General features: G+C 45.9%; 2 protein-coding genes across 9 annotated transcripts in view; both read left to right on the top strand.

The window, feature by feature from the left end:
- The first annotated feature begins 27,348 nt into the window (after positions 1-27,348).
- GNB1 (G protein subunit beta 1) lies at positions 27,349-132,533 on the top strand. 3 transcript variants are annotated; one of them, XM_007529497.3, is made up of 12 exons: positions 27,349-27,498; positions 79,739-79,785; positions 94,810-94,913; positions 105,041-105,079; positions 105,900-106,006; positions 112,077-112,140; positions 112,898-113,060; positions 124,714-124,780; positions 126,684-126,885; positions 128,181-128,397; positions 130,509-130,620; positions 130,809-132,533. In XM_007529497.3, the coding sequence occupies exons 3-11, from the start codon at positions 94,857-94,859 to the stop codon at positions 130,613-130,615; spliced, it is 1,023 nt and encodes a 340-aa protein (XP_007529559.1). In that variant the 5' UTR covers positions 27,349-27,498; positions 79,739-79,785; positions 94,810-94,856; the 3' UTR covers positions 130,616-130,620; positions 130,809-132,533. The 3 variants fall into 3 exon arrangements, with proteins under 3 accessions (XP_007529559.1, XP_016046511.1, XP_060055862.1); XM_060199879.1 differs by lacking the exon at positions 27,349-27,498 and adding an exon at positions 27,735-27,890; XM_016191025.2 differs by lacking the exon at positions 79,739-79,785 and having other exon boundaries at positions 27,361-27,498.
- A 2,618-nt stretch (positions 132,534-135,151) lies between these two features.
- The window catches only part of NADK (NAD kinase), a 19,210-nt gene continuing 10,936 nt past the window's right edge, over positions 135,152-143,425 (top strand). For 4 of the 6 annotated variants that reach the window (XR_009552064.1, XM_060199876.1, XM_016191026.2 and 1 more), the window contains exon 1: positions 135,885-136,013. The gene's annotated coding sequence lies outside the window, so the exon portion shown is untranslated. Of the gene's footprint in view, positions 135,169-135,829; positions 136,014-143,425 lie in introns of those variants that run through there. The other 2 variants (XM_060199875.1, XM_007529515.3) reach the window with 2 other exon arrangements.

Here is a 143,425-nt window from a genome sequence, read left to right as displayed (position 1 = left end):
CTCCCTCTCAATTTCTGGCTGTCTCTACCCAATAAATAAATAAAGATAATTTTTAAAATTTTGTATATATACCACAACTTTCTCAGCCACACATCTGTTGGACACCTGGGCTGCTTCCAGGTTTTGGCTGTTACAAATTGTGCTGCAGGGACTGAGTGGTGGCATACTTGGTTGAGTGCACATATAATAATGTGCAAGGACCTGGGTTCAAGCCCCTGGTCCCCACCTGCAGGGGCAAAATCTTTGCAAGTGGTGAAGCAGTGTTGCAGGTGTCTCTCTTCTATTTATTTATTTTTATTTATTTATTTATTTATTCTTTTGTTGTCCTTGTTGTTTTATAGTTGTTATTATTGTTGTTATTGATGTTGTTTTTGGATAGGACAGAGAGAAATGGAGAGAGGAGGGGAAGACAGAAAGGGGGAGAGAAAGATAGACACCTGTAGACCTGCTTCACTGCCTGTGAAGCGACTCCCCTGCAGGTGGGGAGCCGAGGGCTCTAACTGGGATCCTTACGCTGGTCCTTGTGCTTGGCGCCATGTGCGCTTAATCCACTGCGCTACCGCCTAACTCCCTCTGTCTTTCTTCTTATTGTCCCCTTCCTTCTCAAGTTCTGTCTGTCTCTATACAATAAATAAATAATTTTTAAAAATTTAATTGTGCTGCTATGAACATAGGCATACACAAATCTTTTTGGATGGGTGTTTTTGGTTCCTTAGGATATATCCCCTCCCCAGGAGAGGAATTGCAGGGTCATAGGGTAGGTCCATTTCTACCCTTCTGAGAGTTCTCCAGACTATTCTCCACAGAGGTTACACCAATTTACATTCCCACCAGCAGTGCAGGAGGGTTCCTTTGACCTCACAACCTCTCCAGCATTTGTTGCTGATATCCAGGTAGCACAGAGGATAAAAAAATTAAGTGCCAGGAGCCAGGTGGTATCGCAGCGGGTTAAGTGCACAGACCAGAGTAAGGATCCCGGTTCCAGCCTCCGGCTTCCCACCTGTGGGGGGGGGGGGGAGGTCGCTTCACAAGTGGTGAAGCAGGTCTGCAGGTGTCTGTCTTTCTCTCCCCCTCTCTGTCTTCCCCTCCTCTCTCCATTTCTCTCTGTCCTATCCAACAACGAACGACATCAACAACAACAATAATAACCACAACAAGGCTACAACAACAAGGGCAACAAAAGGAGGAAAAAAAATGGCCTCCAGGAGCAGTGGATTCATAGTACAGGCACTGAGCCCCAGAAATAACCCTGGAGGCAAAAGATTAATTAATTAATTAATTAAAGTGCTGAACCCTCAAGTCCTGAATTCAATCCCTGGCATCACATGTGCTGGAATGATGCTCTAGTTTTCTGTATCTCTTCTCCACTTTCTCATAAATGAATAAATAAATCTAAAATACAAAGAAAGAAAGCCAGGTGGTGACAAACCTGGATGAGCACATACATTACTAAATGCAAGGACCTAGGTTCAAATCCCCAGGGCCCCCCCCACCCTGGAGAAGCTTCACAAGCAGAGAAACAGAGCTGCAGATGTCTCTATCCCTTTTTTCTTCCTCTCTCTCTCCATCTCTACTGCCCTTTCCCTCTCAATTTATTTGTCTCTTTCCAAAAAAGAAAGGAAAAAAATTTGTTGCTGGGAACAGTGGATTCATCATGCAGACACATCACCGCAACAATAACCCTGGTAGAAAGAAAGGGTCCAGGCAGTGGTGCACCTGGTTAAGTGCAAACATTACAAAGTGCAAGGACACTGGTCCCCGCCTGCAGAGGGAAAGCTTCATGAATGGTGAAGCAGTGCTGCAGGTGCGAGTCTCTGTTCTCTCCCTCTCTATCTTTCCCTCCACTCCCAATTTCTCTCTGTCTCTATCCAATAATTTTTTTTCTTTTTTTAATATTTATTTATTCCCTTTTTTGTTGCCCTTGGTTTTTATTGTTGTAGTTATTATTGTTCTTATTGATGTCGGCGTTGTTGGATAGGACAGAGAGAAATGGAGAGAGGAGGGGAAGACAGAGAGGAGGAGAGAAAGATAGACACCTGCAGACCTGCTTCACTGCCTGTGAAGTGACTCCCCTGCAGGGGAGCTGGGGGCTCCAACCAGGATCCTTACACCAGTCCTTGCGCTTAGTGCCACCTGCACTTAGCCCGCTCTGCTACCGCCTGACTCCCAATAAAAATATTTTTAAGGGGCCGGGTGGTGGTGCACCTGATTGAGCGTACATGTTACAGTGCACAAGGACCCAGGTTCGAGTCCCCGGTCCCCACCTGCAGGGGTAAAACTTCACAAGTGGTGAAGCAGGGCTGCAGGTGTCTCTCTGTCTCTCTCCCTGTCTATCACCCCCTTCCCTCTCAATTTCTGGCTGTGTCTATCCAATAAATAAATATTTTTAAAAATATTTTTAAAGAGAAAGAAACAAGGGGGACTAGGTGGTAGCGCAGTGGATTAAGTGCGCAAGGCACAAAGTGCAAGGACCCACAAGGATCCCGGTTTGAGTCCCCGGCTCCTCACCTGCAGGGGGATTGCTTCATTGGTGGTGAAGCAGATCTGTCTCTCGCCCTTTCTGTCTTCCCCTCCTCTGTCGATTTCTCTCTGTCCTATCCAACAACAACAGCTATAACAATAATTACAACCACAACAAGGGCAACAAAATGGGAAAATGGCCTCTAGGAGCAGTGGATTCCTAGTGCAGGCACTGAGCCCCAGTGATAACCCTGAAGGCAAAAAAAAAAAAAAAAAGGTGAAAGAAACAAAAAAGGAAAAATCTTGGACAGGAGAGAGAGCATAATGGTCATGCAAAAACTTTCATACCTGAGGCTCCAAAGTTCCAGGTTCAATCCCAGAAGCACCAGAGCTGTGGAGTGCTCTGGTACAAAAGGGAGAAATAAAAGAAAACAAAATTTTGAGAGTCAGTGGGTAGCGCAGCAAGTTAAGTACACGTGGCGCAAAGCGCAAGGACCGGCCTAAGGATCCTGGTTCGAGCCCCTGGCTCCCCACCTGCAGGGGAATCGCTTCACAGGCGGTGAAGCAGGTCTGCAGGTGTCTATATCTTTCTTTTTTCCCCTCTCTGCCTTCCCCTCCTCTCTCCATTTTTCTCTGTCCTATCCAACAACAATGCCATCAACAACAATAACTACAACAACAATGAAAACAAGGGCAACAAAAAGGAAATAAATAAATATTTTAAAAAGGAATCTTTAAAACAAAATTGTGGCCTGGAAGGTGGTAAAGCAGGTGGAGTGCTAGACTTGCAAGCCTGAAGTCTGGAGTTGTTGTTTTTTGCCCCCAGGTTTATTGCCAGGCTCAGTGCCTGCACCACAAATCCACTGCTCCTGGAGACCATTTTTTCCCCTTTTGTTGCCCTTGTTATTCCATCATTGTTATGGTTATTATTATTATTGTCGTTGGATAGGACAGAGAGAAATCGAGAGAGATGGGGAAGACAGAGGGGGGAAGAAAGGCACCTACACACCTGCTTCACCGCCTGTGAAGGGACTCCCCTGAAGGTGGGGACCCGGGGACTCGAACTGGGATCCTTACACCAGTCCTTGTGCTTCGCGTCACGTGCGCTTTACCCGCTGCGCTACCGCCGCACGCCCTTAAGTCTAGAGTTTCATACTTGATATGACATGTGTCAGAGTGTTGCTCTGCTTCTCTCAATTGCTCACCAAGGACTCTTCTTCCCTCTCTCTTTCTCTTCCAGGTTTATCGCTGGGGCTCGGTGCTTGCACTACGAATCCACTGCTCCTGGCGCCCATTTTTCCATTTTTATTGTTGTTGCATAGGACAGAGAGAAATCGAGAGAGGGAGAGAAAGATAGGCACTGGGAGTAGGGCGGTAACACAGTGGGTTAAGCACACGTGGCGCGAAGTGCAAGGACCTGCATAAGGATCCCTGTTGGAGTCCCTGGTTCCCATCTGCAGGAGAGCCGCTTCACAGGCGGTGAAACAGGTCTGCAGGTCCCCTCCTTTCTCCCTTTCTCTCTGTCCTATCCATCAATAGCAACAACTATAATAACTACAACAATAAACAAGGACAACAAAAGGGAATAAATAAATAATTTTTTTAAAAAGAAAGATAGGCACCTGTAGACCTGCTTCACAGATTGTGAAATGACTCCCCCCGTCTCAGGTGTGGAGCCGGGGGCCCGAACCCGGATCCCTGCTCGGGTCCTTGCGCTTCGTACTATCTGCGCTTAACCTGGTACGCTACCGCTCGGCCCCTTTCTTTCTATTATAGAGAGAGGGAGAGACACTTCAGCACTGCTACTGAAGCTTCCCGTTCATGTGCTCCCATGTAGAGACATAGGGTCTCCAACCCAAGTCCATGCAAGTAGGAACATGAATTACTGCCACCCCCACCCCCGTGCTAATTAGCTTTGGGCCCCACTCCCGAGGCTGTTCAACACATATCCAGCAGGTGGCGCTCGCGGGCCGCGCAGATCGGAACTGGCCGTGGCCGGGCGGAGGGCGCTTCCGGGTCTGGGGATGGGTCAGGTGGCTTAATCTAAGGACTCTGGGGTCGCTGTCTCCGCGGGTTAAGGGTGGTGTCTGGACGCTGGCCTATGCCCCTGTTTTCGCAGGTGGCCTTGGAGTCCTGCTAGTGTGAGGCAGTCACTCGTGGACCGAGCTGGCCCCTCTCACGCCCACGGGCGCTTCCAGTCCTCTCAGTCTAGCCTGAAGGTGACAGCAGCGCCCTGCCCCTCTACAACCCCCATTCCGGAGGATTGCGGCCAACCAGGGAGAATGAAGCCCGCCGTGGTGCAGGATGGGCCCCGGTGCTGAGCCACCCGCCAGGGGGAACCTGATGGGCAGGCTGCCCCACCCCACTGCAGAGCAAGCCTGGGCAGGAGCCCGGGCAGGTACCCACGGGAATGACAGGCCTAGGTCCCTGATGGACGTCACAGCGAGAGCTCCAGGGCCCCCCCGCCAGCGCCTGGATGCCTGGCCACACCCACTGGTTCCAAAACACCCTGTCTCCAGGCCCTGCCCCCAGGAGGCACAGCTCAGTGCCTGCAGGTGTCCTGCTGCCTGGGGTCCAAGGCAACCTCTCCTCACCCCCAACCTCCACTTTGACTCCCCTTCTCCCAGACCTTGGGCCTGGGGCTCTATCTGTTTCAGCCCCCCCCCCCCAACCCCTCCACACACACATACAAACAGGCCTGTTTCTGTTGCCCCTTCTGGGAGAACCTTGCATCACCTCCCAGGTGGCAGGTGTGCTGGGCCTTGGGGACAGGATTTTTGACAAACAGCCTCAGACCCTGGGGAGGGAGGTTGTGCCTCCAAGTACTGGGACTGCAGAAGGAGACCCTGGGGGCCTGGTTGGAGCTGCTGGAGCTTGAATGGCCTGGACTGTACTGCATATTTGCCTGCCCAGGGCCACACACTCAGGTGCCGATAGCAGAGCCCAGGGGCCAGGACAAGAGGGCAGGGACCCATGGGGCCAGGCCGTGGCACACCTGGTTAAGTGCACACACAACAGAGCACAAGGACTCGGTTCAAGCCTCTGGCTTCAGCCTGCACGGGGAAGCTTCACAAGTGGTGAAGCTGGGCTACAGGTATCTCTCTCTCTCTTCCCTCTCAATTTCTCTGTCTTTATCCAATAATAAATAAAGAAATAAAAATTTTAGGTTAAATGTACACACAAGAGGGTGGTGGCCCTGTGAGCACCCCTTGCTGTCCCCAGCAGCTCAGCCCACAGCACTGTGAGACACCCCCACAGCTAACTGGGCACCAACGTGCTGGGGTGCTGTGTTGAACGACATCAGGTGGCATCCAGAGCCTGGGCAGTTTGTGAGGGCTGGGGGGGGCTTTCTATTCTGAGACAGAAGAGCCCCCAAACCAGCAAAAGGGAGCAAGAATGAGTCTGAGGAGGGGGTGCAGGTGGAGCTGGCCACCCTCAGGTCCCCTCGGTGCCATCTCCTGCTACTTCACAATCACCCCCAGGCCAGCTCCAAGCCTTGCAACTCCCTGCCTGGGACAGCAGCTGGTGTCCCCAAGGTGGTCACACCAGTATCCATAGTCCTCACCTCTCTCTACGGGTCTCTTCCCACTCACTCCAGAAAAGGCTACCTCAGAAAGCCCTCATTTACATGTGGCCCCAGAAAAGACCCTGTGGCTCCCCACATTCACCCATGCCCACTGCTCTCTGCAGGGCCACCCCCTCCTTGGCAGCCAGGAGGTCAGCACTGTTCAGCCCCCACAGCAACCCCTGTCCCCCTCACCTCACACCCTAATCACCAGGCTGGCACTACCTTGATCTCCTCCTCTTCCAGCATATCTCCTTCTTCTCCTCCTCCTCCCCCTCCTTCTTCTTAATCATTATTTATTTATTTTGGATAGAGACAGAGATAAATTGAGAGGGGAGGGGGAGATTAAGAGGGAGAGAGACAGAGACACCTACAGCACTGTTTCGCTACTTGTGAAGCTTCTCCACACACGCCCCACCCACCCTGCACATGGGGACTGGGGGCTTAAACCCCAGACCTTAGGCATTGTAATGTGTGCACTCAACCAAGTGCTCTACTGCCCAGCCCCTCTAGCTCATCTTAAGTAGCCAATAAAGTACCAGTGGTAGGGGCCTGACAGGTGGCTTGCCTGGTAGACTGCACACCTAACCAAGCATGAGGACCCAGGTTCAAGCCCAGACCTGCTTCACAAGTGATGGAGGGTGAGAGTCAGAGAGATAAGAAAGGTGGAAAGAGACTACATTGTCTCTCCTCTCTCCTTTCTGTCTTTCTGTCTCTTACTCTCCATCCAGAGGAAAAAAGAAAATGGCTGCTGGGAGTGATGGAGTTGTGCATGCACTGAACTCCAGCAATAATAAAATAAGGGGTCTTGGTGGTGGCACACCTGGTTGACTGTACATGTTACAGTGCACAAGGACCCAGGTTCGAGCCCCCAGTCCCCACCTGCAGGGGGAGTGCTTTGCAAGTGGTGAAGCTGTGTTGCAGGTGTCTCTCTGTCTCTCCCTCTCTATCACCCTTCCCCCCTCTACCCAATAAATAAAATAAAGGTAATGCAAATAATAATAAGATAAGTGGCACTAGCAGAGCCTGAGAGAGAGTTTACTGAGTAGAGCACCTACATTGTCATGCCTGCAGCCTGAGTTCAAACCCCAGCCCTATATGGGAGGTGCCATGGCACCAGGGGAATTTCCAGTGCCAAGGTATCTCTCTGTGTGGATGAGCAAAAGGCTCAGGAGTGATGAAAATGTTCATTCTGAAAGCAGGGCATCAGGGGGGAGGCGCACCAGCTTAAACGCACGTAGTGCAAAGCACAAGGACCAGCACAAGGGTCTGGGTTCGAGCCCCAGGCTCCCCACCTACAGGGGGGTTGCTTCATAAGTGGTAAAGTAGGTCTGCAGGTGTCTCTCTTTCTCTCCTCCTCCTCTCTACCTCCCCCTTCCCTTTCAGTTTCTCTCTGTTCTATCCAATAAAATGGAAAAATATAGCCACAAGAGCAGTGGATTCATAATGTCAGCACCAAGCCCCTGGAGGCAATAAATAAATACAGTCCCTTGGCTACACATATAATGCTAATGACCATTTTCTTTCAGTCACAGAAAAGTTAGTCCTCTGAGTCAGAGGCAATTGCAAGAAGCCCAGAAGATCAAAAAGAAAAGCACAGCCAAGGTGGAGCATTCATTCTTCCCAGGTCAAAACAATCATAAAGTTGCAGTGATCAAAAAAGCATGGAGGGCTGGGAAAACAGCACAGTAGTGGTTCTGACAATACCTTTGATGCCTTGAGCCTCTGAGGCCCTAGGTTCAATCCCCAGCACCACTGTAAGTGAAAACTGAGCAGGGGCAGGGATAGATAGCATAGTGGTTATGCAAAGAAACTCTCATGCCTGAGGCTGCAAAGTCCCAGGTTCAATCCCCTACATCACCATAAGCCAGAGCTAAGCAGTGCTCTGGTAAATACAAAAAAAAATGGCGGGGGAGTCGGGCAGTAGTGCAGTGGGTTAAGCGCAGGTGGTGTAAAGCACAAAGACCGGCATAAGGATCCCAGTTCAAGCCCCCGGGTCCCCACCTGCAGGAGAACCGCTTCACAGGTGGTAAAGCAGGTCTACAGGTGTCTATCTTTCTCTCCCCCTCTCTGTCTTCCCCTCCTCTTTCCATTTCTCTCTGTCCTATCCAATAACAATGACATCAAATGACATCAGTAACAACAACAATAAAACAAGGGCAACAAAAGGGAATAAATAAATAAATAACCTAAAAAAAAAGAAGAAAAAGAAAAAAAAGAAAACTGAGCAGTGCTCTAGTCTCCCATCTCTCTCTCTGTGTATCTCTCTTTATTAAAATCATTAAAATATGGGAGTTGGACTGTAGCACAGTGGGTTAAGCGCACGTGGCGCAAAGCGCAAGGACCTGCATAAGGATCCCAGTTTGAGCCCCTGGCTCCCCACCTGCAGGGGAGTCGCTTCACAAGTGGTGAAGCAGATTTGCAGGTGTCTATCTTTCTCTCCCCCTCTCTGTTTTCCCCTCCTCTCTCCATTTCTCTCTGTCCTATCTAATAATGACAACATCAACATCAAAACAATAACTACAACAACAATAAAAAACAACAAGGGCAACAAAAGGGAAAATAAATTTTTAAAAATCATTAAAATATGGTGCTGATACAGAGACATACACAGTGACCATGGGGAGGGGCAAACATTCAACAAAGGGTGCTGGGGAAATAGGCTATCCACGTACAGAATCCTGAGGTTGGGCTGCCTGAGAGGTGGTGTAGTGGTTAAAGTGTTGAACTCTCAAGCATGAGAGCCTGAATTAAATTCCCAGTATCATATGTGCCAAAGTAATGCTCTAGATCTATTTTTTCTTTCCTGTCACAAATAAAAATATTGATGATGATGATGATGATGATGGATCCCTACCACACAACACACATAAAACTTACTCAAAAGTAAATTTAGTGTTCAAACACTACAACTCTTAGAATAAAAACACATAAACAGGGGTCAGGCAGTGGCGCACTTGGTTGCCTGCACATGTTATAGTGTGCAAAGACCCAGGTTCGAGCCCCTGCTCCCCACCTGCAGGAGGGAAGCTTCATAAGTGGTGAAGCAGGCTGCAAGTGTCTCTCTGTCTCTCTTCCTCTCTATCTCCCCCTTCCTCTCAGTTTCTGTCTGTCCTATCCAATAATAAATAAATAAATAAATAAATGTTTAAAAAAAACACATAAACTTACACATGTCAGTGGCTTCTGAGATAAAAGAATAAAGGCATGGGGACTGGCAGATGATTTACCTGTTATTATGGCTGTAGCAAGTGGTAGAGTTGTGCAGATGCTGACACCCAATGATAACCTTGTAGCAAAAAAGAAAAAAACTTAAAAAATTGGTCCAGGAGGTGGTACAGTGTTGGACTCTCAAGCATACGGGCCCCGAGTTTGATCCCTGGCAGCGCATGTACCAGAGTCATGTCTGATTCTCTTTCTCTCTCTACTCCTAGCTCTCTCATTAATTAATAAATAAAAGCTTTAAAAAAAAAAAAAAAAGCACACCTATGGACATCTAATCTTTGACGAAAGTGCCCAAACTATTGAAAGGGGAAATATGAGTCTCTTCAACAAATGGTGTTGGAAAAAATGGGTTGAAACATGCAGAAGAGTGAAACTGAGGGAGCTGGGCGGTAGCGCAGCAGGTTAAGCACACTTCGTGCAAAGCGCAAGGACAGGAGTAAGGATCCCAGTTCAAGCCCCGTGCTCTCCACCTGCAAGGGAGTCCCTTCACAAGCAGGGAAGCAGGTCTTCAGGTGTCTGTCTTTCTCTCTCCCTCTTTGTCTTCCCCATCTCTCTCCATTTCTCTCTGTTTTATCCAACAACAGTGTCATCAATAACAAGAACAGTAATAACTAAAACAACAATAAAACAAGGGCAACAAAAGGGAATAAATAAATAAATATTTTTTTAAAAAAAGCTTCTTCACAGCAAAAGAAATCACTGCCCAAGAAAAATAACCCCTCACAGAATGGGAGAAGATCTTTACATGCCATACACCAGGCAAAAAGCTAATAACCAAAATACATAGTTTGCCAAACTCAGCAACAAGAAAACAAATGACCCCATCCAGAAATAGGGAGAGAACACGGACAGAATATTCATCATAGAAGGATACAAAAGGCCAAAAAACATATGAAAAAAATGCTCCAAATCGGGATTCGGATGGTAGCGCAATGGGTTAAGCACAGGTGGCACAAAGCCCAAGGACCAACTTAAAGATCCCAGTTGGAAACCCTGGCTCCCCAGCTTCAGGGGGTCACTTCACAAGCGGTGAAGCAGGTCTGTAGGTGTCTATCTTTCTCTCTTCCTCTCTCTCTTCCCCTCCTCTCTCCATTTCTCTCTGTCCTATCCCAAAACAATGATATAAATAACAACAATAATAAAACAAGGGCAACAAAAGGAAATAAATAAATAGATAGATAGATAGATAGATAGATAAATATTTTTTTAAATGCTCCAGGGAGCCAGGCAGTATGGCAGCAGGTTAAGCGCACGTGGAAACGCAAGGACCGGTGTGAGAATCCTGGTTCGAGCCCCCTTCCTGCAGGGAAGTCGCTTCACAAGTGGTAAAGCAGGTCTGCAGGTGTCTATCTTTCTCTCCCCCTCTCTGTTTTCCCCTCCTCTCTCCATTTCTCTCTGTCCTATCTAACAATGACAACATCAATAACAATAACAGCTACAACAACAATTAAAAAAATGTGGTCTGTGAGGTGGTGCAGTGGATAAAGCATTGGACTCTCAAGCATGAGGTTCTGAGTTCAATCCCCGGCAGCACATGTACCAAAGTGATATCTGGTTCTTTCTCTCTTTCTCTCTCTCCTCCTATCTTTCTCATTAATAATAAATATAAAAAAATAAAAAACATAAAAACAATAAGGGTAACAAAAGGGAAAATAAATTAAATTTAAAAAAATTTTTAAATGCTCCAAGTCATTGATTGTCAGAGAAATGCAAATAAAGACAACAATGAGAAACCACTTCACTCCTGTGAGAATATCGCACATCAGAAAAGGTAACAGCAGCAGTACTACAGGGGTTATAGCTCAGTGGTAGAGCATTTGACTGCAGAAAAGGTAGCAGCAGCAAATGCTAGAGAGGTTGTGGGGTCAAAGGAACCCTTCTGCACTGCTGGTGGGAATGTAAATAGGTCCAACCTCTTTGGAAAACATTCTGGAGAACTCTCAGAAGGCTAGAAATGGACCTACCCTATGACCCTGCAATTCCTCTCCTGGGGATATATCCTAAGGAACTCAACATACCCATCCAAAAAGATTTGTGTATGCCTATGATCATAGCAACATGTTTTGTAATAGCCAAAACCTGGAAGTAACCCAGGTGTCCAACAACAGATGAGTGGCTGAGCAAGTTGTGGTCTATATACACAATGGAATACTACTTAGCTATTTAAAAAAGGTGAATTCGTGGTCTGGGAGGTGGTGTAGTGGATAAAGCACTGCACTGTCAAGCATGAGGTCCCAAGTTCAATCCCTGGCAACAGATGTATCAATGTAATATCTGGTTCTCTCTTGCTCTCTTTCCCTCTCCTTCTCCCTCTCATCTTTCTCACTAATAAATAAATAAAAAATTTTAAACATTTTTTTAAATTTATTATTGGATAGAGACAGAGAAAAATTGAGAGGGGAGTGGTCCAGGAGGTGGCACAGTGGATAAAGCATCAGACTCTCATGCATGAGGTCCTGAGTTCAATTCCTGGCAGCACATGTGCCAGAGTGATGTCTGGTTCTTTCTCTCTCTCCTCCTATCTTTCTCATGAATAAATAAATAAAATCTAAAAAAAAAATTGAGAGGAGAGATGGAGATAGAGTGGGAGAGACACCTGCAGCCCTGCTTCACCACTTGTGAAGCTTTCCCCTTGCAGGTGGGGACCAGGAGCTTGAACCTGGGCCTTTGTGCACTGTAATGTGTGTGCTTAACCAGGTGCGCCACTACTGGTTCCCAATAAATAAAATTCTTTAAAAAAAAAGATTTTGGGAGTCGGGCAGTGGCGCAGCGGGTTAAGCGCACGTGGCACAAAGCGCAAGGATAGGTGTAAGGATCCCAGTTCGAGCCCTGGCTCCCCACCTGGAGGGGAGTCGCTTCACAAGCGGTGAAGCAGGTCAACAGGTGTCTGTCTTTCTCTCCCTCTTTCTGTCTTCCCCTCCTCTCTCCATTTCTCTCTGTTCTATCCAACAACAACAACATCAATAACCCCAACAATGTTAAACAAGGGCAAAAAAAAGGGAAAATAAACAAATAAATATTTTACAATTTTTTTAAGATTTAAAACAAAAAAGAAAAACAAAGAATATTAAAAATGGTAAATTCACCATTTTCAGCCCATCTTAGACAGAGCTTGAAGAAATCATGTTAAGTGAATTAAGTCAGAAACAGAAGGATGAATATGGGATGATCTCACTCTCAGGCAGAAGTTGAAAAGCAACAAGTTCAGAGGAGAAAACACTAAGCACAACTTGGACTGGAGTTGGTGTATCCCACCAAAATAAAAGACCCTGGGGTGGGGATGGGGGGGAGGGTTTAGGTCCTGGAACATGATGGCAGGACCTAGTGGGGGTTGTATTGTTATGTGGAAAATGGAAATGTTATGCATGTACAAACTATTGTATTTACTGTTGACTGTAAAACATTAACCTCCCCCCCAAAAAAAAAAAAAAAAAGAACAGCTTTGGTCTCAAGGATATCTCCACTTGCCCCTGGCCTAACAGGAAGTCAGGCAGTGGCACATCTGGTTAAGTGCACATAGTATCACACACAAGGACATGCCTAAGGACCCCACTTCAAGCCCTCATTCCCCACCTGCAGTGGGAATGCTTCATCAGTGGTGAAGCAGGTAGGTCTGCAAGTGTCTATCTTTCTATCTTCCCCTCCGTTCTCAATTTCTTTCTCTGTCCTATCAGATAAAATAGAAAGAAAAAACATGAAAAAATGCTCCAAGTTTCTGATTGTCAGGGAAATGCAAATAAAGGCAACAATGAGATACCACTTCACTCCTGTGGGAATGTCATACATCAGAAAAGGTAACAGCAGCAAATGCTGGAGAGGGTGTGGGGTCAAAGGAACCCTCCTGCACTGCTGGTGGGAATGTCAATTGGTCCAACCTCTGTGGAGAACAGTCTGGAGAACTCTCAGAAGGCTAGAAATGGACCTACTCTATGACTCTGCAATTCCTCTCCTGGGGACATATCCTAAGGAACCCAACACACCCATCCAAAGAGATCTGTGTACACATACGTTCTTGGCAGCACGATTTGTAATAGCCAAAACCTGGAAGCAACCCAGGTGTCCAACAACAGATGAGTGGCTGAGCAAGTTGTGGTATATATACACAATGGAATACTACTCAGCTATAAAAAAAAAAATGGTGACTTCACCATTTTCAGCCGATCTTGGATGGACCTTGAAAAATTTATGTTAAGTGAAACAAGTCAGAAACAGAAGGATGAATATGGGATGATCTCACTCTCAGGCAGAAGTTGAAAAACAAGATCAGAAAAGAAAACACAAGTAGAACCTGAACTGGAGTTGGCGTATTGCGCCAAAGTAAAAGACTCTGGGGTGGGTAGGTGGGGAGAATACAGACCCAAGAAGGATGACAGAGGACCTAGTGGGGGTTGTATTGTTATATGGAAAACTGAGGAATGTTATGCATGTACAAACTATTGTATTTACTGTTGAATGTAAAACATTAATTCCCTAATAAAGAAATTTAAAAAAAAGAAAAAAGAAAAATGGCCATCTGGTACAGTGGATTTGTTGTGCCAGTACTGACCCCCAGCAATAACCCTAGAGGGGGGAAAAAGGAGGAGGAGGTGGGAGAGGAGGTGGTAGTGGAGACGAGCAGAGAAAGAGGAAGGAGGATAAAAGAAAAGGGGGGGAGATAGCTTAGTGGTTATACAAAGAGACTCTTTTTTGAAATATTTATTTATTCCCTTTTGTTGCCCTTGTTTTTCATTGTTGTTATAGTTATTGTTGTTGTTATTGATGTCATCATTGTTGGATAGGACAGAGAGAAATGGAGAGAGGAGGGGGAGAGAAAGATAGACACCTGCAGATCCCCCTGTAGGTGAGGAGCCGGGGGCTCGAACCAGGATCTTTGGGATGGTCCTTGCGCTCCACGCCATGTGCGCTTAATCCGCTGTGCTACCATCCGACTCCTGAGACTCTTTTTTTCCTAATATTTATTTATTCCCTTTTGTTGCCCTTGTTGTTTTATTTTGTGGTTATTATTGTTGTTATTGATGTTGTTGTTGTTGGATGGGACAGAGAGAAATGGAGAGAGGAGAGGAAGACAGAGGGAGAGAAGATAGACACCTGCTTCACCCCTTGTGAAGCAACCTCCCTGCAAGTGGGGAGCCGGGGGCTCGAACCAGGATCCTTAAGTTGGTCCTCGCACTTTGCGCCAGAGACTCTTATTGGCAGAGGAGATAGCATAATGATTATGCAAAGAGAGTCTAGTGCCTGAGATTCCAAAGTCCCAGGTTCAATTCCCTGAACCACTATAAGCCAGAGCTGAGCAATGCTCTGGTTTAAAAAAAAAAAAAAAGAGAGAGAGAGACTCTTATGCCTGAGGCTCCAAAGTCCCAGATTCAGCCCCCTGTGCCACCATAAGCCAGAGCTGAGCAGTACTCTGGTTTAAAAAAAAAAAAATAGGGGCCAGGCATTAGCACACATCGTGTGAAGGATAAGAACCAGCATAAGGATCCTGGATTGAGCCCCCGGCTACCCATCTGCAGGGGAGTTGCTTCACAGGTGGTGAAGTAGATCTGCCGGTGTCCATCTTTCTCTTCCCCTCTCTGTATTCTCCTCCTCTCTCTTGATTTCTCTCTGTCCTATCCAACAACAATAATCACAGTAACAACAGCAATGGAGAAAATAGCCTCCAGGAGCAATGGATTCATAATGCAGGCACTGAGCCCCAGCGATAACCCTGGAGGCAAAATAAATAAATAATTTTTTTTTTTTTGCTTCCAGTGTTATTGCTGGGGCTCGGTGCCTGCACTATGAATCCACTGCTCCTGAAGGCTGTTTTTTTCCCTTTTGTTGCCCTTGTTGTTTTATCATTGTGTTTATTATTATTGTTGTTATTGATGTTGTTGTTGGATAGGATAGAGAGAAATGGAGAGAGGAGGGGAAGACAGAGAGGGGGAGAGAAAGATAGACACCTGCAGACCTGCTTCACTGCTCATGAAGCGACCCCCCTGCAGGTGGGGAGCCAGGGGCTGTCACCGGGATCCTTACGCCAGTTCTTGCACTTCACACCATGTGCACTTAACCCTCTGCGCTACCGCCCTGCCCCATAAATTAAATAATTTTTTTAAATAGAGTAAAAAAAATAAAAGAAAGATAAAGAAAAGGACTTGAATACTTCTTTCTCCAAAGAGAAGCTCATGAGAAGATGCTCACCACCTCTAATCAGAAAGGAAGCAGCTCAAAGCACAGTGAGACCCAGTGTGACCCCCATGGCTTTGCTGGAATCAAAGGGTGCAGACACCACCAGTGCTGGGCAGGGGCTAGGAGGGGTGCAGTGATGGCCTGGAGAACTGTGGAAAGTATAGGAAATAGTTTAGTTGCTCCACAAAAGTCTGGCAGTTCCTCAAGTTAAACAGCAAATTTCCACTCCTGGGGAAATACCTCAAAGAGTAAAAAGCAGGTGTTCAAACAAACATGTCTTCACTCACTCCAGCCAAGGCTAGACTTTGAGTAGCAAAGACCCTAGACAGACCCTCCACTATCTCAGACCCACTTCAAAGGTGCAAATGGCATATTCCAGATTCACTGAGTTTTTAGAAATTTTTATTTTATTATTTTTTAGATAAAGAATGAGAGGCAGAGAGGCCTTTATGAAAGAGGCACCATGAAAGAGACTATGTCACTGAAGCTTCCTTCAGTTCAGTGAGGGCTGGGCTTGAACCTGGGTCATGCACATGTCAAAGCAGCACACTATGCAAGTGAGCTGTTCACTGGACCTTAAATTTTAATTATGAGAGCTGGGTGGTGAAGTACCTGTTGAACCCACACATTATCATGTGCAAGGACCTGAGTTGAGGCCCTGCTCCCCTCCAGAGAGTAGATGTTTCATGAGCAGTGAAACAAGGTCTGCAAGTGTCTCTCTTTCTCCCTCTCTGTCTCCCCCTCCTCTCAATTTCTCAGTCTTATCCAATAAAATAGAAAGACAAAAAAAAGGAAAAATTTTAATTCATCTTTAATTCATCTACTAATTATAAAGAGAAGGGGGCGGTGAGGTAGATAGCATAGTGGTTATGCAAAGAGACTCTCATACCTGAGGCTCCAAAGTCCCAGATTCAATCCCCCACACCACCTAAGCCAGAGCTGACCTGGTATATATAAAACAGAGCCTCAGGACCTCATGCTTGAGAGCCCAAGGCATTGTACCATTTTCAGAGAACCCCTGTGTGTGTTTTGGTTTTGTTTGTTTTTGCCTCCAGGGTTATTGCTGGGGCTTGATACCTGCACTATGAATCTACTGCTCCTGTAGGCCATTTTTCTTATTTTTAAAAAAATAGGCTAGGACAGAGAGAAATTGAGTAGTGAGGGGAAGATAGAGAGGGGGAGAGAAAGATAAACACCTGCAAACCTGTTTCACTGCTTGTGAAGTGACCCCCCCCCCTGCAGGTGGGGAGCCAGGGGCTGGAAGCAGGATCCTTGCACAAGTCCTTGCACTTGCCTAGCCCAGCCCCCGGCAGCCTTTTTTTTTTTTTTTTTTGACTCCAGAGTTATTGCTGGGGCTCAGTGCCTGCATCATGAATCCACTGCTCCTGGAGGCCATTTTTCCCCCCTTTTGTTGCCTTTGTTGTTGTAGCTTTGCTGTGGTCATTATTGTTGTTGTTGATATCGTTCGTTGTTGGATAGGACAGAGAGAAATCGAGATAGGAGGGGAAGACAGACAGGGTGGAGAGAGAGATAGACACCTGCAGACCCGCTTCACTACTTGTGAAGCGACTCCCCTGCAGGTGGGGAGCTGGGGGCTCCAACAGGGATCCTTATGCCGGTCCAGTCCTTGGGCTTTGCCACGTGTGCTTATCCCGCTGCGCTACCGCCCAACCCCCCCTCCCTTTTTTTTTTTTTTTTTTTGCCTCCAGGGTTATTGCTGGGGCTTGGTGCCTGCACCACGAATCCTCTGCTCCTAGAGGCCATTTTTTTTCCCATTTTGTTGCCCTTGTTGTTGTTGTCTTTATTGTTGTTGTTGTGTTGGATAGGACAAAGAGAAATTGAGAGAGGAGAAGACAGAGGAGGGGAGAGACAGACACCTGCAGGCCTGCTGGAAGCCACCCCCTGCAGGTGGGGGGGGGGGCTGGAACAAGGATCCTTATGCCAGTCCTTGTGCTTTATGCCATGTGTGCTCAATCCACTGCGTTACCACCCGGCCCCCAGCCCTTGTGAGTGAGATGAGACCCTCACCTTCCAGTGCCCTGTCTGTTCAGCTTCCAGGAATGACCCACCCACTGGCACCTTACAATCAGCTTCCTGGGATGAAAGCTGGCAGCAGGGCAGATGGCATGATGTTTTGAGGCTCCTGAGTGGGTATGAGCTAGGAAGACAACCTCTCCAGCCCTGGTGGCCCAGGACCTGCCTCCAAACTGTTTACCTATCAGCTACTGAGTCCCTGAGAGCTGTCTTTGGGGACATGGAATCCCAGAAGAGGGCCTGTTGCCTCCCCGGGCTGCAAAGCTGGTGGCAGGCAGGCTGAGCTGCCCAAAGAGTCGTCTCACCCATCTGAAGCTACACCCCATCTGGTGCTCCTGTCCACAGCAGGTACAGGGCAGATAGGGGGGAGGCAACCTGGGCCAGAAGGGCGGGGGCTCAGCATGGCTCCCCAGGTTGTAAAAATGCTGGACTCCGTGGTCCGGGAAGTGGCTCAGTTGATAAAGCTTTGGACTCTCAAGCATGAGGTCCTGAGTTCGATCCCCAGCAGCACATGTCCCAGAGTGATGTTTGGTTCTTTCTCTCTCCTCCTATCTTTCTCATTAATAAATAAATAAAATCTTTTTAAAAAAATGAGGGGTCGGGCGGTAGCTCAGTGGGTTCAGCACACGTGACGCCAAGCGCAGGACTGACATAAGGATCCCAGTTCAAGCCCCCGGCTCCCCACCTGCAGGAGGGTCACTTCACAACTAGTGAAGCAGGACTGCAGGTGTCTGGCTTTCTCTCCCCCTCTCTGTCTTCCCCTCCTCTCACCATTTCTCTTTGTCCTATCCAACAATGACAACATAAACAACAACAATAATAACTACAACAACAATAAAACATGGGCAACAAAAGGGAAAATAAATAAATGAAAATAAATAATAAAATAAATAAATGCTGGACTCCGAGAGTCAGGTGGTAGTGCAGTGGGTTAAGCACAGGTGATGCAAAGCCCAAGGACTGGCATAAAGATCCCGGTTCGAGCCCCTGGCTCCCCACCTGCAGGAGGGTCACTTCACAACTAGTGAAGCAGGTCTGCAGGTGTCTGGCTTTCTCTCCCCCTCTCTGTCTTCCTCTCCTCTCTCCCATTTCTCTCTGTCCTATCCAACAACAACAATAACAACAACAATAATAACTACAACAATAAAACAAGGGCAACAAAAGGGAATAAATAAATATATATATTTTTTAAATGCTGGGCTCCCTCCTGATCATGGGACCCCAGGGACCTTCCCCAATGTGTCCAGTCTCATGGGTGTCCCCTGAGGATGAGGTGTGACCTAAGAAAAGGGGGAGGGATGACCCAGAGCCCCCAGGCCCAGCCCCCCAGGCCAGTCCATATGGGTCCCTCTCCCAGACCATGTGGTTGGGGGTCTCCTGTCCATGTATTGGGTTAGGATGTGGGACACCTCCCTAATCTCTGGCTTTCTCTGGGTGATCTAATCTTAGCACCCTGCTGGGCCTTGCACCCAGGGTGTGGCCAGCAGCTCTGAGATTCTTGCAGCTGGTGAGGGGGGTGCCCAGGCCAGACAGGAAATGAAGCTGGGGCCAGGGCAGGAGGCTGGAAGCGGAGCAGTAAGAAGGGCAGGCTCAGTGACCAGCATCTGCTCTAGGCTGGGCTGTGGAGAAGCTGATTAGAGTGTCCAGGCACCATGGAAGCAGCCTAGGTCCTACTTTTAACCTGAAGGCCAACGGGGTCTCCTGACCCCTGCCCAGCCACCCCATTCACCCCTTCACTCTGGAGGGTGGCCTAGGCCTCACTCTGGAAGCTGTGGGCTCCCACTAGGGCCACAAGAGGCACCACCCCCATCCCCATCCCAACCCCAACTCCCATTCTCCTCAAGTCTCTCTCTCTCTCTCTCTCTCTTTCTCTTTTGCCTCTAGGGTTTTAGCTGGAACTCAGTGTGGGCATTAGTTCTGCAGCCACTTTTCCAATGTTTTGGATAAGACAGAGAGAAATTGAGAGGGGAGGGGAAGACAGAGAGAGAGAGAAAGATAGACACCTGCAGACTTGCTTCACTGCTTGTGAAGCCTGAAGCGACCCCCTGCAGGTGGGGAGCTGGGGGCTTGAACCGGGATCCTTGCGCTTTGTACTATGTGCACTTAAGCCAGTGTGCCACCACCTGGCCCCCTCAAGTCTCTCCTTAGTTATTGTTTTTTTTAAGAGTTTTTTTTTTAATATTTATTTATTTTCTTTTGTTGCCCTTCTTGTTTTATTGTAGTGATTGATGTCGTTGTTGGATAGGACAGAGAGAAATGGAGAGAGGGGGAAGACAGAGAGGGGAGAAAGACACCTGCAAACCTACTTCACCGCTTGTGAAGTGACTCCCCTGCAGGTGGGGAGGCGGGGGCTTGAACCGGGATCCTTACGCCGATCCTTGCGCTTTGTGCCATGTGTGCTGTCATCCTACTTCCGGTTATCTTGCCCATCTCCAAAACTCTCTCCCTTTACACTGTCTGAACTGGAAGACGCTTTGAAGAGGGTTAAACTGGGAACAGCTGCTGGCTATGATAACATCACCCCAGAACTCATTCTTAACCTGGGTCCCGCGGCAAAGAAGTGGCTCGCTTCATTCCTGTCCCACATCTTGGAATCTGAGTCTATGCCCAAAGTTTGGCGTCGTGCGAAGATTATAGCGGTTTTGAAACCAAAGAAAGACCCAACACTGGCCACCAGCTATAGACCAATTTCTCTCCTCTCCGTGTGTTACAAACTCCTTGAGAGGCTGCTTCTGTCACGTATTTCTCATCTTCCAGAGAAATTCCTATCACCCGCCCAAGCTGGTTTCCGCCCAGGAAGATCTACCTGCGAACAAGCCCTGGCCCTCTCAACTTACATTGAAAATGGATTCCAGAAGAATTTAAAGACGGGTGCTGTCTTTGTTGATCTCACAGCAGCCACGGTCTGGCACCGTGGTCTCCTAGTCAAGATCTCAAGATGCCTGCCTCCATGGGTGGCCAACACTATATCGTTTCTTCTCCAAAACAGAAGATTCCGGGTGCATCTGGGTGACAAGTCTAGCAGATGGAGACTTGTCTCAAGTGGCCTCCCCCAGGGCTCTGTTCTGGCTCCTACGCTATTTAATATTTACATCAATGACCTCCCAGAAACTTCTTCAAGGAAGTTCATCTACGCCGATGACACCTGCTGTGCAACTCAGGCATCCAAGTTCGACATCCTCGAGGAAACACTCACGAAAGACATGTCTCTGATATCTGATTACTGTAAAAAATGGCAACTAATCCCTAGCACTGCAAAAACGGTATCATCTGTTTTCCATCTACACCATGCCTCAGCCTCGCGAGAACTTAATGTGCACCTTGGCGATACGAGAATCCGGCATGAAGCCCAGTCAGTCTATCTTGGCGTTACTCTCGATCGCACTCTGTCATTTCACGAACATCTCATAAAAACTGCAGCAAAGGTGGGCGCGAGGTATAACATCATTGCAAGACTGGCCAGCTCCTCATGGGGCGCGAGCGCTTCCACACTACGATCATCATCTCTGGCATTATGCTATTCCACTGCAGAATACTGTGCCCCAGTATGGTTCCGTAGCCCCCATGTCCACTTGGTTGATTCCAAATTATATTCCTCCATGAGGATAATTTCTGGAACCATCCGTTCCACCCCGGTTCCATGGCTGCCAGTTCTTAGCAACATCGCCCCGCCAGATATTCGTCGGGATGCGGCATCATCTAAGTTCATTTCCCACGTCTACGCTCGACCAGACCTGCCAATATACGCGAATATCTTCGCCCACCCTGCCCAACGCTTGACGTCTCGTCACCCAATCTGGTCCCCTACGCCTACACTGAACTTCTCTGTTCCAGACTCTTGGAAACAGAGTTGGCAGTCAGCTGAGGTAAAGAACAAACACCTCATCACAGACCCCTGCAAGCGTCAACCTGGCTTTGACCTAGCACGTTATGATTGGGCCCTCCTCAATCGCTATCGAACAGGCCATGGCCAGTGCGCCGCTATGTTCCATCGCTGGGGAGCCAGAGACGACCCGAACTGCCCCTGCGGCTACAGACAGACTATGACCCACATAGTCAACGACTGCCACCTCTCCAGATTCAAAGGAGGTCTCGAAACTTTACATCAGGCTCAACCTGACGCTGTTGACTGGCTACGGAAGAAGGGCAAACGCTAGAAGAAGAAGTGGCTGTGCTACCGCCCAACTCCCAGTTATTGTTTTTTTAAACTTACTTATTAACCAGAAAGATGGGGGAGGAGAACCAGAGCATCTCTCTGGTACATGTGTTGCTGGGGATTGAACTCAGGAGCTCATGGTGGAGAGTCCAGTGCTTTATCCACTATGCCACCTATCAGGCCACTCTCTTTAGTCCTCAACATCACCTCCTAGAGAGGCTACAGAAGAGAAAGCCATTGTTACCTCGTTGCAAGAACTTCTAGGAGTCGCCTACTAGACTACATACATTCATATATGCATATATGTATATATATGTATACATATATATCTAATAGGCTAAGAAGCAGAGAGAGTGAGAGAGAAAGAGAGAGAGAGAGAAAGAGAGAGAGAAGGAGAGAGAGAGACACAGAGAGAGAGAGAGATGGAGAGAAAGGGACCACAGCACTCAAGCTTCCTTCAATGCAGTGGGGGCCAGGCTTGAATCTGGGTCATGCCCTTGGCAAAGTAATGCATTATACAAGTGAGCTATTTCACCAGTCCTTTGGAGCCAGTGTCTCAAGAAGCTCCCTCAGTAGCCCAGTCCTCACAGCATGTCTGAATACTGACTCATCTACATCCACAGTTCAGGTCCCTGGAACCCTCCTCCACCTCCCTCTTTTTCAGAGTTTAGTTTTTCGTGTTTGTCTCAGATTTTTTTTTGTCTTGCCTCCAGGGTTATTGCTGGGACTTCTTGCCTGTACCACTAATCCACTGCTCCTGGAGGCCTTCCCCGCCTTTTGTTGCCCTTGTTTTTTTTGTTTGTTTGTTTTTAGTAAAGATATATTAAAAAAAAATATTTTTATTTATTTATTTATTAGATAGAGACAGTGAGAAATTGAGAAGGGAGGGGGAGATAGAGAGGGAAAGAGACAGATTGATACCTGCAGCCCTACTTCACCACTCATGAAGCTTTCCCCCTGCAGGTGGGGACCAGGGACAGGTGGGGATCAGGGGCTTGAGCCTGGGTCCTTGTGCACTGTAATGTGTATACTTAACCAGGTGCACCACCACCTGGCCCCTTCCCTTGTTGTTTTTTATAGTTGTTATGGTTATTGTTATTGTTGTTATTTATGTCATTGTTGTTGGGTAAGGCAGAGAGAAATGGAGAGAGGAGGGGAAGACAGAGAGGGGGAGAGAAAGACAGACACCTGAAGACCTGCTTCACTGGTTGTGATGCGACCCTCCTGCACGTGGGGAGATGGGGGCTCAAGCCAGGATCCTTGCCAGTCCTTGGGCTTTGTGCCATGTGCACCTAACTTGCTGTGCTACCACCCGACCCCCCGATGATTTTTTTTTTAAACAGAGCACTGCTCATCTCTGGCTTATGGTGGTGTAGAGGATTGAACCTGGGGCTTTGGAACTTCAGGCACAAGAGTCAGTTTGCCTAACCATTATGCTATCTACCCCAACCCTTTGTCTGAGTTTTTTTAAATTAATTAATTAATTAATAATGAGAGCTAGAGAACCAAAGCATCATTCCAGCACATACAATGCTGGGGACTGAACGCAGGACCACATGCTTGAGAATCCAACTGTGCTACTTGTTGAGCCACAATAAAATAAGAGAGAAAGAGAGGAGACAAGGACAGTGGCTGTGTAAAAAGGTTTTCATGCCTGAGGCTCAGAGGCTCCAGGTTCAATCCCCAGTGGCACTATAAACCGGAGCTGAGCAGGGCTCTTGAAGAAAAATAAAAAGAAAGAGACAGAGAGATAAGAAAGACAAAGGCATCACAGCACTGGTTTCCCTCAGTGCGGTGGAGATCAAGTTTGAAAGCAAATGCACTATTCAGGTGAGCTACCTTGATGTACCAGGTTTGTTTGTTTGTTGCAGAACCAGGGTGTCACAAATGTGCAATGTCATTGTCCAGGCCACATTCCTTCCTTCCCTTCTTTTTAATTTTTTTATCTTTATTCATTTATTGGATAAAGACAGCCAGAAATCGAGAGGGAAGGGAGAGATAGGAAGAGATAAAAAGAGACACCTGCAGTTCTGCTTTACCACTCACAAAGCTTTCCCCTACAGATGGGGACCCCAGGGGCTTGAACCTGGATCCTTGGTGCACTGTAACATGTGCCCTCAAGCAGGTGCACCACCATTCGGCCCCTCCAGGCCACATTTCCATTCAGATAGAGTGACAAGCAGAGGGAGTGAGAGACACCACAGTGCCAGAGCAACTTCCATTAAGGTATTGGGGCTCAAACCTGGGCTCCATGTGCAGCATGTGCCCTACCCTGCATTGAACTCTCTCTGGACCTGAGTTTGGGTTTCCTGGATCTCACATCTCCTGGGGCTCCTGTGACATCTGTCTTTCTCTGGTTGACTCTCACCTAGCACAGCAACCCCAGGCTTTATCCAAATTATCGGTCACAAGGGACAGGATTCAGGGCTGAATAACAGGGAGGTCAGTGTAGGAAACCATGGTGTTGGGAGGCCAAAGCAGATGACCAGGAAGCTCAGGGGCATGGACGTCAAGCCACCAGGGGCTAGGGACAGAGGACAAGGGAGGAAGCTGGTTCTGGGGGAGGGAGTGAGAGGCTGATTCCTCTGCTCTGGGAGAAGTCCAGAGGCTGGTGGACAGTGGGGGACAAAACCACACCCTCCTTAAGGTCCAGGTGACATGCACTCCTCCCCTACATCAATCTCCTGGCCTTAACCTTGCCCTGAACTGAGGCCACCTGTCCCCTGCCCGGTTCTGGGTCCTTCTGACACCCAGGGGTCACTCACTGTCAAACAGAGGAAGAAGGACAGAGGGACCATTTCACCAGCCTTGACCTGGTTGGTTCTTTCCAGAGCCTGCTTCTGGAACATGCAGGACTAGTTAGCACTTCTGGATTACCTACATTCCATCCTTCCTCCTTTGTGCAGGCCTCTTCTGGGGTCAGTGGACATCTCCATGTCAGGGCTTGGAAGGGAAGGTAGGACAGCTGTGAGGCGGAAAGACAGCATCCCCTCCACAGGACACAGATAAGCCACAGGAGCAGGAGCCCAGTGGGTGGCTCACAGTGAAAAGAAATCCTGGAGGTCTCTCTGCAGTGGAGGCTGTGGGGTGCCAAGTGACAAGTGGCTGCCCCCAACCCCCACCTCGCAAGCTGCGGGTGCTATCACATGGGTCTACTGTTTGAATAATTCAGGCTCCAAAAGACCCACTTGCCCTCAGACCATTTCCTGCCAGGGAGCAGATGTGGGGGAACCTGAATTATGCATTCACAGTCCCAGGTTATCAGGGTGGCTTGGCATGGTGCCTGGCCACACAGTTCATCTTGGAGCTGCTTCTCCAGCAGAAGCAGGAGAGTGTCCCTGGAGCCTGGGACCTCCATGGCCCTGATGTAGAAGCCACAAAAGAAACTGAGCAGCAGGTGGGACCCTCCCTCTCAGACTCCAGTTGCAGGAGGCCTGGCTGGGGGAGTATGTGTGTTGTGGGGAGCAGGGAGGCTGAATCCTCAGGGCAGCCTCACACCCTGGGAGCCCTCAGGGGTAGGCTGGCTCCTGGGCTCCAGGGGAGGTCCTGCTGGAGCGGAAGGTTCTTGGGGTTCCCAGGGAGTGAGCACCCCAAGCCAAGATATACTCCCCCCCACTGTGGGGTCTGCTGCTTGGGGATCAGCTCAGGGAGGGGGGTGCCATGCCTGTGAGCAGAGCACTTGGGTGATGTTGAGGATCATCCTTCCTGCACCTCCACTTTGCCTTCACACCCATCCATAAACACATAAAAGAGGATTTTGCCCTGGCCACGGGGTTTACCCCAGCGAAGGTCTTGCTGTACCTTGCACCCCGAAAGCTAGGGTTACTGGGGCAGGTACTTGCCCTGTGTTCTTGCCTGTGTCCTTGCCCTGTGGCCCTGGGTCAGAGTATCCCCAGGAGATGGGATCCTTAGACCAGACATGACAGAACCCTTGCAGCTTGGGGTCCATACAACCAGGGTCCTAGGGGTCACCCCATGCCTCCTGGCATCCTTTAAGCATTGTGGAGATCTCTGGAGAGAGCTTCCTTCTCAATTTTTTAGATATAGACAGAAAGGTGAAGAGGCAGAGACAAAGATAAAGAGACCACATCACCTAAGCTTCCTCTATAGCAGTGGGTGCTGGGCTCGAGCCTAGATCATGCACATGGCAGAGCAGTGCACTGAAACCTTTCACTCCCTGACCACCAGTGCCCCTCAGCTACTCCATCACTCTACTCTTTGTCCCCCAAGGGGGGGGGGGACAGGGAATATATATATATATATATATATATATATATATATGTATATACACACAGAGAGAGAGAGCCTTGCATCCCTGCTTCACCACTCATGAAGCTTCCCCTACATGTGGGGACTAGGGGCTCGAACCTGGGTGCACTACCACCTAGACCCCCTCTTTCCTTGTTTTTAAAGACTTATTTATTAGTCAGTTAGTGAGAGAACTAGAATATCACTCTAGGCCTGGGACTTGGGCACTGACCTTGAGGATGACATTCAGTCTTTGCTCAGTAAGGTGGACATCCCTGCTGGGCTCCGCACTAAGTTAGTCCAGAGGAGTCAGAGGCTGTGTGGGGTGGGGAGCAGGTGTGTGTGTGGGGGACAACATCTAGCCAGGACAGTTGGGGCTGGGGGGGGAATAGCTGGTGTGCCTGGATACCCATGCTCCCTGGCTCTGCCCAGCAATTGGGGTGAAGAGTGGTACACCCCAGTAACCTTGAGCACATCCAGTTCCTGGCAGCCACATTATGTCCTCCACCAAAGAAAATGAGGCTTCTCAGAGTGACACTGAGTTGGGGGTAGGGGGGTTGGGTTAGGGGAGGATGCCCAGAAGAGGATCTCATGTAATACATGTAGTACAATAGTGCTGTGATGTCTCCCCACCCACACTTTTTCATCCTTTATATAAAGGGGGGGAGTGGCCTAGGAGGTGGCACAGAGGATATGTGCTGGACTCTCAAGCATGTCCGGAGTTCCACCTTGGCAACACATATGCCAGAGTGAGGCTCTGGTTTCCTCTCCTCTACTTCTTTCTCTCTTTTTCTCATAAAGACATACATAGAAAAAAAAAAAAAAAGGAAAAAAGGTTTACTGGGAAACGGGGTTGGGGAGAGGGCTACCTGGGTTGAGGAGCCAGCAGTCAGGTGGAAAGAGGAGGTGAGAGGGAATGTCCATGTGCTCCTTGCTCTGGCCCGTGGGGGCTCTAAGCCACCGCACTGGAGTCAGCCAGCTGTCTTTCCGAGTTGTGGGGCCCGCAGGAAAGGGCAGGGCCTGGCCACAGCTGCCCGCACGAACACACGTGCCATTGGGTGGCCCTGCGGTGCCACCCCAGCCCACCTGTCATCCTGACCCCAAAACCCGGGCCTGCCCGCCCGCGGCTCTGTATCGAGAATACAGGACTCTGTGCTAGTCCGGAGAGCGGTGCGCGCCGCGGGACTGGCTCAGGTTTCCCCTCCCCGCCGCGCGTCCCGCACTGGGGGCTGGGGTCCAAGAGGGGTCCAAGGGGCGTGCAACGCGGCCTGAAGAGTCTCGCCGCGGCCTCTTTAAGGCGCGCGCTCACGCGCGGGCGGTGCCTAAAGGAAGCGCGCGGCGGTGCGCGCGCGCGCACGGCGAGCGCGGTGACGCGACCGTGGGGTTTCCCGAGGCTGCGGACAGGGGCCGCCGCGCCCATCCCGATGGCTGGAGGCGTCTGAGGGGCGGACGGAGGCGGCGGCGCGGGAGTGGACGGCGCGGGAGCGGAGCAGCCGCCGCGGGATTGGGAGCAGAACGTGCCTCGCCGGCCACCTGCTCCGACCTGCCTGCAGCGTCCGCCGAGCGGTCGATCGCGGCCCTCCTGGATCGGCGGCTGAGGCGGCGGCGGTGCAGGCGCGCCAGGCCGGGACGCGGCGCCCAGGTGAGTTTGCGGGATCAGGTCTGCGTTGCCCGCCGGGTCTCGGACCCCGGCCCCAGGTTCCGGACCCCCACCCCCAGCTCCGGCCCCGAGCGCGGCCGCCCCCTCCCCGCCCCCACCCGCCGCCGCCCCGTCTTCCTGCCGCGCCCGGGTGCGGTCAGCGGCCGGCCCTGCGGGAGGCGGAGGGGCCTCACTCCTCCCGGGGGGCGCCGGGTGCCCGGGGCCGCGCAGGGGACCGAGGGGCCGAGGTCGGGACAGGGGTCTACTATCTGGGGTCCTGGGTCCGGAGTTTGGGGTCCGGGTTCCCGGCCAGCTGTCCAGGCCTAGGGTCCAGTCCGAGGTTTGGGATCCGAGCCCGCCGTCCTTCCTGGGCTCCGCTGGCCCGTTTTGACGCGGTGAGAACAAAGACGCGACGGGGGTCGTGCGGGCGAGGTCGGTGGGCCTCAGCCCAGGCGAGGAAGGGCTTCGTGCCCCGCGGGGCCCCGGGGGCGCTGGGGGGTGCTCGGCGGCGACCCGGTGGGCGAGGCCCGGCCCGCGAGTGGAGAGGGGTGCGGGCCGGAAGAAAGGCGGCGCGGAGCGGCGGCGAGGCCCCGCGGCCCGGCGACCGCGGGGAGCAGGAGGCGGACGGTACGCGGACCCCCGACAGCCCCCTCTGCGGGGTCCGGAGGCCGGGGCGGCGGCGTCCCGAATGAATGGGCCCCGCGTCCAGGCCGCTCCAAGATGGCGCGGTGCCGCCGCCTTTGTCCGCGCCGGCCGGGGGCTGCTCCCTCCGCCGCCCCGGCCGCCGCCCCTGCCCCCGCCGCCGTCGGACTCTGCCCCTGCCTCTGCGCGGGAGCCGGGGCCCGGGGCCCGGAAGGGAATTGCCGCCGCCCGCATCCACGCCCGCACGGCGGCCCCGACCCAGTGGGGGCGGGGAGCAGTTGTGCTCGGATCCCACTGTGTGGCCGCCGGCCGGGAGTCCAGTTTCTCTAGCGAATCGAGACCTGATTCCAGCCCTGACCTGCTCTTAGGGCCCTCCGATTAGGTGGGTGCATGCGGTGGCGGCCGCATGCGGTGGCGGCCGCGGGTCACGGGCGCCTGGGCTTCTGATTGGGATGTGGCGGGGGGGGGGGGGGGGGTCGGTGGATATTGCAGCTCTGCAGGTAGACTTCCTACCTCACAGTCTTGCTTTGGAGGTTATCTAGTGCTTCTTCCGTGTTTTCATTTTTGCTATCTGGTAGCTGATCTCGAATACCAATTGATGATTAAGCATTTGCCTATGAGTGTTAACTTGAAAATAACAGAGTCTTCGGTGATTAGCAAGTAATGGAAAGTGGGCCCTTTGTGGTCTTCAGAGCCCTTTGTGGTCTTCAGAGCACTGCTAAGAATTTTATGGGAGTTACTTTCTAATCTGATACTGCAGACTTTTTGTTGTTGAGTTAGAGGGGTGCGCCTTATTTGAAAATGAGGTTTCAGTGTGCATCCTATTAAGATACACCCTATTTTGGTTTCTTCCGGAAGGTGTATATTGCAAAAAGAAAGTTGAGTGAGCTGTTCCTTTTTTGCTTTCTTGCTAACCCGGAGTGTGTGGTTGTGTGTGGCTGGGACAGAGCTGGTTCCACCATCATGGAAAAGGACCTGTAGACCTTAAGACGCCTATGATAGTGAGATTATCTAGCTTGATAAAACTTTCTTTTTTCTTTTTCTTTCTTTTTTTTTTTTGCATTTTAAAAAATTTCTTAATTGGGGAACTAATGTTTTATATTCAACAGTAAGTACAATAGTTTCTACATGCTTAATATTCCCCAGTTTCCCATATAACAATAAATTCCCCACTAGGTCCTCTGTCATCCTTCTTGATAAAACTTTCTAACAGAGTTGTGTAGAAATGGGCAGCTATGGAAGGTCAGGGGGTGGGGGCAGGAGCTTTCCAGGTGGATGATGTGAGCTGGGCCTTGGCCTCTCACACTCCCAGGCTTCCAAACTTCCGGTGGTTTCACAGACACTGGGAATGCTACAAGTTTTTCATAGAAGGTGAGAACTTAGAAGAAAGCTTTGTGTGTGTGCCTGAGCTCATTTTTTTCACCCCTGATTTCCCTAATCGGTTGGGGTGAGGGGACGAGGGGCAGTGTTAGGACTACACCTCATCTGCACAATTTAACAGTGTGCTCATAGAGGAAATGGTTAAGGAAGGCATCCATGGCCAAAAATAAATAAATAAAACAAAAAAATAAAAATTGTTCTGTGTGACATATCCAAGCACAATGTTCTTTAATTACGCTTCTATAAGTCTTTTCTTTGCTGTGGTGAATTATTTCTGTTGGGGGGAGAGTGGCAGTAAATTTCCCCAGATTTAACATACTTCCCCCCACCCTCCTTTTTATAGTAGAAGATTTTCTTCATACCTAGTGACATCTAAGCTTTGCTCACCTGGGCAGACTTACAGTAGACACATGGGAAATGGATTGCTTTTGTGAGGAGATACTTCATTTATTTATTTTATTGTTGTAGTTATTATTTTTTGTTGTTGTAGTTATAGTTGTTATTGATGTCATCGTTGTTGGCTAGGACAGAGAGAAATGGAGAGAGGAGGGGAAGACAAAGGGGGAGAGAAAGATAGACACCTGCAGACCTGCTTCACCGCCTGTGAAGTGACTCCCTTGCAGGTGGGGGTGAGGGGCTTGAACCAGGATCCTTAACGCAGGTCCTTGCGCTTTGTGCCACATGCACTTAACCTGCTGCGCTACCTCCCGACTCCCATGAGATACTTCATTTCTTAGAGCTTTATTCTGTCAGCTTTTACTTTGCTAAACATTTCTATCTTTTGCCTATTGGCTTGATTGAAAGAGTTGTGTTTCCATAAAGAGCTTGGAGAAAGGTTTTCAGGCTATCTGTAGGTTTATCTAGAGTTGGCTTTTCAATTAATACCTACTTTAATGAAGAGTGTTGATTGTATTTTAGACATGCAGTATTGGCATTTATTGGAGACTCTTCATTGGATTAATATTCTTAGCCTCAAGGCTTTGGCTACTGTTGGTCTCTGAATTGGATTAAACTCTTAATGTGTGTACGCTGGCTTTTAGTATTAGTGGATTGGTAATAAATACAGTCAATGATATTATCTGGCTTGACCAGCTGGCATGCCATATTATTTTGAAACTCCTAGTTAGTATGAGCCTAGTAAAGGATTTTTAAGGGATTTAGAGGGTTTTCTTAAGGCTGGAATAAATACTGATTTCAGGTTTCCATTCATTGGTTAGAGTGGTTAGAAAAATCATGAAGAGACCTTTAAGTAAAGGTGAGACCAGAGAAAAATAATTTACAAAATGGAGTGTGAAACAGTGTAGTGCATAGTGTTGGACTCGAGCATCACATGGGTCAGAGTAATGCTCTACTTCTATGTCATTAATAATTAAAGTATTTATTTATTTATTTATTTATTTTTTGCCATCATGGTTATTGCTGGGGCTCAGTGCCTGTAGGATGAATCCACCGCTTCAGGTGGCAATTTTTTCCTTTTTCTTCTTCTAATTCTTCTTCTTCTTCTTTTTTATTTGATAGGACAGATAGAAATTGAGAAGGGAGAGGAACCAAGTATACACATTACAGTGTACAAGGTCCTAGTTGAGTTCAAGCCCCTCCTCCCCGCCTGTAAGGGGGAAGCTTCACAAGTGGTAAGGAAGGACTGTAGGTATCTCTCTAATCTCTTCTCTCCATCTTCCTCTTCTCAATTTCTTTTTGTCTCTATCTAAGAAAATTAATATTAGAAAACATAAAGAAACTGAGGGGAGTCAGATGGTAGTGCAGGTCCTTGTGTTTTGTGCTACATGCGCTTACCCCGCTTAACCGCTGCACTACCATCTCCTCCTCTCTCCATTTTTTAAATATATTTATTTATTCCCTTTTGTTGTCCTTGTTGTTTTTGATTGTTGTAGTTAATGTTGTTGTTGTTATTGATGTCATCATTGTTGGATAGGACAGAGAGAAATGGAGAGAGGGGGGAGCCGGAGGCTCGAAGCAGGATCCTTACGCCAGTCCTTGCGCTTTGCACCATGTGCACTTAACCCTCTGTGCTACTGTCGGACTCCCTCCTCTCTCCGTTTCTCTCTGTCCTATCTAAAAGGACAGCATCAATGACAACAACAATAAAAAACAACAGGTCTCAGATGTATATCTTTCTCCCTCTGTCTTCCTCTCTTCTCTCAGTTTCTCTCTGTCCTATCCAATAAAATGGAACAAATGACCTCTAGGAGCAGTGGATTCATAGTGCAGGTACTGAGCCCCAGCGATAACCCTGGAGGAAAAAAAAAATCTATTTACAGAGGGCAGGCACACTTGGTTAAGCACACATCTCTGCCATATTGAATAAAATAGAAAAGAAAGAAAATTACTTATTGGGCAGGGGAAGAAAGCATAATGGTTATGCATGAGGTTTTCATGTTTGAGCCTCTGAAGTCCTAGGTTCAATCCCCTGCACTACCATAAACCAGAGCTGAGCAGTGCTCTGGTAAAAAGAAAAGTGAGGAAAATTAAAAAAAAAATTATTTACTAGATAGACAGAAATTGAGAGGAGGTGGGAAGATAGAGTAGGAGAGAGAAAGACATCTGCATCATTGCTTCACCACTTGTGAAGAAGTTTTCCCCTTCTGTAGGTGGGGACTAGGGTCTTAAAACCTGGTCCTTGTGCCTGGTAACATGCATTTAACCAGGTGCACCACTGTTGCCCCTTACTATTTTTTTAAAATCTTTTAAAAAAAATATTTATTCCTTTTTGTTGCCCTTGTTGTTTTATTGTTGTAGTTATTATTGTTGTAGTTATCGATGTCATTGTTGGGTAGGACAGAGAGAAATGGAGAGAGGGAGAGAGGAAGATAGACACCTGCAGACCTGCTTCACCTCCTGTGAATCAACTCCCCTGCAGGTGGGGAGCCGAGGGCTCGAACCAGGATCCTTCCACCTGTCCTTGCGCTTTACGCCACCTGCGCTTAACCCACTGCACTACTGCCCGGCTCCCTTTTTAGATCTTTTTAATTTAACTGATTTTATTATTATTATTATTGGATTGAGAGAGAGAAATTACAAGGGGCGGGAAAGATAGGGAGAGAGACACTTGTTGCACTGCTTCACCACTCGTGAAGCTTTCCCTCTGAAGGTGGGGACCAGGATCTTGATCCTGGGTCCTTATGCACTATAATGTGTGAACTTAACCAGGTATGCCACTGCCTGCCCAACCCCCCCCCACTACTTTTTTTTTTAAAGGAATTTTTAAAAATAACTTTTATTTTTAGATTTTATTTATTTATTAATGAAAAAGATAGGAAGAGAGAAGGAACCAGACATCACTCTGGTACATGTGCTGCCAGGGATTGAACTCAAGACCTCATGCTTGAAGAGTCCAAAGCTTTATCACTGCGCCACCTCCTGGACCACCTCCTGTCTCTTTCTATATGAAAAATTTGGCCTGGAGCTCTGGCAATGAAGAAAAAAAAACAAAAACTAATAAAAGCAGCTATGAGTTTAGCTTTAGAACTCTCATTTGAGCAATGTAGGTAATTAGACAGTTAAATTGGCCAGTGGTTAGTATAATGCTAAGAGCTTTTTTTTTTTTTATTAAAAATTTATTTCCACCAAAAGACTGTGTCCCATCCCACCCACCAACCCCACCCCCAATGCTAAGAGCTTTTAAAGCTTTTTAGTCTCCTGGCCATCCATGCCTGCTGTTAGGTGCCACGGCAACTGATGAGAACTGCTCTGATTTTCAGTGATAGAGAAACTGCGCTAGATAAGGCAATGTTGCTTCCTCCCTCCCTTCTCCTTCCTTCCCATTCTTCCTATTTTGAATTTTTATTATTGAGCTGGGCAGACATCACAGTGGTTTATATAGCAGACTTTCATACCTGAGACTTGGAGATTCCAGGCACCATTATAAGCCAGAGTTGAGCAGTGTGCCTTGATTGAAAATAAATAAATAAACAAATGTATTTCCTTATTTGACTTACTACATTAAAAGTGTTGCAGGGTTGGGTTGGTGGCACACCTAGTAGAGCAGCATGTTACAGTGCACTAGGACCAGGGTTCAAGCCCCTGGCCCCTACCTGCAAGGGGGGAGCTTCACAAGAGGTGAAACAGTGCTGCAAGTGTCTCCCTCCCTCCCTTCTCTCTCAATTTCTCTGTCTCTATACAGCCCAAGTAAGTAAATAAAATTAAAAGTATTGGGAAAAGACATTTCTAAAAATTTACTGATTTAAAAGACTAAGCTGAGGGCTTTTTTATTTTCAATATTAAAAAAAATTCTTTATTGGAAGATTAATCATCTACAGTGAACAGTAAAATAAAATAGTTTGTATATATGTAACATTTCTCAGTTTTCCATATGTTCAACCCCCACTAGGTCCTCCTCCACCATCATGTTCCAGGACCTGCACCCTCCCCCCTAAGCTGAGGTAATTCTTAGAAACCTATTTTGCCAATGATAAAGAGGATATTATGATTTTAACTCCAAGACCAGTAATGACTTTTATCAAGAGGGAGAAAGACTTGATTTATTTAAACTGTCAGAACTGGATGTTACAGGCATCGGTTGAGCATATTCTTGTTTACTTGTGGGTGGTTTGTCTTTATGTGACACGTGTTGGAGTTAAGCCTAAAAAAGATTCTGGACACTTTCTAATTAGATGAGAGTGTTAAAGCCTCTACAGTAGGTTTTGTTTTTTCTGCTTCTCTGTTTTAAGATTGTTAATTTATTCTGAGGGGAAAAGAGACAAGCATGGCATCACTCTGGCATATGTGGTCCTGGGGGTCAAGCTTGGGAGTACACACACGCTAGTCCTGCACTTCGCTGCAGGACTCCCAACCTGGCTGCCGCTGTGTGGGAATGTTGAACTCTTTGTTTCTGGAAGGACTACTGTCCATGTTAGAGCTCAGCACACTTGGAGAAGTTGGTTAGAGTGACCTGTTTTCATCTCTGGGTGCACGGGAACCTCCTCCCCAGGTGGCAGTTCAGGTGTGGGGGTGGGGGAGAGGGGCTTACATGCCATAGTCTTCATCTGTGATGCTTGTTTTTTCCTTCTTCCTAATAGTTGCACAGGAATATTAATTTGGAATATAGAACTTAAAATCCCTGTCTCATTCCAAATGCTGTCTTGGCCTTCAGAGGATAATTTTAGTCCTATAACCATTTAAAAACTGATAAAATTGTCATGCATCTTTTAGAACTGTCACACACCTCTTAATTATGATATTTTCTTGGTTTTTACAGAGGTTTATTGTATTTAATTTTTTTATTTGTTTATTGGATAGAGAGAGAAATCAAGAGGAAGGGGGGTGATAGGGAGAGAGACAGAGAGACACCTGCAGCCCTGCTTCACCACTTGTGAAGCTTTCCCCCTGTAGGTGGGGACCGGGGGCCTGAACCTGGGTCCCTACTCAGCCAGATGTGCCACCATCCAGTCCCTATTTTATTTTATTTTTTATTTTTACCCTTTTGTTGCCCTTTTTTATTATTGTTGTAGTTGTTAATTGTTATTGTAATTGATGTCGTTGTTGTTAAATAGGACAGAGAGAAATGGAGAGAGGAGGGGAAGACAGAGATGGGGAGAGACCTGCTTTATCACCTGTGAAGGGACCCACTGCTGGTGTGGAGCCGGGGGCTGGAACTGGGGTCCTTAGCAGGTCCTTGCGCTTTGCTCCATGTGCGCTTAACCTGCTGTGCTACTGCCGACTCCCTTATTTTATTTTTTTGCCTCCAGGGTTACTGCTGGGGCTCGGTGCTTGCACTATAAATCCACTGCCCTTGGAGCCTATTTTTTCCCTTTTGTTGCCCTTGTTTATTGTTGTTATTGTTGTCATTGTTGGATAGGACAGAAATCAAGAGAGGACGGGAAGACAGAAAGGGGGAGAGAAAGACACCTGCAGACCTGCTTCACCACTTGTGAAGTGGACCCCCGCCCCATCTCGGGAGCCGGGGGCTGGAACCAGTGAGCTTAACCCGCTGCGCTACCACCCGGCCCCCATGTTTATTTTTTTTACCAGCGCACTGCCCAGCTCTGGCATATGGTGGTGCAGGAGATTGAACCTGGGACTTTGGAGCCTCAGGCATGAGAGTCTTTTTGCATAACCATTATGCTATCTACCCCCACCCAAGGTTTTGTTTTTAAATGTTCCTTGATTTGATAGCTGTTGACAAAATAATGAAATATTTTTCATATGTGCCTTAATATATTTAACTGGAAATTTGGTTAGCAAATTCGTATTCAGCTTCTTGTCTGCTGGGCATTAAGGCAACTGTGTCCGGTGCGGGTGTGGTCCAGCCCTTCCTGAGTGCAGAGTTTTAACAGGCAGCTGGGCAGCAGCTGCAAAGGAAATGCTGGGTGGGAGACCAGTACACCAAGACCATTGCTGAAGCTAGAAGCAAAACTTTTTTTTTTTTTTTAACTTTTTTCTTTCATTGTTTGTTAGAGAGGTAAAATGGGAGAGGGGGCCGGTACAGAGGGAGAGGGGTGAGAGACCTGCAGCACTGCTTCTTGTGAAGCGCCCCCCCCCCCCCCCCCCCACACACACAGGTAGAGACCAGGGGCTTGAACCTGGTCGTGTGTGTACCTAACTAGGTGGGCCAGGAGAAGAGCTTGTTTGGGGACTAGAAGGTTCTTCCCTTGCCCCGAAGCAGGAGGTTTGTTGAGGGGAAGGAATAGTAGCTCAGGGCAAGGAGAGGTGTGTTTCTCATGTAGCAACCAACTATCTCTGTCACCCACTGTGTCTCCAGTGCCCATAATGGTGTCTAGTGTGCGGTATATGCTCAGTGACCATGAGGTGAGGAGTGACAGCGTGGCTCAGCAGGGACAGAAATCCTTATGGCTGGAGAATGGTGGGAAATAGATCCTGAGTGGCTCACTGTAGTGAAGAATTTGCAGTTTGGGTGGGGAGGAGATAGCATAATGGTTGTGCAGAGACTCTCATGCTTGAGGCTCCAAAGTTCCAGGTTCAGTGCCCAGTACCACTATAAGCAGAGCTGAACAGTGCTTTTGGGGAAAAAAAAAAAAAAGAACAATATATTAAGGAGGCCAGGTGGTGGCACACCTGGTTGAGTGCATATGTTACAATGCTTAAGGATCCAGGTTCAAACGCCCAGGCCCCACCTGCAGAATGATAGTTTCAGGAGTGGGGAAGCAGTGCTGCAGGTCTCTCTCTCTCTCTCTCTCTGTTTCTGGCTGTCTCTACCCAGTAAATAAAGATAATAAATTTGGGGGGGCCTGGGAAGACAGCATAATGGTTCTGCAAAAGCCTTTTAAGCCTGAGGCCCTGGGGTCTCAGGTTCAATCCCTAGCCACCACCATAAGCCAGAATTGAGCAGTGTTTTGGTCTCTTTATCTCTCTTAGTATCTTTCTGTCTGTATCTACTCTTTCTCATTAAAATAAAAATCAATAAAATTATAAAAGATATATATATATATATTTAAATTGTACTTTGACCTGCAGTGATCTATGAAGAAAGCCCTCTTATCAGAGGCTTGCAGATGGGAACTGGGGCTCAGCGCATGCTCAGCAGGAAGGAAGCTCTTCAAGGATGGTGGAAAGGAAGGAGGTCTGGACTAGTGGTAGAGGCGGTGTGGAGCGTGAGGAAACAGGGAGCAGGGCAGAGCTGCAGTGTTTGTATCAGGGGTCTCGCCAGAGCTGGGCCCCAGGAGAAGAAATGGGAGATGTGAGAGGGTGTGCTTTCCTTGCTGTGAACACTCACCTTTGTGGGCCACTGCAGCTCACTGTTTTGTCTTAGAGTGGACAGTACTGAACATTGCCTGTCAGCATGCAAATGCAGAATCTGAAGAACCTGGTTACATTTTTTTAATTTATTTTTTTGCCTCCAGGATTATTGCTGGGGCTCAGTGCACCACAAATCCACTGCTCCTAGAGGCTTTTTTTCCCTTTTGTTGCCCTAATAAATTTTTAATCGTTTTGTTATTGATATTGTTGTTGTTGGATAGGACAGGGAGAAATGGAGAGAGATGCGGGTGAGAAAGATAGACACCTGCAGACCTGTTCACTGCTTGTGAAGTGACCCCCCCCTACAGGTGGGAGCCGGGGCCTTGAACCAGGATCCTTAATGCCAGTCTTTGTGCTTTGCACCATGTGCACTTAGCCCACTGTGCAACCTTCCAGTCTCCCCTCCCCCGTTACGTTTCTACTCTTGTCTGAACATGAGTAGGTCCAGAATAAGACTCTTGAGTGAATATTTGTCAAACAATTTGAATGACTGGGAGATGGCTCACTAAGTAGAACACACACTTTACTATGTGTGAAGATCTATCTGGGTTCAAACCCATGGCCACTACAGTGGGAACACCTGCATGAGGGAAGCTTCATAAGCAGTGGAGTGGCATTGTGGTCTCTTTCCTCTCTTGCCCTTTATCTTAAAAAAAAAAAATGCTCGGTGGTCTGAGGGTTGGCGCAGTGGATAAAGCACTGGACTCTCAAGCATAAGGTCCTGAGTTTAATCCCAGGCAGCACATGTGCTAGAGTGATATCTGGTTCTTTCTCTCTCTCCCTCTCCTATCTTTATCATTAATAAATAAATAAAACATTTTTAAAAATATACTTGGAGTTATGGAATCTTGCAGGTGATTTTGCCCCAGTGATGACCTTGATGGCAAAATAAACAAACAAATAAATAAAATGAAAGGAAAAGAATAAAGATCAAGCTTGACTCTAACTGGCCTTCATAGCTAAAACAGAAGTACTTAGTTAATATCAAAAAGTATTTTGTGGTTGTAGGATACCATTATGCTTGTGATATTCAGCCTCCATGAATGTTGGAGTAAATAGTTACAAGCTCCATTTTCTGGCTAGTGTGAACTGTCTCAGCAGTCATTCCTTTTTGCCTCCAGGGTTATTGCTGGGGCTCAGTGCCTGCACCACGAATCCACTGCTCCTGGAGACCATTTTTTCCCCTTTTGTTGTTTTATCGTTGTGGTTATTATTATTGTTGTTTTTGCTGTCGTTGGATAGGACAGAGAGAAATGGAGAGAGGAGGGAAGACAGAGAGGGATAGAGAAAGATAGACACCTGTAGACCTGCCTGTTAAGTGACTCCCTTGCAAGTGTGGGGAGCCGGGGGCTCGAACCTGGATCCTTACACCAGTCCTTGCACTTTGCACCACATGTGCTTAACCGGCTACGCTACCGCCCGACTCCAGTCATTTTTTTTTTTTTAAGATTTTATTTATTTATTAATGAGAAAGATAGGAGGAGAGAGAAAGAACCAGACATCACTCTGGCACATGTGCTGCTGGGGATCGAACTCAGGACCTCATGCTTGAGAGTCCAAAGCTTTATCACTGTACCACCTCCCGGACCACCCAGCCGTCATTTGTTTAAAAAATTCTTTTTATCCTGGTTCGAGCCCCCAGCTCTCCACCTGCAGGGGAGTCCCTTCACAGGCGGTGAAGCAGGCCTTCAGGTGTCTGTCCTATCCAACAACGATGACATCAGTAACAATAATAAATACAATAACAATAAAAAAGAAAAAGGCAGCAACAGGGAAAATAAATAAATATAAAAAATAAAATAAAATTTTTTCTAGGGGTGGGTGGTAGTGCAGTAGGTTAAATGCAGGTGGTGCAAAGCGCTAGGACCAGTGTAAGGATCCTGGTTTGAGCCCCTGGCTCCCCACCTTCAGGAGAGTCACTTCACAGGCGGTGAAGCAGGTCTGCAGGTGTCTTTCTCTCCCCCTCTCTTTCTTCCCCTCCTCTCTCCATTTCTCTCTGTCCTATCCAACACAACATCAATAATAATAACTATTAACAATAAAACAAGGGCAACAGAAGGGAATAAATAAATAAATAAATACTAAAAAAAGAAATTGAAAAACAAGATCAGAAGAGAAAACACAAGTGGAACCTGAACTGGAGTTGGTGTATTGCACCAAAGTAAAAGACTCTGGGGTGGGTGGGGGGAGGGAAAGCACAGCTTCTGGAAAAGGATGACAGAGAGCCTAGTGGGGTTGTACTGTTACGTGGAAAACTGAGAAATGTTATGCACGTACAAACTATTGTATTTAATGTCGACTGTAAAACAATCCCCCAATAAAGAAATTAAAAAAAACTTCTTAATTATCTTTATTTGTTGGGCGAAGAAATTGAGGGGGAGGTAGAGAGGGAGACAGATACCTGCAGCCCTGCACATCAGTGTGCAGGCAGGCCTTTCAGAGTTAGGTGCATTTAGGTGGGTTTTGAAGTCTTGAGTATAGTGATTCCTTAGAGCGAGACTTCTCAGTTTGAACTTGAAGACCACCTTTAGGTCACAGCTTCTTTGGAAGATGTGCACTTGACTTTTATTTTGCTGACGTTTGTATTGATGGCACAAAAGCAGGTTAACACAGTCAAGATGGTGCCACCACACCAGTTGAAGTGGGTGTATTCTTCTTCCCTGGGAACTTGAGGTGAGATAAAAATTGAATTGGGGCCAGGTTGGTGCACCTGGATGGATGAGGACTGGGATTGAACCCCCTGGCCCCCCACCTGTAGGGGGGGAAAGCTTCACAAGTGGTGAAGCACTGCTGCAGGTGTCTCTGTCTCTCTCCCTCTCTGTCACCCCCTTCCTCTTTATTTCTGGTTGTCTCTATCCATTAAATAAATAAAGATAATAAAAAATAATGGGGTGGCTGGGTGGTGGCACACCTTGTAGAGCTCATATGTTACAAAGTGTAAGCACCCAGGTTCAAGCCCCTGGTCCTCACCTGCAGGGGGAAAGCTTTACTAGTGGTGAAGCAGTGCTGCAGGTGTCTCTCTATCTCTCTCCCTTTCTTTTTTTAAATTTATTTTTATTTTTATTTATTCATTCCCTTTTGTTACCCTTGTTGTTTTATTGTTGTAGTTATTGTTGTTGTCGTTGTTGGATAGGACAGAGAGAAATGGAGAGAGGAGGGGAAGACAGAGAGGAGGAGAGAAAGATAGACACCTGCAGACCTGCTTCACCGCCTGTGAAGCAACTCCCCTGCAGGTGGGGAGCCGGGGTTCGAACCGGGATCCTTATGCCGGTCCTTGTGCTTTGCGCCACCTGCGCTTAACCCGCTGCGCTACAGCCTGACTCCCCTCCTGTCACCCCCCTTCCCTTTCAATTTCTGGCTGTCTCTATAAATAAATACAGATAATAAAAAAAAATTTTAAAAGTAATAATAGGGAGTCGGGCAGTAGTGCAGCGGGTTAAGTGCAGGTGGCGTGAAGCACAAGGACTGACTAAGGATCCCAGTTCGAGCCCCTGGCTGCCCACCTACAGGGGAGTCGCTTCACAGGCAGTGAAGCAGGTCTGCAGGTATCTTTCTCTCCCCCTTTCTGTCTTCCCCTCCTCTCTCTATTTCTCTCTGTCCTATCCAACAGCAACAACATCAATATTAACAATAACAATAATAAATACAACAATAATAAAAAACAAGGGTAACAAAAGGGAAAATAAATAAATATTAAAAAAAAAACAATAATAAAGGTAAAAATTGAGTTTAGACCTGGGAGGTGGCTCAGTGGATAAAGCATTAGACTCAAACATGAGGGCCCGAGTTTAATCTCTGGCATTCAGAGTGCCAGAATGATCCTCTGGTTTTCTTATTAAGTCTTAAAAAACAAACAAACAAAAAAATTAGAGGCAGGGAGAGTGATGGAGCACCCATTTTGCACTGTGAGGCTCTGGTTGCAATTGTTGGGCACTACATGAGAGCAACAGGAAGAGCTTCATGGGTGGTTAGGTGGCATTTTATTCCTCTCCCTCCTTTACTTTAACTCTAAACATAAAAAGTGGACTGAGGAGGTGGCTCAGTAGTTGAGTGTATGTGAGAGACCCTGGATTCCATCTTTAGCATCACAGGAAATAACTCAGTTTATTGTTTTTGATGAAGCAAAAGGCATGAAGTCTACTAAACTTCAGTGCTGGAGTACCTGCCATTTTACTAGTCTTGGGTGATCAAACAGGAACTCAGCCTGACTCATCCACATGTCTCAAAGTATAATAGCCATCTCTTGGACAAGAGAATAAGTCATTGTTTAGCCAAAGGAGTGACAGAAAGCATTGGCTATTTAATATGGCTATTTGGCAGATATTTTCTCAAAAAAAAACGAACCAGATAACTTAAGGGAAATAACTGGCAGTGTTGTTGGCAGTGATGGAAATTAGGATTTTGGAAGCCATAGTTCTGCCCTGTCAGCTCCGCAGCTTCCCAGGATGGACACATTTGTGTGTGATGTTAAGAAAGTACTTCTTGCGGGGGTGGGGCTGTAGCATAATGGTTATGCAAAGAGCCCTTCATGCCTGAGGCTCCAAAGTCCCAGGTTCCATCCTTTGCACCATCATAAACTAGAGCTGAGCAGTGCTCTGGTTTAGAAAAGAAAAAGAGGAAGAAAGTGCTTCTTGAGGGGGTGGTGTACCAGGTTAAGCGCACATAGTACAAAGCACAAGGATCCCAGTTCGAGCCCCTGGCTCCCCACCTGCGGGGGGGGGGGGTGTCGCTTTACAAGATGTGAAGCAGGTTTGCAAGTGTCTCTCTGTCTCTCTTCCTTTCTATTTTTCCCCTCCCTCCTCAATTTCTCTCTGTCCTATCCAATATAAATGAAAAATGGCCACCAGGAGCCGTGGATTCGTAGTGCCAGCACCAAGCCCCAGCAGTAACCCTGGAGGCAACAAACAAAAGTGCTTGTTCTTTTTTTAAAATTTTTTTCCTGTAATTATTTACTTATTTATTTATTTATTTGATAGAATAATGAGAATCTAGATGGGGGAGGGGAGATAAGAGGAGAGAGACACTTGCAGACCTTCTTCACTGTTCATGGAGTTTCTCCCCAGCAGGTGGGGAGTGGGGGATCGAACCCCAGTCTTTGTGAGTTGGAGAGTGTTCACTCAACAGGGAAAGTGCTTCTTCTTATTTTTTTAAAAGATTTTATTTATTTATTTATTTATTAATGAGAAAGCTAGGAGGAGATAAAGAACCAGATACCATTCTGGTACGTTTGCTGCCAGGGATTTGTGTGCTGCCAGGGATTGAATTCGAGATCTCATGCTTGAGAGGCCACCTCTTTGCCTACTGCGCCACCTCCTGGACCACAGGAAAGTGCTTCTTTTCTGATGTTATGCAATAAAGTATGTCAGCACTTGCAGGCCTCTTCCAAGTGGCCTGTGTTAAGTCCAAGGGGTCCCAGGACCCGTTACAGCCCACGAAGGGAGCAAAGCCGGTGGAGAGAAACAGCTACCATTGTTTCTGGCCCCACTTCTGAGCCACGCTTTTGGAAACTTAACACCATTGTGGAGTTTTGATGTAATATCAAAGAAGGTATACACATTCTTTTGAAGATTTTAACACCCTTCCGTTTACATCCATATCTGTGTTGTCCTGTATTTTCCTCATACACTTTTTAAAAAAAAAATTTTTTTTTATTTATGAGAAAGATAGGAGGAGAGAGAAAGAACCAGACATCTCTCTGGTACATGTGCTGCCGGGGATTGAACTCAGGAACTCATGCTTGAGAGTCCAAATCTCTTATCACTGCGCCACCTCCCGGACCACTTCCTCATACACTTTAACTAAAATAAGGCACTATGATAGATGGAGTGCAAAAGAAGGTGTCGGAGTTAAATGTGCTAAAAATAATAGACGTTTGCTACTTTCTTGTCCAATTAGTTTTCTAGTTATTATTTGTGGCACTAGTCTCCTGCATCCACAGGGCTAATGTCTGTCTTTCTTTCTTTCTTTCTTTCTTTCTTTCTTTCTTTCTTTCTTTCTTTCTTTCTTTCTTTCTTTCTTTTTATTTTCAGATGTATAATAGACAGGGAGAGACCCTGCAGCATTGCTCCATCGTTTGTGGAGCTTTCCCCCTGTGCTATGGTGCTCCCATGTGGTGCTGGGAATTGGGTGATGGGGCAAAAGGGCAGCTTGCTGAGTGGGAGGGTTCCAGGGAAAGGGGGAAGCATGGAAGCCCTACTGTGCCAGGAGTGGAATTAGAGGGTCTGGGAGGCTCGTGAGTTTCCCTTGGCATAGAAGGTATGGGAGCGTCATTTTCACATACCCCTCTTGGAGTAAATCCCTTCAGACTTTGGCCTGCCAGTGCCTGCCTGGTGTTCCTGGGCTGTACTCAGTGGTATTTTCTTTGTGGATGATCACTGAGCTAAGAAACTGATCCTCACATCAGCTCTGAGGTGGGGACTGCAGAGATACCGTGTTTCTTTGACAGATACAGTGACAGGGAGATTGGGTAATTGACTCAGGTGGAACCGAGGTTTGACTTGAGTCATTTGCTTCTGTGAGCCTGTGCTCTTAATTATTACACGGAGACCTCTCCCACAGCCTTTCATTTCAGAGGACCTCCTTCTGTTATTACCGGGAAGAGTCTTCCACTTAAAGATATTTCCAGTGGCTTCATTTTAGTTTTTTTAGGTATCTTTAATTCACTTCCAAGCACAGCTAAACTATTTTAATTAAATTTAAATTTAATGATGTGATGGGGAATGAGCCCAGGATCTTTTCTACCCAATATTTTATTTATTTGTTGGGAGAGAGAGAAGTCAATAGAGAGGAGACACTTGCAGTCCTATCATGGCTTGTGATGCCCCCTCCCTGCAAATGGGGCCTGGGGGCTTGAACCTGGGTCCTTGCACTTGGTAACATGTGCACTCTACCAGGTGTGTCACTGCCTGGCCCCCATGAACCCAGGATCTTACACTGATTGCTCCCTAACCTAATTTCTGCTCTTCCTCCTCTTCCTTTTTTGTTATCTTTAGGGCTTCACTGCTCTGGACTTACTTTCTCATATACAGATAGAGATAGGAGTAGATAGCATAATGCTTATGCAAAGAGATTCATGTCTGAGGCTCCACAGTCCCAGGTTCAATCCCCTGCACCGCTATAAACCAGAGCCAATTAGTGCTCTGGAAAAACAAACCAAGAAACCACAGTGTGGGAGCTTCCATTGATGCATTGGGGGCTGGGTTCGAACTTGTGCTGTGCAACACGACAGACAGTGCCCTATCCAAGGGAGCTATTTTGCTGGCCCCTCTTTTATCTTTTTATTTGTTTAAGAGATGCCACAATCCCACTTTACCACACACAGATGCTCCCAAGTGATGCTAGGTCTTGAAGCCAGGGTTTCATGTGCAACAAGGTATTGCTACCTCCCAGCTCACAGCTCAGTTTTTAATTTTTATTATTTATTTTTAATTTTTTATTATATTTGTTTATTGGATAGAGACAGTCAGAAATCAATAGGGAAGGAGTGATAAGAGGGAAAGAGACAGAGACACCTGCAGCACTGCTTCACTACATGCAAAGCTTTCCCTCTGCAGGTGGGAACTAGGGACTCAAACCCAGGTCCTTGTGCATTGTAACATGTGCACTTTAACCAGGTGCACCACCACCCGGCTGACCCCTAAATTAATTTTATTATTAATTTATTTAGCCTCCAGGGTTATTGCTGGGGCTTGGGACTGGCACTGCAAATCCACTGCTCCTGGAGGCCATTTGTTCCATTTTTTTGATAGGATAGGACAGAGAAATTAAGAGAGATGGGGAAGATAGAGAGGGGAGACATCTGCAGACCTGCTTCACTTTGAATTGACCCTCCCCCCTCCCTGCAGGAAGGTAGCTGTGGGCTTGAATGGGTATGTTTGTGTGGGTCCTTGTACGTCGTACTATGTGCGCTTCACCCGGTGTGTCACCACTCAACCCCCCAGCTCAGTCTTTTATAACTTAACCCCCTCAGTCTTGGCATCTTGACTATTCTTGTTTTTCTTTCTCTGAAATGAACTCCTGGGAGAGACATTCTGTTTCTACTTCCTTAACACCACTCCCCTTCCTGTCCTCATTCTTTTTTTTTTTAATAATTTTTTTTATATATATTTATTGATTTTCCCTTTTGTTGCCCTTGTTTTTTATTGTTGTTGTAATTGTTATTGTTATTGATGTAGTCATTGTTAGAGCAGAGAGAAATGGAGAGAGGAGGGGAAGACAGAGGGGGAGAGAAAGATAGACACCTACAGATCTGCTTCACCACCTGTGAAGTGACTCCCCTGCAGGTGGGGAGCCGGGGGCTCGAACCGGGATCCTTGAGACAGTCCTTGTGCTTTGCATCATGTGCACTTAACCCACTGCGCTACCGCCCGACTCCCCCTGTCCTCATTCTTTGAGGACCTTGTTCTTGTTTCCCGGGGCGCCAGTGGTTTCTTTGTAAAGGCAAACCCAGTCCATTGTCTTACTTTTTACCTTTGCTTTTTGCCTTTTAATAATAAACATGGTCAGTGTGCTTGTAGGCAACTCCAGACATGAAAATGAGGTAGAGTGCAAGTCTCCCTAGCCACCTCACATTTCCTGTAGTCATTTGAGTTTCCCCACACGCTGCGCTTTCTCACCCATCTCTGTGAGCCTGATCAGTTAAAGATGGCAGGCCAGCCATCTCGGAGGAGAGTTGGGAGGGCTAGGTGAGGTGGTGCAAATAAAACGCTTCCCCTTGTGCAGGGTGTGGCCTGGGAACTGGATTGTCTGTGCTCATCCTCTACTGCTGATGAAGCTGGGCTCCTTCTTCCTCTCCTCATGGGTCTCCCCTACCCCTCCTCCCCACCTGATTCCTCTTTGTGGTTGCTTAGTTAAAGTCTGGGGAGGGGGGGCAGCTCTTCTGCTTGGCTGTGAAGGTTTACTCTGCATTTCCTGTGGCATTTACAACAAATGACCACTAATGGGTGAGTTAAAGGAGCAGCCTGGTTGTAGAGGCTGGAGGCCAGAGATCCAGCTTCTAGCTTCTGGTAATGCCTGCCATCCAAGCTATGCCTGTCCTCACATGACCTTCTCCTCTTTGTCTCAGCTCTTTTTTAAAAAAGTTAATTTATTTTATTATTTTTAAAAACTATTTCCTTTTGTTGCCCTTGTTTTATTGCTGTAGTTATTATTGTTGTTGTTGATGTTGTCGTTGTTGGATAAGACAGAAATGGAGAGAGGAGGGGAAGACAGGGGGAGAGAAAGATAGACACCTACAGACCTGCTTCACCACTTGTGAGGTGACCCCCCTGCAGGTGGGGAGCCAGGGACTCAAACCAGGATCCTTACGCTAGTCCTTGCGCTTTGCGCCACCTGCGCTTAACCCACTGTGCTACCGCCCGACTCCCTGTATCAGCTGTTATACTGACACCAGTATGACCTCATTTTCAAGCTAAGACCTGCAGAGACCCTTTTCCCAGATAAAGTTATATTTACAGGCTCCAGGTGAAAATGAATTTTTTAAAAAACACTTTTTGTTATCTTTATTGGATAGAGGCAGCCAGAAACTGAGAGGGAAGGGGGAGAGACAGAGCACTGCTTCACCACTTGTAAAGCTTTTCCCCTGCAGGTGGGGACTGGGGCTTGAACCCAGGTCCTTGTGCATTATAACATGTGCACTCAGCCACCACCCAACCCCCGGTGAAAATGAATTTTCAGGGAATTCTGTTCAACCTACTACAGTTAGCTAGAGCTTCACCTTTGGCCCCATTCTTAGGTCCCTAACTTCCCATCTTTCATATCTTCCTCTTTCTTTCATTGCCAAACTTGTGAAAAGAAGTGTGAGTTGCAGAACTTCTTTCAATAAGAAAACTTAAAATAGAAGAAGGAAATCTCTGTCCAGAGTCAACGGTGTCTCCCAGAACCAAGTTCCGTGTGTGGTTAGGATGCAAAGCCATTTGCAGGGTCACCTCATTTTCATCCTCTTGGTCTGTTACTGCCCCCTTTTTTCTGCTTGAGAGGTGGAAATTTTTTTTTCTGTCTTTTGTGTAGTCTGCCTGTCTGCATTGCATTCAGCTGCCCACCACCACCTCCTTGAGACACTTAGTTCCTGGTTCTCCTGCAGTCACCAGTTATTTATTTATTTTGCTACCACCGTTGTACAATATTGTTTGCACGACAAAGCCACTACTCCTGGCAGCCATTTCTCTACCCCATCCTCTTTTTTTTTTTCCTTGTTGATAAAGACACAGAAATCCGGAGGGGGGGGGAGATAGGGAGAGAGAAGGAGAGACCTGCAACACTGCTTCCCTGTTGGCTTATGAAGCATGAAGCTCCTCCCTTTAGATAGGACATGGACTAGAATCTGCGTCTTTGCACATGGCAACACATGCACTCTTAACCACTGCCTAGTCTGTCTATCTATCTGTCTGTCTGTCCCTCTCTGTTACCAGGCTTATTGCTGGGGCTCAGTGTCTGCACAACAAATCCACCACTCCTGCAGCCATTTTACTTTTTTTTTTTTAAACCCCTTTCTATTTGTTTTTTCTTTGCCTCTGAGGTTCTCACTGGGGCTCTGTGCCTGCATTACAAATCCATTGCTCCTGTGGCCATTTTTTTTTCTGGATAGGATAGAGAGAAATTGAGAGATGAGGGAAAGATAGGGTGAGAGAAAGATAGATACCTGCAGCCCTGCTTTACTGCTTCTGAAGCAAACCTGCAGGTAGGGAGCCTGAGGCTTAAACCAGGATCCTTGTACAGGTCCTTACACTTTGTAGTATATTTCCTTTCTGTTTTATTTGACCGGACAGAGAGGAGGGGTGATACGTAGAGAGACATACAGACACCTGCAGACCTGCTTCACTGCTCGTCATGAAGTATACCACCTGCATGTGGGGGACGAGGTTCAAACTCAGGTGCTTGCACGTCGTAATAGGTGCATTTAACTGGGTGCCCTACCATCTCCTTTTGAGATCCCATTTCTGCTTGCTGTGGGTTCTGACATTTCTCTCTCTCTGCCTCCAGAGTTATTTCTGGGGCTTGCTGTTGGCACTACAAATCCACTGCTCCTGGTGGCCATTTTCCCACTTAATTGGATAGGACAGAGAGAAAATGAGAGAACAGGGGGGAGATAGAAAGGGAGAGAGAAAGATAGACATCTGCAGACCTGTTTTGACTTGTAAAGTGTCCCCCCCTGCAGGTGGAGAGCCAGAGGCCTTGAACCCAGATCCATGTGCCTGTCCTTGAGCTTAACCGGGTGTGCTACCAGCTGCCCCCCTGCATCTCTCTATTTAGACTACAGGGTCGTCCTCTCGCCTTTCAGACTTTCTACCAGTGTTTATGCTTGTTTTCATTTAATCTCTCTCTTTTAAAGAATTGTTAATGGGGGGGGGAGAAGCAGGGCATGTGTGATGCCGAGGATCAAACTAAATACCTTATGCTTGAGAGTCCAGCACCCGATTACCCACCCCCAGGGCGACTCTTAGGTGTTTATTAAATGCTGTCTGGAGTCTGAGTGACTAAAATGTCTGTCTCTGCCCCGTCTCTCTGACTCTGGCTTACCCATCTGCCTCTCCTGCTCTTTTCATTATTTGTCCATAGTCCATCTGATCTTAGAGACCTTTCTGTTCTACCCCTCCCCCCACCCATTCTCAATTGAGGTAAGCAGTCACTACTTGCATGTGTTCACTTCAGATTTTTTAAAAAAAATTATTTATTCCCTTTTGTTGCCCTTGTTTTATTGTTGTAGTTTTTATTGTTGTTATTGATGTCGTTGTTGGATAGGACAGAGGAAATGGAGAGAGGAGGAGAGAAAGATAGACACCTGCACACCTACTTCACCTGCAGGTGGGGAGCCGGGGCCTCGAACCCGGATCCTTACGCCGGTCCTTGCGCTTTGCGCCACCTGCGCTTATCCCACTGTGCTACCACTTCAGGTTTTAATAATAGAGGTGTGGCCTGTCTGTTACTCTCAGTGAACCAGATGCCCAGCTAGGTTTGGGAACAATGACTAAAACTTTGCAATGAGGACTGAAGCTTATGGGTGGTTTTCCTGAGAATGGATAGGGAGGCTTGAAGTTGAGTGACCTGTGATGGGATGTGCTTGTGACTTGAAGGTGTCTGCTGTAGACCCAGACATGACAGGGAAGCCAGAGAGCTTTCCCAGGGATTTCATGGAATCATAACAGGCAGTCTCCCTGCCTACTACAGAGGGGACAAGTTAGTGGCCATCATGTCCTCTTTATCTTTTTCAGTTATGGGCATTGGTCAGTACACATTTCTTCCTTTCTTTTCTTTTTTAAAAGATTTTATTTATTCATTCATGAGAAAGATAGGAGAGAAAGAACCAGACATCACTCTGGCACATGTGCTGCCGGGGATTGAACTCAAGATCTCATGCTTGAGAGTCCAGTGCTTTATCCACTGTGCTACCTCCCGGATCACCACATTTCTTCATAATTTAAATGTGTGTTGGGGAGGTGGCATAGTAGCAGAATTCAGTACTTTCACACACACGACTGAGTTCTATTCTCGCACCACATATGCTAGTGTGAGGCTCTGATTGATTCTCAAGTAAATAAATCAGTTTTTAAAATGTGTTGTCTTCAGGAAGATATTAAGATGCTGAATAGTTTGGTTCTTCTAGATAGTGAAGTATATGGGGGGGGCACAGACACACGGAGGGAAGGGGGAGCGACAGATATTGCAGCACTGCATTTCCATTTGTTAAGCTTCCCCCCACAGGTGTTCCTGTCTGGTGATTGGGGGCTTGAATCTAGGTCCTTGTACGTGGTAACATGCACCCTATCAGGTGAGCCACTCCCCCGCCCCCTTTTAAAGATTTATATGTGTCTAATGTGAGAGAGAGAAGCAAAATACCATTCTGGAGTGTGTTAGAATTTAAACTCACGACCTCACACCTGGGTGAGACTCCATTGCTTTATTGTCTCTCCTCTCCAGTGCTCTCTCTGACTCACTTACTGAATGAAAAAAATGGCGTTGAGCACATGCTCTCAAAAAAAAAAGATCCAACCACACTTAAAAGATTTAAAGAATGGCATAAACGATTAGTTTAGATTAAAACTTATTACTTGGGACTGAGTACTGGTGCACCTGATTGAGTGCACATATTACAGTGTGCAGAGACCTGGGTTCAAATCCCATCCCTACCTGCAAGGGGGAGATTCATAAGTGATGAAGTAATGCTGCAAGTCTCTCCCTTCCCCTCCCCCTTCTATCCCCTCCCACTCTAGATTTCTCTTTGTCCAAAATAAAAGTTAAAAAATACTTAAAACAAAACTTTAAACAAATTTTTAAAAAATTATCTTTATTTATTTATTGGATAGAGACAGTCAGAAATCGAGAGGGAAGGGAGGGATAGAGAGGGTGAGAGACAGACACCTGCAGCTCTGCTTCACAACTTGTGAAGCTTTCCCCCTGCAGGTGGGGACCGGGGGCTCAAACCTGGGTCCTTGCGCATTGTAACGTGTGCGCTCAACCAGGTGCGCCACCACCCGGCCCCAACACAAAACAAACAAAACGTATACCATTAAGGCCTTCAAGATAGCTCATCTGCTTTGCCAGGCACACAACCCAGGTTTAAACCCACACCCACTGTACCGGGGGATGCTTTGGTGTGGTGGTATCTTTCTCTCCCTCTCTCCTCTCTCTACCTGGTGGGGAAAAAAGTTAGTTAGCAGTGTTGAAGACCCCAGCAGTAACAAAGAACAAACAACCCTGCAAAACCTAGTACTTATAAAAAAATAATAATAAAGGTAGCCAGGGAGGGGTTCAGCAGTAGACCATGTGCCTTGTGAGCTGCATTCATCTCTGGTGCTGCATAAAAAAAAAAAAAAAACAACAAAAAACAGACATCCTAAAGTGTGGGGTGGTGCTCTGGTTTCTCAGGCATTCGCAGGTCATAAGTTTTTCTCCCCCCTCCTTTTTTTTTTTTCTTTTTTCTTTTCTTGCCTCTAGGGTTATTGCTAGGTCTGGGGCCAGTGCTAGAGTACTAGAATCCATTGTTCCTGGTGGCCATTTTAATTTAATTTAATTTTTTATTCGATATGTCAGAGAGGGAGAGAGAGATAGACGTCTGCAGACCTGCTTTACCAATTGAGAAGCGTTCCCCCTGCAGGTGTGTGTGTGGGAGGCTCAAACTCAGCCTCCAAGTTGAACTTATCAATGCCAATTATCCATGCTGTGGAACACACCAGCCCTAACACAATGGCTTTAGACAGTAGATGTATGTTTGTCATTGTCACTTAGGGCAGGCGCAGCTAGATGAGCTCACTTCTATTGTGTAGTGTGTTTGAAACTCACTAATGGCATGTGTGTAGACAGGTGAGCCTGCCACCAACTGCACAAAACCTCTCTTCCCCAACTAATCTCTCTAGCAGGCTAGCTCAGGCCTTTTGTGGTGGCTTGAGTTCCAAGAGGATAAGAGCAGAATTGCTAAACATCATGGGCTGGGAGATAATTTAGCAAGTAGACTGTGTGCCTTACCATGAATGAGACCCTGGGTTCAAGTCCTAGCATCACGTGAGAACAACAAGGAAAGCTCCTTGGATAGTGGATATTACACTTTGTCTCTTCAAAATAAAGAATTTAAAAAAATATTTTAGGAGTCACACAGTGTCATTTTTGCTATTTTCTGCTATTACAAGGCCTAGTCCAGACTGGGAAATCTGGTTCTTTATAAAATTTATTTATTTTGGGTGGGTGTAGGTAGCATAGTGATTATGCAAAGAGACTCATGCCTGAAGCTCCAAGTCTCCAGTTCAATACCCCCCCACACACACACTACCACAAGCCAGAGATGAGCAATGCTCTGGTAAAAATAAATAAATAAAAACTTTATTTTGGGGCCAGGTGGTGGTACACATGATAGAGCACCCTCAGTCCTCATCTCTACAGCTTCATGAGCTGTGAACCAATGCTTCAGGTGTCTATGTCTCTCACTTTCTATCCCCTTATCCCCTCCCCCAAGACAATTTTTTAAAATTTATTTCCTTTTGTTGCCCTAGTTTTATTGTTATAGTTATTATTGTTGTCGTCCTTGTTGGATAGGACAGAGATAAATGGAGAGAGGAAGGGAACACAGAGAGGGAGAGATAGACACCTGCAGACCTGTTTCACCGCTTGTGAAGTGACTCCCCTGAAGGTGGGGAGCCGGGGGCTCAAACTGGATCCATCCGCCAGTCCTTGCGCTTTGCGCCATGTGCGTTTAACCTGCTGCGCTACTGCTTGACTCCCCCAAGACAGTTTTTTATGGGAGAGTAATAGACCAGAGGACTGCTCCAGCATATGCCAAGGATTTTACCCAGGGCCTCTTGCTGAAGAATCATTCTATGGGCTGCCTGCTAGACTGACCCTCAGTGTGAGTGAGTGATTGAATCTGGAACCTTTGGTGCCTCAGGCATGAAAGTCTTTTTGCATAGCAATGGTGCTATCTCCCCAACCTGACTTAGGACTCTGCCCCTTAATGGAGAGGAGGGAAGGGGGGGGGATGGTGTGTGTGTGTGTGTGTGTGTGTGTGTGTGTGTGCGTGTGCGTGTGTGTGTGTGAAACTTATGGTCATATTTTTTTCTTTTCTTTTTTTATAATGTGAGAGACAGAAAGTTAGAGAGGGAGAGAAAAAGATAGACCTGCAGCACTGCTCCACTGCTGATGAGGCATCCCCTCTTCAGGTGCGGACCTCAGGCTTGAACCTGGACCCTTGCACATGGTAATATGCGTCCACAGTCTTCTCTTTTGCATGGCATTTAGGATTGTTTGTTCAGGGTGTCCAGTCAACACTAAAATTTCTGTGGGATAAATTCCAGAAAGGAAGTCATTGCACTTGGTGAAAAGTAAATGTTGGGAAATAGCTTCTAATTTTTTGTGCTCTCAGGGGAGACCGTGAATAATTGAGTAAGCAGATTTCAGACCCTGTGGTGTGCACCTTGAGACACTGAGAAGAGAGTGGGCCCTTAGTTCAGGGTTTGGGGAAGGCCTTTCAGAGCAGATGAGGCCTAGTCATGAGAAGGAGTCAGGTAGTCGAGGAGCCCGAGTGCTTAAATACCAGTGGTTACAGGGGGTCTGGCAATAGCGCAGTGGATTAAACACACATGGCGCAAAGCACAAGGACAGGCGTAAGGATCCTGGTTCAAGTCGTGTCCCATTCCCCCCCCCCCTTCCCACGGGGGGGAGCAAGTGGTGAAGCAGGTCTGCAGGTGTCTTTCTCTCCCCTTCTCTGTCTTCCCCTCCTCTCTCCATTTCTCTCTGTCTTATCCAACAACAATGAAACAACAAGGACAACAAAAGGGAATAAATATAAAAAAATTTTTAAATGTTATAAAACTTTGTTTTCATTATCTTTATTTATTCAGAGGAGAGAGACAGCCAGAAATTGAGAGAGGGGTGGGAGGAGAGACCTGCAGTCCTGCTTCACCACTTGTGAAGCTTTCCCCCTGCAGGTGGGGACTGGGACTCAAACCTAGGCCTTACGCACTGTAATGTGTATACTCAACCAGGTGTGCCACCACTCAGCCCCGTGAGTAATTTTCTTAAATAGAGAGAGAGAGTACAAACCATATATTGGGGTACACCTTAAGTTGCATGCCTCAAAGTCCTCTGGGATCTCATTACCGGCAATTTCTGCTTTCACTAGGGTGAGGGGTGGTGTGTGCAAAGAGACAGCTTTGTTAACAACGTCCCAGGGGCCCAGAGTAGGCACCTCTGGTGTTGCTGTTCCCCAGGCCCCACTCTGGGAAGCAGGCTCAGTTGAAATTTGTAGAAATCAGCTGATAGAAAAAATAGTGCCATGGTGTATTGCACCAGAGTAAAAGACTCTGGGGTGGGAGTGGGGGAGTTCAGGTCCTGGAATATGATGGCAGAGAACCTAGTGGGGGTTGTATTGTTATGTGGAAAACTGAGAAATGTCATGCATGTACAAACTATTGTATTTACTGTCGACTGTAAAACATTAATTCCCCAATAAAGAAATAAAAAAGAAAGAAAAATAGTGCTGGATAGAGGGGAAGCGGAAGGCTAAAGATAGTCTTCTCTTATACAGTAGGCCTGCCTTTTATTTCTGATGGTTGTGTGGCTTCAGAATTTGTCATAGTCAGTATGCTACTCTGTACAGCTGAGTTGAGTTAGCTGTGACCTGGGACATACATGGCATGGGACCTGTCCATTAATTATTGTGATAGGAAACAGCAGTTTGAAATATTACCAATTTGAACTTTATCTCTTTTATATCTGAGAAATGAACCAACCTGTTAGCTTTCAGCAAACACTGACACCTTATTGTAATTTTAACAATTGTTTTACATAGTGCTTTGAGTGTCTGCAAATAAGATCAGAACAATTAGGTATAGACAGCATAATGGTTTTGCGAAAGACATGTCTGAGCCTCCATGGTCCCAGCTCACTCATCTGCACCACCAGAAAAATAAGCCAGAGCCGAGCAGTGTTCTGGTGAAAAAAAAAAGAAAAAGGAAAAGGAAAGGAGGATTTGATTGGAAGGGGATGGGATTTAGTTGTCACACAAAAATATTTTCCCCCTCAGAGGCATAAAGCAAAGCAGGTGCAAGTTAGCATGTATATCCCCTCCCCCCACCCAGCATGGAGAGTCTCTGATAAGTCAAAGGGAAGTAGCTCTGAAGTTTTATACACATTGACCTATTATAGAATCGAGGACATTCTTGGCAGAGAGAGAGTTTGAAGGTAATTGGGTCATCTGGAAAAAGGCAGAAAGGAAGAACCAGCTACACGCTGAATAACTGTGATTAGACAAATAGGTTCCTTTTGCTCCCACCCCCTCCTCTTTCCTACATATTATTCTTGTGACTGAGATGGCTGTGCCTCTGGGGGAGGAAGCAGGGACAATGAGAAGATGCCAGCTCCAGGCGCACCTGTGCTGCATCCTGTGACCGTATCCCACCTTGGAGACTCCACAGAAGGGCAGCTGGGCCCTCCTGCAGTCCACACCTGGGATAAAGCTCTTTGCCATGAATGTTTAAGTGAAATAAACTTTATGGTGGCTTCTTAGTGAAAGCCTGGCTTTTTAATGTTGTACAGAAGCCAGCAATTTAAGTTATATGTTTCAGAAAAGACAGAGGAGCTCATAACAGGGGTCTGTATACATTTTAATATAGTATTTGCTTCATTCTACAGAATGTATTCCTCTATAGAAACTAGAAATAAAACTTTGAGTTTGTAGGCAGTGCCATTTTTTTAAAAAAAAATTTTTTAGAAACTTAATTTTCCCCCCTTTGTTGCCCTTGTTTATCATCATCATTGTTGCTATTATTGTTGTTATTGCTGTCGTTGCTATTGGATAGGACAGAGAGAAATGGAGAGAGGAGGGGAAGACAGAGAGGGCCAGAGAAAGATAGACACCTGCAGATTTGCTTCACTATGTATGAAGCGACTCCCCTGCAGGTGGGGAGCCAGGGGCTTAAACCAGGATCCTGATGCAGGTCCATGCGCTTTCTGCCATGTGTGCATAACCCGCTGCGCCTTGCCAGCGCCATTAAAATTTTTTTTAAATTATCTTTATTTATTAACTGGATAGAGATAGCCAGAAATTGAGAGAGGAGGGGGAGATAGGGAGAGAGACAGAGAGACATCTGCAGCCCTGCTTCACCACTTGCAAAGCTTTCCCCCTGCAGGTGGGGACCGGGGACTTGAACCTGGATCCTTGCACACTGTAACGTGAGCTCAACTAGGTGCACCACCACCCAGCCCCATGCACTGCCATATTTATCTTGGTTGTTATTTCTTTTTCTTTCTTTAAAGTTTTTTTTTTAAATTTATTTATTCATGAGAACTGATAGGAGAGAGAGAAAGAACCAGACATCGCTCTTGTACATGTGCTGCCGGGGATTGAACTTGGGGCCTCATGCTTGAGGGTCCAAAGCCTTGCCTTATCCACCGTGTTACCTCCTGGACCACATTGGTTGTTATTTCATGAGTGGTGAAGCAGGGCTGGAAGTGTCTTTTTCTCCCTCTGTCTCCATTCCCCTCTCAATTTCTGTCTCTCACCTTTATCCAAAATAAATCAGTACATTGATGTGTATATTTATTAACAGAGAGGAAAGAGAAGAACTTGAGCATTCTTCGGTAGATGCAATGCTAAAGGTGAATCCAAGGATCTTATGCTTGAGAGCCCGTCCATTGTTTTGTTCACTGGACTATTTCCTGGCATAGGGAAACATTTTCTTTATCTCCTCTTTCTTCATTTCTTCCTCCCCACCCACACCCTGTAATTGCTGGGGCTTGGTGCCTGCACAGTGACTCCAGTGCTCCTGGTGGCTATCCCCCCCTTTTATTTGATAGAGATTGAGAGAGACAGAGACACACCTGCAGCACTGCTTTCTCCATGCCAGGTAGACCCTCAGTCTCAAACCAGGTCCTCTCGAATGTTAATGTTTACACTTCACTAGTTGTACCACCACCACCACATCCCAGAAGATGTTTCCTAGTCTTTAAAGTACCATGTGTGGGGAAGGGTTGCTTAATGTAATACTAAGGCTATAAGTCATAATGATTATTTGCATAATTACTCAAAACATAGCTATAGCAGAAGTATCCTGTTAGAGCACCTTTGAACTTCTTCTTCTAGCGTTTGCCCTTCTTCCATAGCCAGTCAACAGCGTCAGGTTGAGCCTGATGTAAAGTTTCCTTTGAATCTGGAGAGGTGGCAGTCGTTGACTATGTGGGTCATTGTCTGTCTGTAGCCGCAGGGGCAGTTCGGGTCGTCTCTGGCTCCCCAGCGATGGAACATAGCGGCGCACCGGCCATGGCCTGTTCGATAGCGATTGAACTAAAGCTCACAGACAAGCAAATTAGAGAAGACATTAAAATGTATATGATAAAAGGTTAATGTCCTTCATAAAAACATTAAAAAAATAAATCATTCTAGAACCTTTATGAAAATGCATCAAGAGGGAAAAGTAAAAGCATTCATTTTATTTATTTATGTTTTAAGATTTTCTTTTCTTTTTTCCTCCAGGGTTATTACTGGGCTCGGTGCCTGCACCATGAATCCACCGCTCCTGGAGACCATTTTTCCCCCTTTTTGTTGCCCTAGTTGTTGGAGGAGCCTCGTTGCAGTTATTATTGCCACTGTTGACGTTGCTTTGTTGTTGGATAGGACAGAGAGAAATGGAGAGAGGAGGGGAAGACGGGGGGGGGGGGGGGGAGAGAAAGATAGACACCTGCACTGCAGACCTGCTTCACCGCCCATGAAGCGACTCCCCTGCAGGTGGGGAGCCGGGGGCTCGAACCGGGATCCTTACGCCGGTCCCTGCGCTTTGCGCCACATGTGCTTAACCCACTGCGCCACCGCCCGACTCCCAAGATTTTTTTTAAAAAAAATCTTTTATTATTGGATAGAGACAGAAATTGAGAGGGATGAAGATAGAGAGGAAAAGAGACAGACACCAGCAGCTCTGCTTTACCACTGGTGAAGCTTTTCCTCCTGTTGAACCTGAGTCCTTGCTCACTATAACGTGTATGCCTCACCAGGGCGCCACCACTCGCCCACTCGCGCCACCCCCCCCCCCCAGCATTCTTTACTGTAGATTTATTGCAGATAATCTCAGTTGGAAACCCCCACTTAAGACTCTTGGTGGCTTTTTTTTTTTTTTTTTCCCTCCAGGATTATTGCTGGGGCACGAATCCACTGCTCCTGGAGGCTATTTTTTCCCTTTTGTTGCCCTTGTTGATTTATTGTTGTTGTGGTTATTATTATTATTGCTGCTGTTGTTGTAAGTGTAAAGCACCCCTACTGTGGGTGGGGAGCTGGGACTCTGAACCTGGTTGCTTTTGCAGGCCCTTGCATATAGTACTGTGTGCACTTAACTGGTGCACCGTGTCCGGCCTTCCCTATTTTTACTTTTTTTTTAAACCACCGGAGCACTGCTCAACTCTGGTTTATGGTGGTGCAGGGATTGAACCTGGGATTCTGGAGCCTCGGGCATGAGAGTCTCTTTGCATAACCATTATGCTATCTACTCCTGCTCTATTTTTACTTTTAAAAAAGATTTTATTTATGGGACTTGGTGCTGATGCGTTGGTTGAGTGTACATGCTACTGTGTGCAAGGACCCAGGTTCAAGTCCCTGACTCCCATCTGCAGTGAGAAAGCTTCCTGTGTAGTGGAGCAGGACTGCAGGTGCTACTCTTCCTCACCCTTCTCTGTCTCTATTCAAACAAATAAATAAATAACAAAATAAACTATTTATGGGAAGCATCACTCTTGCAGTGCTGGGGATTGAATTCTGGATTTTGTGAGTCTAAGTCCTGAACCCTCTCTACCTCTGAGCCACCTTTTTTTTTTTTTTTAATATTTTAAAATTAACAGGTTGCAATAGCCTGCTCTTTTGTAGAATCTCATATTAATATTCTTCTCCCCCCTCCTTTTCTTCTTCTCCTCCCCATCTCTTTCTTTCTTCCTTCCTTTCTCCCTTTTTTTTTTTTTTTTTTTTTTTTTTTATCAGAGCACTGTTCAGCTCTGGCTTATGGTGGTGCCAGGATTGAACCTGGACTTTGGAGCCTCAGGCATGAGAATGTGTTTGCATAACCATTACACTATCTACTCCACTCCCTTCCTTTCTTCTTAATCTTATTATATAGAGACAGCCAGAAATATAGAGGGTAAGGGGAGATAGCAAGAGAAACAGAGACACCTGCAGCTCTGTTTTACCACCCACAAAGCTTCCTCCCTGTAGATGGGGACCAGGGGTTTGAACCTGGGTCCCCGAACATTGTAACATGCATGCTCAACCAGATGCACCACCACCAGGGCCCTTTAATTCTCTTTTTTCCCCCCTTCATCTTTTCACTAACTTTTCTCTGCCAGAACACTCCCCCCCCCCCCCGGCATCATGCCTACATGATTCATTTATTCCCAGTGGACAAACCCCCCATTTTTAGGTAGAAGGTGGGGGGTTTTCAGTGAAATAGCTCACTAAATGTGCTGCTTAGCCACGTGCACGACCTGTTTTTGAACTTAGGTGCTGTGGTCTCTTTTACCCTCTCTTTACCTGTCTTTTTGTTAAAAAAGTGTGGTCCGGGAGATGGTACAATGGATAAAGCATGGACTCTTAAAAAGAGCATCAAGTCCTGAGTTCCAGCATATGTACCAGAGTGATGCCTGGTCAGTTGACTCTAATGAGGTTGTGGAGATTCACTGGATGGAGTTACTGTGGCATTGGGAACTTACGGGAGAATCACTGTAGCTCTGCTGCCTGCCCACTCTATGCCAGGCCTCAGATTGTAAGCCAGGGGTTGGCAAAGCACTGTGCCTCTTTCTGTACAGTCTTAAGAGCCAGGAATGGTTTAAAAAGTTTTTTTAAATGATTGAAAAACAAGTCAGAAAAATATTTTTGGGGGGTTGGGCGGTAGTACAGTGGGTTAAGCACATATAGCACAAAGCTCAAGGACTGGCTTAAGGATCCCTGTTCGAGCCCCCAGCTCCCCACCTGCAGGGAGGCCGCTTCACAAGTGGTGAAGCAGGTCTGCAGGTGTATTATCTTTCTCTCCCCCTCCCTGTCTTCCCCTCCTCTCTATTTCTCCCTCTATCTGACAACAACAACAGTGGTAAACAAAAAGGGGGGAAAATGGCCTCCAGGAGCAGTGGATTTGTAGTGCAGGCACTGAGTCCCAGCAATAACCCTGGAGGCAAAATAATAATAATAATAATAGCAAAATAATAATAACAATAACATTTAATAGATGCAAGAAGTGGAATTCTACTTAAAGTACCAATTTAAGGGGGAAATCTTTTGTATAATGGACTTTTGAAAAGTTGACTAGCAAAACTATATAGTTGAATTTAAAGAATCAAAGGTCTGGGTCAGAGAGAGCAGTTCACTGGGCAGGGCACTTGCTTGACTATATGTACAACCCAGGCCCCAATCCTGACTCCACAGGGGCATTGCTGTGGTAATGGAGGAGGCCCTGGTTCTGTGGCACAGTTCCCCCTCCCCTGTTAGAATAAAAAAATGATATTTCATGATTTGGAAAAGTTGTGTGAAATTCAGGTGTGTAGAGATGGGAGCCAGATACAGTCACTCCTGTCCTTGTACTATGCTGCTTTTGTGGCTGCAAAGTCAACAGCAGATTTGAATAGTGACCTGTAAATCTGTGTCATTTGTTGTCTAGAACTTTTAGTGGCTTTTCCTGCTTTGAAGTGAGGAGATGTTTTTGTTTATTTTTAGGTAAAGCAGAGAGAGAGAGAGAGAGAGGGAAAGAGACTATAGTACCAAAGTTTTCTTTAGACGAGATTGGGCGTGTTCAGGGTGGTATGGCCATAGACCCAAAGCTTCTTCCTTCAGTAAGGTGTGGCTGGCTTTGAACTTGGGTTGCACACATGGCAAAACATTCCACCATCCAAATGACTAGGTGTCTCATGGGCACTCACCAGCAGAGAAGCAGACTTGCTGGTTATGATTTTAGAATGTATGGAGATCAGGACTTAGACCTCACTCCACCTTCCTTATTCTAAAACTCTTGGTTGTAATCACTGTGCTTTTGTGTCTTGTTTTTCTTGAAAATATCTGTGTTGTCAGTTACATGCTGACATATACTGAGTTAGCCGTGAGATACTCTAGTCACCAAAAGAATACATGGCAATGGCTCAGCATCCAGACACCTGCACTGGGTTCCACCTGGGACCACTTGAGAACCACAAAGACAAGCTGGACATAGCTCCACGAGATTGTGGGGCACTGCTTTGTACTGCTGCTCTCTGTCTTCATTGTCTCACAAAAATAAGATAAGGAAGGAAGGAAGGAAGGAAGAAAGGAAGGGAGGGAGGCAGGGAGGGAAGGGAGGAAGGAAGGAGAAAGGCCAGGGAAGTAGTTCAATGGTAATATTGGCTCTCCAGCACAGCATAAAGCAAAGTCCAAATAGAAGTACGTTTTCCCAGTGAAAGCTTCCTTTTGGGTCTTGTGATATTTGAAATGTGGGTGGTCCCATTCCATAAGTATCTTAGAAGGAACATTCTTCTGTGATAGTGCTAAGGAGGCTCCAAATTTTAGTTCTTTGAAGACAAAGATCTAGCTAGCTCTTTGAAGTTAACAGACAGGCATGAGAAAAGTGGCAGTGGTTAATCTCCATGGGGTTAGCCATACAAGCATTTAGGTCTCAGAAATAGGCCTGTTTACAGCGGTTTCTGGGAAATCTGTAAACTGTGTTGCATGTTTGTTGCGGTAGCCGTGGCCCTGTCTCCTTTGAATGCACTGCAGACTGACCAGTGTGCTTCCCTGGGCCTGAGGGTCTGTCAGCAGTGCCATAATGGTGAGTGTCTCTCTCTTTCTCCCTCTTCCTCCCCCTCTTTTAAAATATTTATTCCCTTTTGTTGCCCATGTTGTTTTATTGTTGTAGTTATTATGGTTGCCGTCATTGTTGGATAGGACAGAGAAATGGAGAGAGATGGGGAAGACAGAGAGGGGGAGAGAGAGACAGACACCTGCAGACCTGCTTCACCACCTGTGAAGCGACTCCCCTGCAGGTGGGGAGCCAGGGCTTGAACCAGGATCCTTGCGCTGGTCCTTGAGCTTTGTGCCACGTGTGCTTAACCCGCTGCGCTACTGCCCGACTCCCGAGTGTCTCTTAAGTCACCATGAGGTGTTATCTAATTTGGGTTGTTGGACATCTGTCACCTACTCCGTTTGCTGTCATTGCCCTCATCTCTGAACTATCCCTGCCATCCTGCTCATTGGTTATGAGTAGGATGGCAGATGAGGACCCTTGGGTGATACCTGAAGACATTGGGGTTGTCACAGCTTTAGAGTGCTGCTGACAGTTATCGAGTGGAGGCTATCTGGTGCCCAAGACCTCCACAGGAGCACCCTGGTGTGATTTGGGGCACCCCTGTGTTCAATGTAAGTCCTGGCATCAGCCTCAAGGAGCATGAGGTGTGAGGTTCCTCTTTTTTGTGTATGGACTCGGCTCACTGTCTGGGTTCCGCCCTCCCCGAGTATCTCATGACAAGGACTGGTTTCCAGCACTCCAGTGAGTTTCTTCATTTTTCAGCCACTGTTCGAACTGGCCTACAAAGCACTCCACTGTTCATTCACACTGCAGTCAGGGCAGCTAAAGAACTCACTTGCCTAATGCACCCACCTCGCAGTGCCTGTGACCCAGGTTGAGCTCCGCCCCACCCCAGTGGGGGAAGCTTTAGCTCACTCTCTTTTTCTCTGCCTCCCTTTCTGTCTGAAAATGTCATCCTAGAATGGTAGGGCCCTGGCAGTGACAAAAAACTACTATCCTGTCTTCCATTGTTTCTGTCCTGTCAGACTTCTGGAGAGGATAAAAACCACAGCCCTGGGGGCCGGGCGGTAGTGCAGCGGGTTAAGTGCACATGGCGCTGAGCACAAGGACCCACAAGGATCTCGGTTCAAGGCCCTGGCTCCCCACCTGCAGTGGGTCACTTCACAAGTGGTGAAGCAAGTCTGCAGGTGTCTGTCTTTCCCCCTCTCTGTCTTCCCCTCCTCTCCGTTTCTCTCTGTCCTATCCAACAATAACCACAGCAACAACAATAACAACAATAATGATAAAAACAAGGGCAACAAAAAGAAAAAAAAACAGCCCTGGGGCTTAGACATGAGCTGCACAGGTGGTCTAGCACACACCCTGCTCAGGGACCTTTTACCCTTGCCCCCCCCTTTTCTGAAATTTGCTTCCCACTTGTAAGTCCTACACTCTACCTGCTGACCTACCTCCCTGGCCACAGGTGGCACTTCTTGGGGTGCCACCTAAGATTGTGGGAAGGGTCCCCCAGCAGTTGGTGTGGCAGGGGATGTGCCCTGTTCCAGTTCATCCTGTGTGTGATTACCGGGTGCTTTCCTTACACAGCCATTGTCTTTACTTTAAAAACAAGTAGGGGGTAGTTGAGTGGTAGTGCAGTCGGTTAAGTGCACTGTGGCACGAAGCGCAAGGACCAGTGTTAAGGATCCCAGTTCGAGCCCGCAGCTCCCCACCTGCAGGGGAGTCGCTTCACAAGCAGTAAAGCAGGTCTGCAGGTGTCTGTCTTTCTCTCCCCCTCTCTGTCTTCCCCTCCTCTCTCCATTTCTCTCCGTCGTATACAACAATGACATCAATAACAAGAACAATAATAACTACAACAGTAAAACAACAAGGGCAAAGGAATAAATATTTTAAAAAAACAGGGATGGGGTGAATATATTATGAAGTTGGAGTTATGAATAGGCTGTGAAGTCCACATAAACTCATCCCTTGCCTCAGCACACTTAGGTGGGTGTCTTTGAGAGCCAGCCCAACCTTACATGGAAGTCCTGTGCTCTGCTGCCACCTTTGACACTGTAGTGTACAGGCTTGCTCTCTGGGTCTCTTTGGGCTTGCTTCCTTATAGCTGAAGCCATATTTTGCGTTGGGGGATGAACACCATACAGATGTGTCCTGAACCTTCTGCAGTGAGCGCTTCCCTTGCTCCCTGCTGCTGGCTGGCCCCAGGCCCATCTTGACCAAGCTTTGTGTCTAGTGTCCCTCTCCTCCCTTTGGGCCTGCGTGAGCTGACTTTGGCTCCTACCTCTCCCAGGATCCGTCTCTGCGGGGTACTTAGCTTTAGGCTTACCTTTCAGATTTCCCTTTCCCTTGGAACTTGTCTTTCAGTAAGCAGTTACTGAGTTCCTACTGAATCAAGCTGACCATACAGTCTTGCAACCCACACCTGCAGCAGGGAGTAGGGAAATACATGAGGCTGTGGATGGTGCCAAAACTTGACTGTGTGGTTGAAAGGTGCCTCCTCCCACTTCTGTCCCACCTTCTCTCTCCTCCTCGGGGTTCAGACCACCAAATTCATGGCCCTGTTAGCATCTCTAGGATTTTACAGTCCCTAGGCCAGAATAAATATCGAAAGTTCCTTTACTGATTAGTTAGGTCTTTGGTGTTTCTGTCCTAACAACTTCAGTCATTTGAAAAACTAATACTCATGACTTGAAAGAAAGCTATTTTCCCCCCTTTTTTTCTATTGTTATTAATTTATTTATGAAGTAAAAAAAATGCTGACAAAACCATAGGAAAAGAGGGGTACAATTCCACACAGTTTTTACCATCAGAGTTCTGTATCCCCTCCCCTCCCTTGCAAGCTTCCCTGTTCTCTATCCCTCTGGGAGCATAGACCCAGGGTCATTATGGGGTGCAGGAGGTGGAAGGTCCGGCTCCTGTAATTGCTTCTCCACTGAACATGGGTGTTGGCAAGTCGATCCATACTCCCAGCCTGCTCCTATCTTTCTCTAGTGGGGTTGGGGCAGGGCTCTGGAGAGGTGGGGTTCCAGGGTACATTGGTGAGGTCCTCTGTCACACAGGGAAGTCAGGTTGGCATCATGGTAGCATCTGCAACATGGTGGCTGAAAAAGCATTAAGATATAAAGCAGAACAAATTGTTTAATAATTAGGAACCTAAAGGCAAGAATATATATAGCAGATGAATTTTGGGATCTTCATTTTGGAAAAAGTTAATAGGTCTATTCCAAGGGGCCCATGACTTTACTAATTTTTGCCTGAGCACAACAGCTAGCATGCAGGTGGACCAAAGGAATTATTGTCTAGGGACATGGTGTTAGAGTTGGAAATAAGGCTAGAAAGCTGGATCAGGGAATGGAAGGAGAATCTCTTTAGTAAATGGTGCTGGGAATACTGGGTTGAAATGTGCAGAAGACTGAAACTTAACCACATTATCTCACCAGAAACAAAAGTCAACTCCAGATGGATCAAGGACCTGGATGTTAGACCGGAAACTATCAAATATTTAGAGGAAATATTGGTGGAACACTTTTTCATGTAAAAGCCTCAAGGGCATCTTTGGTGATACAAACCCAGTTGCAAGGAAGACTAAATCAAAAACAAATCAACGGGACTACATCAAATTGAAAAGCTTCTGCACAGCAAAAGAAACTCACCCAAACAAAGAGACCCCTCACAGAATGGGAGAAGTTTTTTGTTTGTTTGTTTGTTTGTTTGCCTCCAGGGTTATTGCCAGGGCTTGGTGCCTGCACCATGAACCCACTGCTCCTAGAGACCATTTTCCCCCCTTTTGTTGCCCTTGTTTTTTTTTTGTTTTTTTTTTTAATCATTGTTGTGGTTATTGTTGTTGCTGCTGTTGGATAGGACAGAGAGAAATTGATAGAGGAGGGGAGACAGAGGGGAAGAGAAAGATAGACATCTACAGACCTGCTTCACCACCTTCACTACAGGTGGGGAGCCGGGGGCTCAAACTGGGATCCTTACACTGGTCCTTGCACTTCGCGCCATGTGCGCTTAACCCGCTGCGCTACTGCCCGGCTCCGGAGAGAAGATCTATACATGTCATCATACGTCAGACAAGAGGCTAATTACCAACATATATAAAGAGCTCACCAAACTTAGCAACAAAAAACAAAATGAACCAATCCAGAAAGTTATTTTTTATTTCATTCTTAAACCACTGCCATTAACTAATGGATCATATAGCTTCTCAAACTTCAAACTCAGACCAGATGCCCCCATCCTCACTTCCTGTTCGTGTTGATTTTGTTTTCTTTCTTTTCCCTTTTGTTGCCCTTGTTTTTTTTTTAATTGTTGTAGTTATTATAATTGTTGTTATTGATGTCGTTAGGACAGAGAAATGAGAAGAGGGGAAGACAACGGGGGAGAGAAAGATAGACACCTGCAGATCTGCTTCACTGCCTGTGAAATGACTCCCCTGCCTGTGGGGAGCCAGGGGCTCAAACCGGGTTCCTTAACGCCAGTCCTTGCCCCACGTGCACTTACCAATGGGCTACCACTGAACTCCCTTATGTTGATTTTCATGGAAGGCTTTTTCATCAAGGCAACTGCTGAAAACCCAACTCTGTAAGGATGTGACGTCATTTGAAAGGGTGTGGCGCCACCTGCTGTGGGAACTTTGAACATCTCAGCTATCCACTCTGGCTGACAGTGGCTGTCATATTATATAATGCTTTCCCCAGATCTAAGAGTCATGCTTTTTTCCCTCCCTCCCTCCCTCCTTCCTTCCCTCTCTCCCTCCCTTCCTTCCTTCTTTCCTCCCATCTTTCCTCCCTTCCTCTCTTCTTCCCTTCCTCTCTCCCTCCCTCCTTTTCTCTCTCCTCCCCTCCTCTTCCTCCTCCACCACCACTTCCTCCTCCTTTTTTAAAAAAGTTTTTTAAAATTTATTTTCCCTTTTGTTGCCCTTGTATACCTGCTTCATCGCTAGTGAAGCAACCCCCTTGCAGGTGGGGAGCCAGGGGCTTGAACCGGGACTTCTTAGGCTGGTCCTTGTGCTTCGTGCCATGTGCATTCAACCTGCTGCAATACAGCCTGCCCGCCCCTATCCCCCCCCCCCCCCGTTAACTATATTTTTAAGGAACTAAATTATTACTTGACTTATATATGTGGATTCATGTATGATGCTCTATGACTCACGCCTTTCAAGTAGTTCAATAGTGCCAGGGTGAGGAGATAAAACTTATGTAACCTAACTTAAAGAGAGAAGTTTGTAATGTTAAAGGCACTAGTCATTGCGTGGCCTATCCACATTCCTTTCCTTCTCAAGGCCCCTCCTGGTCTCTGTGGTAGGCAGGGGCCAGAAAGCCAGGGAGCTTATGCAGAGGAGGGCTTTCTAGAAACAGACATGACTAACATTGATGGTAGCTAGGATGTGGAGTCACAGGCCTTTTGGACCATGTACAAGATGACAGCAACTGGTCAGCGGCGGGTGGTAGGAGAGAACGTGCATCCCGGGAGGCAGGAAGGACCGCTGAGTGCCAGCAGGCCCGGACAGGAGGGATTCTGCCTGCTGTTTGCACCTTCTCATCCCAGGCCCATGGCCCCTGGGGCCAGACATCCCAGTGACAGCTTTCTTGGCAGAGAAGAGCCTTGGTGAGGAGGAGCTGGGAACGAGGAATAAGGGTAATTTTTTATATCTAGAACTAGCATTTCCTAAAAGATGTATCAGAATGGTTTCCCTTTAAAAGGTTTCTGCATTAATACACAGATAATTGGATAGTGAATGTATGGGTCCAGTGAAAATTTATGAAGTACTTACAACTCAGAATATGCTTTCCATGTGCCCTAGCTATCTGGAATGGTTTTACTGTGTCATTGTTTTCTGGGACACTTCCCTCAGAAGATTTAGCAACGTGTGAACAGCTTTCTTCCCATTCTCTGAATTAACGTGTGTTTGTCTTTAAAACAGAAAATCACCTCTTTTCAGAATTTACATTTTCAATTGCCCCAAATTGTTAATTATACACTAGGTAGTATTGGAAGGAGGAAAAATATATTTAAAAAACAGCCAGCAAACATTGAAAAGTGTGTGGGTGAGAGGACTTTATTCCAGACTAAGGATAGAGTGAAGAATAAGATGAGTGTGGTCTGTCCCCCAAGTTCCGGGTATCCAGATGCTCTCTTCTCAGTCACCCCTCAGTTCAGTCTTCTGGGTGGAGATGCTGTTTCTCACTCCAGAGGGCACTGGTATGCCATGCACACAGCCCAGGTTTGAGACCAGCCCCCACTGCACTGGGGCAAGCTTTGATGCTGTGGTGTGTTGTCATATCCCGCCGTCCTGTCCCCCACCCCCACATCTATCTCTCACACACTTTTTTTAAATATAAAGATTCAGTTATTGTACAAATTTATTGTTGAGAGAGACAACGAGAGCATAACTCTGGCACATGCAATACTAGGAATAGAACTTAGGACCCCATGCTTGAAAATCCAGGCTATCTGTATCTGAAAAGGTTAACCTGGAGCAGTGAAACTCCTCAGGGAGACAGTGCTTACATTGTTGTCTGTGGAGTGGTCTGTATGTTCACCCACTACTCCCCTTCATGACCAAGGTAGCAGATGGTAGGCGACCTCCATACATTGCTTCTTCCACTGTGTACTTAAAACACACTGACCTGTAGTGGATTGTTCTTTTCAATTGCTTTGTCTACTTTTATTTCTTTCTTTTCTTTATTAATTTTTATTAGTGATTTAAGATTGAGTTATAAGATTATAAGGTAACGGGTATAATTCCATACAGTTTCCACCATTAGAGTTTTGTGTCCCATCCCCTCCACTGGAAACTTCCCTGTGCTTTTTTAAAATTTATTTTATTAGTGACTTAATATGATTTATAAAAGTATAAGATAACGGGTATGATTCCATACCATTCCTACCACCAGAGTTCTGTATCCCCATTCCTTTCATTGGAAGCTACAGTAGTTCTCCCAAGGCTGCAGGTATGGGTTGATTCTCTTGTTTATATTTATATATATTTGGTCTATATACACAATGGAAATACTACTCAGCTATTTAAAATGGTGATTTCACTTTCTTCACCCCATCTTGGATGGAGTTTGAAGAAATCATATTAAGTGAGATAAGCCAGAAACAAAAGGATGAATATGGGATGATCTCACTCACAGACAGAAATTGAAAAACAAGATCAGAAGGGAAAACACTAAGCAGAACTTGGACTGGAGTTGGTGTATTGCACCTAAGGAAAAAGGCACTGGGGTGGGGGTGGGGGTTCAGGTTCTGGAACAGGATGGCAGGGGAGGACCTAGTGGGGGTTGAACTGTTACGTGGAAAACTGGGAAATGTTATGCATGTACAAACCATTGTGTTTTGTTGTCTGCTGTAAATCATTAATCCCCCAATAAGGAAATTAATAAAAAATATAATTCCTTTAATTTTATTAGTGACTTAATATTGATTTACAAAAGTATAAGATAAAGGGTATAATTCCATACTGTTCCTACCACCAGAGTTCTGTATCTCCAACCCCTCCACTGGAAGCTATAGTAGTTCTCCCAAGATTGCAGATACGGGTTGACTGTATTTATATATATTTGTCTTTTTCTTTTTTTCTTATGGCCTTGCCTTCTCTTCCTTTCTTAGTCACACCTACACCTGTTACTACACTTGTTACTGTCTTTCTGTTTCTCCTCTTGTCTCTTTGGTTCCTGATGGAATTGGAGTTCAGAGCTCTCTGGCCATCTTCCCCTAACATTTCTCCTCCTCTGGGAGTATGAACCAAGATTCTTTTGGGGGTGCAGAAGGTGGGGGTTCTGGCTGCTTTAATTGCTTCTCCACTGGACGTGGGTGTTGGCAGGTTGATCCATACCCTCTGCGTGCTTCTGTCTTTCCTCAGTGGGGTAGGGCTCTGGAGAGGTGAGGTTTCAGAATATATTGGTAAGGTAGTCTGCCCAGGGAAGTCAGATAGAGTCATCATAGCACATGTAACTTGGTATCTAAATGATGGTAAGATATAAAACAGGACAAAATGATTAATGAACAGGAACCAAACAATAGGAATAGAGCAGATCTAGAGATCTTAGGTTGGAAAGAAACAAGGAAGTCTTACTTTAGACATGTTCCAAGGGGCCTGTGATTTTTGTAGTTTTTAACTTGGGTTTGCTAGCTAATATGGAAGTGGACAAAAATATTGTCTGAGAAGATGGTATCAGAGTTGAGAATAGGGCTAGAACGTTGGATTAGGGCAGAGAGTAGTAGCTTCTAAAATTGAAGAAAATCTATGAATAAAATTTACTGTCTACCTCATCAACATGACCTAGGTCCCATATATTTAGCACAATAGCCTGTGTAACCTCTGAGTCCCTGTCAATCTGAGCTCACGGTCCATGTTCACAGTTGGGAACATTCTAGACTGCACTCATTTCGGGTCCAGTCTTCCATGATTGGCAGGGTAGGATGATCCAGCCTCCATTTAGAAAGTGGAGCAGTCCCCACCGTTGCTACTTTATAGGGAGGACAAATTCCTAGAGTGGTCCATGGGAGGGTGGGCTTATGGTGATGTTCCTGATGGACATCTGCTTTTCTTTTTCTTTTTCACCTCCAAAGTTATTGCTGGGACTCTGCTCCTTGTGGCAATTCCCACCCCCTTTTTTAATTTGATAGGACAGAGAAGTAGAGAGAGGGGGAGAGAAATAGAGACACCAGCAGACTTGCTTCACCACTTGGGAAGCATCCCTGCTGCAAGTGGGGAGCAGGGCTCTAACCTGGGTCATTTTACACATACTGTGTACTCCACTGCCTGGCCCCTTCTTTTTCAACTTTTAAAACTGATTATTTTGGGAGTCGGGCGGTAGCGCAGCGGGTTAAGTGCAGGTGGCGCAAAGCCCAAGGGTCAGTGTAAGGATCCGGGTTCGAGCCCCCGGCTCCTCACCTGCAGGGGGTTCGCTTCACAGGGGGTGAAGCAAGCTTGCAGGTATCTATCTTTCTCTCCCCCTCTCTTTCTTACCCTCCCCTCTCCATTTCTCTTTGTCCTATCCAACAATGACGACATCAATAACTACAACAACATTGAAAAACAACAAGGGCAACAAAAGGGAAAATGAATATTTAAAAAAATGATTATTTTATGAAAAAGATTCTTAAAAGTCCCCCATCACCCTCCACCCCCCAGCCCCAGCTGGGGATTGAGCTGGGAGGCTCTGGCATAGAAGTCCTGTGCTCTACCAGCTGAGCTGTTTCTCCAGCTCCTTTGCTTTTTAATTATTTCTCATTAGTGAATAACTTGGATGAAATTTTGGTTATCATAGCCTGGTTTTCTTTTTCCTTTCTATAATTTATTGATTGAGATGACCAGTGCCAGGGATGGCTGTGCTTTGGCACTTGCAGTGCCATGGATTGAGGCCCAGGTTCATGGAGATAGAACTCAGGAGTCTTGTGGTTTGGGAGCTGGCACAGTGGATAAAGTATTGGACTCTCAAGCATGAGGTCCTGAGTTCAATCCCCGGCAGCACACGTACCAGAGTGATGTCTGGTTCTTTCTCTCTCCTCCTCCTATCTTTCTCATTAATAAATAAATAAAATGTTTTTTAAATAAAGAACTTAGGAGTCTTACAGTACAAATCCTACATTCTGCCTACTGAGCCATCTCCCTGGCCCTGCAATCTCATGTGTGTGTGTATATATGTATAAAACTTTAAAAAATTTTACTGGAAGTAAATGTTCATGCTTCTCAGCCCCAGGCTGAGACCTGGCACAAGAATGCTTTTTTTTTTTTTTTACTTCTGGGGTTTGGCAGATCCTCTGCTCCCAGAGGCCATTTTTCCCATTTTTGTTGCCCTTGTTGTTTTTATTGTTATTGTTATTATAGCTGTTGTTGTTGTTGTTGGATAGGACAGAGAAATGGAGAGAGGAGGGAAAGACAGATGTGGAGAGAAAGATAGACACCTGCAGACATGCGTCACTACCTGTGAAGCGACTTTCCTGCAGGTGGGGAGCCTGAGGCTGGAACCGGGATCCTTGCACTTTGCTCCACCTGCGCTTAAACCGCTGTGCTACCGCCCGGCCACCCAAGAATCCTTTTCTAATAGCAGTGAGTAGCCATCACTGTAAATTTTAAGTAACCTGAAGGCCCAGACTGTCCTTGCTTCTCCCAAGTTGTCACTTTAAATATCAGATTATTTAGATAGCGCGAAAGAGGTGCTTGCAGTGTAGACAGAGTGCATTCAGTGTTTTGCAGGTCTTGAAGGAAATAGGATAATCCTGTCTTCAAAGCTGGTAAGACTTGGAAGTCCTCTTTCTTGACCGGGGGAATATTTCACTTTTAAAATAGTCTCTTGGGAGCCGGGTGGTAGCACAGACGGTTATGGGCAAATGGCACGAAGCGTAAGGATCCCTGTTTCGATTCCCCAGCTCTCTACCTGCAATGGAGTTGCTTCATGGGTGGTGAAGCAGGTCTGCAGGTGTCTGTCTTTCTCTCCCCCTCTCTGTCATCCCCTCATCTTGATTTCTCACTGTCCTATCCAATAACAACAACAATAATAGCAACAACAATGGCAACAAGATGGAAAAAACTGCCTCCAGGAGCAGTGGATTCCTAATGCAGATACTGAGCCCCAGCTATAACCCGGGAGGCAAAGAAAATTTTTTTCCTCTTAATTCTTTTAAGCAAAAAGTGCACTCGTGTTTCTAGGATTGCTGAGTAAGGAAGTGGTGGTCTGGGTGCTCCCTGGGAGTCTCCTGAGTATGGCCCCCTTCAGAGTCAGAACCTAAAGGGAGGACACCTGGGGACACAGCAGGGAGGGGAAAGGACTCTGAATTAGGCTAGGCTACAAAGTTTGATTTTGTTCTGTAGGAGGTGTATTTAAAGACTCGTCAGCGGGGGAGTCAGATGTCAGAGCTGTCCTTCAGAAAGATAAATGTGGCAGTGAGGCAGAAAGGTTGAAGAGGGGAGGACCGTGTGGGGGGAGCCAGTTAATAGAAGTTTTTAGAGCCAGAAAGAGTCCTTGCAGTCAGGATGGAGTGCATGCCACAGGGTGGGGGCTTGGGGTGAAGGGCTTTTCTGAGTCTTGTGCTGGGGAGGATGACATAGGGACCAGCAGAGGGCTCAGGAAGGAAAGACCTGCAAATGTAATAGAGATGAGGGCCTAAGAACACTGCATTGTTGAGGTTTCTAGGAACTGGGTGCAATCAAAAAAAGAAAATTTCCCCTTCCTCTCCCTTTCTTCTCTCCATTCCTTCCCTCCCTCCCTCCCTCCCTTCTCCCCCCCCCCCCTTCTTTCTTTTTTACCAGAGCATTAATCAGTTCTGGCTTATGGTGGGGGTGGTGGGTGGAAGCAGGCGCGTTGAACCGGGGACTTTGGAGCCTCAGATTTGAGTCTTTGTGCTTAACCATTATGCTATCTACCCCACCCCTACAGAAAGAATTAGAGTGATTTGCTAAGAAACCATTGGTTCTCTAACCCACTGAGGGGCTTCAACGAAGGAGGAGTGTGTGGTTTTGTCAGGTGTTGGTATCATAGTTTAAATAAGTGGAGGACATCTCCCAGGACATACAACTGGAGACTTAGGATCCAAGCTTGGCAAGTCAGCCTGGCAGGGACACAGTGGTCCTCCCACGGGCATCACTGTGAAGCCATAGAGCAAAGAGGCTGCCCTTGGCCTGAGGTGTGGGCACATGCTTTTATTCCAGTGGAGCTCTGGGTGAAGAGAAATTATTCATAAAGACTGGAGTGTGATGGGGCGGGGGCTAGGGAAGAAAAGAAACAAGAGGGCTGGGGAGACAGCATAATGGTTATGCAAAGAGACTCTCATGCCTGAGGCTCCAAGGTCCCAGGTTCAATCCCCAGCACCACGATAAGCCAGAGCTGAGCAGTGCTCTGGTCTCTCTTCCGTCTCTCTATATCTCTCATTAAAATAAATAAATAAATAAAATATTAGAAAAGAAAAGAAACAAGAGCAGTGGGTCTGAGGAGACAGCAAAAAGCAAAAGGCTTTCATGCTTGAGACTCTTAATGTCCCAGGTTCAACCTTGGATAGTGCAACTGCTTTGTCATGTGGCAACCCAAGTTAAAGCTCAGCACCCACTACAGTAAGAGAGAGATAGCAGGAAAGTTTGGTTTGGTCTTTAAGCCACTATATCCTGGAAGAGGGGAATAAAAAGCAAAGGACACTAACAGAAAGAAAAATATTTGAGCAAAACAACAAATCTTAATTGTTATATCTGGCTTTTAAAACATTTATACAGGCTATTGAGAAGCAGGAGTAAGTATAGTGACACTCAGCCTGAGGACTCAGGTGAGGGCGCTGGTGTAATGCTGCCTCTGCTCCCTGCTCTCTTTTTTTATTTTAAATTTATTTTTGTATTTTTTTTTATTGGATAAAGACAGCCATAAATCCAGAGGGAAGGGGGAGAGACAGAGACACAGACAGAGGGACACCTGCAGACCAGCTTCAACATTTGTGCTTTCCTGCAGGGGTGGCCCGGGGACTCAAACCCAAGTCCTTGAGCATTGTAACGTGAGCTCAACAAGGTGCACCACCACCCAGGCCCCCCCCCCCCCCCCGCTTTCTGATGCCCTGAGTTACTGACCATCCCTGTCTCAGATACCTTTTCTGTAACTTTTAACATATTTTATTTATTATTGGATAGAGACAGATAATTTGAGAAGGGAGGGGGAGATAAAGAGGGAGAGAGACACCTGCAGACTTGCTTCTCCACTCATGAAGCTTTCCTCCTACAGGTGGGCAACAGGGGCTTGAACCTGCGTCCTCATGCACTGTAATGTATGCGCTTAACTAGGTGCCCCACCACCTGGCCTATGTAGTTTCACAGAATTAAAGATATAGGAATGACAGTAACCACATTGGGTGTCTCAGGGATTAAGCAAATATATACTTACATTAAGAAAATATGGGCTGGGGAGACAGCATAATGGTTATGCAAAAACCTTTCAAGCCCAAGGCTCTGGGGTCCCAGGTTCAATCCCCAGCCCCGCCATAAGCCAGAACTGAGCAGTGTTCTGGTATCTCTCTCTTTCCCACTGTATTTACACTTTCACATTAAAATAATAAAAACTAAATACTTTTTTAAAAAGAAGAAAAGGGAGTTGGGCGTAGCTCAGCGGGTTAAGCACAGGTGGCGCAAAGCACAAAGATTGGCATAAGGATCCCGGTTCGAGCCCCCGGCTCCCCACCTGCAGGGGAGTCGCTTCACAGGTGGTGAAGCAGGTCCCCAGGTGTCTATCTTTCTCTCCCCCTCTCTGTCTTCCCCTCCTCTCTCCATTTCTCTCTGTCCTATCCGACAACGATGACAGCAATAACAACAACAACGATAAACAACAAGGACAACAAAAGGGAAAATAAATAAATGTAAAAAAATTTTTTAAAAAAAGAAGAAAATAAAGTACTGGGAGTCAGGCGGTAGCGCAGCAGGTTAATCGCATGTGACGCAAAGTGCAAGGACTGGCGTAAGGATCCTGGTTCAAGCCCCCGGCTCCCCACCTGCAAGGGAGTTGCTTCACAAGCGGTGAAGCAGGCCTGCAGGTGTCTATGTTTCTCTCCCCTCCTGTCTTCCTCTCCTCTATCCATTTCTCTCTGTCAATGATGACATCAATAATAACAATAAAACAAGAAGGGCAGCAAAAGGAAATAAATATTAAAAAATAATAAAGTACATAGCAACATAGCATCTGCCATATAATGAGTACCTGACATTTTAATTATGATTGATTAATTTGCTCATTAACAAGAGAAAAAGAAACAGTATCACTGTGACATAGTATTCAGGACTAACCTCAAGACATTGGACATGCAAGTCTGGTACTGCACCACTGCCATCTCCCCATCCATTTTAGCTTTCTTTGTTTTTCTTCAGTTGCCACCAGTGTTCACTTCTGGACCAACTTTCAGATAGAGGCTGAGGAAGAGACACCACAGCACCAGAATCCCCTCGGTGTGGTGGGGGCCAGGCAGAAACCTGGGTTACACACATGACAAAACAGGAAAGTAATTAGTGTACTATCCAGGAAAGTAATTAGCTATTTGTTTATATATATATATATTTCATTTTAATATTTTTTGCCCCTTCTTTCCTTCCTTTCTTCCTTCCTTTTTTTCTTTTTCTTTCTTTCTCCCTTCCTCCCTCCCTCCCTCCCTCCCTTCTTTCCTTCCTTCCTTTCCAGTTCTAGAAACTGCCTCCTTGGCTTCTTGCTTTTCTTTCTTTTCTCTCTCTCTCTCTCTCTCTCTCTCTATATATATATATATATATATATATGAGAAAGGAGGAAAGACAAAAAGAACCAGACATCACTCTGTTACATGTGCAGCTGGGGCTTGAGGGACTCTCATGCTTGAGAGTCCAATGCTTTATCCATTGCTCTACCGGCCAGACCACTGCTTTATTTTTCTGGCTCCCCCATCCCACACACTGGCTGCAGGAAGCAGAGACAGCCTCTACAACCCCAGTTTGATTTCTTCCTCACTGTGGAAAATGCCAGGCAGGGTTTATAGCTGGTCATTGTGATTGAGTTTATATGAGGAGTTTTCATCTAGGGCCTGTATTCCCCCACCCCTCCCCAGCATGTTTAGTAGTGTATGGAGACAGTTTTGGTGTCACAGCTGGAAACTGGGAATGACAGACCTAGCTGTCACCACAGAGCCAACACCCTAGAGTATCAGTCATGGTGGCTGAGATCCTCTGTCTCTAAAATGTGATAATTGAAGGGAGCCCTCAGGTTACACACCTAGACCTAGGGGATGAGGGGGGATGTTTGTGAATAGGAACGAGGGCTGGTTTCTGTGGGTTCCACACTCACTTTTCCACTCTTTTCATTTTTCTTTTTCTATTTTTTATTTAAGAAAGGATTAATTAACAAAACCATAGGGTAGGAGGGGTACAATTCCTCACAATTCCCACCACCCAATCTCCATATCCCACCCCCTCCCCCGATAGCTTTCCCATTCTCTATCCCTCTGGGAGCATGGACCCAGGGTCATTGTGGGTTGCAGAAGGTGGAAGGTCTGGCTTCTGTAATTGCTTCCCCGCTGAACATGGGCGTTGACTGGTCGGTCCATACTCCCAGTCTGTCTCTCTCTTTCCCTAGTAGGATGGGTCTCTGGGGAAGTGGAGCTCCAGGACACATTGATGGGGTCTTCAGTCTAGGGAAGCCTGGCCGGCATCCTGATGACATCTGGAACCTGGTGACTGAAAAGAGAGTTAATGTACGAAGCCAAACAAATTGTTGAGCAGTCATGGACCCAAAGCTTGGAATAGTGGAGAGGAAGTGTTGGGGGGGTACTCACTGCAAACTCTAGTGTACTTCTGCTTTCAGGTATATATTTTGCAGTAGTTTACGGATACGTGTGAACATATGCTCTCTCACAGAAACTGGTGTATATCTAGGTTTTGGGACTTTGTTAGAAAGTGAACCACCTGAGATGAAATTAGAGTATACTATGAAAGGAAAGGTCTCACCCGACTAATGAAGTTGAAGGGTTGTCATTCCACATGTGAAGTCTCTGGACACAGTCTGAAGTGAAGCATGTTGAGGTGGCAACCGTTGTGTTGGTTAGGTTGTGATCGGCAGATGCAATATTATTTGATATGGATTGGGAGAGGCATACGGGAAAGTGGGCCCTATCCAGTGGTTCCAGGACTGGGGGAAGTAGAGGTTCTATAGTGGAGATGTGAGGTTCCTGCTGTCTTAGGGTTCAAAAAGACAATGGATAGTTAATGTTATCATTACATTATTTTATAATTGGGTTAACTTTGAAAAGTCCTTTTGTTAGGGTTTGCTGTACAGTACCCAGTATCTTGTATATAGCTGTGTTACTTCTGATCTACTTGGTCTAGGCTTTTGAGAGAGTCTGCATATCAATTACACAGCCTATATATTGAAAAGATTCAGTTTGTGTTTTGAAAAACTTTGAGACATACAATTAATTTTCTCCCTCGTATTAATTAACTAGTGATTTATATGACTACATTTTACCTTTGTGTCCGGCATCTCCTTTAGCATAGTACATTCAGGGATCATTATGCTGTGGCATATGTCAGGGCTGGTTTGTTTTTTTGCCTCCAGGGTTATCGCTGGGGCTCAGTGCCTGCACTATGAATCCACCACACCTGGAGGCCATTTCCCCCATTTTGTTGCCCTTGTTGTAGTTGTTATTGCTATTGTTGTCATCATAGCTGCTGTTGTTGTTGTTAGATGGGAGAAATTGAGAGAGGAAGGGAAGACAGAGGAGGAAAGATAGATACTTGCAGACCTGCTTCACTGCTACCCCCGGCAGGTGGGGAGTTGGGGGCTCGAACTCAGATCCTTAAGCTGGCCTTTGCGCTTTGTGCCATGTGAACTTAACCCACTGCGCTACTGCCCAACCTCCATATATAAGTTTTTTATTCCTTTCTAGGGCTGGCCACATTTTATCTTTTATCCATCAGTGGACATGTGGGCTTTTAACCCTGTGTGGCTGTTGTGATAGTGTTGTAACTATAGGTGTGTAAAAGAGCATAGCTAGAATTTAGATTCTGTTAGGCAGCTGCAGTAGAATGCCTGCTCCAGCTAGGGTGAACCTCATCGTGGCATTATATATAATTTTTATTTATAAGATGGAAGTATTGACAAGGCCATAGGATAAGAGGGGTACAACCCCACACAGTTCCCACTACCAGAACTCCATATCCCATCCCTTCCCCTGATAGTTTTCCCATTCTTTATCCCTCTGGGAATATGGACCCAGGGTCATTATGGGGTGCAGAAGGTGAAAGGTCTGGCTTCTGTAATTGCTTCTTCACTGAATGTAGGTGTTGAAAGGTCGATCCATACTCCCAGCCTGTCTCTCTCCCTAGTGGGGCAGGGCTCTGGCAAAGTGGGGCTCCAGGACATATTGGTGGGGGTCGTCTGCCCAAGGAAGTCTGATTGGCATCATGTTAGCATCTAGAACCTGGTGGCAGAGTAATGAAGTTGACATTCCACGCCTGAAGTCTCTGAACAGGGTCTGAAATGAAACGTGGAGGTGGTACTGGTTACAGGCATTGCCACTTCTTACAACCAGGCTGGGTGTGTGCATGTGAGTGACTCCGTGAAACACCCAAGAGGGATTGTTTTGGTACAGTTTGGGAGAGATTAGGAGAGCATTTTGGCGCTTTGATACTTAGTTTCTAGTAGAGTGGAGAACTCTAGGATACAATGTCAAAGGCATGCTGCCTGCAGTTGGAGAGGCAAGAGCCTTTTGTTTTTGTTTCCCAATACTATGTATTTATGTATACCAGAACACTGCTCAGCTCTGGTTTTGTGGTGGGGTGGGGGTTGAACCTGGGACACCAGAGCCTCAGGCATGAGTCTTTCTGCAGAACCATAAGCTGTCTTTCACACCCTTGCCTTCTATTTTTGAGGCTGCCCTCAGCACAGCCCAAAACTTGGCTGGGCACAGAGGGTACCAGGACATAGGGACAGGCTGGAAATGTTCCTGTAGACTTGCCAGAATGTAAAATGCTTTGTGAAAATTTTAGATGAAAACCTCTACCTGCCTCAGGGAACAGTCTGGATAAGACTCCCAGGACACAGCTGCAATGAAGAGTTTTTTATTAATATATTCGTTTATTAACTAGCGAGGGAAATCACTCTGGCACACGCAATGCCTGAAATCAAACTTGGGACCTCATGCCTGAGACCCAGCTCTAGCCATTGCATTAGTTGGGCCACCTCCTTCCTCCTTCCTTTATTCAGTTATTGTACTTTTAAAATGTTATTTATTTATTTATTTTCCTGTTTATTGCCCTTGTTGTCTTTGTTGTTGTTGTTCTTGTTGTAGTTATTGTTGTTATTTGTAATTTTTGAAATAGGAAATAGTAACCATGTTTTACCCCCATCCCTGGCTTTTCAGTTAATTCAGAGTGTTTTCCCTGAAGCATAGCTAGGGTGTGTGTGTGTGTGTGTGTGTGTGTGTGTGTGTGTGTGTGTGTGTGTTGATTTCTTTTTCATTATCCCTAGTGGTCTACTGACCTCACCAACCCTGATAACAGGGAGTGGGACACAGAAGAGGAAATACCCCAACTCTACTGCCTAGTGCTAGAGACTTGATTGAGGTCCTCATACGTGGTAACATGTATGCTCTACTGACTGCTATTTACCCCAATACCATTTTCTGAGGATTTTTAAAAAAGGAATTGAGGGCAGATTTTTCCCCCTGCTGAGAAACTGCTTACCAGTACCCAAGATGCTCAGTGATTAGAGGCCAGATGTAGTGGTTGGGCAATGGTTCCTCACAACCTAAACACATCGCAAACATAGTCTTTTCTCTGTTTGTTGTAGTTGTACATGTGTTGTGGACACCTGACCAGAAGCACTTCTGAATTAAGGTAATTTTGATGTAATTGATTCTTACCAGATTTTTAAAGTTTGATATTCAGTGTTCAGGGTTTCTTTTCCTTTATGTGACAACTGGGACCTCACACATATGTGATTACACTGGTCCTAGAACAAACTTTACATTCTTTTTATTTCAGAGAGAGAAATAGGAAGGGGGCGGGGGTTAGAGTAATAGCTCCATGGAGCGTCCCCGGGCCCCTTGTTGCCTCCTCTGGTACTGGGTCTCAAACCTGGTGCCTTGTGCAGGGTAAAACTGTAAGTCTGTGTGCTCTACCAGGAGAGCCATCTCCTGAACCCTGGTCCCTCTTCCCTCCCTCCCTCCCTCCCTCCCTTCTTCCCTTCCTTCCTTCCTTCCTTCCTTCCTTCCTTCCTTCCTTCCTTCCTTCCTTCCTTCCTTCCTTCCTTCCTTCCAAGGTTATCACTAGGGCTTGGTGTCAGCACTACGAATCCGCTCCTCCTCATGGCCATTTCCCCCGTTTTATTGGGTAAGACAGAGAAAAATTGAGAGAGGAGGGGGAGGTGGTAGAGAGGGAGAGAGAAAGACCTGCTTTGCTGCTTGTCAAGCTGCCCAAAACCCCCCCTACCCCCTGCTGGTGGGGAGCAGGGGCTCAAACCTGGATCCTTGCTCAGGTCCTTGTGCTTTGTACTATGTGCAATTAACCGGATGTATCATCACCCAGACCCCTTTTTTCCTTTCCTTTTCCTTCTCCTCTCCCCCACCCCCTTTTAAATAACTTGGTTTTTGTTTAAAATAACTTGGTTTTGCACACTCCCCATTTTTAAGCCTAAGGTTGATTTTTTTCAGAACAAATTGATCCCTAAGAGGTGTTTTCTATAAAAGCTTCATCCAGACCAGGTATATGCTTCTCACTCATGAGATCCTGAATTCAGTCCCTGGCATATATACCCCCTCTAAGGGCTCCGTTTGCTATTGAGACTTTGATGCAGCATTTCTCCCTCCTCCTTTTCATTCACAAGAAGAAAGAACCCCAGTAGGTTGGTATAAAGTAGAAGTGGTGAGGAAAATGTGCCAGGATATAGGAACTGTGCCAGGGGATATTTTTTTTTTTTTTTTTTTTTTTACAATTTTTTGAAAGTTGAATGTAATTTTATTTATTTATTTTTTTAAACCAAAGCACTGCACTGTTCAGCCCTGGCTTATGGCGTTGCAAGAAATTGAACTCAAGACTTTGGAGCTTCAGGCATGAACATTTTTCATATAATCATTATGTTATCTTCTTACTTTGTATTAATTTCAAATTAAAAGGCAAAACTAAATTGAATGAATTGGATAGTTAAACAGTTGGGTATCCATTTACAAAAGGTGAACTTGTCATCACAGGAAAATAGTAGCTCAGAATGAATCTTTGACCTAAATGTGAAACAAAAAGAAACCACAGTACTGCTGAGGGCCAGGGCGGAGCTCATCAGTGGCATGCAAGTTTTCCACAAGGCCCACATTTGATCATTGGCACAGCAACAACAAAAAAGCAAGGATAGAGCATCTTAATTAACTCAGGGTGCCTGACCTCTCTTACAATGAATAATGTTTGCACACACATACAGTTCCAAAGATAAGAAAATATGTGAGACCTTGTGCTAAGCCAAAGTTTCTTAATTATCAAAGGCACAGTCTTTATTAAAAAAAAAAAAATCTATAAATTGAATGTTGTTAAAAACTTGTGTTCCACCCAGAGAAGTGTTTGTGTAGTGTTCGTGTGTGCGTGTGTGTGTGTGTGTGTGTGTGTGTATGTGTGTGTGTACACACGTACGTGTACATGCTGCCTGGAGTGGTGAAGGTGTGCCTGTGTAGGAGGCCTAGGGGGTGGGGGTGGGGGCCTCCTGTCCTTCTAAAACAAAAGAGAATGAAGAGACAAGTTGCAGACTTGGGGGAAAAATCTGCATGTGTCGTATTTTAAAGATCTATTTATGTGTCAATGAGAGAGAGAGAAAGAACCAGGGCGTCACTCTGGCATATGCATTACATATGCATTGAACTCAGAAACTCATGCTTGGGAGCCCAAGACTTTTATCTACTGCACCACCTCCTTGACTACAATGTGTCCTTTAGATTATTTGTTTCCTGAATATGTAAAGAGCCGTCAGAATTTAGTATTAAGAAAAGAAACTGGGGGGCTGGGCGGTGGAAGGATCTTGGTTTGAGCCCCCTGCTCCCATCCTGCAGGGGAGTCGTTTCACAGGCAGTGAAGCAGGTCTGCAGGTGTCTGTCTTTCTCTCCCCTCTCTGTCTTCCCCTCCTCTCTCCATTTCTCTCTGTCCTGTCCAACAACAACAACAACAACAATAATAATTACAGCAATAAAGCAACAAGGGCAACAAAAGGGAAAATAAATAATATTAAAAAAAAGAAAGAAAGAAAAGAAACTGGAAACTGGAGGGGTTTCTCAGTGAGCAGAGCACCTGCCTTCCTATGTGTAGGGCTCTGGGTTCAAACCCCACAGCTGCAGGGGGGCTCCTACTTGGATGGCAGAGGGTGCCATAGTAGTTTTCCTCATAGTTGAGGGAAGGCTACTCTTGGTATCGTGCATGCATGGAGCCCTTGGCTTATTCCCTTGCACTACATTAAAACAAGAAAAACAAGCCAAAACCAAAGCAGAAACATGATATATTGGAGCAGTGCTCTGGCTTCTCTATTATAAAGAAAAAAGAAACAGAATAAAATGAGATGCAAATTCCCTTAACAAAACCCAATTTAAAAAAATGTGATTTGAATGGATTCTTCAACAGAGGATAGAGATGGCAGATAAACACAAGGGAAAATGGTTTAAGTCTTTAGCCATCAGAAAATGCAAATTAAAACCACAACAAGAAAGTGCTGTACCGGGGCCAGGTGGTGGTGCACCTGGTTGAGCACACATGTTACAGTGCTCAGCAACCCAGGTTCAAGCCCCCACCTTCCCACCTGCAGGGAAAAGCTTCACAAGTGGTCTGTCTCCTTCTCTATCTCCCCCTTCCTCTCAATTTCTGGCTGTTCTCTATCAAATAAATAAAGATTAAAAAAAACTTTTTTTGAGTGCTGCATTAGGATCTAGAATAAAATGAAAAAGACCCAGCATGTCATTGTGACAAGGATGTGCAGGACCTGGAACTGCCGTGGGATGTCACATTTTAAGTGTTAAATAACTACCACATGTGCCCTAGTCACTCCACTTCTAGGGGGTTTACCCAAGAGAAATGCCACCACCACTGCCAGTGCAAAGACTTGCACACAACAGCGTTACTGCACCCAGCAACAATAGTGCTGATACCAGGCTGGCTGCTCCCTGGTGCCTATATCGTTCCTTGTTTTGAGTCTAGCTTTTGTTTGTTTGTTTGTTTCTGAATACATTTGGGTCTCCTTGCATTTCAGGGCCAGGGTGTGTATCTCCTGACCTCAGACTTTATTTTAATGATCTTTATTTAGTCTTAAGTGTTAAGTTCCTTATAGGTTAAAAAGAAAAAAAAAGAAAAAATCCCTTGTTGCCAGGGCTTTGTGCTTGCACTATTCCACCAAGCCAGGCAAGTCTCTCCCCCCCCCCCCACACACACACAGTGGAGGGATGGGTAGTAGGGTGTAAGGGCAACTGTGCACCTCCTCTTAGAAGAACTCTCCTGTGTCATGCTCCTGTGCGGTGGCCAAGGACTCAAGCCTGGGTCCTGATAACACAGTAACACACACATTCTACTGAGTAAGCCATCTCCTGACTCCCTGTAGATTTATATACATACATACATACATACATACATATACATACATACATACATACATACATACATACATACATACATACATACATACGGCAAAGCAGCACACTATCCAAGTGAGTTCTCTTTTTTATTAATTTACTTAGGGAGGGGGAGCAGAAGAAGAGAGAACCAGAGTATCACTCTGGCACATGTAGCACCAGAAATCCGATTCAGGGCCTGCTGGTCTCTTCCCCTTCCTTCACACCCCAACCCCTCATTAAAAAATTAAACAGTGGTCCGGGAGGTGGCGCAGTGGATGAAGCATTGGATTCTCAACCATGAGAGGTCCTGAGGTTCTGAGTTCAGTCCCCAGCAGCACGTGTACCACAGTAATGTCTGGTTCTTTCTCTCTCTCTCCTCCTATCTTTCTCATAAATAAATAAACAAATTTTTAAAAACAAAAATTACATTCTTTGAAAAAGGAGAGATAGAGGAGAGAGGAGGGTGAGAAGGACATCAGAGCATTGCCCCATGGGTAAATGCATATGCTCTGTCTACTGAGCCTCCTCCTAGCTCCCCTGCTAGTAATTTTGAATGGGGACATTACATAGCAGCCCATAAACAAATGAGGATATGAAGATGAAACTAGACAATCATGGGTGTAAGTGGACAGACTTTGGGATTTGTTCTTGATGACTCAATCTCTGTCACGAGGGGGGGGTCTCTTCTCAGAGTGCTGTGTGTTGTACAGATGTCCATAGCACTCAGCAGCGTGCACGCTCATGCTCCCAGGTCCTTTGGTCTTGTTAGACAGCGGTGCTCCCTTCTCACCAAGTATGATTGCATTCTCAGGCAGTTGGGGCAGACACAAGGTGATGAATCATCGCCAGTGCTTGATGGACTGTGGACTCATCAGAATGTGCCCCAAACTCTGCAGGCAAATTCTGAGAGATAGCAAATATGTCTCCACCATTCACAAGGTGCTGCCATGTGGTGCTATGGCTCAACCCAGGACATAGCAGGACATAGCAAGACACCTATTCTGAGTGACCTATCTCCTGGTCCCCCGTGGTCTTCTTAATCCCTCCTCTTAAAATGTTGCTTCAGCTTAATGTGGCTAAATAAATAAACTCCCGTCCCAACTGACACTGGACACTCAGTGGGGCATGTTTTGACTTCGGATGCTTTGGAAACACCCCCCCCCCCCACACACACACCCAAGGCCAGGGTTGTGGCTCAGCATGGCACGAGGGCCTGACTCCTGCTCATGGGTGGAATCAGCCAGGTGTCTCAAGGCTACAGTGTTGGGAGGTTCACAGGCTTGCTCTGGTGGCTCCATGCTATATTTCTTCTGCCCTGTGCCACACAACACTACCCCTCATTACATTACCATCTCTTTGCCAATACAGCCACCTTTTTTTTTTTTTTTTTTTTTTTTTTGCCTCCAGGGTTATCGCTGGGGCTGGGGCTGGGGCTGAGTGCCTGCACCATGAATCCACTGCTCCTGGAGGCCATCCCCCCCCTTTTTTGTTGCCCTTGTTGTAGCCTTCTTGTGGTTATTGTTGTTGATGTCATTTGTTGTTGGATAGGACAGAGAGAAATGGAGAGAGGAGGGGAAGACAGAGAGGAGGAGAGAAAGACAGACACCTGCAGACACAGACACTGCCTGTGAAGTGACTCCCCTGCAGGTGGGGAGCCGGGGAACCCTCACGCTGGTCCTTGCACTTTGTGACATGTGCGCTTAACCCGCTGCGCTACTGCCCGACCCGCTACAGCCACCTTTCTGTTGCTAACAAGCCTGCAGCCTGTGTGTCTTTGCCTGTGACACTATAAGGACTGGGGTGCTATGGGTTCTCTGCCCTTCCTAGACTTTTCAGAACTCCACTTACCATGAAGGGGTAAGCCCCACCCCAAGCACATCATGTTGCAAATGTGAAATATTTGACTACTCCTGTGTAAGAAGTGTTTGCAGTTGCACTGATGGCAGGTGTGGGTCACACAGAACAGATGTGAGGCCCTCAGCAGGTCCTGTCTTAGTGGATTATGCAGGCAGATGTGCCGAGTCAGCATGGGCAGAGCTTAGCTGTGACTTTAGGCTGGGGGAGAAGGAACCCAGGCCACGCTCGCTGGTGGTAGGGCTTCCTCCAGCTTTGGGAAATAAGGTTACTGGAGAAAAAAGCAGGAAACAAGTAAATGTAAGTAGAACTCGACATGTGTATTTTTAAAAACACCTGATATAAATTGCTTACTAATGTTTGGAGAGTAAAGAGAAAATGCTACCAGTAATTCTCTTTAAAAATTGAATTAACACTACAGAACAGGTGTACATTGAAAATATGAGTAATAAATGATAACAAAAATGTTACTAGCATTTAGCCTTTTAAAATGTCTTTTTTTTTTTTTTTGCCTCCAGGTTATTGCTGGGGCTCAGTGCCTACACCATGAATCCACTGCTCCTGGAGGCCATTCCCCCCCCCTTTTGTGCCCTTCTTGTGGTTATTATTGTTGTTGTTGATGTCGTTTGTTGTTGGATAGGACAGAGAAAAATAGAGAGAGGAGGGGAAGACAGAGGGGGAGAGAAAGATAGACACCTGCAGACCTGCTTCACCGCCTGTGAAGCGACTCCCCAGCAAGTGGGGAGCTGGGGGCTCGAACTAGGATCCTTCCGCCTGTCCTTGCACTTTGTGCCATGTGCGCTTAACCCGCTGCGCTACTGCCTGACCCCCCCTAAAATCTCTTTTTAAAATTAAGTATGTATTTTTCTTCTTAAATAAATCATTTAACGTATGGTAAATGTTTTTTTCAGATTTTATAGTCTTCATTACTTTTAGTAGTATGTAATAGTTGATTCAGTAAGCATTCAGTAAGTCGCCCCCCCCCCCCCCCAATAATAGTGCACAGAGAGTTTTTTTTGCTTCACCGTTTTGCTATCTCCTCACTCACAGTCAGTAGCTTTTTAATTTTGGAAAGTATGGGAATGTGCTTGGTTCCAGGGTGCAGACCACCTTTCCCTTTTGAAAAAAGAAAAACCCAGGGAACTGGGCGGTGGTGCAACCAGTAAAGCACACAGTCTACCAGCTGTCAAGACCGGGGTTCAAATCTCAAGTACCACCTATGAGGGGGAAGCTTCATAGACGGTGGAGCAGGCTGCTGGTCTGTCTCTCTTTCTCTCTTGCTATCTCTATCATAATTCTGGGGAGCAGTGGATTTTCCGTGCACATACCAAACCCCAGCAGTAACCCTGGTGACAGAAAAGGAAACCAGTGCAGATAATAGACAACATGAAAAGCAAAAGCTGCCTACTACTCTTGTCTTATTCCCAAACTAGCACTATTAATGTTTTCTCCTACATAACAAAAAATAATTTAAATTAGCAAAGGTGTTTATCCTTTTTTGTATATACATTAAGGAAAACTCAGGGCCTATATGATGGGGCTGGGTGTTGAACCTGGGACCTTAGAACCTCAGGCATGAGAGTCTGTTCGTATAACCTTTATGCTGTCTACCCAGTCCCCCTCACTCCTTCTGTCTTTCTCTCCATCCCTCCCTCCCTTCATCCCTCTCTCTGTCTCTTTGAACAAGTCAGTCTGAAGTAGTGAAGTCCTAGCAATGACTGAAAAAAGGGCACCATCCTTTCTGTAGTGTTTTAACCATGTTTAGCTCACTTACTGTATCTTCACAGGAGAGCATTTGGAGTGGCTTTTTAGGTTTGTGGGAATTAGGAAAATAGCTTTCTATGTATTTGTTTTTGCTGTGGAGCCAGGCCTTAGATGTCAAGTCAGTATCATCACTGCAGGCTGTTATTTCATTGAGAGAGAGAGAGACCCAGGTTTTGAAGCACCTCCCTTGTTGCCATGCTTGAGTCCTACCACTGTACTCTCAGCCCACACAGATTTTTTTTTGCTCTACGTTGGAGTCTCACGCTGAGCCTTTTGAAAGGAACAGAACTTGGTGGTTTCTGTGGTATCCTGTCCCACTTCCCCATGCTTGTTCTGCAGGGCCAGCCAGAGTGACCAGGGCCATTATCCTGTGCACGTATGTGCACACCCCATACAGGGGGTCCTGGATGGTTCCCCCAGGTGACAGTGAGGCCAGCAGATTGGATGCAAGGCTGCCCTTCATTAGTGACAGCCTATTGATAAGAACTCTTCTAGATTTGATTTTGGAAAGTGAACCTTTGAGATGGAGATTAGGGAATATGAAATAATTGCCATGCACAACCAGGAGGTGGCTTAGCTTTGTGTTGTGAGGTCCTCACTTTGCTCGTAAACATAAAATACATATGTTTTAAAAAATAAAATGCCAGGGGTCGGGTGGTAGCACAACAGGTTAAGCGCACATAGCGTGAAGTGCAAGGACTGGTCTGGTGTAAGGATCCCAGGTTGAACCCCTGGCTCCAGCTGCAGGGGGGTCAATTCACAGGTGGTGAAGCACGTTTGCAGGTGTCTATCTTTCTCTCCTCCTTTCTGTCTTCCCCTCTCTCCATTTCTCTGTTCTATCCAACAACAATGACATCAATGTCAAGAATAATAATAATCACAACAATAAAACAACAAGGACAACAAAAAAGGGGGGGAAGCCTCCAGGAGCAGTGGATTCATGGTGCAGGCACCGAGCCCCAGCAATAACCATGGAGGCAAAAAAAAAAAAAAGAGAAAGAAATACCTAACATTAATTTTTTTTAAGGTTTTACTTATTTATTAATGAGAAAGACAGGACTAGAGAGAGAAAGAACCAGACATCACTCTGGTGCATGTGCTGCTGGGGATTGAACTCAGGACCTCAAGCATTATGAGTTTAATGCTTTATCCACTGCACCACCTCCTGGACCACCCTAACATTAATTTTTTAATATTTTATTTTATCTATTTATTCCCTTTTGTTGCCCTTGTTTTATTTTTGTTGTAGTTATTATTGTTGTCGTTGGATGACAGAGGACAGAGAGAAGTGAAGAGGGGAAGACAGAGGGAGAGAAAGACAGACACCTGCAGTCCTGCAGATTAAAAAAAAAAACATTACAGGGGCAGGTATTATTCCCACCTAGTAGAGCAGTAGGCCTTGCATGGGGTCCTGGGTTTAAGCCTTGGTGCCACATGAGAGCACCATTAATGACACCCAGGAAACTCCACAGATAGTGCAGTGGTGCTGTTGTTTCTCTCCCCCCTTCGTCTCTCATTTCCTTTCTCAAATAAAAAAGAATAACTAATTGACCAGGGAGGCTGCTCAGTAGTGCTGCACAAGTGTTGGGTCCTGATTCACTTCATGGTACCACTGAGAAAAAATACAGGTCATCACATCTGTGTTCTGTAATATCACATCAGCACAGCTGCTCAAAAGACTTGTTTACATTCTTTCATGTGAAGGAGGGGGTGCTGTTAGATGAAAACTACCCCCAACTGTGTTGAACTGTGTAGACCCTGTAATGTGAGCAAGGGGCCAGGAGATAGCTCACCACTTAGAGTGCATACCTCATACCACTCCAGGGGCTGCTGTTTAAACCTTCACACCAAAGTGCTGGAGGAGCTCCACAGACACTAGAGTAGTAGTTCTGTGGTGTCTTTCTTGCTTTCTGCCATTAAAAAAAAAATAAGAATAAGAAACCTGGGAACAGTGAAATCACACAAGCCTAGGAGCCCAAAGCTGCAGAGAAAAGGCGGAGTGGGAGTAACAGCCCTCAGAGTGCAAGTGAGATGCCTAGGTTCAGGGAACACCCCACAGAAAGTTTCTAGTTTGCAATCGGGTGGCAGGTTAAACGTAAATGGTGCAAAGTGCAAGGACCAGCATGAGGATCCCGGTTCAAGCCCCCAGCTTCCCAACTGCAGGGGGCTTGCTTCACAGGCGGTAAAGGAGGTCTGCAGGTGTCTTTCTCCTCTCTGTCTTCCCCTCTCCATTTCTCTCTGTCCTATCCAACAACAATGACATCAGTAACAATAACAACCACAACAATAAAACAAGGGCAACAAAAGGGAATAAATAAATAAATAAATAATTTTTTAAAGTCTCTAATTTATTTTTTTCAAGGGTTATCATGGGATTTCAGTGCCTGTGCCACTCCACTGCTCCCTGTAGCCAATTCTTTCCTCTAGATAGAGGGTGAGAGAGAGAGACAGAGAAAGACAACACACCATCCCTGCACTGCTCATGAAACTTCACCTGTAGGTGCTCCAATGTGGTAGACTGAGTCTCAAACGCAGGCTCTTGTGTATGGTAACTTATGCAGTTTGCCAGGTGAGTCACCTTCCAGTTCCAATAACCTTCCCTCCCCCTCCCCACCCCCTTTATTTTCCCCCCTTGAGCTGGGGCTTTGCACATACGTGATATGTGATTTCACAACTTCTTGACTTTTTTTTTAAAATAGAGATGAAAGAGATGGGGGGGGGGTAGAGTGAGACAGAAAGGAGCGACAGCTGCAGTACTGTTCCACCACTTATATATCTTCCTACACCCCCCCTTCTTCCCCACAGGTAGGGGACCAGGGCCTTGAACCCAGATCCTCAAGCACTACTGCCCAGTCAGTCCCCTTAGTTAATCAGGCAGGCAGGCAGGAAGAGAGAATTAGTGAGGAGGAGACACTATAGCAGTGGAACTTCCACACATGCATGGTCCTCTCCTCTGGCTTCAGGCTGGACTAGTGGCAAGACTGACACATGCCCTTCCTGGTGAGCTCTCTCGGACCCTAAGGTAACACATCTATTTTCTTGCACTGCTACTGTCTCATGCATTAATGTATAAAGGCAGAAATTAAGAGGGGTGGGAGGATAGAGAGGGAAAGAGACAGACACATGCAGCACTGCCTAACCACTCTTGAAGCTTTCCTTTCTGCAGGTAGAGACCAGGGGCTTAAACCTGGGTCCTTGTGCACTATAATGTTTGTGCTTAACCAGGTGCACCACCACCTGGCCCCTCATATATTAATATTCATAAATGGCAGTCCTTAAACTTGATCTGCAAGAACCTTAAACTTGATCTGCACACTTGGCAGCCCCTCCCCTGCACAGCTCCTGGGAGGAGTCCAAGGGGTCCTCCTGTAAAGCTTCTGTGTGCTCACAATCCCCACTGGGTGTGGGGCCTTAGAAGCCACAGATGTGAGCAGAAATGCCTGTCACCTTCACCTGCCAAGAGAGCCTAGAAGCAGGACTGGCCCTGCCCAGCTCCAGACATTTTGGCTTGCCCCTCAAGTCCTCACCTACCATGGACTCCTTTAGGACCAGTATTGGTGACTTTGCAGTTTATGTCCGCAGGTCCTGGCACCAAGGACTCTCCTCTTTTAAAGATAGATTAAAAAAAATTTTTTTTATTTATAAAATGGAAATATTGACAAGACTATAGGATAAGAGGGCTACATTTCCACACAATGCCCACCCCCAGAGCTCCATCTCCAATTCCCTCCCTTGATAGCTTCCCTATTCTTTATCCCTCTGGGAGTATGGACCCAAGATCATTGTGGGGTAATTGCTTCTCCGCTGAACATGGGTGTTGGCAGGTCAATCCATACTCCAGCCTGCCGTTGCCCGGAGTAGCGCAGCGCGTCAAGCGCAGTTGGTGCAAAGCACAAGGATGGGCCTAAGGATCCCAGTTCTAGCCCCCGGCTCTCCACCTTTAGGGGAGTCGCTTCACAAGCAGTGAGGCAGGTCTGTGGGTGTCTTATCTTTCTCTACCCCTCTTTGTCTTCCCCTCCTCTCTCCATTTCTCTCTGTCCTATCCAACAACGATGACATCAGTAACAACAATAATAACAAGGGCAATGAAAGGGAATAAATTAATTTAAAAAAACCTCATTACCACCAGGGTTATTGCTGGGGCTTGCTGCCTGCATAACAAATCCACCGCTTCTGGCAACCTTTTTTTCCTTTTTTTGCCTTTCGCCCTTCTTATTTGATAGGACAGATGGAAATTGAGAGGGGAGGGGAAGATAGAGAGACACCTGCAGATTTGCTTGGTCATGTGTGAAGCTTCGCTATTGCAGATGGGGAGCAGGGGCTTGAGCTTGAGACCTCATGCATAGTGAAATGTATGTTTAACTAGATGTGGCACCACCTGGCCCCCTTGACACTTTTTACTGGGAAGGTATTTTTTTTATTCGTAAATACATATCAAATGTCCACAGTATACATGTCACTCACTTTAATCAAGCTCTCGTGCAAAATAAGAAAGTTTATCTAGACTAAGAACTCTTACAACTATGCTTTTTGGGTCCTCCTAATGATTTCCCTCAGATGTGTTTTATTATTTTTTAAAGGCTTTTTTTTTAAAAAAAGATCTTATTTATTTATTCATGAGAACGATAGGAGGAGAAAGAAAACCAGATATCACTCTGGTACATGCGCTGCCAGGGATTGAACTCAGGACCTCATGCTTGATAGTCCAGTGCTTTATCCACTGCGCCACCTCCTGGATCACACTTATTTAGTTTTTTTTTTTTTTTTTGCCTCCAGAGTTATTGCTGGGGCACGATGAATCCACTGCTCCTGGAGGCTATTTTTCCCATTTTATTGCCCTTGTTGTTGTGCTTGTTGTAGTTATTGTTTCTATAGCTGTTGTTGTTGGATAGAATAGAGAGAAATGGAGAGAGGAGGAGAGAAAGATAGACACCTGCAGACCTGCTTCACCACTTGCGAAGCAACCTGCAGGTGGGGAACCGGGATCCTGACGCCGGCCCCTGCGCTCTGCGCCACGTGTGCTTAACCTGCTGCGCTACCGCCTGACTCCTTATTTTTAATGAGAGGGGGAGAGAAAGAGAGAACAAGAGAGAGAGAAAAAACACGTGCATCACTCTGTGTTGTCAGGGATCAACCCAGAATTTCATGCTTTAAGTCCAACACTCTAGCCACTATCTTACACCCTCTCTCCTGCCCACCCTGAGATATGTTTTAATCTCAAGGAAAGAGACAACTACCACTAATCAAACAGCAGATGTACAGTAATAGCCACCTCCTAACATTCTTTATGCTACCAGGGAGCTCTGCACTTGAACAAATTCCTTTGCTTCCAGTGTACTTTTTAAATATATAGAGAGGGGAGTGCCTCAGCACTATTCTACCACTTGAGAAACTTCCCTGTGCAGTTGCTCCTGTGTGGTGGCCAGGGGCTTGAGCCCCAGTCCTTGAGCATTAATAAAATGAGTATTCTGGGACTGGGTGGTGGCATACCTGGTTGAGCGTACATGTTACAATGCACAGGGATCCAGGTTCATGCCCCCAGTTCCCACATGTGGGGGTGGGGGAAAGCTTTGCGAGTGGTGAAGCAGTGCTCTAGGTGTATCTCTCTGTCTCTCTTTGTCTCTGTCTCCTCCATCCCTCTTGATTTCTGATTGTCTCTATTCAATAAATAAAGATTATACCCAAACAAGTGTGTTCTAGGGGTCGGGCGGTAGTGCAGCGGGTTAAGCACAGGTGGCGCTAAGCACAAGGACTGGCTAAGGATCCCGGTTCGAGCCCCCGGCTCCCCACCTGCAGGGGAGTCGCTGCACAGGCGGTGAAGCAGGTCTGCAGGTGTCTGTCTTTCTCTCCCCCTCTCTGTCTTCCCTTCCTCTCTCCATTTCTCTCTGTCCTATCCAACAACAACAACATCAATAATAACTACAACAATAAGACAACAAGGGCAACAAAAGGAAAGAAAGAAAGAAAGAAAGAAAGAAAAAAGAAAAAAAATCCAAAAAAAAAAAAGTGTGTTCTAATGAGTGAGCAATACCTGCCACCCCTTACAACTTTTTTTTGGGGGGAGGGGGGGCTTTGGTGCTCCTGGAGGCTATTTTTCCTTTTTGTTGCCTGTGTTTGTCGATGTTGTTGTTATTGCTGTCATTGTGTAGGATAGAGAAAACTTGAGAAACGAAGGGAAGACAGAGAAGGGGAGAGAAAGACACCTGTAGGACTGTTTCAGCGCATGTTAAGCGACTCCCCTGCAGGTGGGGGTGGTCCAACCGGGACCCTTGCGCAGGTCCTTGCACTTCACACCATGTACGCTTAACCCACTGCTCTACCACCCGACCCCTCTTCTTACAAGTTTGACACAAGTTCTCTGTTGGTAAGAAATCCCTAGTGTGTTGGCATAAGAAATGTGAGGCCCAGGAATCAGGTAGTAGCACAGCAGGTTAAGTGCACATGGCACAAAGCGCAAGGACCAGTGTTAAGGATCCCGGTTTGAGCCCCCGGCTCCCCACCTGCGGGGGGGGGGGGTCGCTTCACAAGCAGTTAAATAGGTCTGCACATATCTATCTTTCTCTCCCCCTCTGTCTTCCTCTCCTCTCTCCATTTCTCTCTGTTGTATCCAACAATGAGAACATCAATAACAACAACAATAATAACTACAACAATAAAACAAGGGCAACAAAAGGGAGTAAATAAATAAATATTTAAAAAAAGAAATGTTAGGCCCTGCACAGACTATGTTTGCATGTGCTAGTTGTGTTCTTAAGTGATTAAAGGATGTGCACCTGAGACTCTTCAGATTTGTGACAAAGAACTGTGTCTTTGACGAACCTAAGTGTCACATCTTTAGTCAGAAATGCAGTTCCCCACAGTGGCATTCCTCAGGAAAGCAAGTCCCTTACTAAAGAGGATGCTCTCCCTTTGACTATGAGCCAGGGCTACTGTCAGATGAATCAGGCTGCAGCAGGGACTGGAATGGGTAGGGGGCCTGCGTGTGACATGCACCTATCAGGGGTGATCCCTGAGTCAATAGGGATGCTGTGGTCCAGTTTGGTGTGCCTGTGAATTGTCCCTAAAGCAGGCCTGCTTGACATAACGCCGAATCCTTTAGAGTGACTGTGAATGGCCCCCTATATTCTGGGTAATCATAGCTTCAAGATTATTTGCATGACTTTGAGGTTCTTGGACTATAGTGAAACCCAGATCCCTCATGTAAAATGTTTCTGAACAGATTTTTCATTTTTCACCCACCCTCACCTTTGGAGTAGTCTTATTATATATGTCATTATACCGAGACAGTAATCATCATAGTAATACCTTTATTTTGATTGGGTAGAGACAGAGAACTTGAGAGGGGCGGGGGAGGTAAAGAGGGAGAAAGAGACACCTGCAGCCCTGCTTCACCACTTGTGAAGCTTCCTGAAGTTAGGGACCAGGGCCTTGAACCCAGACCCTTACACACTGTAATGTGTGCGCTTAACCAGGTGAACCACGACCTGGCCATGTAATATCTTACTGTTATTATCCCCATCCTGTATGGGCATTATAAGTTCTGATGAATGCTAAAGAAAAGTGTTTTGATTGACAATGAAATTCTACCTCCCAATTTCCCTTTGTCACATACTTCATTAAATTAGTCAACCATTACTTACTAATTTTCTGTGCTTAATTTCTGTTTCAGATCTGAGGTTTCTTTGGGGTGACATTGAAGACCACTGAGACCACAAGATGAGTGAACTTGACCAGTTACGGCAGGAGGCTGAACAGCTTAAAAACCAAATTAGAGTATGTAACTGCACATGTTTAATTTTATTAATGATTTGGATTTCAGGTACATGTGATTTGTCTTTGGAAAGATGAGTTACAGAATGACTACTCAGTGTTTTGGATTGAAAGTATATCTAAGAGACTGGTAGTTGATCTAATAGTTAATATGAACCTTGTATTTTCCAGGATTTACTAACTACAGACCCAAATATTTGGCCCAATACATTATTTTCTGGGTTTTGTTTAATCAACTTTGACAACTAGCTTCATGGCATTCTTTTGGTCAGTGTAGAGTGTGGTGTATGCCTCCCTTCCAAGAAACCTTAGGGTAAAGTCAGGAAATTTGTTTAAAATAAGAGCATTAATAACAATAAGAAATAATTTCTATTTGTTCTCAGTCTTGAAAATGAGTGTTCCCTAGGCATTGTTATTAGAGTCTACAACTTTTGATGTACTGTTAGAGAAGATACATCTAATTGAGGAGAAAACCACCATGCATAATTAAATTGTGCTGTACAAAGAATTTTCACAGAGTTCCAAGAACTGAAATTTCAGTCTGCCACTAATAACTGGTGTTAGATTGCAAAACTCACAAACTTGTGAAAAGGGAAGGGGTAGATCTAAAGGATATTTGTTCTACTCTCCAGTTTTGTCAGTGTTTCAATGTTTATAGAGAAATACTTAAAGCCAGTAGCTGTGTTTGTTCTCACACTGCAAAGATGGAGAGAGAAGTCATGGATTTAGCAAGAAAAAGAAAGACATCCTCAGTATACTTAGGTAGATTTTTGTCCTTTAATAAAGAGCTTCCTCTCTGACTTTTTGGGTTTCATCTACAAGACTTGAGCCATCCTTCAGAGCATAATTTTTCAGTATATTTCTTACCAGCCATGTATTTCTCTTGAGTTCATTATGAGGACGAAGGCTAATTACTTCTTCTAAATGGCCAATTATGTGTTCAGAAAGCCTAGTGGTAATTGGAGGAAGAAGCATCAATCAACATCATTATAGCCAACTTTTTCTTGAACTTGAGAAAAGATCATGAAATTGAAATCTACAAAAGAAGAGAACATATCCTTTTACTACAAGAATTTAAAAATCTTAATACTTAAAAGATCTGATAAAGCTTGACAAAGTAAAGAAAAGAAGAGTTGGTGTTTTAAAGATTTTGGGGGTAGATAGCATGATGGTTATGCAAAGAGACTCTTATGCCTGAGGCTCTGAAGTCCCAGGTTCAATCCCCAGCACCACTATAAACTAGAGCTCATCAGTGCTCTAGTTTAAAAAATAAAACGAAAGATTTTATTCATTACATAGAAGTTGAGAGAGAGAAGCCAACAACATTACCCTGGCATATGCAATGCTAGGGATTGAATGGGAACCTCAGGATACAAGTTTGACACTCTGCGAGTTGAGCCATTTCCCCAAAGAAATGACTTTTTTAAAAAAAGCATATCTGTCTAAACCACTTGTTTTGTATTTATTTAGTACATGTGTGTGAACTCTTTAATGTTTGCTTGCACTGAGTCTTGAGAACTCTTCTCACTAAGGGTCTACTTCCCATGTGTCTTCACTGGAGGCGCCTCTGTACAACCTCTGACTGCTTGGGGAGCAAATGCTTGTTAGAGAACATGGGCAATGAAAATGGAAGGTGCTTGTTTTCCATCTTAAAAAGGTGTGATTTATTAACACAAGGTAGAGAGAATGGGGACGGGGAGACAGAATCAGAACATCACTCTGGCACATCAGATGCTTGGGGGGGGGGCTCAAACTTGGGACCTCATGTTTCTTTCTTTTTTTATTTTATTTTTATTTTTTTTATATTTATTTATTTCCCTTTTCTTGCCCTTGTTTTTTTTTAATATTTATTTATTCCCTTTTGTTGCCCTTGTTTTGCCCTTGTTGTTGTTATTGATGTCGTCGTTGTTGTATAGGACAGAGAAATGGAGAGAGGAGGGGAAGACAGAGAGGAGGAGAGAAAGATAGACACCTGCAGACCTGCTTCACCGCCTGTGAAGCGACTCCCCTGCAGGTGGGGAGCCAGGGTTCAAACCGGGATCCTTATGCCGGTCCTTGTGCTTTGTGCCACCTGCGCTTAACCCGCTGTGCTACAGCCTGACTCCCCGCCCTTGTTTTTTTATTGTTGTTGTAGTTATTATTGTTGTTGATGTCGTCGTTGTTGGATAGAACAGAGAGAAATGGAGAGAGGAGGGGAAGACGGGGGAAAGAAAGACAGACACCTGCAGACCTGCTTCACCGCCTATGAAGCGACCCCTGCTTCACCGCCTATGAAGCGACCCCTGCAGGTGGGGAGCTGGGGATTTGAACCGGGATCCTTACACCGGTCCTTGCATTTTGTGCCACGTGAGCTTAACCTGCTGCACTACCTTCTGGCTCCCCGGACCTCATGTTTCTACCTTCAGTGCTCTACTCACTCTGTCACCTTCCAGGTCCTGATGGTTTGCTTCTTTAGATTTAAACCCCCTACAGAACTATCTCACCCTACTTTTGACTATCTTGGTATGTAAATGCTGATTGAGACATGGCTGTTCTTAAAATACATCAAATATCAGATGGATTTAGAAAAATTCCACGAGCCATAGATGTCTAGCAACATGCAAATTTCTGACAGTGATCTCGCCAACTCGTGCGAGTGAGCAGTGCTCATTGTATGACAGATTCCTGCCCATTGCTCAGCAGAGTGGAAAGCTGCCCCTCCCTGTAGCTGCAGTAGGATGAAGTGGGATGAGTGCTCTGTGTTGGCTGAAGATTCAAACAGGATAAGGAACTGATTAATCAGTGGTTGGGAGGTATTTTTCCAGTGGCAGTGGACCCAAAGGGTGAGCCATCACTGATTGATGTTTCTACTCACAGATGACATGGAAGCCTTTGTGCCAAATAATATAGCCATCCTGCACATTTTCTCCTGTTCGTTAAGTTGAAAATTAACCTAGCAGAAGCCTGCTAGAGGTTTCCATTTTTATTAATTACAGATTTCTTCCATTAGATTTCTTTCTGCCGCATTAGAAGTTGATTTTAATTTCTCTGAGAAGTGCTTTGTTCATTTAATAAACAATGACTGAAATGAAGGCTGACTGAAGTGGTTTTTTATATTTATTTATTCCCTTTTTGTTGCTCTTGCTTTTTTTTTATTGTTGTAGTTGTTGTGTTTTTTTGTTTGTTTGTTTGTTTTGCTTTGTTTTTAACCAGAGCACTGTTCAGCTCAGGCTTATGGTGGTGCGGGGGATTGAACCTGTGACTCTGGAGCCTCAGGCATGAGAGTCTGTTTGCGTAACCATTATGCTATCTACCCGCCACCCTATTATTGTTACTGATGGGGAGCCGGGGAACCAGGATCCTTGCGCTTTGTGCCACGTGCACTTAACCCGCTGCGCTACCGCCCGACTCCCGACTAAAGTGTTAATCTATGTGTAATTTTAATATTTTTATTATGTTATGCATCTGGGGGGGCCTTATTCATGTGCAGTACCAGAGTGGGTTCCCTGCCCCAGTTACTTTGCTTTTTGTATTTAGAGGGATGAGAGAGAGTGAGCGAGCAAGCACTAGCTAGCTATCAAGGCATTTCTCCATCACCCATGCTGCCTGTGGTTTTCCCATGTGGTGCAAGATAGCAAACCTCTAGGTCCTTGTGCATGGAAGGTCATACATTCTTCTTGCTGAGCCATCTCCAGGCTCTTGTGTATAATTTCTAAAACCTATTTTCCTTGTTTATCAATAGTAATCAGTCTGCTACATAGTACATTATGAGGTCCATTTTGCTTTTTACTAAGGAACTGTTTTTGCTTGTTTCAGGTTGGCTGGTTGGTTTTTACCAGAGGATTGCTCAGCTCTGGCTTGTGGTGCTGGGGATTTAATCTGTGACCATTTGTGCCTCAGCCATGAGAGTCATTTTGCAGATTCACTATACTATCTCCCCCACCCTAGGAACAGTTTTATTCATTTATTTATTTTATTTTATTGTCACTAGGGTTATCACTGAGTCTCGGTACTTGTAAGACATCCACTGTTACTGGCAGCTCCCCGCCCCCCACTTTTACTTGATAGGATAGAAAGAAATTGAGAAGAGATGGGGGTGGGGAAGATAGAGAGGTTGAGAAACAGAGACACCTGCAGTATTTGCTTCACCACTTGTGAAATGTCCCCCCTCCAGGTGGGGGAAAGGGGGCTAAAATGTGTGTTCTTGTGTGGGATAACGTGCATTTAACCAGGTGTCCCACCGCCAGGTCCCAGCCCCAGAGCTGTTGTTTCATAACAGGACATAGTTACTTTTATATAAGATGAATTATAACTTTGGAGACTAACCAGGGTAAAGTTGGTTATGGGCTATTTTTTCATAAAAATGTGTGTTGAGGGAGCCGGGCAGTGGCACAGCGGATTAAGCACACATGGCACAAAGCATAAGGACCTGCATAAGGATCTCGGTTCAAGCCCCCAGCTCCCCACCTGCAGAGAGTTGCTTTACAAGTGGTGAACCACAACAATGTTAAACAACAAGGGCAACAAAAAAAGGAAAATTAAAAAAAAAAAAAAGACTTTGGACTCTCAAGCATGAGGTCCTGAGTTCAATCCCCGGCAGCACATGTACCAGAGTGATGTCTGGTTCTTTCTCTCTCTCCTATCATTTCTCATGAATAAATAAATAAATAATCTTTAATATATATGTGTGTATATTTATTTATTCCCTTTTGTTGCCATTGTTGTTTCATGTGCTTCTTACCTCACATTTAGGTACTAGCATTAGAAAGACTTGATTACATACATTTTGTGTATTTCAGTGATAAGTAAGTTATCTTCTAATAGGTTAACCTTGAATTTAGAGTCTGATTTTTTTTTGTTCAATTTTTTTTCCTTTATTGGGGATTAATGGTTTACAATTGACAGTAAAGTATAGTAGTTTGTACATGTAACATTTCTCAGTTTTCCAACTGACATTCAACCTCCTCTAGATCCTGCTATCATGTTCCAGGACCTGACCCCCCACTCCCAAGTCTTAGTTTGGTGCAATACACCATATAAGCTAATTCTTTTTAAAATATTTATTTATTTATTCCCTTGAGTTGCCCTTGTTTTTTTATTGTAGTTATTATTGTTGTTACTGATGTTGTCATTGTTGGATAGGACAGAGAGAAATGGAAAGAGGGGGAGAGAGAGAGAGACACCTGCAGACCTGCTTCACCACTTGTGAAGCGACTCTCCTGCAGGTGGGGAGCCAGCGCTCGAACCAGCTGGTCCTTATGCTTTGCGCCACCTGCGCTTAACCCGCTGCACTACAGCCCGACTCCCAGAAGCTAATTTTTAACATTTAAATAACAATTTTTTTAGCTTTAAGTTAGTTTATCTCTAGATATCAGGGTTGGGGAGCTTGGTATGTGTGTGTTTGCGTGAGAGAGAGTATGATAGAGATAGAGATAGAGAGAGACAACACACCCAAATGCTGAATGTATATGGATGTTATGTGAGCAGTGACCAGTTTTATTGCCACCAGGTTGTTGCTGGGACTCGTGGCTGCACAATAAATCCACCACTCCTGGTGGCCTTCCCTCCCCATCATTTATTTGATAGGACAGAGAGAAATTGGAGGGGGTGGAGAGAGAAGGAGAAAGAAAGAAAGAGGACAAACACTGCCCAGCCATTTGTTTATTTTAAGATAGTTAAAGAGACTGTGCCACCAAAGCATCTTTCAATGTGTTGGGGGCTGGGCTTGAACCTGGGTTGGTAACATGTCCCAGACAGGGATTATTTTGAAAGAAAGTGACCAGATGACTACATATTAGAAATGCTTTCTTCCCCCACACCTGTGAACATCTAATCTTTGACAAAGGGGCCCAGACTATTAAATGGGGAAAGCAGAGTTTCTTCAACAAATGGTGTTGGAAAGAATGGGTTGAAACATGCAGAAGAATGAAACTGAACCACTGTATTTCACCAAATACAAAAGTAAAGTCCAAGTGGATCAAGGACGTGGATGTTAGACCACAAACTATCAGATACTTAGAGGAAGATATTGGCAGAACTCTTTTCCGCATACATTTTAAAGACATCTTCAATGAAACGAATCCAACTACAAAGAAGACTAAGACAAGCGTAAACCGATGGGACTACATAAAATTAAAAAGCTTCTTCACAGCAAAAGAAACCACTACCCAAACCAAGAGACCCCTCACAGAATGGGAGAAGATCTTCACATGCCATACATCAGACAAGAGTTTAATAACCACCATATATAAAGAGCTTGCCAAACTCAACAACAAGACAACAAATGACCCCATCCAAAAATGGGGGGAGGACATGGACAAAATATTTACCACAGAAAAGATCCAAAAGGCTGAGCAACACTAGAAAAAATGCTCCAAGTCTCTGATTGTCAGAGAAATGCAAATCAAGACAACAATGAGATATCACTTCACTCCTGTGGGAATGTCATACATCAGAAAAGGTAACAGCAGCAAATGCTGGAGAGGGTGTGGGGTCAAAGGAACCCTCTTACACTGCTGGTGGGAATGTCAATTGGTCCAACCTCTGTGGAGAACAGTCTGGAGAACTCTCAGAAGGCTAGAAATGGACCTACCTTATGATCCTGCAATTCCTCTCCTGGGAATATATCCTAAGGAACCCAACACATCCATCCAAAAAGATCTGTGTACACATATGTTCTTGGCAGCAAAATTTGTAATAGCCAAAACCTGGAAGCAACCCAGGTGTCTATCAGCAGATGAGTGGCTGAGCAAGTTGTGGTATATATACACAATGGAATACCACTCAGCTCTAAAAAAATGGTGACTTCACCATTTTCAGCCGATCTTGGATGGACCTTGAAAAGTTCATATTAAGTGAAATAAGTCAGAAACAGAAGGATGAATATGGGATGATCTCACTCTCAGGCAGAAGTTGAAAAACAAGATCAGAAAAGAAAACACAAGTAAAACCTGAACTGGAGTTGGCGTATTATGCCAAAGTAAAAGACTCTGGGGTGGGTGGGTGGGGAGAATACAGGTCCAAGAACGATGACAGAGGACCTAGTGGGAGTTGTACTGTTATATGGGAAACTGGGGAACGTTAGGGGGAAAAAAAAAAGTTTTCTTATTAGAAATTGTATAATGTCCTTTAAAATTGAAAAGTTTCCTTCAAAGTTTTATTTATTTTTTTGTATTTTTGACACTAGATTCATTGAGAATCTACTACTCAAAAGCTAATGTATGTATTCACTATTCAAAAAAATTAGATGTGCAGAAATGTTGAGAAATAGAACTATTACAGTATTTGTGGAGCTTCCTCCAGTGTTATGGTGGTCCCAGGTGGTGCCATGGGTTCATGCATGCTAAGTCATATACCCTTTTTGGGTGAGCTCTTGCTCAGCTCTCACATTTTTTTTTATCCTTTTATATTTTTAAAACATATGTTCTAGTTAAAGATTTCAAATTTCCTTTTGATTAGTGTGTGTGCGTGCGCACGTGCACTGAAGCATTTATTTGCATTACATAACTAAAAATAAAAGACTTCTTTTCTGGCTGTATGTTTTTGCTTCTCATGATCCTTGATGCAATTTAGGTTGTCAATATAATTCAACCAAAGTAATTGGATGAGTAGGATATATACATCTCTGGTGCTGGGGATTGAACCTAGGACTTGTCATTTTCAAGTCCCATACTCTCCTTCTACGTATTTGCCCAAATCTGTCTTTCTTTTTTTTTTTTTTTTCCACCAGAGCACTATTCAGCTCTGGCTAATGGTGGTGCGTGAGATTGAACCTGGGACTTAAGAGCCTCAGTCATAAGAGTCTGTTTGCATAACCATTATGCTATCTACCCTTGCCCTTTTCTTGACTTTTTATGCATATTAAACTCCAGACTGATCACTTCACATATGTTTAACCTGCCTTTGAGGTTCACATTAATTTTCCCTGGTCTGGTCACCAGTGATTAAAGGTTTGCTTCTGTAACTACACTTGATCATCATCACTAACAGAAACCAAGGGATTATTTTGGGGCAGGGACTATTAAGACCTGGTGTTTCTTCTTCTCAGCATTGTTGATCCTCAGAAAGAGGATGCTAAGGAGGAGTGGCTTGCCTGCATATAGTGTTAGGCGTAAGACTTAACTGATCCCTTTCAGCAGTGAAAGCATTTTTATTTATTTGTTTTTAATATTTATTTATTCCCTTTTATTTCCCTTGTCTTATTGTTGTAGTTATTATGGTTGTTGTCATTGTTGGATAGGACAAAGAAATGGAGAGTGATGGGGAAGACATAGAGGAAGAGAGAAAGATAGAGACACCTGCAGACCTGCTTCACCACTTGTGAAGTGACCTCCCCTGCAGGTGGGGAGCCGGGGGCCTCAAACTGGATCCTTAGGCCAGTCCTTGAGCTTTGCACCACCCGCTGTGCTACCGATGGACTCCCCAGTGAATGCATTTTAATTAGCTTTTAGTATACACTGAAGTTATTACCTGCCCCGCAAGGTAGACAATTTGTATATAACCCAGGAAGGTAGGGGAAACAGCATAATAGTTATGCAAAAATATTCATGGCTGAAGCTCTGAGACCCCAGGTTCTGTATCCCTCACCACCATAAGCCAGAGCTGAGCAGTCATGGGGTGGGTGGGGGTGGAACTGGTATATAACCTGAAAATTTTGGTAGTGGGTACATTGAGTTATACATGCACATGTGTATTGGTAAAGCCATACCCCTGAAATCTTTTTTTTTTAAATATTTATTTTATTTATTTATTCCCTTTTGTTGCCCTTGATGTTTTGTTATAGTTATTATTGTTGTCGTTGTTGGATAGGACAGAGAGAAATGGAGAGAGGAGGGGAAGACAGAGAGGAGGAGAGAAAGATAGACACCTGCAGACCTGCTTCACCGCTTATGAAGCGACTCCCCTGCAGGTGGGGAGCCGGGGTTCGAACCAGGATCCTTATGCCGGTCCTTGAGCTTTGCGCCACCTGCGCTTAACCCGCTGCGCTACAGCCCGACTCCCCATACTCCTGAAATCTTAATGAGTCTTACTTGATTATTTATTATTGTACAGAGAAAGAAAAATCAAGTGGTCTGGGACCGCAACGGATAAAGCATTAGACTCTCAAGCATGAGGTCACGAGTTCAATCTGCAACAGCACATGTACCAGAGTGATATCTGGTTCTTTCTCTCCTCCCATCTTTTTCATAAGTAAATAAATTCTTAAAAAAAAAAAAAACTTAAAAAAGAAAAAGAAAGTAGGATGGGAAAGAGGCAGAGAAAGACCTATCTGCAGCACTGTGCCGCTCCTGAGGCTTTCCCCCCTGCAGGTGGGGACTGGGGGCTTGAACATGGGTCCTTGCATATGATAACATGTGCACTCTACTCTACCAAGAGTGCCACCGTCTGACCCCCTTAATCAGTTTTGAAAAATTACACTCAATAATAAAAAATACTAGGTCTTAGAAAATATATATACTAGGTCTTATGAGAACTACGGTGGTTATCTTTGGGAGGATAAGGATATTGAACCTTGGTGGTGGGTGTGTTATAGTACTATATATTGTAATATTATAATATTGTAACAAACTATGAATAACAAAATTATTTTTAAAATAGTAGGTAACAAAGTGCTACAGCTAGGAAGTCATATCTGACTTTAGTTGTTTTGACTCCAGGTTCTTTGTTGCTTTTCTTTGTATTAAATGTTAGGGACTGTTTGGCTGAAAAACAGAGTTCATAGTTAATAGTCTAGAAGATAAGCTCTTTGAGGTGGGCATCCAGGCCTTTTAGACTGTCTTTCTCTGGGACCCACCCACTACTCCTGACAGTGACCCTTACAGGACTAAGTACAGAATGAGACACATAAGCAAGTGCAGTAAAGGAGCCACTGTACCCACTACCAAGGTAGCAGCTCTACTGTTCGAGGGAGGGACTGCAGGTCTTGTACCTGGGTATTAGTTTTGACTCAGTGTGACCCATTCACACATTGCCACAGTCACACATTGTCAGTGCCATCCATGGGGAGCTTGAGGAGAGAGAGGAGACAACACTACACTAGCTCACATTTTGCTTCTGGCATTTATGGATGTGCTGTCACTTTGGTTTCAGGACCTGGAATTGAATGTCTCTGAAACATCACTGATTTCTCCTTGTCTTTTTTCCCCCCCTAGGATGCTAGAAAAGCATGTGCAGATGCAACTCTTTCTCAGGTAAGAACTGGTTGAGACAGAGTAGAGGCTGGTCCTCACACGAAGAGCCTCCAGCATGAACTGTGGTTCTCATTTGAAATCATTTTCACTCTTAAGGCTTAGAAAGTGATAGTGGTGGTGGTCGGGCCAGGGGGAGGGATGTTTCCTGAAGTGAAAAGGAAATATTTCTTCAAACCCTAATTACTATTTTAGAGATCAGCATTGTAAAATAATCACTAATCTTAAAATAAGGCCTTTTGATTCCCTTTTTTTAAACAAAATCTGACTTAGAACTTCAATTATAAGAGTTCAGTTTGACAAATCTGCAGTGTTATAAACAGCTTCATGGCCCTTAGTGTCCATTTTTAATGTTGTCAGAATGAATCAGCATGATTGTATGTACAGTTTGATGGCCAATAGCAGCAGTGGTCATGTAATCTGCATCAGTACACAGCCCCCTACAAAGCGTGGACCACACTGTAGATTGACTGGATTGTAATTTGGAATAGGGGCTTGGCCAGACCTGAGAGAGCGTGTCTCGGCCTCAGGGAAAAAGAAGGACCAGGAGAGAGATGTGGGAAGAGCCTTTGGGCAGCTTGGCTTCTGCACACATGAGGAGGGAGAGCGGGCTTATGTTGAGACCAGGTGGGCAGCGGGCTTACTGAGACAAGTTGTGGCAGGCTGGTGGTGTGGCAGGAATGGAGCTAGCCCAGTGATGGGCCACATGATCAAAGCAAATGCAGGGTGTGAAGGTGAGACTTTTGTGATATTTTTTTTTTTTTTTTTTTTTTTTTGGTCACTGGATGCTAATTTGCATTACTTCTGCCTAATTGTTTTTAAGATCACGAACAACATTGACCCAGTGGGAAGAATCCAAATGCGCACCAGGAGAACACTGAGGGGCCACTTGGCCAAGATTTATGCCATGCACTGGGGCACAGACTCCAGGTGAGTATTTGTAAAACACTGTGCCTAAAGCATCAAAGACTGTTCTCCGTTGTCAGGGAAGCATAACCTGAACCTACTCGTTGTGACTTGGCAAGAACAAATTAGGAAATTGTATAGCTAGGCTGGTCAAGCATGGTACCCACGAGCACATTGTCCATATTTGTGCTGATCTAGGCTGCTTGTACTATCATTTCTTTACCACCCTGGTCCCTACTCCTGTTCTCATCCCCATCCCTCTGTGCTCTCAGCTCTACACTTGGTGCCTGTGTGACTTAGGGGGAGGTTGTCTAACCATTCTGTGCTGTGGTTCCATCTCCCCTGCCTTGATCCTCATGACTTCTTGGCCTTTGTGCTGGCCTGACCTCATTGCCCTGATTCAAGCCTCATAAACCCTATCCTGTGCTGTATTCGGAAGATGAGTGTTTCAGCCATTGAACTTGTGGTGCTGTGTACACTTCTGCTGTGGGTTTACTTCTTGGTGCCTAGTAGACATGTGAGAACATTTGTGTCAGCTACTCTTTACTGATTGGTCTGCCATCCTTCCTTTTATCTATAATTTCAGTTTATTCTACTTTCAGTTTTACTATTTATTCAGACTTCTTTGCTCACTGGGTACTTCATCCAACATCTCTCACTCCAGGTCCTTCCATTCCCCTTCATATTCTCAGCACTGAAATTAAGTCTCTTCAGTGCATCCATCTCTCTCTCTGTCTCTCTCTCTCCCTACCTCACCTTTTTCATCTCAGCAATGTTTAAATAAAATGCCATGTGATTTTGTAAGCATCTATTCTTTTTTTAATATTTATTTACTTATTTATTCCCTTTTGCTGTCCTTGTTTTATTGTTGTAGTTATTATTGTTATTGATGTCATTGTTGTTGGATAGGACAGAGAGAAATGGAGAGATATGGGGAAGACAGAGGGAGAGAAAAATAGACACCTGCAGACCTGCTTCACCACTTGTGAAGCGATTTCCCTGCAGGTGGGGAACTGGGGGATAGAACTGGGATCCTTATGCCAGTCCTTGTGCTTTGCACATATCTAATCTTTCAAATACCTAACATGATTCTTCAGATGCCTTTTGTTGAATAGTATTTTTCATGTTCATCAAAGAAGATTTTTCTGCTTGGTTTTCTCTCTCTCTCTTTCCCCCCCCCTAAAATTGTCTGCTGTTGAGCGTGAACAGCTCTGGAACAAAAGAATCTATCTTTAGTTTGTTCTATACAGTGTCCCATACAATTCCAAATGCAAATGAGAACCAACTTAGATCATGATAATGATAGCTGTAATCATACAAATACAAAAGGAAAAAAGAAAGAAAGAAAAATGCCCTTACTAATCAATCCATCTTAGTATTTGTTATCAGAAGTAGATGGTAACTAGTTTTTTTATTATTATTTTTTTCCCCTTTATTGTCCTTGTTGTTTATTGTCATCATTTTGTTACTGTTCTTGCTGTCATTGTTGTTGGACAGGACAGAGAGAAATGGAGAGAGGAAGGGAAGACAGAGGGGGAGAGAAAGATAGACACCTGCAGATGTGCTACACCACCTGTGAAGTGAACCCCCTGCAGGTGGGGAGCCAGGGGCTAGAACTGGGATCCTTATGCCTGCCCTTGTGCTGCTTTGTGACATGTGCACTTAACCCGCTACATCACTGCCTGGCTCCCAACTAAATAGTTTTTTTTTTTACATCTCTGAAAGTTCCCTCCTTCCACAAGGACATCAGAGTTCTGCAGCCAGCAGTCTTCAAGGCAGTCCTTGTGGCTATCTCAGTTCCTACAATAGTCGGGCTCTAGGCTGGGGAATCTGGAAGGTTTGGTGTAGAAGTAGCATGTTGTTTGTGCCCTAGAGAGTAACTAGAACTACAAGCAAACAGGTTTGTGACCAGAGCCTCAGGCTGAGGAGAGGGCTTCAGCTCTAGGCAGAGCCAGGGTGTTCCAGATGCCCTGGCTGCCTGACCATCCTGTACAAAGGTTTATGTTCCATCTTGCTCAGGAGAAACTATGCTTTGAGAGCTGTAGGGTCAGAATGAGAGAAGCACAGACTTGAATAAACAGCACCAAATATTTTAGTCACCCCAGTAAGAAGGGGTGGCCAGAGGAACTAGTGAATGTGACATTGGTTTTATTGTGTATAGGGTGGGCTGTGACATTTAGTTTATGAAGCCCTTATGAAGCTGGAGGCTCTATTTCACAATAAAAAGAAAACGAGAAAATTAATAGTAAGGAGGTCTTTGCTATCCACAGCCTGGCAGTTTCTTTCTCTCTTTCTTCCTTTCTTTCTTTCTTTCTTTAAAATATTTATTCCCTTTTGTTGCCCTTGTTTTGCCCTTGTTGTTGTTATTGATGTCGTCGTTGTTGGATAGGACAGAGAAATGGAGAGAGGAGGGGAAGACAGAGAGGGGGAGAGAAAGATAGACACCTGCAGACCTGCTTCACCGCCTGTGAAGGGACTCCCCTGCAGGTGAGGAGCTGGGAGCTGGAACTGGGATCCTTATGCCGGTCCTTGCGCTTTGTGCCATGTGCGCTTAACCCGCTGCGCTACCACTGGACTCCCTATTTCTTTCTTTTTTAAATATATATATTTATTAACTTATTTATTTTCCCTTTTGTTGGCCCTTTTTTTTCATTGTTGTTGTAGTTATTATTGTTGTTGTCGTTGTTAGATAAGACAGAGAAATGGAGAGAGGAGGGGAAGACAAAGAGGAGGAGAGAAAGATAGACACCTGCAGACCTGCTTCACCACTTGTGGAGCGACTCCCCTGCAGGTGGGGAGCCAGGGGCTTGAACCGGGACTCTTAAGCCGGTCCTTGCACTTTGCGCCACCTGTACTTAACCTGCTACGCTACCACCTGACTCCCAGAGATTATTTCTTTTTAGGTATCTGTTTTCCAGATAGCAATTAACAAAATCTTTTGTAGTTCCAAGTAGTTTTCCTTAGGTTTGAATTAAAATTTTGCTCAAGTCATCTTCATATTTCCTTCCCTGATGAATAGAAATTGCCCAGTGGTGTTTGTTGATAGAATATTAGTTTATACTAAGTTCTTATTTGATAATGTTGGAGGGTCTCTTTTAGTTACATGAATTTATGTTAAACTTTTTCTTACCTTTCTAAAGTATGCAGAGTTCTTATTGTAATTGAGGATCAAACAGAACTAACCCTCCCTCTTCTGAGCAAGTGAGGGCCTGAGACCTTTGATCCATTGGACATTGGCGTCTGTTTTCAGCCCAGAGCCCTTCCTTCCTGATTCTTGTCTCTGTGTTCAGTTTGGACAACACTATATAGTAGTGGATCTGTCGGTAGCTGATATCTAGTGAATCTGAATCCAGGTATCCAACAGTTACTCTGTGTGGGATTAGAAGGTGTTTCTTCTTTCACCTTCTGGAGGATTAGTTGACAGCTTAACATTTCTTTATCTCTTTGGTGAATCAGCAAAAATTAAGTAGCCCTTGCCAAAGGTGACCTTCCAGGAGGATAAGCATTAACTTAGTAGAGCCCCTACATAAGAGGGTCAGACAGAAATAGAGCAGTGGAATGAACCTCTTCCTATGGTGTTCATAACTACATAGGTGCAAAGTTTAAGAAGTTGCACTTGAAAAATAATGGAACTAGACCCTCTACTTAAGAGGGTCAGACAGAAATAGAGCAGTGAAATGAACCTCTTCCTATGGTGTTCATAACTACATAGGTGCAAAGTTTAAGAAGTTGCACTTGGAAAATAATGGAACTAGAGCCTTCACTTAGTTTAGTTCTATGGTAAATTAATTTTTTATTACAGATTTTCCACGGTGCCAGGATCAAACCATCACACATGCAAAGCATGCAAACAGCCTCACACATACAAAGCATGCACTTCACAGCTGAGTAACCTGCCTGGCCCATTCTGTGATGAATTTTACAATGTGTTGCAGAAAATGGTTTTATTCCTTGTGAAATTTATTGTTCACTCCTTGTTAAGGACATTTATGTAAGGTACATCATAACATAGAGTTGAATAAAAGACATCAAAATGACTTTAGTGAGTTTTACTTCTAGGTCTGCCTCCCCTTCCCCCCCTTGTAGAGTTGGGGACTGCTCTCACAAAAACCCTCTGTACTACCACTGTGTTTTTTTTTTATTTCCACTGTGTTTTCTTTTGGCCCTTTCCTCCTGGTTTTGATCAGTTCCAGAAACCAAGTCTCCGTGTAGCCAAAATGAATAAAAACTGTATTTTGATTTAAAAAAAAAAAAAAAAAAAAAAAAGCTTTAAAATTAACTTTTTGTGACCTGGGATGGGAGGTAGCATAGTAGATAAAGCATTGGACTCTTAAGCATGAAGTCCTCAGTTCAGTCCCTGGTATCACATGTGCCAGTGATGCTCTGGCTCTCGTGTTTCTCTCTTTCTCTTTCTCTCCCATTAGTAAATTTTTTAAAAATATAAATTAATTTCACTATTCACTAAGGTAAATATCTCAATATCTCTGGACAAAATTGTGAGTAGAGACTTCTTGCTTTTCCTTGGAAGCAGTGCCTTCTCTAGGACAGAATCCTAAAAAGCTTACAAGTTGCTGTGCTTCCCAGAATTTGTGCACATTTGAGATACCTCTGTCCTCTTGTTCAGTCTTTTTAGAATCTCTCTCTTTTTTTTTAATTTGGCTTTACTTATTTTGAGTTTCACATTGAGAGAGAGAAAGAGAAATCAAAGTACCACTTTGCTACATGTGATACTCCTTAGTGTTTCTAGGGGGCCTGGAGTCCAGCTTACCCTCATTTCATGTCCTTTTTTGTATGCAAAACATCTTGCATATTGGGAATACCCAAAATGTTTATATCTAAGCTTTTTCTTTTTAATTTATTACATATCAGAGAGAATTCCACATGAGGCAGAGAGGAGAGAAGAGAGGGCAGAGCACCACTCTGTTACATGTATTAGGGATGGATTAAACTGGGAACCTCACGCATGCAATCCCAATGCTATATTAATTGAGATTCATGCCCACTCCTACTCCCCATGCTTGATATTTAGACTTTCAATGTTTAGAATGAAATGGAAAATTTATACTAAGTGTTCCCTCTCATATCTTTGGCTCTTGAAAGATCTGTGTGTCTCGTTTGATTTATAATTAACAGAGGGGACCAGGTGGTAGCATACCAGATTAAGAGCATACATAATCATAAACAAAATTAAAAGTCATTCTGTCTTAGCTGACCAAGGGAGTGACTTTTTTTTTTTTTTTATGAAGGAAAAAAAATCCTTTAATAAACAAAATGAGCCTATCTCAAATTCCCCAATACTAGTCTTGGGTGAATCAACTGGAGGCAAAATTCCAGTTCAGAAGCCAAAGGACACTTAGTTCAGACAGGGCTTCGCTGACTTGTGCTGGTGTCTAGGTGCTTGGCTATCTGAGCTGAGCTGAGCTGTGGGGAGGGAGGTGGTGCGGGCACACACTCACATCCACACCACCAGCTGAAAGCCTGCACTAGAAGCGACTGTACCCCCGCCAACTCCTCTAGTTGTAGCAGTCATCTCTGTATCGCTGTGCAGGGTCTCTTCCTGGGAACAATAATCAAAGCAGTTGGAGAGATGATGGACCCGAAAGCCCGGGATTGGACAGCAGGGGGAGTGCCAGGGCCAAGGTGCAGTCTTCCCCCATCATGTTCTGGAAACCCATAGCCCTTTCTGAAAAGTCCAGCTGAAGCATCAAGTGGAAGTGACCGATGATCTGCCGGCTCGCCTGGAGCAACACGCACCCTTGCTCATCTGGGCTCTGCGGCAGCACAGCCTATTGGTGGGGCAGCTGGCCTGAGTCGGGAGCAGTGGCCTGATGACAGCCTGCTAATCACCAGCCTGATGGGGCCATCTCCAAAGGGAGTGATTTAAATGTCTACTCTGCACTTGAAAACAAGCTCTTGAGCTCCTGTGGGATATTTCATACTTCTAAGTTCCTCTAGTACTTGAGAAACTTCTGTCACAATATACCTAACGTAATTCCTACACACTTGGTTGTATTTGCTTTGGCTCCTGTGTGGTGGTGGTGGTGGTGGTGGTGGTACTGGTACTGGTACTGATAGGTTTCCTTGTGTCTTGCAGGCTTCTTGTTAGTGCCTCACAGGATGGCAAACTCATCATCTGGGATAGCTACACCACAAACAAGGTAAGTAGGAGCAGCGCAGTGCCTCCTTGAAACAATAATTAACCAGGAACATTTTTCCTTATTATAGTAATTATTGTGGAGAAGGGAGTTTTAGGCCCGGGGTTCACCTTTGTAAAATGAGAAAGGGTAGGAAGTGGGTCAAGTAAGTTATGATTTTTGGTATAGAGTCATCTGGGTAGACAGCATAATGAGAGTCTCTTTCTCTCTTTTTTTTTTTCCCTCCAGGGTTATTGCTGGGGAGAGTCTCTTTGTATAACCATTATGCTATCTACCCTCTGCCTTTTTTTTCTCTTCCTGTAGCTTATAGTTTGTTAGTTTCTCCCCCCCCCTTCCCATACCTTATAGTTTTGTTTTGTTTTGTTTTGTTTTCTTCCTCTTTTCCTGTAGCTTATAGTTTTGATTTGGGAGGCCATGTTATTTGGTGCCTGAATAACCACAGTCAGACTTTAATGAAACTATAGATTAAATTGGTATAAAACACTGGAACTGCAGTTAACTTACCACTTTATCTCATTAGCTACACATAGAAATTATTTTCAAAATAGCTTTGACAGTTATCTTTATCGGTCACCTCCCATGCTACAGAATTTAAAATCTAGGAGTCAAATCATAGTTTCAGTAGTTAATTTATTTTTTTAAATTTCTGTATTAGGGAATTAATGTTTTATATTCAACAGTAAATACAATAGTTTGTACGTGCAAGTAGTTAATATTTTGAACTTGTGTGTGTTTGCATCTCCTGTGTTCTGTTACTTAGGTCCATGCCATCCCTCTGCGCTCCTCGTGGGTCATGACCTGTGCGTATGCCCCCTCTGGGAACTACGTGGCCTGTGGTGGCTTGGATAACATTTGCTCCATTTACAATCTGAAAACTCGTGAAGGGAATGTACGTGTGAGTCGTGAACTGGCTGGACATACAGGTAATAGTCCTATCAGTAACCTCAAAGTGTTTGCCTGGCTTAGGACACTTCTTCTCAATAATTGCGTAATAAGATGGGTTACAGTAATGGCCAGAAATACTCTGACAAGGAAGTCAACAACAGGCCCTGATATGGCTGTCAGAGAAGATATACCAGGCAGAGAAGCCTTTGGATTTGAATCACTATAGCTCCTATTTAAAGGATCTACCTTCATAGCAAGCATCCAGCTACCTCCCTCCCTTCTTTTTCCCTCCCTCCCATTCCCCTGCCCTCCCCTCCTTATATTTTGTGGCATTATTTATTCTACTATTATCTTATAATCCATCTTCTGTTTTGAGCACCTATCAGCAGGAATTTCTTAATCCAAACATGCATGGCTATATATGTGCAATGTGTCTTTTGAATGTTATTTAAAAAATATATTTTTATTTATTATCGGATAGAAACAAATGAGTTGAAAGGGAAGGGGTTGATAGAAAGAGACAGAGATACACCTAAATCCTTGCTTCGTCACTTGTTGAAGTTTCTCCCTGTAGATGGAGACTAAGGGCTTGAGCACAGGTTCTTGCACACTGTAATATGTGCCACCACCTGGCCTTTGAGTGTATTTTTTTTGGTGGCAGAAATTGAACCCATGGCCTCATACATGGAAAGCATGCATTCTTTCACTTAACAGCTTACCCAAACTTTTTCTTTCTTTCTTTCATTATTTTTAAAATTTTTTTAATTATCTTTATTTGATAGAGACAGTCAGAAATCAAGAGAGGAAGGGGAGATAGAGAGGGTGAGAGACAGAGAGACACCTGCGGCACTGCTTCACCACTTGTGAAGCTTTCCCCCTATAGGTGGGGACTGGGGGCTCAAACCTGGGTCCTTGTGCATTGTAACATGTGTGCTCAACCAGGTGCGCCACCACCCAGCCCCCCCAACTTTTATTTTCTCCCTCTCCTTCACCAAATTTCTCGACACATTTCAATTAACACATCCTGTGGCCTGTATCACTTCTTTTTTTACTATAGCCAGCTGGAATGTTTAGTAGTATACTTAGTTTTCCTCCGATTGACAACTATTATTTATAGCAAAAGGCACAGTGTTTCTGACTATAGCCAGCTGGAATGTTTAGTAGTATACTTAGTTTTCCTCCGATTGACAACTATTATTTATAGCAAAAGGCACAGTGTTTCTGAAAGGGAAAGTCTCATCCTAAGTTTTACTTCTATGACTGTATTCTCATCTCCCCAAAATAGACCCAGCTAGGATCAAGAAGTATTCATAATTGATGGAATAAATATTACTGCTTTTTGAGTACTCTGCTAAATTAATTTTGACCTGTTAGTGATATTTTCCCTATATTTGATTTCTGTCTTCCATCACTACCTTCTACTCACTTTGGGGTTATTTTCCTCTTAGTTTTATAGCCTTTTAAGGTAAAACTTTAAGCTTTTTAGCAAATATAAGCACTTAATACTATAAACCTCCCTCAGTGTGTTTTTAGCTGCATTATCATTCATTGTGAAATATTTGTAATATGCTGTCTCACTGGGTAGATTGTGTAATGGTTATGTAAAAGACTTTAATAATCCCTGGCACCATCAGAAGCCAGACCTGGTTTAGGGAAAAAATGGTTAATAAAAAATATGCTGTTTAATTTTATGTACGTAAACCTTCCTTGTAACTCATTACTAACTTTTTTTTTAATATTTATTTTATTTATTTATTCCCTTTTGTTGCCCTTGTTTTATTGTTGTAGTTATTGTTGTTGTCGTTGTTGGATAGGACAGAGAGAAATGGAGAGAGGAGGGGAAGGCAGAGAGGAGGAGAGAAAGATAGACACCTGCAGACCTGCTTCACCGCCTGTGAAGCGACTCCCCTGCAGGTGGGGAGCCGGGGTTCGAACCAGGATCCTTATGCCGGTCCTTGTGCTTTGCGCCACCTGCGCTTAACCCGCTGCGCTACAGCCCGACTCCCTCATTACTAACTTCTAATAAAATCTCACTATGTCCAGATTTTTATTTTATTACCAGACTCTATCCCCTTTAAGTCTATTCCAGCTCTAATTTATGTTGGTGCCAAGGACTGAACCTGGGACCTCTGAGCCTTGAGCAATAGTTGTTTGCATAATCATAATGCTATCTCTCTGGCTCCTCAGAAAACATTCTACCTATTTTCAATTCTATTAAATTTATCAAGACTTATTTTTAATGGAGCAAATAGTCTGTCACAATGATTTTGCTACAAAATTGTTCAACAGTGTTCTCTGTTAATTAAAGCAGGGATTTGATGCTATTCAGACTTCCTATACCATTGCTTTCTTACATTTTTTTATGATACAAACAGAGAATAGGGAGATAGAAAAACACTTGTAGGGAGTTGGGCGGTAGCACAGCAGGTTAAGAGGACGTAGCGCAAAGTGCAAGGACTGGCATAAGGATCCCGGTTCGAGCCCTCGGCTCCCCACCTATAGAGGAGTCGCTTCACAGGCGGTGAAACAGGTCTGTGGGTGTCTGTCTTTCTCTCCCTTTCTCTGTCTTCCCCTCCTCTCTCCATTTCTCTCTGAACTATCTAACAACGACAACATCAATAGCAACAATAATTACAACAACAATAAAAAAAATTAAAAGAAAAGAAAAACACCTGTAGCCTGTTCCATTGCTTGTGAAGCTTCCCTAGAAGGGGGAAGCTTTGGCTCCAACCTGAGCCCTCAAAGACAGTATCTTGTACATTTTACCAATTTTTTACCCTTCTTTGCTTTATTTTATTTCTGTGATTTGTTGATAGAGGGTTTTAAAAATGCTCTTTATGCATTTAACTGTCTTCCCTTTTAAGTCTATCCACTTTTGCTTCGTATGTTTTGAGCTCGTTAACAGTACACATTCATGATTATTGTATCTTTATAATAAAGTCGACAGCCACTCTAGCCTTGTTAGACCTAGTATTTTCTTTCTTTCTTTTTTTTTTTTTTTTTTTGACCTATTATTTTCATGGTAATTTTTCCTGTCTACTTTTGCTTATCTTAACTGTATCATTCTAAAGAATCCCTTATAGATATTGTATAGTTGGGTCTTGCTTTTTACCTTTATTTTAAAATTTTCTGCCTTTAAAATATTGCTTAGTTCAGGGATTGGGCAGTGGCTGGTTGAGTACATACTTGACCATGCACAAAGACCTGAGTTCTAGACCCTGCTCCCCATCTGCTAGGGGGATGCTTCACAAGTGGTGAAGCAGGTCTGCAGGTATCTTATCTTTCTCCCTCTCTACCTCTTACTCCACTTCCAACTTCTCTGTGTCCTATCAAATAACACAGAGAAAGAAGAAAAAAAAAAAAAGGAAAAAGTCTGAAAGTGGATGAATCATGAAGGCTTGGACCCCCAGTGATTGCCTGTGAGGCAAGGAAGGGAGGAAAAATATATATTTCTTGATTAGTTTATATATATTTTAGGTAACGTTGATGCAGTTGAATTTTGCTCTGAGGAGATAAACAAGTTAGGGCACAGGATTAGTATGCCTGAGACCCTAGAGGGTCACAGGATCAATCCTCAGCACTGAGAGCTCTCTCTCTCTGTCTCAGAGCTCTCTCTTGTCTTTTTTGTTGGGGCTCAGTTCCTGCACTATGAATCCATTGCTCCTGTAGGCCATTTTTTTCCCCCTTTTGTTGCCCTTGTTTATCATTGTTGTTATTGTTGCTGTTGTTGCTGTCATTGTTAGATAGGAAAGAAAGAAATCTAGAAAGGAGGGCAAGACGGGGAGAGAAAGATAGACACCTGCAGACCTGCTTCACCGTTTGTGAAGCAAACCCCCCTCCCCAGCATGTGGGGACTCGGGGGCTCGAACTAGGATCCTTATACCGGTCCTTGCACTTTGTGCCATGTGTGCTTAGCCTGCTGTGCAACTGCCCAGCCCCCCACTTCTTAAATTTTTTAGTTGTTAATCTAGAAAGCAAAATGTATAGTCTGTTTTTACAATGTTTTGTATAAAATGTTACAGTCTTAAGGGCTGGGCTTTAGTAAACCAGGTTAAGCACAAAGATCAGCACAAGGATCCCGGTTCAAGCCCCCATACCCCTGCTCCCCATCTGCAGGGGGGTTGCTTCACAAGAGGTGAAGCAGGTCTGCAGGTGTCTATCTTTCTCTCTGTCTTCCCCTCCTCTCTCGATTTGTCTGTTTTATCCAACAACAACACATGAATCAAAGGCAATGGGCAGGGGTAGATAGCATAATAGTTATGCAAACAGACTGTCATGCCCAAGGCTTCAAAGACCCAGGTTCAATGCCATGCACCAATGTAAACCAGGCTGATTAGTGCTCTGGTTAAAAAAAAAAAAAAAAGCAATAAAAGGGGGAAAAATAGCCTCCAGGAGCAGTAGATTCGAGGTGCAGGCACTGAACCCCAACAATAACCCTGGAGGCAAAAAAAATGTTACAGTCTTTTTGCTTGTTTTTCATTTATATGTTTTCCTTTAAAAATTTTTATAAATGGGTAGGGGTAGATAGCATAATGGTTATACAAAAAGACTCATGCCTGAGGCTCTGAAGTCCCAGGTTCAATCCCCAAAACACTATAAGTCAGAGCTGAGCAGTGCTCTGGTTTAAAAAAAAAAAAGTGTACACATAAGTATATATGTTTGTGTGTGTGTGTGTAGAGAGAGCGAGCACAGAGGGGACAACCAGATAATCACTCTGTATATGCTTTGCTTATCAAAACCTCATGCTTTTGAAGGTCCAACACCTTTACTCACTATACCACCTCCCAGGATGCTCCTTTAAAAAAAGATTTTTATGGGGGTTGGGTGGTAGTGCAGCGGGTTAAGCCGCACATGGTGCAAAGCGCAAGGACCGGTGTAAGGATCCCGGTTCGAGCCCCCAGCTCCCCCTGCAGTGAAGCAGGTCTGCAGGTGTCTACCTTTCTCTCCCTCTCTCTGTCTTCTCCTCTTCTCTCCAGTTTCTCTGTCCTATCCAACAACAAAAGACATCAACAATAACAATAATAACCACAACAAGGCTACAACAACAAGGGCAACAAAGGGGGGTGGGTGGCCTCCAGGATTCATGAATCCTGAATCCTAGGCACTGAGCCCTAGCAGTAACCCTGGAGGCAAAAAAAAAAAAAAAAAGATTTTTATCTGTTAACATGAAAAGAATGATGAAAGAGGGAGAGAAATCAGACAAGAGCATCACTATGTTATTAATGGTGCCATTAAACACAGGACCCCATGTGAGAGTCTTGTCTGTTTATCCACTGTGCCACCTCCCGAGTCGCATATTTACTATTTCTAGTAGTTCTTCAGGCTTCTTTTCAGCCAGATACACATACACCTATGCTTCTTATAGTTAGAACAGATCTGTTTTCAGTCATTCCCTTCTTTTTTTTTTTTTTTTTTTTTTTGGTGGCTGGGGCTCAGTGCCAACATTATGAATCCATTGCTCCTGGTGGCCATTTTTTTTTTTTTCCCATTTTATTGGATAGGACGGAGAGAAATTGAGAGGGGGGGAGGGTAAGATAGAGAGGTAGAGAGAAAGAGAAAGACACCTACAGACCTGCTTCACCACTTGTGAAGCAAACCCCCTGCAGGTGAGGAGCCAGAGGCTTGAACTGGGATCCTTCAGGGCCTTTGCACTTTGTACTATGTGCACTTAACCTAGTGTACCACTGCCCGGTCGTCTCATTCCCTTCATTCTTGAGGAATGTATTTGATGCATATATTGACTTCTGGATTGACTTTTCCCCTTTAACACTAAGTAGTTTTGTGTTAGTGCCCTGGAGCTGAGCCTGCATATAGCTAGTACCAACCACCAGCCTGTAGCTGCCTCAAGTGTTCACTTGTAGAAAAGTGGAAAAATTACTTTAAAATGTTTCAAGAGTTGGAGAGTCTTCCATTTTATGGTGTAGTCATTTGCAGTATTATTAATGGACATTTAAGCAGTTTGCACAAGAGAGGGACTCCTGCAGAGCTAAGTGAGAGGAGCACACACAAGATCCTCACTGAGCGACAGCCCTGGACCTCACCTTCCAGCAGAGGGGATTCTTGAAACCTGGACTCAAACCAGGGCATGGCTCCATCCTCACTATACAGGGTGACACGTCTGCACTGACTTTCATATCTGGTCACCTCATGGAAGCTTCTTCAGCTGCCACTTTCTGTTTCTGGGAGACAAAAAATTTGTTCTGAAAAAAATGTTTTTTGTGATTTTTTTTTCTCAGTATGTTAGTACAGAAAGGACTGAAAAGGGAATTGTAACAGTATGAACTGACAACGCTTAGTATTATTTAAAGTAATTTACGTGTATCTATTTGAAATCTCAAACTAGAGAAATAAGACAGTGCTGGCTAAAGCAGCCCTTCAGATACTGCTTTCCTATCTCTTCTGACTCTCTGAGGGAGAGGAAGGGTACTCCTGCTTTCCAGGGACGAGTCTTAGTGTGGGGGCCAGGCCCTATCTCCCCACCTTCTTTTTGCTAACTGCTAGCCAGCTGGTGCTGTGCTGTGCTGTGCTGTGCTGTGCTGTGCTGTGCTGTGCTGTGCTGTGCTGTGCTGTGCTGTGCTGTGCTGTGCTGTGCTGTGCTGTGCTGTGCTGTGCTGTGCTGTGCTGTGCGGGTTGGGATGGTGTTGTTTTCGCCGGGCTGGCTTCACGGGCGGGTAACAGACGTCCCGGGACTCATGGCTGGGTTGTACGCAGTATCTCTTTATTCATGCAGGACGCAGTGCAATCTATACCAAGCTAAGATAAACTAAAAACTACAAACAATCTTGTCCTTATAAATATACTAGCCCAGTAGGGTGGGAACAGGATGTGACATAGAGAGGGTGGAGAGAAAAGTGACTGGTGAAAATCAAAGTGTGACAAGGAGAGGGGGCGGAGCAAAAACATATCATGAACCAGTGGGGATTGAACCAATGCCCTGCAGTGGTTATGTAAATAGAATACAGTAGTTATGTAAATAGAATACAGTGTTAAGCAGGGGGTATTAAACTAATGAAACAGAAGGGGTTTTTAGAAGCATACCAATTCCCCCTTTCTTTTTAACTAATGGCCATAGTATCAGGATTGTGGGGTGAACAGAAACCTATATCGTACAGGCATTTTCAAAAGAACTGGCATAAGACATGGAAAACAAAATAGGCGAACAACAATAACCAGTGTGATGCCAAGGGGAACGTTTCTTGCCTCAAAGGGCAAGGCCTAGCAGGCAAAAGGGCATTTCTTGCCTCTGGGAGCGCTTCATGCCTCTGAGGGCATCTCTTGCCTCAAAGGGCGTTTCCTGCCTCTGTGGGCATCTCTTGCCTCTTGGGGTGCTTCATGCCTCTGTGGGCATAACATAATGAGGGGGAGTTTTCTGCCTCTCAGGACAGAGCCTGCAGGCGAGGGAACATGGTCTATAAAGTCTCAAGGCAATTGGCTGAAGTTAGTCTTTGAGAAACACAGCAGCGTGTACCAGTAAGTCCGATGGAGGTGTCAGTCCAAAGTAGCTGACCACAGAAGAAAATGCCAAGGGATGAAACGCTGCATGTCTGTCTCAATGGGGAATGTCGGCCACCAGAATTCTTCTTTTCTGTAGAGAGTGGTCTTTGGAGTCTGTGAATCTGTTTCTTCAGGTCGTGCCAGGTCACATCATTGGTTTCCAGGGGTGTGTTGTAGTCATTCCATCTTGTGGGCGATGTCAGAGAACAGGATCCAAATGGATTTCCAGGAATTCCATTTGAGTAGAAAAAACAACTTTTTGGATTGTTTCTGGATGTCTCTAGAAATCATGGCTGCGTCTAGCTTTTTTTTTTTTTTTAAGTCAATGTCAAACAAAAATTCAGTCATTCAAATCACTCTCTTATGAAACAGATCTCACCATGTAGTATCATGAGTCCCCGGAGGGCGTCCTAGTCCAAAAAGCTCCTCGAAATTCCATTTAGGGTGCTTCTGACTGTTCCTGCTGGATTGCTTCAGGCATCTACTTTTAAAAGCGTCTTCCCATCGAAGAAAGAATCCAATCAGGAGAGTAGAACTAACCACGTGTCTCCATTCTTGGGGACTGCCAGGGTACTTGAGAATGCTCCTCAAATTAAAGTAGTCCTTCTCCATGGGAAACATTCAAGAAGAAGTCCAGAAAGTCCCAGGGGAAATCCCCATGCATGTCCCAAGGTCTACGATCACGGTCATAAAGAACCAAACTGTGGCCTGGAGCAAAATGTAGTCCTTTTCCTCAGGAAACATGGGAGAGGGAATCCAGAAAGTCCAAGGAGAAATCTCCGTGCATCTCCCAAGCTCTATGATTAGGGTCACAAGAAACCAAAGTTCCCAGTCAGGGAAACAAAGTGTGGCCCAGAGCAAAATGTTCCAGAGACAGAGTAACTTTTCATGATGAAACAGAGTACTGTTTCATGATGAAACAGTAGAGGCTTTGGCAAACCTCTTCATAAGTAGAAAGGCAACCCATGGCGGATGGGTAGCCAAGTTTACTTATCTGGGCGATGGGCGGGTTAGGTCCCACGTAGGTGCCGGTCCCTGTTTCAGGGCTTATGTCAGTCCCTTGTTTGGGCGCCATATGTTGTTTTCGCCGGGCTGGCTTCACAGGCGGGTAACAGACGACCCGGGACTCACGGCTGGGTTGTACGCAGTATCTCTTTATTCATGCAGGACGCAGTGCAATCTATACCAAGCTAAGATAAACTAAAAACTACAGGATGGGACCCTGTCTACTTGAGAGGGCAGTGGCACGGGGTCCACAGCTCTCTTACCCTCCCTGTGTTCACAGGCAGGTGTCTTTAAGTGCTTTGGTGGGGCATGTGGTAGGGCCTTGGGTGTCTTTCAAGAAGGAAGGAGGGTAAAGCTGACTTGCACCAAGGGACAGGGACTGTTCCAGTGAGGGGGTGGAACTGAGGCCCAGCCTTCAAAAAGATCTATATCGGGAATTGGGCAGTAGCACAGTGGGTTAAGCACTTGTGGCACAAAGTGCACGGACCAGTTTAAGGATCCCAGTTCGAGCCCCCCGGCTCCCCACCTGCAGGGGAGTCGATTCACAAGTGATGAAGCAGGTCTGCAGGTGTCTATCTTTCCTCCTCTCTCTCTTCCCGCCTCTTTCCATTTCTCTCTGTCCTGTCCAACAACGACAACATCAATAACTATAACAATAAAAAAAAAAAACAAGGGCAACAAAAGGGAATAAATGGGGTCAGGTGGTGGCGCATCTGGTTGAGCACACATGTTACAGTGCACAAGGACCCAGGTTCAAGCCTCTGGTCCCCACCTGCAAGGGGAAAGCTTCACAAGTGGTGTAGCAATGCTGCAGGTGTCTCACTATCTCTTTCCCTCTCTATATGCCCCCTTCCTCTCGATTTCTGGCTGTCTCTATCAAATAAATAAAGATAATAAAAATTTTAAAAATATTTTTAAAAAGAGGAATAAATAAATATTTTTTAAAAAAAAGGTCTATACCTAGAAGGAGCCTCCTGCCAACTGTGGATTAAGTGAACGTGGGCTGAGGGTTAGGTGAAGAGTGTAGGCAACTGTCCTTGCTGGGCTTCAGCTTAGCCATTTGGTCCCCAGTGGTACTATAGACAGTATATGGCTTCTAGAAAGTGCTGGAACACATAGCCCCTTCTAGGTACTTACTTAGCTAGCTGATAGTTTGAAGTACTACCTGTAAATATTTTCCTGTAGGAGTCAGTTTAATCATATTTAATGGTGTATTGATTTTATTTATTTGCTTTGCCTCCAGGGTTATTATTGGGGCTCGGTGCCTGCATTATGAAACCACTACTCCTGTGGCCTTTTTTTTTTTTTTTTTTTTTTTGATAGGCTAGAGAGAAATTGAGAGGGGGAGAGACGATAGGGAGAAAGCTAAAACACCTACAGACCTGCTTCACCACTTGTGAAGCATCCACTCTGCAGGTGGGGAGCCAGGGGCTCGAACTAGGATCCTTGTGTGGGTCCTTACGCTTTGTACTATGCGAGATAACATGGTGCGCCACCCCCTGGCTTTTATTTATTTTATGAGAGAGAGAGAGAGACAGAGACAGAGAGAGAGAGACAGAGAGAGACATGGAAGAGAAGGTAAGCCAGAGCAGTGTTCTGGCATTTACAGTGCCAGGGCTCAAACCTGTGCCTCAGGCTTGCTAGTCCTGCATTCTGCGTGCTGAGCCATTTCGCTCTCACATTGAGTAGTATTTGTCAGTATTTTCTGAATATTCTAATACTTTTCACATCAAAACCCCTCAATTGGGCTTTTTTTTTTCTTTGCATGTTCTTTTTGTTTGTTTTTAGCAAAGTATTTTTTAAAAATATTTTTATTATCTTTATTTATTTGATAGAGACAGCCAGAAGTCCAGAGTGAAGGGGGTTATAGAGAAGGACAGAAACAGAGAGAGAGAGAGAGACCTGCAACACTGCTTCACCACTTGCAAAACTTTCCCCTTGCATGTGGGGACTGAGGGCTCGAACCCTGGTCCTTGAGCATTGTAACATGTGCGCTCAACCAGGTGCACCACCATCCAGCCCTTTTATTTATTTTTTATTATCTTTATTTATTGGGTAGAGACAGCCAGAAATTGAGAGGGTAGAGGAAAATAGAGCGGGAGAAAGGAGAGACACCTACAACACCGCTTCACCACTCACTAAAACTTCGCCACTGCAGGTGGGAACCGGGGGCTCAAACCCTGGTTCCTGCTCAACCAGGTGCGCCACCACCCGGCCCCCTTCATGTACTTAGTTTTTATTTATCTTTTCACTTGCTGATTTACATGGTTTGATCCACAGCTTGGGTGTGGGCCAGAAAGCTGGCTGGTTTTGGCAAGCCGAGATTAGGTCACCCACTGAGCAGCTGTCCAGCGTGGGTTTGCTTCCAGTGCTCAGGGTCATTAGAAGGGAAGTGGAAGCCATGATAAGCCAGGATCAGAGTAGACTTCACACCAGATGGACATCTTAAACACAGTTAACTTTCTTTTGCTTTTCCTCATTCCAAAAAGCTGCCTGGGGTTGGGTATGTGCACACATTTGCCATGTCTGCCTTACTTCCGATTCACAGGGGGTAGGGCGCTCAGGTGTCACAGTGTCCCTTGACTCTAGAAAACAAGCCTATTCCTGTTCTGGCATCTGATGCCCCAGCACTGGCTGTGTCTCCAGAAGGCTCACAGGGACTCTGCAGCCCACCCACTCTGCTCTTTTGTGCCTGTCCCTCACGCCTCAGGCTCTCTTGAAGCCGTTTTCTCTTTCTCTGCTGGAGTGTGAGCTCCAGGCGGATAAGAAGCCCCCATGTAGGCACTGAGGTCATCCTAGAGGAATAAGCAAGTGACTGGGGAGGAGTGAGGGCAGAAGTGCATGAGATGCAGTTGGCACTTCCATGTGTTTGCTATTCCTCCCTAGTGTATCGTGCTTGGCTGGCCATGCTAACTCACCAACAGGGCCCACTGTGGTCCTGCACACTGGGTGAGCCAACAGGACTTCTGTCCTAACCTGGACATGGGGCCTCTAAGAATAGTCACAATGCTCTTATGCCTGAGGCTCCAAAGTCCCAGGTTCAGTCCCCCGCAACACCATAAGCCAGAGCTGAGCAGTGCTCTGGTGTTAAAAGCAAAAAAAAGAATAGTCACACTGCCAGTGGTGCATGTTCTGAAAGTCACAAGACAGTGGGGCCTGGCAGTTTGGGTCATATGGGTTTGTTCTTGTCAGGTTACCTGTCCTGCTGCCGTTTCCTGGATGACAATCAGATTGTTACCAGCTCTGGAGACACCACCTGGTGAGTACCTGAACTCCTTCCCACACCCTCTCCCAGCAGAGGTGGACATACAGGAGATGTCCTTGGTGTGGGTATGGCCGCACTTGGTTGGAAATGCCCAGGAGTCTGCAGACACAAATGTCAGTAAGTGGTGAGTGTGTTCAGTACTCTTGTCAGCTGAGCTACAGGAGCAGAGTGCCTGCTAGGCCAGCCCTGCATGTTCTGCCTGTTGAAGTGCTCTTCAGTTGCCCTCTAGGGGTGCATGACAGCACCATTTCATTGTGGACATTGAGCACCACTTAAAAATATCAGATATCGGGGGTCGGGCGGTGGCGCAGTGGGTTAAGCGCAAGTGGCGCAAAGTGCAGGGACTGGCGTAAGGATCCCGGTTCGAGCCCCCGGCTCCCCACCTGCAGGGGAGTCGCTTCACAGGTGGTGAAGCAGGTCTGCAGGTGTCTGTCTTTCTCTCCCCCTCTCTCTGTCTTCCCCTCCTCTCTCCATTTCTCTCTGTCCTATCCAACAACAAAGCAACGTCAACAATGGCAATAATAACCGCGAGGCTGCAACAACTAGGGCAACAAAAAGGGGGAAAAATGGCCTCCAGGAGCGGTGGATTCATGGTGCAGGCACCGAGCCCAGCAATAACCCTGTAGGAGAAAAAATATATATATATCAGATATCAGGGTTCCAAGTGGATTACATCAACACTTTGATTTCTTTTTCTTTTTTACATTTTCTTTATTTTTTGAAAGGGAGAGAAAGTGAGTACAAGTTTTGCACTTGTTGACACCAAAGCATTTGATTGAAAGATGAAATAGCAATTGAAAGAGTTAGTTTAGAATGGAAATGTCTCCATGTATCTGTCTGTCTTATGGTGAAGCCCCATGCTGATTTCCAACCTCTCGCCAGCTTGTGTGTCATAATTGTCCTCACTGTACACTTTCACAAACTCAAAAAGGATTTAGAGTCTCACCTGTCAGCCTTGGAGATGTCAATAATCTGTTGGAGGCTATTCTCTCTCTCTCTCTCTCTCTCTCTCTCTCTCTCCCCCTCCCCCCTCTTTTTAGCTCTTCCATTTATTAACTTTACCCCCAGACTCCTGGCAATGTTTTGTTTTCTGTGAGTTCCTTAGTCCCTGTATGCTTGAAGGAGTCTGGTTGGGTTCGCACTTTGGGCTCAGCCAGTCTCTGAAGCCAAAAACAGGAGCCCTTCTTGGTGCAGGTACTTTCCAGAGTGGCAGAGGTTTATCACCTCCAGAACTTCACCTACGTAGCCAGCCGCACTCTGCTTACCGTGCTGTTAGGGTGTCTCCTTCTTACACCCTAAAGCACACAGTGACCATGGCTGGGCCTCAGATGCTCTCCTGTTAATGACTCTAAGAAAGGGCCATGGGACCTTGAAATTGCTCGAAGCCATTGTTCCCTCTGTATTGGCTTCATACCTTTGCTTGTGAGACCCTCGAGGACTTGAGACTAGTGGCAGGAGAGAGAGCGTTTGCCTAGCAGCAGCCCCCTGCAATCCATATAAACACTCATGTCCTTATTTGATGGCAGTGATGATGATAGAAAGGGTACTGGACATAACTTTGTACATGTGCTGCTAGGGATCATATTTGAGACCTTGAGCTTAATAGTCTAACACTACCCACTGGGCTACCCCTCAGACCACACATGTCCCTACTTTAACAGTGTGCTCACTCCTGTTTGTTGGCATCTGAGTTGCTGCAGAGAACACAACCTGTGGCCATGTACTCATCTGTATTGTGTTTCTTTCCCTTCCAAAAAAAAGCCTCATTACAAAATCAGTGTCTTGAGTCTAAGCATAGAGGCTCACTGAAGTGTGAGGTGACTGAGAGGACAGCTTGTCACATGGCTGATCATATAGAAAAAGAGGTGACTCTGCTTGTCATGTGTTCCTGCTGCAGTGCTCTGTGGGACATTGAGACCGGCCAGCAGACAACCACGTTCACTGGACACACTGGGGATGTTATGAGCCTTTCTCTTGCTCCTGACACCAGACTATTTGTTTCTGGTGCTTGTGATGCTTCAGCCAAACTCTGGGATGTGCGAGAAGGGATGTGCCGGCAAACATTCACTGGCCATGAGTCCGACATCAATGCCATCTGTGTGAGTTGGGGTCCCCCATCACCTTCCAGCAGTACGGGTCCTTACTGACTAAAGAATGTGTCCTCACATCTCACCGTGTTTTTTCAGGATTCACTACTCTCTCCTTTCTACACATGTACAGCCTAATTGACAGAGATAGCCCTGTGAAACCCCCCTCCCCCTTTTATTTTTTTTACCAGAGCACTGCTCAGCTCTGGCTTATGGCAGTGCAGTGGATTGAACCTGGGACTTCAGAGCCTCAGGCATGAGAGTCTCTTTGTATAACCATTATACTATCTACCCCTGCCCTAGAGACTCTTTTTATCAGAGCAGCACTCAGCTCTGGCTGTTGGTGGTGCCAGGACTGAACCCAGGATCTTTTGCAGGTGAATCCTGAGCATTACTACATGAACTTTGTTCATTTATTCATTTGTGGAGCTGGCAGACCTTATGCAAGCAATCTTCCACCCCTCCCAGTCTGGCTTTTTCATTGGGGCAGAGACAGGAACAAATGCCACAGCACTGAAGCTTCCTCTTTTGTTATATTGCACTCCTGTGCGGGGTCAGAGTTCAAGTCTGGGCTGCATGTATGGCACAGTGCACATTCTACCTTGGTGAACTGTTTTGTGGCCCCCAGCAAACTGCTTGTGATAAAATGTATCATTGAAGTCAGCTGGTTCTACAGTTACCATAGACATTGGTGGCATGTCCACTATGTCCCAACCTCTCCCAGTCCCAAGGTGAGCCAGTGGCAGGGACGATGAAGCCTTACTCTGATGTGAGAGCAGATGGTTCAGTACTATCCCAGTCAGGGAAGGGGCAGACTTTAGCTGGGTGCCATGCAGTCCTCTACCCCCGCAGTTCAGGGAATGCCAGGTTAACAAGTCTTCCCTTCTTGGCATTACCAGCTGCTTGACATTTGGTTCAGACCTAGCTTCCTGAGACATGGAGGAACTTGGTGGGGTTGGGTCCCTTCCCCACCTCCCTCCATGAGTTTAGCCTGAGAGCTGGTGACTTACAGTCAAGCAGAAGTCCATGAGGTGATGCCCATACCTTCATTGTTTCCTTGGAAAAATGTATTATTCAGCAAGATGTCCTCTTTGGGGAAGACAACAACATGCATGAGTGCTTCTGTATGCTTCCCAGTGGGGCCCTAGCCCTGTGCCTGGAGTTCGTGAGCCTGTATCAAGGACTCCTTGTTCCTCAGGCATGTAGCACTGGCTCAGCCTTTTCTCCTCTGCTGCTGGCAGCAGCCCCGCTAGCAGGCCGCCCTTATTTCTGGGCATTTGTATACTATCTAAATTTGTTCTTTCCAGTTCTTTCCAAATGGCAATGCATTTGCCACTGGCTCAGATGATGCGACCTGCAGGCTGTTTGACCTCCGTGCAGATCAGGAGCTCATGACCTACTCCCACGACAACATCATATGTGGAATCACCTCTGTCTCCTTCTCCAAGAGTGGGCGCCTCCTTCTCGCAGGGTACGATGACTTCAACTGCAACGTCTGGGATGCACTCAAAGCCGACAGGGCAGGTAGGTGATTATTGGGGCCTTTCTTTTTTTTCTTTCCCCAGAGCAGTGAATTGCTGGCTTCTAGAGAGGACAGGCTTTGAACCTGAAGCTCTGTTTACCTCAGAATCCATGGGCAGAGCCACTACCCCAGCTCGGCACTCTAATTGGGGCCTTTCTGAGTAGCATCTGGCAGGATGGGCATGACTGCTTGAGCTCTGAAGCTTTGGTTTGTATCTCTCAGACTGGCAGGAAGGCTATCTGTACACCCACCAAGAACCCTTCTCAATACTGTGAGGTGCTGGTAGGAGTGAAATTGCAGAGAAAGGCATGGCTGCCAGCTGCAGGGTCTGTCAACTAGCCACCAGTCTTTTGTCCCAGGGTTACTATTGAATATAACACAATCTAATCTGTACCTTTCTGTTGTGACTATTCTAAGATGGAGGCCATTTGGAGACGGAGAGGGGGAGCGTTCTTTTTCTTTGACAAGAGAGTATTTTAGAGGGGTGGGGGAGATAGAGAGCGAGAGAGACAGAGGCACCTGCACACTGAACACTGCTTCACTGCTCATTAAACTTCCTCCCTTCAGGTTAGTATGGGGGCTTGAACCTGGGTCCTTGCATGTGGTAATGTGTGTGCCTGGCCCATGTCAGACTTTTCTTTTTTTTTCATTTTACTTCAGCGTCTCTTGAGCCTAGAAGTTGATGCAAGTGACCCTGGGTTATTTGTTGTATATTTCTGTCTCTGGCTAGTGCCCATTCCCATCATAGTGAGGGCCCTGGGTCCATCACACAGGAACAGACATCACCCCTCTCCCCAGTACTCAGTATTCAGTGTTGGAGTAATCATCAGCCAGCATATTCTTTCTTTTTTTATTATTTTATTTTCCCTTTTGTTGCCCTTATTTTTCTATTGTTGTTGTAGTTATTATTGTTGTAGTTATTGATGTCCTTGTTGTTGGATAGGACAGAGAGAAATGGAGAGAGGAGGGGAAGACAGAGAGGGGGAGAGATAGACACCTGCAGACCTGCTTCACTGCCTGTGAAGCTAATTCCCCGTAGGTGGGGAGCCGGGGGCTTGAAGCAGGATCCTTACACTGGTCCCTGCGCTTTTGCGCCACATGCGCTTAACCCGCTGCACTACCGCCCAACTCCCATTCTTTCTTTTTTTTTTTTTTTTTAAGATTTTATTTATGAGAAAGGAAAGAGAGAAAGAACGAACCAGATATCACTCTGGTACATGTGCTGCTGAGGATCAAACTCGGGACCTCATGCTTGAAAGTCCACTGCTTTATCCACTGTGTCACCTCCCAGACCACACAGCCAGCATATTCTATCTCTTTCCAGAAGCCAGAGAATAAATCTCAGAGAGCCTAGTTCGATGATATATGTTGGGTGTTGGATGGTGTATGTTTAGTGTCCTCACTTGCTCACTTGTCTATATGTCAGACTCGACTCTCTAGTTTACATCTCTTTTTCATTTGAAAACTCTTGACTGGACAGAGATCATGGCATTGGTTGGTGGTTTGCATGGGGAATGAGCCCAGTCCTTGTACATTTCACTTTTTTTTTTTTTTTCTTTTTTTGGCTCCAGGGTTATTGCTGGGGCACCATGCCTGCACTACAAATCCACTGCTCTTGGAGGCTATTTTTCCCCTCTTGTTGCCTTTGTTGTTTATTGTTGTTATTGCTGTCCTTATTGGATAGGACAGAGAAAAATCAAGAGGGGACAGGAAGACAGAGAGGGGGAGAGACAGGCCTGCAGACCTGCTTCACCACTTGTGAAGTGACCCCCCCCCTGCAGGTGGGGAGCCAGGATCCTTACGCCAGTCTTTACGCTTTGCGCCATGTGTGCTTAACTTGCTGCGCTACTTACCACCTGGCCCCCTTCCCTTTGTCTTATGGTGAAGCGCACACTGTCCTACCACGCAGCCCTTCAAGCCGTTTTTTCTTTTCCAGAGAAGAGTACTTTGATTCCAGTTGGTCTGTAGTGCAGTTTTTGCTTTGACCACAGTCCCTCTCCTTCCTTGAATTTTCTCACTGATAGGACCTCTGCAAGTGCACCTGCTCACCAGTCCTGTGGTGTCTCCGGGCACCTCAAGGCCGTTCAGTGACTGTGCTATCATTTGTTCCTAGGTGTCTTGGCTGGGCATGACAACCGTGTCAGCTGTCTTGGGGTGACTGATGATGGGATGGCCGTGGCAACAGGGTCCTGGGATAGCTTCCTCAAGATCTGGAACTAAGACAGGTAACAGAGCAGCCCTGTGCCCTGGCCCCCACTCCACCCCTTTGCAGCATAGTTAGGCACTCCTGATTTCTAGATTAGTCCTGACTAGTTGGTTGAGAGCTGTGACGAGGTTAGCACCACTCACAGGAACAGTGGTACTGATGTGAGTCTGCAGTGAGGTGACTGTTCCTTTAACTCTGTTTAAACAGCTGTTGGACATGCGGCGACTGGAAGACCATTCCAACCTTGAAGCGTTCAGTGATAGCATTTCCAATCCACCCCTACTAATGTGGACGCCCTGCACCTCCCCCTCAGAACTTCAAAAGGGCAAGATCTTTTTCCTTCACTTATTGCTGAAACCAAGAGCACAATTCCTATTAAGAGAAGAATCTCTGTGCTGTAAACTAAAACAAATTGTGCATTCCTTCCAGGACCATTGTCTTTGTTTTTTTCTTATTTTTTTTTTTTTTGTTTTGAATGAACTTAAAAGGAAATACTATAATAAAAATGTTAATCAGAAGGTAAACTTGAGTATAATTGTGAGACAGACATACCTTTTCACTAGCTCATTTAAATTTTAGATCAGTAATCCAGTTCTGTAATGTTCATGCAAAATAAGTTATCTTGTAACCAGTTCTAAATTTCAGGTTGTTTGTAGCAGGATTTTGAAAGCATTCATAGTTCCTTTTTAAAATAATATTCCTTTTTTCTGTTGAATAGCAAAGCAGAGAAAGAGAGTTGAGTACATTCTCTCTGAAATTGTCAATGCTGTAAATCTAGTCTCTGGGTTTTTCTGTTGTGTCTAGTGTCACACCGTTGTGCACAGAGGTGGTATGTGGGGAAGGGGGGAGCGCTGAGATGTGAGTGACCAGGCAGGTGCTGTCATCCTGGGTGCATGGTGACCAGTAAGCTCAAGTCAGGCACCGTTTTCTCCCTCTCCCTATCTTCTACCTGCTCAGTTCAGTTTTTAATCTCAGCTTGGGTTTCCTCATGAAGTTGGAGGTCCATTTCTCATAATAGCCTAACACTACCTGGTGTCCCACCCCCACCATCAGAAGCCTCTGTTTTGAGGAGAGGCATCACGTCCTGTGCTTGGATAGTCAGTCAATTATTTGTGTATGAAACAATGTACAAATCAATGTTTTGAAAATAATGATCTCAAACTTTCTAAGTTAAATTTTAAAAAAAAATTGATCGTTTGCCATACTGGGTGGGTTTCCTCTTAGAATCGCATGCTGTAGAAATGCTCAAAAGTGCATATAGGACTCAGTCCTTAGATGTTTTCTTTTAAGAAATAACCTCTTTAAAGTTGTAACCATTGCGACTCTATCCACTTATTGTTGCTACTCTGTGCACAGCCTCAGAAGCAGTACAGTAAGCAGCTCCACACTCACGAGCAGCAGCATCAGTCACTGTTTTCCTTGTTTCTCGAAAAAAAGAAAAAAAAAAAAAAAAAGAAGTCCTATCCCAAGTCATCACTGTCAGGTGGGGGAGGTAAGGCATGGCGACCCCTGGCCGCCTCCCTCTGGAAATTCTCACGGCCTGCCTCTCCTACAGAGCAGCCTCTGGCATCTGAGGCAGATCATTTTTCTAACACACAGCATTTCCTGTTCCGAGTCCGGTGGGCAGCAGTTGTGGGCCCCTCCCTCTACCCAGGCACTCCTCCATAGCAGCAGTAGTGGCTTCTGTCCATCCTGTTTCCGCAACATCCTGTACAAACTGTGCTGTGACCTGCGGCAGGCCTGGATCTGGCAGAGAGAGTACAGACGAAACCCTTCCTTCTCTTTCCACTCCACCCTCTAGAGCTCTGCGCCCTCTCCCCTCACCTTTTGTATTTAATTTTAAGTCAGTGTACTGCAAGGAAGCTGGATGCAAGATAGATACTATATTCAACTGTACTGTTATTTAAGATGTAATAAAGCAGTTTGACATGAGGGATGTTGGTGTGGCTGCTTATTCTTGGGGTTATTTCATTTTACAGTGGGGCCTAAGGCCCCTAACACTGGGGCCTGGTAGAGCTGCTCACGTGAACTTCATGTGTGTGTGTGTGTCCCACCCCAGAGCATCTGGGTTCTTGGGAGGGCCCTGTCTCTGTCTTTCCTAAGTCACCCCACCCAGGTTACACTGGTGGCCTCTTCCCCACTTCAGACAGCTGTCCAAGGCACTAGGGAAGTGTTCCCTGGGCCTTGTCTGGCCCCCTTACCCCCCAGCTGTCAGAGCCTACACTGTCTTCCCAAGACATAGAGACTTCCATAGACACTTTTCCTGACTGCACAGCTCGCTCCTGTGCCCCAAGAAAGAGAAGTGCATCTTGTATGGAGTAAATGAGCACCTGTCACCCAAGCGTGAGGCATGAAAGGGGAGGAGAGCTTTTGTTCCTTCCTGTTATCCTGGCTGATAGATGGATATACTTCCCCCCACGCACCCCCTTAAATATTCTAAAAGGTTATGAAAGGTAACCTGGCAATTTTCATGGGTCAGATGCCAGCACTTTATTCATTAAAGAAGTGAAGGCTGCACTGGCAGGTAAAATTGTTACCCAAGACTGCTTTTCCAGTTATATGTAGCTGGTACCTGGCACTGACCAGGGGGGTGGGCTGCCCATCCTGCTCTTCCTCCTGTTCTCTGAAGGCCAAGCCGCTTGTTTCCTGGGTGACCAGCAGCCAGAGTGGTGGGTTTGCCTGACTTTGGCCTCCTCCCCCACACCTCCCTGAAATCTGTTCCTTGCAAGTTCTCACACTGCCAGCTGTTCTACAGAACTGTTCAGAAAGCTCACCAGCCACAGAAGTAGCTGTTGGGAGGGGCAGCCTGGCACAGGTGGCCCACTGTGAGGCATATGGGCATGGGGCAGGGCGCAGCTTCTAAAGGCTGGGAGATCTCTGACCCCACTTGTTCTTGTGCAGACTCCTGTCCCCTTCCAAGCCAGGTGGCCCCTACTCCATAACTCTAGGAGCTCCTGTGCTGGCAGTGAGGCCACTGTCCTAGTTTGTCAGCAAAGCAGCCACTGGAAAAAGATGTCACTAGAAGCTGCTGTTCCTCCCCCTCACTAGAATGCCTCACAAATCTGTGTCATCCTTGCACTGGGACCATGCTAATCTCTCTATATTGTCCCAATTTCCCAGTGAGAACCTTCCCTGCTGCTTGGCACATGAGGGGCGCCCAGAAAGAGGGTCCCCCAAAAAACCAGCTGAGTTGGCAAGGCTGATGCTGGGGAAATGGATGAGATAATAGCTGAAGACAACCTTCTTGCAAATGACTCCATGCCACCTCTCATCCAGGCTCCTGGAAAGTCTCTGTGCACTCCAAGCCAATGTCCTTAGGTTCTGAAGCAGGACTGGGAAGAGAACCAACTCCTAGTCAGCACTCAAAACTCAGGTTCTTCCTGCTGCCTCCTCCATGAAGGCATCCATCCCCTCAGCAGTCTTTACCCTTGAAAGGGCATGGTCTGAGTGTTAGGGGCCAGAGGGAGAGGGTGTGTGTCTTAAATAATAGAGCCACGTTTACAAGAACAAAAATATATAGAGGGGCCAGGTAGTGGTGCACCCAGTTTAGTACAGGTGTTACCATGCACAAGGCCTTGGATTCAAGCCCTGGTCCCTGCCTGTACGAGGAAAGCTTCAAAAGTGGTGAAGCAGAGCTGCAGCTGTCTCCTTCTTGATCTACCCCTTTCTCTCAATTTCTGTGTCTATCCTATATATATTTATTTAATAATAATAAAGTGCATAAGGCAAATACTCAAATTATGTTGAGTCAATCACTCTAGCTCTAGGGAGGGTAACAGCATGCAGGGGTTACCCTCAGACTTTCAGAGCCTCAGACAACTGCCTTTGCTCAGCCAAGTTAGCCTGCTCCCTTACCTCCACACCCAGGTAGTCCCTTCTCCTCCCCTCTCCAGTACAACCCAGCTCATCCTGGCTTGGATTTAGGACTAACCCAAGAGAAACTGCCTCTAGGAACCTTCTCGGTATCTGAAGGCATCCCTCCCAGCACTGGCCGTGGGTACTGGCAGCCAGCCCCAGTTGGGCTGGGTGCTTGCTGGTGGCCCTATGAATCCCCAGGCTGGACCCCAGGGCCTACTGGGAAAGATTGCATAAACAGGGTTATGAAAAGGAGGCCACAACCCCGTTTTCTCATCTCTGAAATGGGGAAGCATTCTAGCCGGACCGGTCGTGGTGATAGAAGCTCCCTTTGGAGAAGGTACCTGCTCTGCAGGCTTTTCCTGTTCTAGAAGGCTCTAAGGCAGTTTGGCCCAAAGCCTGGCACATAGCAAATGCCAGATCCAGAGTTAGTATAGTGTTAATGACCAAAATGCAGCTCCAGGCTTCTCTTGAGTGTGGCTGGCTGGCAGTTCCTTTGGGGAAGTGGTTGGGTTTACAAAACAACCAAATGGGGAAGTTAAGTGCTTGAGAAATCTCCCCCCCCAAGTTCCCACCATGTCCCCCCTTCCATTCACCCTTGATAACACTCTTGCCCCAATCCAGCGGGCTCTTTGAGAAGCATTCTAGCCTGTCCCCAACTATACTCCGGGTCTCTCAAGACACAGAGCTCTCGAGTCCCTGACGACAGCAGGTATGGGGGTCAGGAAACGGGGGAAGGGGGAATAAACAGGCCAGAAGCCTTGCCTGGGCTGGCGGGGCAGTGGGAGCAGGAGGGTTGCGGAGAACCTGGTGGTCGCCGCCCTCTGCCCCTGCACTAGGTCGGCCGCATCGGCTTCTGCGCAGGCGGCCCCCGGAGTCAGCGCGGGACGCACCAACAAGCCCCCGCCCCCGCATTTGGCATCGTGGCCTCTCCAACCCGCTCTCGCTCCTCCAGCTTGTGGGGTGGGTGGTGGGTGGTCACACCCCACCCCCAGGGGCGAAGAAAGTACGAACGCGCGGCGAAGAGGGGCCTCCTGAGTGGGTCGGCCCGGAGTGGCTTAGGGCAGCCGCGGGGCGCTCCCTTCTGGCCACCCCGAGGCTCGCCAGCAGCACGGAGGGGCGTGGGTCCTGCCGGCCCAACCAGCTGCGGCAGCCGGGGAGACAGCCCAAGGCAGCGCAGGGAGGAGAGACCTGGGGTGATCCTAGCGGCCGCGGGGACGAGTATTCCGGGTCCAGCAGATTGAAGCCCGCCTTCTGCCCCGCCTCAGTGGGCGTCCACTCCGTTCCTTCCCCGCCGGGGCTACCCGAGCGCATGCGTGGGGCGGGGCGGCGCCTGCGCGGGGAGACACGCATGCGCGAGGCGGGGTGCGCCTGCGCACTGGGCGGCATTGCTGTTCGGCGGCGCTGGCGCCGCAGTCCGGGCGCTGTGGGGCGGGGGGGGGCGGCCATGGGGCGGGGGGCGGCCGCGGCATCTGGAGCCGGCTAGCTACAGTGGACGGCGGCGGCGCGGGTCCGCCGAGCTCGAGACAGTCCTACCGGCGCTCGCGGTAGCGAACGGTAAGTGCGCCGGGTCGCCGGGCGGGTCACGGGGGCGGGGTCTCTGGGGCGGGATCCCGATGGCGTCCCGGTCCACCTCCCGCGCGGAGCCCAGAGGCCCCGGCGCCGCCCCGCCCGGTGACAGGCGACGGGAGCAGGATGGGCCCGGTCACGCCACGGGCCTTGCAGCGACACCTTCCACTCACGGGCCCGGGCCCGCGGACCCCCTCCGCGGCGGTGCCCCCCACGCCCCGGAGCCAGCACTCGATGCCAGAGGATGGAGAAGCCGGTGGGCTGCGGGGAAGTCGGGGGCATTACGTCTCCCAGTTCCCGTCGCGACTTTGCTGTTGCATGGCTGACGTCCCTGCCAGAGGGGGAGCGGCAGGCCCGGTGCCTCGACTGGGTGACCGCCCGAGGTGCTCGACCGGCTCTGCGCCCCACTGACACCTGCCGGCCCGGCCCGGGGCCGCTCGCGCTGCAGCCTTGCGGGCTCGCCCCGATACCAGGGGCCCCGCTCCTCGGCCGCAGCCCCCTGGGCACAGGGAGATTGAGAAGGCGACCAGATCTGGTGAAAGGTGTTCAGATGGGCTGGAGAGTCAGCCTAGTGTTTATGCAAGACTCATGTCCGAGTCTCCGTGATCCCAAGTTCTGTCCCCAGCACCTTCATTAACCAGAGCTGAGCAGTGCTATGGTCTTTCTCTCCGTATCTGTAATTAAAGTAAAAGAAAAAGAGCGCACGGGAAAGAAAGATGTTCAGAGAAGCAAGCCAGGTGACAGTGTCCCGCTAAGTATCAGGGCGCCAGGCACATCAAGGTGGAGCCATGCCTGGCAGTTGTCAGAGCCACAGGGACCCGCCCTCATGTCCTGTGTATGAAGCCCCTTCAAGTGGTTTCGGGGTATCTCTTTCTCCGGCGGGGTGGTCTCCAGGGGAAAGGTAACGGGCTGGTTCTTTCTCGCTCACGACAGGGGTGACACGAAGTAAGACACGGGGACTCTTAGCGTGCCTAGAATCTGAGTCCTCGAATCCCAGAATCCGAGTCCGTTTATTAGCAAAGTGGACATGAGTTAAATAGAAAAGCAATGGAGGTAATTATTGTTGAAATATGTCAGAAATTACAGGTTTCTTAACAGTCAGCATGCCCCTAAGGTAGGGGGTTGGTATGACAGGAATTGATGAGCTACAAGACAGTTATTCTCCATGACACAAGCAACTTAATTATCCAAAGATATTTGAGAGAAGCATAGGGGTTAAACCCTTAGGGTGAGACAGAGAGAAGATGAATATCAAAAAGGCTATATAGTTTGGAATTTCTCTTGTCTGGGGTCTGAGGTGTGTGATGAAGTGTGTGATAAGGTGTGTTCTTCTGTGATCAGAAGGTGACTTTGAATGAGTGAATCTGCGGCCATGTGGCCTGCAGTTAATGGAGGGAAGTACTGGGGTTTCTGTGGGCCTGAGAGTCAAGGAAAGAACCAAGTCTGAGTTTCCCCCCTTATGCTCACCTCGCTTGAGAGAGACTTACCAAGAGGTTATCTTCTCAGACCTTCATCCAAAGATAGGGGTGGTTCTCCCTAAGCTCTATCAGGCTTACACATGTATCCCAACAAAGTGGCTCATCTGGGTTAGTGTCAGGGTCCTGGTTTCATGTCGTCATGGAATTTTCTTTTTTAAAAATTATATATTTCATTTACTTATTGGATAGAGGCAGAAATCTAGAAAAAAGAGGGAGATAAAGGAGCGAGATGCCTGCAGCACAGCTTCATCATCAGGTTGGGACCAGAGGCTTGAAAACAGGTCCTTGCACACTGTGATGTGTGCACTCAACCAAGTACACCAGCCCCTCGCCATGGAACTTTCTTGAAGGGTTTACTCAGTTCAGTTCATATTGTTGTAAATAACATTCAATTAAATTACTTATCAAGGCAAAAAATAAGGAGTTGAAGTAAGGTATTTATTCTTTTGCAAAAGGGTGTGCTGCCAACAGTGGCCGTCAGGCAGCATCGGCCGTCAGGCAGCAGCGCAGACACACACACACACACACACACCTTTTCCCATCTTTTATACCTGGGCTGGGTTCAGAGCTCACAATCTCCTCTTGCCTAAATAAGGAAAGGAGTCTGAGGGTCTCTGCTGGAGGATTAGCAAGCACTGCAAGAGCTGACCTAAAGAATACAAAACTGCTGGCCACAGGCGGTCACAGATAACAATTTATAAAAAATAATTTTTGTACTAAACAGTTGTTCTATTCATGTTCTTTTGAGAAGACCTAACCATCTCTCACAATATGCTGCCAGATGTGTGTCCATTTTTGATCACTTGCTTGCCACTGTTTAGTTTATTAGAGGAAACAGGATGGCACTGGCACGGGCACAGCTGGAAATCAAACCCCAGACCTCGTAGTTGAGCGTTGCTAGCTTTAGCCATTGCACCGCCTCGCAAGTCACCCTTACGCACATTTTTTTGCTGGGTTATTGCTGAGGGTGCCCGGCTTAGGAATCCACTGGAATCCACTGCTCCTGGAGTCCACTTTTCCCATTTTGTTGCCTTTGTTCTTATTGTTGCCATTGCTGCTGTTGTTGGAGGAGAAGGTGGAGAGGGGAAGAGAAAAACAAGCACCTGCAGACCTGCTTCATCGCCCGCGCAGCTACTCCCTTGCAGGTGGAGAGCCAGGGGCTTGAACAGGGATTCTTAGGCCAGTCCTCGCACTTCACGCCACACTTTTTTTTTTTTTAACCAGAGCACTGTTCAGCTCGCTCTGGCTTATGGTGGTGCGGGGGGATTGACTTTGGAGCCTCAGGCATGAGAGTTTGCGCACTACACTTTTTATTTCATGTCAATATTCCTCCTTCATACTGTTTATTACTATAGCACTGCTTAGCTATGGCTGATGGTGGTGCTGGGAGTTGAACCTGGGACCTCAGAGCCTCAGGCAAGAGAGTCTGTTTGCATAAACATTATACAATCTCCCCTGCCTTCTCCTTCACACTTTTAATATGTACTTTGTGAGTACTTTAGTTTTTGTTTTTGTGCTTCAGTACCTTTTCCCTAATAAAACTTCCGTATGTAGAAGTTATTTTTTCTCAAAATGGGGCTCATTGTGTCAGAAATTGGGAAGAACTGGGCAGTGTTTGAGTTGAGCAGTAGACCATTGATCCGGGTCACAGAAAACCAACCACTTATGCCAGCTTCCTCCTAGAGGGGAAATTGCTGTCTCTTTGTCATTCCACCGCGGCAGAGGAGGCTGGAGTCGGTTTTAGTTAGGTACCTTGAGTTAGTTGAACTGTTTGTGATTTGGGGCCATGGCAAATAAAGCAGCTCTGAACACCGGTGGGCTAAATGCCAACGGACTGTTGCTGCATTGTATATAAGAAGCTGCTAAGAATCAGAGTGGCTGGAGCAGTTTACATGTGAGTGTAGTGTGAACCCTTTGAGCTTTTTTTACCCAGGAGCAGGCCTGTGTGTGTGTGTGTGTGTGTGTGTGTGTGTGTGTGTGTGTGTGTTTATTGTTGGATAGGACAGAGAGAAATTGAGTGGAGAGGGGAAGATAGAGAGAGAGAGAGAGATAGACACCTGCAGACCTGCTTCACTGCTTGTAAAGTGACATCTCCTCCCCCCCACCCCCCACAGGTGGGGAGCCATGGGTTTGAACTGAGATTCTTAATGCCTGTCTTTGCACTTTGTGCCATGTGTACTTAATCCACTGTGCCACTGCCAGCCCCAGTTTCAGCCTGCACTTCCTGATGATACGGAACATCTTTCTATGTGCTTAGTTTACTAGCCACATTCCCTCTTTGGTCTTTTCTTCCCTTCTGCACATTTTCTAGTTGGATTACTTTCTTTTTGGGGTGCTGGGCCACTGATCTGACTTTGTCGTTCTTTTATTTCAGAGAGAGGAAAGACACCAGCACTGGAGCTCCACCTGGTGCCATGGCACTCCCGTGTAGTACCAGGGTTCAAATCCTGGCCACATGTGTGACAAGACAGGCACCATAGTGAGTGAGATATCACTCCAGTGCTATAAATTTATTTGTGTGTGTATCTTACTAAACACAAGAGAGAGAACTAGAGTATCACTGCACAAATGTGATACTGGGGATCTAACTCAAGACCTTATATTTGTTTCTTTTTTTCTTTTTCATTTTTAGATTTTTATTTATTTATTTTTTTTATTATTTTTTTTTCCTCCTCCAGGGTTATCGCTGGGCTCGGTGCCTGCACCATGAATCCACCGCTCCTGGAGGCCTTTTTTTTTTTTTTTTCCCCTTTTGTTGCCCTTGTTGTAGCTTCGTTTTTGGTTATTATTATTGCCCTTGTTGACGCAATTCGTTGTTGGATAGGACAGAGAGAAATGGAGAGAGGAGGAGAAGACAGAGAAGGGGAGAGAAAGATAGACACCTGCAGACCTGCTTCACCGCCTGTGAAGCGACTCCCCTGCAGGTGGGGAGCCGGGGGCTCGAACCGGGATCCTTACGCCGGTCCCTGCGCTTTGCGCCACATGCGCTTAACCCACTGCGCCACCACCCGACCCCCTATTTATTTATTTATTTATTTATTTATTTATTTATTTTTAACCAGAACCCTGCTTAACTCTGGTTTATAGTGGTGTGAGGGATTGAACCTATGATCTCAGAGCCTCAGGCATGGACATCTATTTGCATAGCCATTATGCTGTCTTCTCCGTACACACACACACCCAGACCTCATGTTTTCAAGTCCAACAGTCTAGCCACTACCCCACCTCTATGGTTGCATAAGTAGACCTTTTTAAAAAATCCAACATAGACTTGAAATCAGTACAAGTCAGCACACAGCAAAAACCTTTTACATATTCACATTCCAGTGTTCTTTGTTTAGATCCTGTTTTCTTTAGTATTTTGTTGTTTTCAGCATACAAGTCCCTTTATATTTTGTTTAACATGAGTGTAGAGGACATTGTTCTAAATTGCACTCACTACCTCTTTTATCTTACTGCTTTGGCTAGATTTTCCAGTTCTTTCTTGAATGAGAGTGGTAAGGTAAGACTGCCTTGTTTTATTATTTTAACCGAAGCACTACTCAGCTCTGGCTGGCTTAAGGTATTGGAAGGGATTAAACCTGCAACTCCAAAGCCGTAGTGCCTTGATATGAAAACTTTTCACATAACCATAATGCCATCACCCATTACCCATAATGTAATTCTTTTTTAAAAAAGAGCTTTATGTAAATTTATCTTTACATATATTTATATCTTTATATATTGCCTCCAGGGTTACTGCTGGGGCTCAGTGCCTGCACCAGGAATCCACTGCTCCTGGAGGCTATTTTTTTTCCCTTTTTGTTGCCCTTGTTGTTTATCATTGTTATTACTGTTGTCATTGCTGTCACCTTTGTTGGATAAAACAGGGAAATTGAGAGAGGATAGGAAGACAGGAGGAGAGAAAGACAGACTCCTGCAGACCTGTTTCACCGCCTGTGAAACGACCCCCCTGCAGGTGGGGAGCCAGGGGCTTGAACCGGGATCCTTACGCTGGTCCTTGCACTTTGCACCATGCTTTGCACCCACTGCACTACTGCCGGGCCCCCAACTTTAAACTATTTTCAAAGACTTACTTATTTCATTTTAGGCTCGGACAGAGAGAAATTGAGAGTGAGGGGAGAGATAGACACTGCTCCACTGCTTGTGAAGTTTCCTCCCTGCAGGTGGGGGTTATGGGTTAAACTTGGGTCCTTGGATGTAAAGTACAACCAGGGTGGATAGTCAGGGACCTCATCACCTTTGAAGAAGACACAGAGGCCCCAGCTATGCCTATAGCTCCTCAGCCTGCCTTCTGCCCATTGTGCCCCCACCCCCATGGGCTGTTCTGGTGCCAGTACCTCTCAGGCCATGGGGTTTTCCTCACTGGGAGGAATGTTCTTTTTTTATTTTTTATTTTTACCAGAGCACTGCTCAGCTCTGGCTTATGGTGGTGTGGGACATTGAACCTGAGATATTAGAGCCTCAGGCAGAAAAGTCTCTTTGCATAACCATTATGCTATCTCCTCCATCCGGGAGGAATGTTCTGGCTGCACACTCACTATAGTGACTTTGTTTCCTTGACTGGTTTTCAAGGTCCAGTGTGTTATGTGGGCCCACCTCGTCATGGTGTTGCCTGCTCTGGGTCCTATCTGGGTGACCTCCTCTTTGGCAGTGTTATTCCTAAACTAGAAGTCTGTCCTGTGCCCCCTCTGCTTGCCTCCCTGCATGACCTTAGATGTGGCCGCCTCCTTCAGAACTGGGACTGTGGTGTTCTGGTGTTTACTAGTTGGCAGTTTTTTCTCTTCCCCCTGTTGGGGTGGTAGCTCAGTGCTGCTATGTGTGCCTTACTTGCATGGGGCCCTGGGTTCGATACCCAATGCCACTTGAGAACAACAAAGACAAACAAATAGAACTCCACAGATGGTGGAGCAGTGCTGTGGTCGGTGTCTCTTCCTCTTCCCCACCTTCCCCCACCTCCCCCCTTCCTTTATTTATAGTTAAAATAAAAAAATGTGGGAGCCAGGCAGTGGCACTCTACTTGGGAGAGTGCACATAATACCATGCATAAGGACATCCAGTCTCCATCTCCTGTGTGGGAAGTTTCATTAGCAATGGAGTAGTGCTGCAGTGTCTCTTTTTCTCCCTCTCTATTTCCTCTTCTCTCAATTTCTCTGTCTCTATCAACAAAAGAAGGAAAAGGGGAATGATAATTGTAGCCCAGGAACAGTTAGACCCCAGAACTACAAAAAAATAAAGTGATTTTTATTTATGTGTTTATTGTTGGATATAGACAGAGAAATTGAGAGGAGTAAGGGAGATAGAGAGGGAAAGAAACAGAGACTCCTGCAGCCCTACTTCACCACTCGTGAAACTTTCCCCCTGCAGGTGGGGACCAGGGGCTTGAAACCGGGTCCTTATGCACTGTAACCAGGTACACCACTACCTGGCCCCCAAAATAAATTTTTTTATTCAAGCTTTTCCGTTTGTTTGCTTAGATCTTTTCTTTTCTTCTTTGTTTTTCAGGCGTATTTATTACAGAGCACTATTCAGCTCTGGCTTATGATGGTACTGGGGATTGAACCTGGAATCTCGGAGCCTCAGGAGTCTTTGTTTAGCCACTGTGCTTTCTCTCCAGCCCTAGTTCTTTCAGTTCCTCAATCTCGGTTCATTACAATTTTTCCTGCACACTTTGCTCTTTTCATTTTCCCATGTGCTGAGTTTCACATCTATTTTTGTCAGCTCTTCTGTTTTTCTTAGACTCGCTTTATTCTTTTTATAGTTTTATTGAATTAAATCTTGGCTCATCTCTCTTCATTCTTAAAATGTCTGCTGCAGCCTGGTGGAGAGACTAGGCCTGCGCTGCAGTGTGCTCCTTCTCACCCGTCCTGGCCCTTGACAGCACCCAGTGCAGGCCGACCACCACAGCTGGGGACTTTTTTT

The sequence above is a fragment of the Erinaceus europaeus genome, chromosome 10 (genome assembly GCF_950295315.1).
Source record: "Erinaceus europaeus chromosome 10, mEriEur2.1, whole genome shotgun sequence".
Lineage (NCBI taxonomy): Eukaryota > Metazoa > Chordata > Mammalia > Eulipotyphla > Erinaceidae > Erinaceus > Erinaceus europaeus.
Note: the sequence above shows the minus strand (reverse complement) of the source record. Positions and strands in the feature narration are given on the sequence as shown.

Excerpts from the sequence above, each read along its gene's own strand:
- GNB1 (XM_007529497.3), top strand. The coding sequence starts at position 94,857 with ATGAGTGAACTTGACCAGTTACGGCAGGAGGCTGAACAGCTTAAAAAC. Across the intron at positions 106,007-112,076 it reads CACTGGGGCACAGACTCCAG|GCTTCTTGTTAGTGCCTCAC; the intron begins GTGAGTATTTGT and ends TGTGTCTTGCAG. Across the intron at positions 124,781-126,683 it reads AGCTCTGGAGACACCACCTG|TGCTCTGTGGGACATTGAGA; the intron begins GTGAGTACCTGA and ends TTCCTGCTGCAG.